Source organism: Chelonoidis abingdonii, chromosome 1 (assembly GCF_003597395.2).
Source record: "Chelonoidis abingdonii isolate Lonesome George chromosome 1, CheloAbing_2.0, whole genome shotgun sequence".
Lineage (NCBI taxonomy): Eukaryota > Metazoa > Chordata > Testudines > Testudinidae > Chelonoidis > Chelonoidis abingdonii.
Genome location: NC_133769.1, coordinates 232,585,978 through 232,730,156, shown reverse-complemented (window position 1 = coordinate 232,730,156; position 144,179 = coordinate 232,585,978). Strand labels below are relative to the sequence as shown.

General features: G+C 41.3%; 2 protein-coding genes across 5 annotated transcripts; one reads left to right on the top strand and one right to left on the bottom strand.

Annotated features, from left to right (window-relative positions):
- Positions 1–31,810: 31,810 nt before the first annotated feature.
- Positions 31,811–64,362, bottom strand: FANCB (FA complementation group B). Of its 3 annotated transcripts, none has more exons than XM_032795932.2 (10): positions 64,244–64,362; positions 57,031–57,146; positions 53,830–54,860; positions 51,695–51,847; positions 51,047–51,139; positions 44,170–44,298; positions 43,354–43,517; positions 40,039–40,493; positions 36,285–36,522; positions 31,811–32,361 (listed from the first exon to the last, which is right to left on the bottom strand). In XM_032795932.2, exons 3-10 carry the CDS (start codon positions 54,751–54,753, stop codon positions 31,941–31,943), a joined length of 2,577 nt encoding a protein of 858 aa, XP_032651823.1. In that variant the 5' UTR covers positions 54,754–54,860; positions 57,031–57,146; positions 64,244–64,362; the 3' UTR covers positions 31,811–31,940. The 3 variants fall into 3 exon arrangements, 2 of the variants coding, with proteins under 2 accessions (XP_032651823.1, XP_032651822.1); XR_004375866.2 differs by lacking the exon at positions 57,031–57,146 and adding an exon at positions 35,331–35,571 and having other exon boundaries at positions 32,295–32,361; XM_032795931.2 differs by lacking the exon at positions 57,031–57,146.
- A 38-nt stretch (positions 64,363–64,400) lies between these two features.
- On the top strand, positions 64,401–135,205 carry MOSPD2 (motile sperm domain containing 2). Of its 2 annotated transcripts, none has more exons than XM_032795933.2 (15): positions 64,401–64,599; positions 65,157–65,220; positions 78,059–78,214; positions 80,027–80,113; positions 82,678–82,832; positions 90,475–90,535; positions 92,256–92,294; positions 102,302–102,426; positions 105,465–105,635; positions 117,074–117,186; positions 118,663–118,759; positions 119,581–119,677; positions 130,006–130,135; positions 132,898–133,000; positions 133,612–135,205. In XM_032795933.2, exons 1-15 carry the CDS (start codon positions 64,591–64,593, stop codon positions 133,756–133,758), a joined length of 1,554 nt encoding a protein of 517 aa, XP_032651824.1. In that variant the 5' UTR covers positions 64,401–64,590; the 3' UTR covers positions 133,759–135,205. The 2 variants fall into 2 exon arrangements, with proteins under 2 accessions (XP_032651824.1, XP_032651825.1); XM_032795934.2 differs by having other exon boundaries at positions 64,448–64,599; positions 65,160–65,220.
- The last annotated feature ends 8,974 nt before the right edge of the window (positions 135,206–144,179 follow it).

Sequence of the window (144,179 nt, the reverse complement as noted above, 5' to 3'; positions counted from 1 at the left end):
AACAGTGTAAATGTCTATCCAAGGAATTTATCCCCAGTCACATGTGTGCATATCATTGCTCTGACTCAGATTGCTCCTTCCTCAGCTATATTAGGAATCGCACATGGAGCCAGGTGTATTGTCTTTCTTGAAATTTCGATGCACAGATTGGAGAACAGAGATGATGGAGCAGGCCTACCATCCCACTCCCCCACAGCAATACTTACACTAGCTTAGCAGGAGGCAACCAGGAAAAGAACCATACAATGGATGTCTGGAGAGGTGTGGCTAGCCAAAAGCAGGACATTTGAGTGAAATGGCCAGCACACAATGGTACCAAAAGATTTGTGAAAAATATTTCTCACCAGCAAAACAAAACAATGCTTTCCAGAGGTTTCCAGAAAAATAAAGCAGTTGTCTGTTTTGAAATGAACTTTTAATTAAAAAGGCATATTCCGCAAACAGGAAACTTACAATTCTTAAGAACCAACTCTCTCCCCTTCCCTGACACTATTTTTACTTCAAAAATGATTACATCATTTCTACTTGTGAGTTTGGCAAGGTAAACAATCATTTTGGAGGGAAAATGATGCTGTACTCAGAGGCAGGTACGGCTAAATATCACTTAACTTAAGGACATAGGAACAGACATATCTGACATCCAATCCTTTATCCTGTCTATTACACATACCAGAGGTACCTCACACAATATTTATATGAACCTAAATTCACAAAATTTTAGCAAAGTAGAGATGAGACTACTAAGAATGGTCATACTGGGTCAGACCAAAGGTCCATCTAGCCCAGTATCCTGTCTTCCAACAGTGGTCAATAGCCAGGTGCCCCAGAGAGACTGAGCAGAACAGGTAATCAAGTGATCCATTGCCTGTCACCCATTCCCAGCTTCTGGCAAACAGAGGCTAGCGACACCATCCCTGCCCATCCTGGCTAATAATCATTGAATTTATCTAGTTCTTTTTTGAGCCCGGTTATAGTGTTGTCCTTCACAAAATCCTCTGGCAAGGAGTTCCACAGGTTGACTGTGCACTGTATGAAAAACTTTGTAAAACTACTGTGATTTATTTATGATTTATCATAAATCATGACTAGATTACTATGACTAAAATAAAAATATATTTTGTAACTGCAGTGTTTTTAATTGGAGGATTTCAAAGTACTTTACAAACAATTAAATAGACTAATAAGTTTTTCATAACAGATTAGTCAAATCACAATGTTTAATTAGCTGCCATAAAAAGGATGGGAGCAAGATTAGGTGTAGCAATTGGCTACACAACCAATTCTTAATAAATTGCAATTCTAAAACTGGTCAGTAGGTGGCATGAGGCTGTGTATTGTAAAAGTTAAGTACCCTACAGTGGGAAAACAACAGTATTGCAAAAAAATGTAAGAATTCTTTTAATGCCATTGATATACATTTTGTTGGTCCATCAGTTGGCTCTCACTCACCTCAAGCCAGGAATTCAAATACATGCATTTAACATAGAGATTTCCATACTAAACTACACCAGCCACATAAAAATTCAAGTACCAATATTCAAGGAATTAAACATTAAAGCGCAATTCAAAAAAGCATTTATGCTCATGCTGACATCCATCCCTATTCAGCAAATCTGTTAAGTACATGCTTGCTTAACTTTAGATGTGCTTAAATCAAATTGTGGGGCTTAAGCGTACGCCTGTAATTAAGCATGTGCTTAGGTGCTTTGCAGACTAGAGACAGACTTTAGCACCTGATTCCCCTTTCACACAAGTGTAAATCAGGAATAACTCAGCTGAAGTCAATGAAATTACACCAGGGTGAAAATGGTGTAAAGTGAGAAGAGAACTAAATTTTAGACTTCAAGGGTGTCATTTGTGTGAATAGAATGAGTGGGATTTAGCCCCAGGAGGTGTGGCTATACAATAGGGTTGCCATCTTTCTAATGGCTGGTAATTACACTCCTGAGGCCCTTCCCCCTGGCTCTGCCTCTTTCCTCCAAGACCCTGCCCAGTCTCCTCCCTCCAAGACCAACCCCACTGCGCCTCTTCACCCCTAGATTAAAAAAAAAAGAAGGACATTATGGCTTGTCAAATGGCACCCAGACACACAAGCTGAAACCCAGACTGTCCTGGTGAAAACTGGACAGGTAGCAACCCTACTACTCAAGGATGCTGTTTGATTAATATGGATCCAGCTAGAAACAAATATGCAGAAGATTTTAGAAAATAATTAAAGTTAGAGAACTGTCAAGGACATTATAATCTATTATTTGGTTCTGATAGCACCCACACTGTGTTAGGCACAAAGAAGCACCCTGAAGCATTTACAACCGATACAGTTAAATATTAACATATTTCATAATTTTGGTATTATATACAGTACATAGAAATGTCTTTGATAACAAGAAGACTGGAGGTGCGCATGGGGAAAATAGTCCTTCAATTCATTCCAGATTTGATGACATGTAAAAGTTGACCTGAAGGATAGATTGTAGATATTAAAAGCTTGCCCCCTCTCTGACTTCCCCACCCCCCAACAATTATTCCTTGAAGGACTCTGGCACTCTTTATAGAAATGGAGTTTGACACCACAGAGGTGGCAGCTAACAGGGTACTAACACACACCTTTTAGAAGTCCAATATAGATAAAACATGCTGTCTTTAACACCTGCTAAGCCTAGTGGACAGGCTATTGTACACACGCTAACATTGCCCCTTTAAATCCTAGTCAAGACAAGGTCGAAAGAGCAACTCATCTCACCATTGAGGGGATGGGGAAATAGTAATCCTTAGGGTGGAATTGTGGCATTAAAGTCATGGGGCTGAAGAGCTGGGTTCCTTGAGTGGGAACACTGAAATGCATTCTGGAACTGATCGTGAGTACAGCTGCTGCACTGCCATGACAGTAAAAGGCAAGCAGCATGTACACCCCGTCAGAGCAGGCCAGTAGGAGGGCGGAATGCCCATAGCCTCATCTCCTCCTTGCCCCTTGCCATCAGTGACATGACTCCTGTCCTGTGGTGTCCTTGCATGGCCTGAGCATAATTCCCATTGTGTCAGGCCCCAGGGAGACCAGCAGGAAAGAAAGGGGCAGAGCATAGCCTTTTTCTTAATGTGAGACATCTCAGATTTCAAGCTCCCTCCACACTGTTCCCTTCCAGATCTTCCACACAATATCTAGAAAAAGAGAACAATATATTTTATTTTAAGCAGGGAAAAAACGGAAAGGAAAAACAAGTTCTCTCCATACTTCCTAAATTACCAGAATAGGCACAAATAAAAACACTTCCCTTTTCACTTGCAGTTCAGATTTCAGTAGCCCTAATCACAGCCAGGGGCTCCATTTGACCAGCAGTAGTTCCACCAAAATCATTGTGCCAAGATTAAGCTCTCTGCTCTGGGGTTGTGGGAGGTTATTTCTTTTAAATATGCAACATTGTATAGTGAGCATAAGTTCTTCACCACACCAAAAAAACCCAAAAACAGATGACCACCATGAATTCAATTTTTATTTAGTAAATATATTAAATAAAAAGTGTTCCATAATGTCAAAGAAATATAATTAGACAGACAGACATGGTGATCCCCAAAAGCTTCATACTGCCTTCTCTGTTGCATTGGGAAACATGTAGCTTGTGCACAAAAATAAAGACTGAGTTCTCAAGTCCATCCTCCAGTAGTTACATAGGAGTACGTTAAAGCCTTATGATTATCTGCTAAATGGAAAGATTAATAAAAATGAAGTCCTGAGCTCAAGCTCCACACTAGCTTCTCTCTCCTCCCTCCTCCTGTGAACACACGGCTATCGAATGGTTCCTTTAGTTTAGAACTTTACCACTGAATATTTCCCAGGTCTAATTTATGGCCACGTCTACACTACGGGATAATATCGAATTAGCTAAAATCAGTTTCATAAAACTGATATTATAAATTCGATTTCACGCGGCCACACTAGGCACAGTAATTCGGCGTTGTGCGTCCATGGTCCGAGGCTAGCGTCGATTTCTGCGATATTCTTGAAAGCGTTGCATTGTGCTACTACTTTGTAAGCTATCCCATAGTTCCCGCAGTCTCCCTCACCCCTATTGAATCTGGCAGTTGAAATCATTGTCGTGGTGGTTCTGGGTAAATTGTCGTCAAGTCATTCCTCCTCCGGAAAATCAACAGCTGACAATCCTTTCGCGCTCCTTTTTCCCTTGGATTGCCCTGGCAGACGACCATAAGCACCGGCAACCCATGGAGCCTGTTCAGCTTTCTCTTTCTTTTTCCGGGGACGTATGGGTACTGGATGCCTGCGGAGGAAGAGGCGATACTTCCAGCGCTACACACAGCAGCATTCATTTATGCTTTTGCAATGATAGCAAGTCAGAGATGGTTATCCAGCGTTCTGTACCCTCTTGCATGCCCGGACAGTACAAACTGGCAATGATGATGACGGTTATGCTCTTCCCCTCTCTACTGTTCCACGTTGCTATCCATGTAGTAGCCCCTGCTTGAGTATCGATCGTTGCCAGGGCGTCAAAAAGCAAAACTTTGGGAGATGACTCCCGAGTCTAACTCCCCCTTTATAGGTTTCTAAAATAAGAGTCAGATCATGCCTTAGAATAAGGGGCAAGTGTACTAGAGGACCAGGTGTATCAGAGCACAGCTGCTCCATGTCAGATTATTCACAGGGGGGTGCACGCTAGCATACCACCACCCGTTCTTCCTCTCTCCCCCACCTTCCTGGGCTAACATGGGCAATGTCGCCCCCCACAATTTGGTCATGGAAGATTATAAAGAAATGCAGGAAATAAGAAACAGAGACTCTGTTAGTTGAGATAAAATGAGGAGGAGCAGCCTCCGTGAGTATGACGAGTCCAGACAGGACAATACTGGTCCAGGATGCGGGGACGAGGAGCCAGCATATCTGCTGCTATACGGACAGTCCCAGGCAGTACCAGGAACTTTCTTACAAGCAGAAGCGGAGGGGGCTTGATTGAAAGCTCAGCCCCCAGTTGCTATGAAGCTGAAGAGCGAGTTACCAGCCGTTCATGTACCATCTATCTGGAAAGAATAACTGGGAGTCATTTCCCCATTTTTACCCAGGCGCCCCCCGGCCGAGCCTCACCATCCAGGCCACCAGGAGCACCATGGGCTGGAATCGGTCGACATGGATTATCAGTCATATTGTCCCGTCGCTAACACCAGGGGAGGGATGAGAGGAGCGGATTACTGCTCTTCATGCTACGCTCAGCAGTCGCGGGAGGATTCACCAGCACATTCCAGTTTTACACATGCGGGATGACATATTGAAAAACGTGCAAGAAATGAATTCGTTCCTTTTCTTTCACGTGTGTGCGGGGGGGGGAGAAACTGAGACCATATTACCTCTGAAACTCACACCAGACACATGTGGACCTACGGCATTGGGAAGCTCACCAATGAAATGCTAAATACTTTCAGAGAACTGCTGTGGACTGGGGAATACTGGAAAAAGTTCCTCAGTACCCCCTCCTCTCCTCTCATGAGCATTCATTTGATTCTTTGGCTTTCTGCCGTTATCACTTGGTCATGCAACACTGTTGATAGCCTGGATATTTTTTTTTTCAAATGCCTTCTCTGGGTACATTCGATCGTCTTCTGTACTGTAACACTCTGAATACCACACCATTTGTCTCTCCCAGAGAAAGCGATGCTAGATCCAGTATCTCCCGTTACGACGCTCAGGTCCATGCTGATGAGCTCTTTTTTAGATTTGGGGACTGCATCATGCCACCGTGCTGAATTCATGAGCTCCATGCTGGAGCCACAACAGGAAATGTAAATTCAAAGTTCGCGGGGCTTTTCCTGTTTAAGAGAGAGATTGCATCCGAGTTCAATTGCTGTCCAGAGCGGTCAGTGGTGCACTTGCTCTATGGGAATACGCCGAGGCCTCAACGTCGACTTCCGATCCACACTAACCCTATACCAATAATGTTTATATCGATTTTACGCTATCCTCTCTCGTCTGGCGGAATACAGAGAATGTATAAAGTGCTCTTTATATCGATATAAAGAGCGTCTGTAGTGTTGGACGGGTTACAGCGTTAAATCGATTTAATGCTATTTTAAAATCGATTAAACACTAGTGTAGACCAAGGCCTATAATCTCTTAACTCTTCAATTAATACAACTTTGTACAAGAATGATAGTCTGGCAAACTCCCATTTAAAGCCAGACTCCCATAGACAGGTTCTTAAGAGCAAGAATTTTTCACATAATGTATAACCTTATGGATATGCTTAACTCTCTTTCCTTAGCTCACAATAGCACTTCATGGATATTCTAGTTAGTTAGCAGATGCTACACAGAGAGCAGACGTGTTCTTTTGGTGGAATTTAGGAGATAAAGATTCAGACTTGTTTGAACCATAACTCAGTTCAAGATCAAGTATTCTCAGAAATCATTCCCAGGAAAGCTGTTTCTCCATATTCAAAAAAAATTGTTCTTCTCCTTAGTGTCTGAATCTGGGTCATTTTTGTTCTCTTATTTAAATGAGCAGTCCCTCTAAATCAACATTTATGAACAATATTGTGAGGGTGACTAGTGACCTGAAGGGCCTCAATGTTAGGGTGCCCAGCTTGAAATACTAAAGGTGTCTGACAAAGTTGATTGCTCAGCACTTTCTGAAAGTTAGGTCTTTTTAAGGTGTCAAGTTGGGGATCCAAAGCTGAGCCCCACCCATATCTTTTGAAAAATCTGGCCAATGACGCTTGCTCTTGAGTAAGGCGAGAAGATTTGCACTTCAGTGTTTATTTAATGAGTAAAGCAGGCTCAGCTTCAACTGGAGTGTAGGATGCCATTTTAATAGAAGCCAGTTTTAAACAACTGTATCTGTGCAATAAATTGAGAGACTCTCTGAGATCCCAGGTTATAATTCAGAATATAAGGTTGTCATAATAGATAGGTAAGGTAAGGTTAATTTTCTTTTACTGTATAAGGTTACAAAGGGAACCAAACACCTGACCAGAGGACCAATCAGGAACCGGATTTTCAAAAGTAAGGTGGAACCTCTGGAGGTTTTTGCTTTTGTTCCGTGTCTTTTTGTTTTCCTCGGCTGTGAGTAACAAGCTTTTCTCTAACTCTATCTTCTTCAAATATTCTACTTCAAGTGTGAGTACAAAGGACCAAAGTAATCGGCTGTGATGTGCTTTGCTTTGTATTTACATGGGTGTTGATTTGCTGGATGGTTTTAATGGGCTATCTTTAAATCAGATGTTTATTCCTATTTTCTTATAAGCCAAGAGCCTGAATTGACATCTTAATGCAGTGATGATATTTTCTGTATTTCTTTCTCTTTATATAAAGTTCTTTTTAAAACCTGGTTGAGGTTTTTGGTTTTTCTTGGTGAGGCTACAGGAAGGGGATGGAAAATCTCTTATGTTAGCTTTTACTAGTTGAAGCATCGCTCAGGGGGAGGGTGATACCTCTTTGTTTTGCCTTCAAGGAGTTAAGTACTGCATCGCCAGGCTCACCAGGGAGGGAAGGGGGAGCAGATAATGAGGAGAAAGGGGAGGAACTTGTTTCCCGTTGAGATAGGGAGACCCAGGGGTCTGGGTCTTAGGGGGTCCTCCCAGGGAAGTTGGGGAGGCCAGAGAGGGGGTCCCCCCAAGGAATTTGGGGAACCCAGGCTGATAGTAGCCTCAATACTATCTGCTGGCAGCGAAATAAGATCCAAGCTGGGTATAAGCTTGGGGAGGTTCACAGTAAGCACCCAGATTTTGTACGCTAAGGTCCAGATTTGGGACAGAGTTTACCACAAAGGTAGATTGTTATTCTTGTGTGTTGGATTTATTGTAAAATGTTATGGCCTTGCAAAAAACCTGAAGCAAATTATATGGCCATGGAGTGTGGGCAAAGTAAGTCACACCATATCTATTCACCTGCATACATTATGGAGTTTGCTAGTATGCCTTAGGAGAGTGGTGTTATAGTGATTTACATCAGAAAGATTATCTTCACAATAAAAATGCAGTAAAGAAACATTTTATTTTAGATAAAGAGGCAATTTCTCAGAAATAGACCACATGGACTCCATTTGCATTGCTTGCTCCCTATTACATTCTACCCTCTCTTAAGGAAGGCCCATAAATATTCAATTGGGACTAGTAAAAACTAATTACTGAAATAATGTAGTCACTGAATTACAGTAATTTGCTACTTTCCACTATTGCACCTGTAGGTTGAATTCTAGCTTTTCAGAAATCTCAGGGAGAGAGAGAGAGAAGTGAAGCATAAAGTTCATATAAAGGTGAGACAACTACATAATACATTCAGCTGCTCACAGCAAATTTCTCCTCATCTCAATCCCAATTACCGCACACTGTCAATCTCAATTCAGAATGATAAAAAAATTATCATATGCTTTAAATGACAACATTTTGTATCCACCGATTACTAGATGGATCCTCTTGGAAATGGAACAGGCAGTCAAGTGCCAGACACTGAATCTGGACCATAGCCCCAGGGTGTTTTAAGACTGGAAATATAGATGTCTGTTTTGTACCACTCCACTCAAAGGTAGTGTCTAATCATTGATTTTATAAGTACTGTTTGGTCTTCAAGTCTAAAATCACTCAAACAATCTAGCCAAGATAGTCAACAGGTCTTTTTACTAGCCCTATTGTGGCTGCAAAATGAAGGAGAAAGACCACATTAGGGCATCCCAGATTGTGGCTGTAGGACCCCTGTGAGCAAGTGGGTGGCTCTGACTTTGCCTGCGGGTACCATGCAAAGTACTCACTGTCACAGTTCAGGACCACTTCCCATATAACTCCCCTCAGTAGTCCACCAAGGACAGCAATTTGCAGGCTTCCAGTTCCCCAGCCATTGCCTTCCTTGGGTGCAGACCCTGTTTCTCTATCTTGCTGATTGGGGTATTTCCAGGCTGAACAGTTTCCTGCCTTCACTGTGTTATTTGCAGCAAAAGATAGTCTACCTAAACAGGCCTGTTTGCTTCTCCTCTCAGAGATGGCACACAGTGTCATTGCCCACAGTTACAAGTTATCACACAGCTCTCTGAAGCATGCATATTTTATTCTTAAGGTAAAAGCACTACAGAGAAAACATTAAAAACAATAAAAGAACCTATATGCATGCTAGTAAGCTTACCAGGGTTCACACCCTCCAACAAGGGCTCTGGCAGAAGTTCTTCAAAACCTCCAATCAGGAGTTTTCCTCTGGTTACAAGCTCATAACACCTTCAGCTCAGAACTGGTACCCTCGTGAAAACTTAGTCCCTCCTTTATATGCCGTGACAGTCTCTGAACTGGAGTTTTCAGAAGTAGGTAGACAATTGATTTCTTTCCCCAAGGCATAGCTTCTAAAGGATAGTTCAAAATGGGTCATTTGCATTCCCTCACCTACAAATATTTCCTTGAAAATCCACTTCACATGTATTGTCCGGAAGAGTACTTTGAAGTACATATCTCCCAGAGACTGCATTAATGCTGCCTTCCTGTTTAAAAAAAAAAGTTCCATACAATCCCATCATTTTTAATACACTAAACTCCAGAGATGTTCAACTTAATTCAATGGTTTAATTCAACGTGGTTTCTCCAGGATATTAAAGGACATTGCCTTAATTTGTCAAACTCACATTTTGGAAGTATCTCTAGAAACTTTACAAATGAGTTAGGCCCACGTTCACTGTTAACAAGAGATCAAGATCTTTAAAAAAAGATTGAATTAATTTGAGGGGGAGAGAAAAATCAAACTAATTCACAAAACACATCTGACACACTGCTACTAAGCCCACCAAACTTTCAGAGATCTAAATAAGCTGACATTTAACAGTATGAAGAGCAATTTATATGAGTGGGAGGTCTATGAATACCACTGTTTGTTTCAAAGCAGTATATCTGAGTATGACAAAGACCCTTGATCAAGTGGTAAATGATGTCCATGGGGACTGTGGGTAGGAAAGACCCACATCCCAGTTGAACCAGTGCAGTCCTGCTGCATGATATGAGGCGCAGGCAATCTGTGTACATCTGAATGTCCTGTATATCACTGAGCACAGTTCCACCAAGGCTCCCTTCTAAGCTACTGGGGAAGAGGAAGAGTAGTAAGGGACAATTGTGGACAGTGGAGTTGCAGCTACAAAGATCCATTGGCCAATCCTTTTACCTCTATCCCTTCCGAGAGGTGGACTATTGCTTTGTGGCTTTAGGGTGTGGGAGGATTCAAGTTCACTCATTTCTGGTCCTATTGTGGTTTGGGTGAAATGGCATTGAAGCTGGTGGATGCAATTGCTGCCCTTCATTTAAGATGGCTCCTTTATGAAATAGTTGTGGCCTCTATCCCAAACACAGGCACACGTCACTGCCTCACACAGAGGTACCTATGGACTGCTCAGGAATTCGAATGGTGTGGGAGAGGCGCTTGGTTGATTATTGTTTTTAGGACCAGGGCAGGGGTGTGTGTGTGTATATATGTGTGAGTGACAGAAGAGAAACAGCAGAGAAGTGAGAGAGAGAAGGCTGCAAGGAAGCACCAGACACAACCTGAATAATCATTGTGTCTGTAGTTCTATACACTACATAGAGAGAAAGCTCTTTGGCTGGGTGCTGTGAACAAAGAAACTCTCTTTTGTTTGATCCCTCCTATGTTCAGGGGAACAGGACTTTGTACACCCTTAGTAAACAAATAGAATTGCTTCAGAGATACGATTCCATCCTCAGTTTCTCCTCCTAATGGAGGCAACCTGGATGATTCTAAACTTTGACTAGCTGTTTGGGTCAAAAGGGATAACAGACCACTGCAGTACACAGCAATAACAGTATATATGCCCTCAGAAAGTGGGATTTGTGATCTCAGAGACAGTGCAGCATCCTTGAGCCAAAATATCCATGACAGCAAGGCTTAAATTCAGCTGGAGCTGTCTGGAGCGGAGCGCCAGTAAATATTTTCAAACTCGCGAGGAGTCCTGGTGCGTCTCCCCAGCCCCTGCGGGGCTAAAGGCCTGAGCCCTGGTGCCCTGTAGGGCAGAAGCCCTAAGATCCAACCCCCGCATTCTTTCCTTTCCCACCACCCCCCAGCTGGGCCCTAGAGTTTTTATAGCATGTTGTGGAGGGCCTGAGGGGCTCCGGGAAATAATCTGTGAGAATTTAAGCCCTGCCTGGGAGTATACACTTCAGAAGCAGCATTTCTGTTAGACTATAAGATCAGCCTAATGAAATGAGACTTAAGTGGGGCATAGGTAGGGACCTACCAAATTCATACTCCATTCTGGTGAATTTCATGGCCAAAAGGTTTTAAAATTGGTCAATTTCATGATTTCATGTTGTAACTGTGAGGGTCCTGACCCAAAATGGGATTGGGAGGGTGGGGGTTACAAAGTTGTTGTAAGGGGGTCCTAAGATTGCCAACCTCACTGCAGTGCTGGGCTCTGAAAGCAGCACCCTCCCAGCTTCCTGCAGTTAGAGGAGGTTCCTAGAGGTAGGCGGGATCTCTCCCATGCTGCTGGACGCGCCCCCGCCGGTGACTCCTGGATGCTAGCCCATGGCAGGGACAGATTAAGGCAGGGCCCCCAAGTGAATTCCACCCCCCACCAGGAAAAATGGGTGCCCCAGCCCTGGAAGAAGCCCCTACTGGTTCAACCCAAACCCTGCTGGAGCAGCAGGGGGAAGAAGCCCCAAGCTCAGTGCCTGGAGCTGTGGGAGAAGCCGGGGCGGGGGCGGGGGGAGAGCAGGGAGACAGAAACCCAGAGCCTGGGCTGCCCTGAGCCCTACCTGGAGTGGCAGGGGGCAGAAGCCCCAAGCTTGGCACCGGAGCTGCAGCAGGAGCTGTGAAGGGCGCAGAAGCCCAGAGCCCAGGCTGTCCCAGCTGCAGCCACCAGGAGCGAAATCCTCCAGCCCAGCAGAAGCCACTGTGGGAGATAGCCATGAGGCCTGGACCTAGAGTTGTGGCAGGAGCCGCGGCGGGGAAAAGGAAGCCTGAATCCCAGCTCCTGGGTTGCTGCAGTGCAGAACTGAGAGTGTACCTCCCTCATTTCTGCGCTGCCTCTGAAGGTGGGTCTGATCTTGCTACCAAGAGTGGCTGTGCAGGGGAAGGACAATTTTCCCCGTCCCCAGCGCAGCCGGACTAGCTGCTGGAAGCCCCAGGTTCTCAGCAGCAGAAGAGATCAGATTTCACAGTCCGGGACATGTTTTTCACGGCACTGAAATTGGTAGGGCCCTAGGCATAGGCCTTTGGACAGGGCAGACCTCTGGAGAGGGGTGGATTTCACCCAGACTGAGCAAGGTTACATTGCTAACCTTACACAATACACAATGAATGAGGTATGGACTTCTATATAGTCTTGCTTTATTGTCTGAATCCATTACAAGATATGCAGTGAATAAGGCACCAGACAGAATGTGCACCAGACAGAAATTTCATTTTAAAGACACTATATCCATGTCACAGGGCAAGATTCCCTCACCCCAGATTCCTTGCTGTAAACAGTCCTCACACACACTTATGTAGGTTCACCACCGTGTGCTTTTTTCACAATATGCTATACGAGTCCTTGTCCCTCTACAAGGTAAGGCTGTTACCCTCTCCCTACACTTAAGGAAAAAGGGGAGGAGAGAGCTAACCTCCCAGAGATCCTGGACTTCCTTGGCCCTTCCTGTCTGTCTGAAGTGTCCTCAGCTGACAAGTTGAATCACCTCGTTAATGGGTTAATCACCTTGTGCTTAATCAATTATCTCATCAAATTGGCCCATGTGGGGATGCTTACAAAGCACACAGAATGATGAGTCAGCCTTAGACTACTCACTCTATCACAACCCATTTCAAAAATGCTCCCACGGAGCTCAACCTCTTTCAAGGCACATAAAGTTGCATTGTGTCACGCAGGCTTTCGTGCATTACACCATTATACTCTTTATAAAGAGGGTGCATTCCCTAATGCACATTTATAAGATGCATAGACTACCTTTGCTTTGAGCATAGCTAAAAAATGCTAAACAATCATCCTACCAACCTCATTGTGTGCAAAGTTGTTTTCAAATGGAAATAATTTTGTTAAATCAGATCCAGTTTTCGCCAGGACAGATATTTCTCTGCAAAGACCCTGCCAAATGTTTACATACACACGCGTTGACATCCAGAATGAATAAAAGGCTGGGGGAGAAGGGTGGAGGAGAAAAACCCAATTTCCTCAATCAAACTTGGCCACTGTATTTTGGCTCAAACTTTCACAAAGTTATTCATGTTCATGCAAAGACCAAGAATGGAAAATTTCAGCCTGAAAGATAAAAAATTTGGAAAAGCTATAGGCAGCTGAAAATGGGGGTTTATAGTAAACAAAAACCAAAACAAAACCAAAAAACCCTTCAATGAAATCCTGGCCTTCATTGGGACCAGGATTTCAGTCCTTGACTTCATCTATTACTATCCCCAGACACAATGCCTTTATAAGCTGGGGAATTCATTCAAAGGACTCCCAAGAGATTTACAGACTTAGTAGGCCCCAATCCTGTAAGTGACTCTGAGCAGATGATCCCCTGGATGACAGAGGAGTCAGTTTCAGGATCTGAAACTTAATGAATATATAGGCTCCACACAGGGATTATTTCATTTTCAACTGAAATACAACCACTAGTGGAATGAGAGATAGCAGCTGTTTAACTGCATGCAGCAGTAATTCTCAACAGTTTAGGAGAGGGATTGCATTTATAACTACATCAACCATCCTAGTTAGGCAGAATGTAATTACTGAAATTTAAATTTGGCCAGAATACCAGACCCAACACTTTTGTGAAAGGTACTATAGGATCTTAAATGACCAAAAGTCTTTGTGGTTCTTGGCTTTATATCTTATCAGAAACAGGTCATCTCCAGCAACATACGATTCCTCAACATTATGATGGAGCAGTACTTCAATATGAACTCAGAGGGAAGAATGCCACCTGTCAAATCATCCCAGTGTTCCAGTGAAATCTAGCCAAATAGGCAACACTGCTTGATTATGAAAAGTGGCAGGATCACAGAAATGTGCACTATGGCTGCAGGAACAATAGCCTATTTATTCCTCCCTAATATTCAGCCCAGAAATATTTTTATTGTTTAGTTTTGGATTCAGATAATGCTAATAATGTGTACTAATGGGTAAAATTTAAGAAAATCAATTGATAAGCACCAGGGAACACTAACAAATGAAAAACCCTTCATATACCTTCGTAGGTACTTGGAGAAGGTGGGGGACAAGGAGGGTGAGAGAAACGAATATAGCCCCTTGGAAGGGAATGTGTTCAGCAGTGTTTATATCAAAGAAAGTAATAAATCACCACACATGCACTGCATGATCCCCTTTGAGAAACAGAGCAGAGGATATTTGTAAATTAATAGTGGTGCTGCAGAATAGGAAAGTTTATTTTTGGAAAAGCCAACTCTGTACTTGACTTGGGAATAACTTTGAAGGATGTGGAGATACTGCATGCCCTGTATCACTGAAAAAACCTTTTGAGGACACATTCATCGGGGACTGGGGTGAGAGATTGGAAAGGCAAGAAGTGTCAACGAGAGAGTGAGTTTTCTGCAGAGTGTGTGCCCTGATCTGATGAAAGAGAATGAAAACGATCCTCAAGGGACATCTCACATTAATATTCACTGGAGATGTTTGAACGGTTACACTGTTCACCTCCCATAAGCTACAGGGATTGAGGCAGAGATATCCCAAAGGCCTATGGCAGGAAGAAAAGCTGCATGCAAGGACACAGGCATGATGAAATTAAAAGATTCACAGAAGCCCAAGGCAGGGAAGCAGACCCACAGGGAACAGGAGTAGAAACATTCAGGACTGATCAGACAAGCTGCTTTGGGCATTATCTTACACCTTGGTTAAAACAAACTGCAGGCTGGCCCTACACGCTTACTAAATCCTCTAGATGACAAAGTATACACACAAATAACTACAGTTAAAATGTAAGTGTGTTTACTGGAGTTTTGTCTGTATAGGACTGTTTTCCTGAAAGAGGAAGCCATGAGTTTTACTTGACCATTCCAATATCCATATCACAATCAAAGATATTTCTCCCACAGTCTCAAGGCAATAATGCTGTGCAAGAGTACTACACTATCCAGTGTTCACACTCATACACACAGCACTGCTTATAACATCTGTAATTATCCTGATTTCTAGTTTAAGCACTGTTAGAGGTCCATTTCAGACAAGTGCAATTTTAGTGACTGGAGCTTTAATAGATGCATCAAACAGTACAGTTGTTGCAATCTGAACTCACATAAAATACACAGTGAGGTTTCAAGACAATTTTTATGATAATTCCATAAGGGGCTTTTTTGGGGGCCATCCTAGAACTCAGTTAATTTATTGAAGTCAGATTAGATATTTCTTTTGGTTGGTTTGTTTTCTGATAAAAGCTTTGCTTTTATTTTAATGAGACCAGACACCATGTGAAATATACAACTTCTTTTAGAGAGTATGCTCTTCTTCAAGAATGCAGGAGAGTGAATTCTTGACTAGTTTTTTCTTCCCAAGTGAAATAGTCATTTGAAATTGACTTTGCTATTCCAGTAAATTACAAATGGACAAGACCAGCATAGTTTATAGAGATGGGATTTACTCCAATTTCTGTTAGATTGATATGGGGATTCTAGCAGTGAGATACCTGTAAATCAGTGCATACTTTCTGCAATGAAGAGAAGACTACTATCTGAAGAGGAAAAACAAAAACTGTTTAAATGTAAAAGACATGGTGATGAAGATATACTGATCCTTTTTATCTATTTCATTAAGTGACATGACAAAGTTTATTACCTTATAGTACTTTGAGATGAGTGGCCCCTCTATCTGTATTCCACTGTCAGTGTTCATATGCTCCATGTACTCAAAGTAGGAGAATTCTTGCAAGCGGTGTCCATTGGTCCACACATGCACCCTTGGTCCCCTTGTGCCACAAATGAAATATATAAAGGGAAGAGTGGACTGATTACCTTTTCAGTTACTTTTTCTACCAGGAATCCAGAAATGATCTGAAGCAGAGGGGAAGGAGGGTGGCATAGGGACCAAGGAATGGATTGTCATGTCTAATGGTTAGAGTCAGGAGCTTGGAACAACCGGAGTGGGAGCCATAGTCAGGCCAACTCAGGATCCAAGCGTCAGGGGTAGGGCATATGAGCAGGGACCTACAGTGAGGCAGGAAAGCAGAAACTGGAACAGAGGTGGAATCTGGGAAAAGGAGGGCAGGAACCAAGAACAGGAAAGGCAGGGCTCAGGAGTCAGGCAAATAGACAAGGTCCTGTAGTAACAGCCAGCCAGAGATTCACCTAGTTGCATGAACAAAATTCCCGAGTTTCTTTCTGGTTTAAATCCTGCGTCCTAAACAATCAGTGGGGCTGGACATCTCTTCCAATCAGGAGCTTAATGGGCAGTGTCCCATGAGCTAGAGCTTTTCTAACCCCCTTCTCCACTGGTTTGGGAAAGCTCCTTGGTGGCAGCCATGGTCTGAGCATGACCTGGGAGCCTGGGTTCCAGGCCTACGATCCCTCACAGGCAGGTAGTGGAATACAGATAGCAGCCACACTTCTCAAAGAACCTCCAGTTACTATAAGGTAAGTAACTTTTTCTTCTAGTGCTGGTCCTTATACATATTCCAGTGCCAGACAGAGAGTAGTCAGGTAAGAGGAGGATGCAAGAATTCAGGCAGCAGAATAGCTTGAAGGACCGCTGTCCCAAAGGAAGCATCAGTAGAGCAGTCCTGTACTAGAACATCTCACAAACGTGTGGATGAATCTCCATGTAGCAGAGTTGCAAATGTCAAGTAGGGTACTTCCTGAAGCTTTGAAACTGATGTTGCTTGTGCTTTTGTAGAATGAACCCTTACCCCATAAGAGGGAAGATGATGTGACAGCCATTAGCAGAGTAGGATGCAGCCCAAGGTCTATTTAGAGACCCTCTGGGAACATATCGCTTGACTGGTGAGAAACAAGCTAAGTGATTTTTTGATTGTTTTTGTCCTTTTTGGTAAAAAGTCAAGACTCACATGTCAGGCAATGAAGTCACCTCTTCTCCTGAGATGCATAAGGTTTCATAAAAACCACAGGTAAGGAGATGGACTGATTGAGGTGGCACTCTGAAAGTACCTTGTGGGTGAACTTTGGGTGTAGTTGTAATGAGATTTTGTCCTTATGGAATATAGTGTATGGTGGATCTGCCTCTAGGGCTCCAAGCTCACTTATCTTTCTGGATGCGGTATTGATCACAAGGAATGCAACCACTGATAGGTGACACATGGAAGGTGGGACAGTGGTTCGAAGAGAAGCTTAGTGAGTGCCAAAGTATAAGGTTAAGTTCCAGTGTGGGGTTGGCTTCCTTATTGGTGGGAAGGTTCTGATTAGACCTTTCAAGAATTTGTCAGTCAACAGGTGAATGAAAATTAAGGAACCATCTAATCGTGGATGATACGCACTGATTGCTGTCAGGTGGACTAAGAAGTGTGGGAGAGAAAGATGATAGTCCAAAATAAGGAGAATATCTGCTGACACAGGAGATACGTGTTTCAGCTGTGCGCAAATGGAAAAAAACACTTCCACTTGGTTGAATAGCATTTCCTAAAAGAATTTTTTCTGCTGTTACTAAGGATAGTTTTATGGCTCCACAGAAGGAACATTCTAAAAATCAACCCACGAGTTTAAGCAGAAGTGCTTTAGGGCTGGGAAGCTTGATCCTGCTCTTTTCCTGGGTCGAGAGACTGGGAAAGGAATGGATGCTAATTGGACGACGAGATTACGTTAGAAGGAGATATGAGACCCAAGACTGTCTAGGTAAACTGGGTGCAATGAAGATGACTCATGCCCTGTTCTGTCAAACATTCTGTAGTACTCAAAGTAGAAGTGGTAAGGGAGGAAAGGCGTAGTTCAGATGTCCTGACCAGGGAGGAGAGCATTGCCCTGAGCATAGATTTAGAACTTCCCTGGAACAGTAGATGTTGCATTTCCTGTTTATTTTGGAGGCAAAGAGATCCCAAATAGGGGTTCTGCATTGAGCAAAGATAGTTCACTACAATATCATGCATCTCCCATTCATGGTCAATGGTGAAATACCTTCTGAAAGTATCTGCCAACACATGGAGTTCCTGGGAAGGTAAGCTGATAGATAGATTGATTCGATTCCTGATAGGCAAAGTATCCCAAATTTGTAAACCCAAATTGTTAATCTGATCTTGATAAACTCATACACCCCTTCACCAGTACCATGAGAGAACCTTTCCTAATGAGTAGAGGCTTGCTCATCCAATTCTGAATTAAAAACATTTACTCACCTTCTCCTAACAGTTGGTCTTTGAGATGTGTTGTTCACATCCATTCCAATCAATCAGGTGTTTGCGCACCACATGCATGGTCATCAGAAAGTTTTCCCTTAGCAGCTCCTCTTGGGTCAGCTGTGGAGTCCATTGGAGTGGTGACCTCATGACGCTCAATATATGACCCTGCTGACTCCCCTACAGTTCCTTCTTTCTGGCTACTTTGACAAAGGGGAAGGAAGGTGAGTATTGGAATGGACATGAACACCACATCTCAAAGAACAGTTACAAGAAGGTGAATAATGTTTTTTTCTTCTTCGAGTGCTTGTTCACATTAATTCCATTCAGATGACTCCCAAGTTGTACCCCGGAGGCGGTGTCGGAGTTAAGGAATCACTGATTGGAGCACCGCCCTGCTGAATGCTTCATCATCTCTGGCACGTCAGGCAATAGAATAGTGAGAGGTAAACGCATGCACCGTTGCTCAAGTTGCTGCCCTGTAGATCTCTTGTATCGTGACTTGGGCCAGAAACCCAGCTGATGAGGCTTGTGCCCTTGTGGAATGTGCCATAAAGGTTGGGACTAGGACCTTGGCTAACTCATAACGTGTGGATGTTGGATGTGATCCAGGAAGATATTCTTTGAGATGAGATCAGGAGTCCTTTCATCTGGTCTGCTACTGCCATGAACAGTTAGTTCGACTTCCTGAACAGCTTTGTGCGCTCAACATAGAATGCTAGCGCTCTCCAAACGTCCAGTGAATGCAGCCTCTGCTCTTGGTTACTGGTGTGAGGCTTAGGATAGAAGACAAGTAGAAAAATGTCATGACCAGCGTGGAATTGTGATTTTGGGAAGGAAGGCTGGATGAAGCCTGAGCTGCACCTTGTCCTTGTGAAAGACTGTGTAGGGTGACTGGAGGTCAAAGCCTTTAATTCGGACACTCAGCTGGCTGATGTGATGGATACCCAGAAGGCCACCTTCCCCAACAAATAAAGCAGGGAGCAAATTGCCAGTGGTTCAGAAGGTGACCCCATGAGCCTGGAGAGGAGCAGCTTAAGGTCCCATGTGGGAACTGGTTGCCTAATCTGTGAATATAGGCATTCCGAGCCCTTGAGGAAACATCCTACCAGGGGTTGGCAAATATGAAATGTCCAGACATTCCCAGGTGGAAGACAGAGAGCAGCGAGGTGCACCTCGACAGATGCTGCTGCTACTTCCTGCTGTTTGAGATGCAGAATTTATTCCATGATGAGTGGTATAGACACCTGGAGTGGAGGTGTGTGTTGCTGGGCACACCAGCAAGTGAATCTCTTCCACTTGGCTAGAGAAGTAGTCCTAGAGAAGAAACCTGGTGGATGGTTTCCTGCTGCCAAGTAGAACCTCCCTTACTGGCTCCAAACATAGGAGCGCCATGGGGTTTAACCCAGGTTAACCCATGTGGTTTAACTCTACGGGGTTAAACCCCATGTTAACTCCAGGCTGTGAGGTGGAGGGACTGGAAGTCTAGATGATAGAGGCGACCATGGTCCTGAGTGATCAGATCAGGGCAGAGTGGTGTCCACTAACAGCTCCAGAAGTGTGGTGTACCAGTGTTGATGGCGCCATGCTGCGGCCAGCAGAATTTTAAGCAGCACCTTGTGTACAAGTGGGACTGGTGGGAAGGCATACGTGAGGTGGTCTCCCCAGGATAGCAGAAACATGTCCTCAATTGAACCCTGGCTGTTTTTCTGGAAGGAGCAGAACATCGGGCACTTCCTGTTGCTCCAGATTGACCTGGGGAAATCCCCACCTTTGGAAGATGAGATGAAGAACATCTGGATGGATGGACCATTTGTGGTTGCAGAACGATCTGCTGAGGTGATCCACTAGCTCTTTCTGCGCTTCTGGGAAATAGGACGCCTCCAGGTGAATGGAGTGATCTATGCAGAACTTCCATAGTTGGAGTGCTTCTCAACATAGCGGGGAGGAACGGGCTCCTTCCTGTTTGTTGATGTAAAATATGATAGTGGTTTTGTCCATCATCACTGCCATGCTTTGGCCTTGCAGCCATGACTGGAAAGTTTGGCATGCCAGTTGCACTGCTCTGAGCTCCTGATATTGATATGAAGGGAGAGCTCATCCTGCGACCACAGGCCCTGTGTTTGGAGATCTCTCAGATGTGCCCCCCCCAACCCAGATTTGATGTGTTCATTACTAGGGACAAGGAGGGCGGTGGACAGTTGAAGGGGACACCTTCGCATACCATCTGAGGGTTGAGCCCCCAGTGTAGGGATTCGAGCATGTGTCCTAGTACTGTTATTACCGAGCCCAGACTGTCGTGCCCCGGGTGGTGTACCTGGGCAAGCCATGCTTGAAGGGGTCTGAGCCTCAGTCTGGCATGTCTGACTACATACATGCAGGCCACCATGTGTCCAAGGTGACTCAGGGATCCCCTTGCAGTAGTGATCGAATACTGCCTGAGGCTTTGAATAATGTGTGTCATGGCCTGGAAATGGGTCTCTGAAAGGAATGCCCTTGCTTCTACTGAGTCCACTGAGTCCAGTTCCAATTAATTCTATTCTTTGGGTTGGTGATAAGGTTGACTGGTTCATGTTGAGGAGGAGTCCCAATCTCTCCAAAATGGACCTAACCAATCATACATGAGACTCTACCTGCTCCCTGGTATGGCCCCTAAGCAGCCAGTAGTCTAGGTATGGGTATACCTGAACTTGGATCCTCTGGAGGAAGACTGCTACAACTGACATGCACTTGGTGAATACTTGGGGGTGCTGCAGACAGACCGAACGGGAAGTCCATGAACTTGATAGTGTTTGTGGTTGAGCACAAACTGGAGAAAATGTCTGTGCTCAGGTCGAATGGCTATGTGAAAGTATGCATCTTTCATGTCGAGGGCTAACAGAGATAATAGTGCTCAGGGAGACCAGGTGGAACTTCAACTTCAACATGAACTGGTTGAGTTGTCACAGGTCTAAAATGAGTCTTAGACCCACCCCCTCTTTGCCTTGGAGATTAGGAAATAATGGGAGTAGAAACCCTTGCCCTTTAGCTTCAGAGGAACCTCCTGCCCCTATGGTGGGGAGTGATTTCACCTCCTGGATAAGGAGCTGCTTGTGAGAGAGGTCCCTGAAGAGGGATGGGGAAGGGGGGTGGGAGGTGGGGGAGAAGCAGAATTGGAGAAGAATAATATCCTACTTCTACCATGTGAAGAACCCAGCGATCTGGTGGGACCAAGGATGGTAAAAGTGGGATAGATGATTCAGAAAACATGGGTAAGGATCCGGTGGTGTGACAGGTGCACCAGCCTCGGGTGCATCTTCAAAAGGCCTGTTTAGAGCCTGATGAAGGTTTGGACTGGCTATGACCTTGCCCCAAAGGAGGGTTGGAAGGTTTTCACCTGCCGTTCCTGCCCCTTCATCTACAAAAATCCTGCCTCGGCTGAGGAGGATATATTGTTGTGATTGGGGCTTAAAGTGGTTGCCCTGGGTTGCCGGTGTGTGCATTCCCAGTGACTTCATGGTCCCCTGGAGTCTTTCAAGTGATGCAGCTTGGAGACTCTCTGCTCGAGAAGAGCCCCACGCCCTAGAAGGGAAGGTTCTGCAGAGTTTGCTGCATTTCCGGGGTTAGCCTGGATGCTTGAAGCATGATATTCTTCTCATGGCTATGCCTGAAGAAAGGGTATGCGCAGCCACCTTCCCTTCCTCTATGATGGCGGAGAATTCGGCCCTAGAGTGCATGGGGATCAGCTCTTTGAACTTCAACATGGAGGTCCATGAATTGAATTTATACCTACTGAGGATAGCTTGCTGGTTAGCCCCCGGTAGCATAGAGCTTTCTACCAAATAGGTCCACCCTCTTTGCCTCCTTAGATTTCTTGTTGACCGCTGATACAACCAGAGAGCGTGGCTGCAGGTGTGAGAATAAGTATTCATAGCCCTTGGAAGGGACAAAGTATTTGCGCTCCACACCCCTGGTGGTCGGAAGAATTGAGGCCGGGGTCTGCCATAGGGTCTTCATGTTATTTTGAACAGTCTTGAACAAAGGCAGAGCTACCCATGATGGACTTTTGGGAGTGAGAATATCCACCATGAGGTCCTCAGCCTTGACCACCTCCTCTGCCTGCAACATGGGGTTGCAAGCGATTGCCTAAGGAGGTCCTGATGTGCCCTATGGTCAATTGGAGGAGGGTCTAAAGCTGACACCCCTGGCACAGCTTCATTGGGGAAGAGGATGAAGTGGTCAGAGGGGGTACTGGGTTCCCCTGCCCCTTTGGCTCCCTGACCTCCTCTTGGTCAGTGAATGCCCTTGCAGCAGTTACTTTCTGGGGGGCTGTAGCCTGACTGAGGTTGGTCGAAGGGGCGGTTGGGACAGAGTGGCCTCAGATCCGTGAGGCGTAGGCCTGTCCCTGGGAGAGTGGAGTTGCCGGTGTTCTGAGGCTATCGATCTCGACCCCCTTGAAAAGGTATCCTGGGCCTGATAATAAGCCCAAGGGGTCCAAAAGGGACACTGCGGCTGCCAGGCTGGCAGTGGCTTCCTTTGTCACCTCTCGGACCTATGTCGACTGTGCCTTGAGTAGTATGAGTTGGCATCAGACTCCAAGGAGGTGGATCTCGATTGCAAGGACCATGGCGGTGCCAAAGCACCATGCACTGATGACTGATGCCATGATGAGGTGGGCAACAGGTGCCGGGAGAATCTCGCTGGGGACCGGTGCCCGGGATCCAGTGATGGTGACTGGTAGCAGATATCTGGTGCCGGCAATCAAGGACAAAGGTGTGGTGCTGTGGGTTGATGTCAGTCCTCTGATGTCACCGTGAGTCAGTGCTGATCCTCTGCTGGTGCTGGGGCTCGGTGCTAGTCTGGCCTCGGTGCTGGGGAGGGGAAGTGTCACATTGCCAGTGACAGAGGTGCTGTCATGGGGCTCGGTGCTGGGGAGTGGTGCTGTGACGAAGGCGACCGAGAGCAGTTCTGGGTATGGTGCCAAGCTGGGGACTGAGAGCTGCATCATAGCGGGCTTGCCTCTCAGCAGTATCGGTCTTATTGGCACTGGAGGCTTGTCCCTGAGAACGGGGGCTGTGCAGCCATCATCTTGATGAGGTCTCTGGTGGCTTCAAAAAGTGTCTGGAGTGGAGGGTGTCTCTAGCATCTCTACCAGGCCCTGCCCTGCTAGAGAGTTGTTATGTGCCAGACTCAACAGTTCCCTCTAGGGCACCCAAGTCAACGGCACTGACTTGGTGCCAGATCCTTTCAGAGCAGCACCTGTGCATCCCTTGACAGTCTCGTGGGTGTCGGGGCTGATGAGTGCCCTCTTTCAGCCTTCTTGTGTCTCTTGTGCAGCACTGGGGAAGTAGAGAGGTGCCGGGCTGCTATCCCTGGATGCAGTGCCAGAGAGCGCCAGTGCTGAGGGTCTCTTGTGCTAGAACCTTCCTTGGCATCGTGTCGCATACGGAAGCGCCTGGTACCGGATCCTGGTGGTCCACAGCTAGCTGTGGGCAGAGAGCAGATTCCAGTTGTTTTAGGCAGAAATCATGCCTCTTTTTGGTTTCTTGGCTGAAAAGCCCTGCAAATGTTCTGTTCCAATGGCCACAGATGGTCAGAAGGAACTGAAGGGGAGTCGGGTCGGCAGAATCCTATATTGAGCACCATGAGGGTGCCACTCTAGAGGGCTCCACAGCTGATCCAATGGGAGCTGCTAAGGGAAAACTTTCTGACAACCTTGCACACAGCGTGTGCACAACTGACTGGAATCGACGTGAACAAGCACCCGAAGAATTTAAACTTTCATTAAAAAATAAATGTGGGATCCTTGAATTTGAGAATCAGGGATTCCAGAACAGAGACTAAGTGTAAAATCCTGGCCCCATTGAAGTCAATAGGGCTTTTGATATTGACCTCAGTGAGGTCAGGATTTCACCCTAAAACCATAGCAGCTGTAAAGGCAAATGAGGAAACTGAAAAAACAACAACACTATATTAAATCCTGAAAAGACTCCAGGGAATATGAAATGATGCTTTCCCAAGACCCAGAAGGGAGCTGGAACTGTATTTGTTTCTGGAGGAATAGCTGATATTGTCATCCTGAAATTATTATACCTGAAGAAAAAGCTGATATACCCTGATATAACGTGACCCGATATAACACAAATTCGGATATAACGCAATAAAGCAGCGCTCCAGGGGGGCGGGGCTACACGCTCTTGTAGATCAAGGCAAGTTTGATATAACACGGTTTCACCTATAACGTGGGTAAGATTTTTTGGCTCCCGAGGACAGCGTTATATCGGGGTAGAGCTGTATTCTAAGAATTAGAAAACATCTACATGGAACTTAAAATACTTATTTTCACACATGTACCAACTGTTAGAGATCACATTTAAAATGCCGACATTACATGTATGGATATCTCAGAGGTAGATTTAAGAATTAAGCCCAGTTCAAATTAACTGGCAGGGAAATGGGAGATGGCAACGGCAGGACTGAATATGGGATTCTACATGAAGTAAGGGAGGTGGCCATTTTGCAGTAGGGTGAGAGGCGTTTGCATGCACTTTACACAAGCTAGAAAATGACCTGCCCACAGATCAATTGTATCTATCCATTGGCTAGATTTGCTTTTTTATATAAGCTTTCACATATACTAAAAGGTCCGACAGCTTGAGAAATCACAATTCAAACAAACGTAAAAAACAATCTATTCTGATAATCTCATGATACTCTTGTACTACCTCTTAGTGACTTAAAATTTGAGTCCCTGACACTCTCCATTGCTAGATTACGACTGTTCCGACTTTATACAAAAGTTTACAGAAATTAACGTAAATTTATATAAAACCGTAGGAGAATATTTTAAGCAGACAACCTAACTAAATTGTTTCTATCCAAGCTCTACTTCGTACTCCTATGCTTTGGGGAGGAGGGTTGTTCCTCTCGCCATCCTGGTGAAAATGTGTCCAAATTTGGCCAAACCTTTGAAAAAAAATTGCAGTTCATACTAGCTAGAGATAGGAAATGCCATAATTAAAGTTGCCTACCTTTTAAGTGCTTGACTTTGCAGCCTTCATGTTCTTTTAGCATAGTGTGTGTAATTTTATATACAGCAGCACTATAAACCAGAGATATTTTATAGAAAATTTTATTAAAATGTAGGTTACTCAGTTGTAACTGGAGCTCTTTGAGATGTTCTCCACACTTTCACACTTTTGGGATGCACTGACGGTGCAGTCTGGACAGGTGGAATCTTCTAACATCAGTGGCTCTTGGAGCCCCCTTGCAGCTCCAAAACCTCTGTTAGTCTATAAGGTGCCACAGGATTCTCTGCTGCTTGCAGCTATGGACATTCAAAGGGCAATATTATAAAAGGGTGAACGGCTCACCAACTGCTTCAGTTTCTTTCACCGTCTCCTCTGATCCAAAGCTGTAACAAATACTTTGAGGAAGAAGGGAAGGCAGGCAGGGAGTGTGAGCGTCTGAAGTCTATCTTGAAGAAATCCAGTTATAGGAGAGTAGCCTTTATTTCTCCTTCAAGTGGTCTCAGCACATTTCTGCTCTTGGAAGTCTGGCAAGCAGTACTCCTCTGAAGAGCAGAGAACTATAGGAGAAATTTGGTGCACTACCTACAGCTCCAGAAGAGTGATAGCCTTTTTGACCATGCTAGAATATGCTCCCCACTGCTTGTTCCCATAAAATATCATTGCAGTGTTCTCGGGAACTACTTGGATGACTTTCCTATGTAGGTGATGAGGAAAAGACTTAAGAGCAACAAATTGGGCTTTCAACTTTAGAATGCTGATGTGGAGTATTTTCTCCTGGAAACCCCAGGGACAGTGAATTGTTAAATTCTTGCAATTAGCTCCCCAATCAGATGGAGAAGTCAGAGGTGACTGGCTGACTGAAGTGGGCAGTTGAATGCAACTCCTTAGACAGCATTACATTGTTGAGTTTACAGCATGATGGATAGGAACACATTCCTGGCTAGGGTCAAATTTCATAAATGTGCTCTCTGTATTTGGAATGTCGTGTGCTTGCCAGTGCTGTAGAGGATTAATATTTAGATGTGCATACAAAGTTATGTCTGTTGCTGAAACCATAAGATCCATTAGTTTGAGGAAGAACACTGTGAGACATGAACTCTCCTGCAGTATTTTGATTACTGCTGTAGGATAAGCATGTGGAATTTGAACTTCCTGATCAGAGTTGAACATCTGAAGGTCTAGAATTGGTTGGAAAGCTCCATCTTTCTTTGAACCAGGAAATACCTGGAATAAAATCCATTTCTCCAGAACTCTTTGGGACCTTCCTCTATGGCATCCTACTCTATCAGTGAACTTCTGATCTTAGCAAGAATGATGTGAGGGGCAAACAGCTCTACTGAAGGTATCCTCTTTCAAATGAGATCCCAAACTAATATCCAGTCCAATTGTGGTCATTTAAGAGTCTATTTACTTTAGGGGAAAAAAGTTAAGCCTGGTGCTCTGACCAAATTCAAAATTTAATAATTACATCAAGGAAATCAAATGATCTCCTACTGTGCTGAAGTCTTGTGGTGTAAATGTTCAGCAGATTTATTCTGGCAGATATTTTTACTGACTAGGGAGTTAGCCATCCTAATGAACAGGATCAAACAAAACTAACTTCTGCAAAACTGGCTCACAATGTCTAGATAGTTCATTTTTTAAAACAACTTCATGGATATGTAGTTAGGCATGATGACAGATATTGACCAACAGAGAGTGAGCAGAAGCCATAAGTCTGTTCAGACTGGTAAATGATTCCTAAAGTAATTTTGATACAGCTAATTAACAGAGTATTTTTTCTTTACTGACAGGGTTATGGAAAAAAATCTTTAACCTTATTGTTCTTATGGAATTTTTGTGATTAGAGTCAAGGTTCTAGTATCCACATAAGCTAGAGACAAATATAAAGCAAACTCAAAACTCAAGAGTTAGATGATCCACAAAATAGCTGGAGAAAATAAGAATAATGTCTTTCTATAATTTTTGGGGTAAAACATCTATTGAGAGTTTAAAATAAATATTAATCATTATATCATTACTAAAAGTGCATGAAGATTTTCTTATTTGTAAAAGCAAGCTACACAACATTTCAAGTCCAAAATTTTGTGAGAGAGAAATGGAAAACAACCATTATTGGCATAAAACAGGATTTAATCTATGTAGGTATGTATTAGTAGCCACGTGCAATTAGTACGCAATTTATAAGCCAATATGCAATATATTTTTATTCCTTAGATGCTTGTAGGCATTTTTCTACACAGACTGTCCTTTTGTGTTTGTACACACCCTAGCATAATGCAGTCTTGGTCCCCAGGCACTATCTTAATACAAATAACCTTACATTTATTTTGCTGAAACAAATGCCAACATATCATCTAAGATACTGTGTTTCAGTAATAAAGGAAATTAATTTAATGGAAAAAATTGCAAGTCTAGATAAAGAATTAGGATAGCGATGGGTGGAAGACACTAACAGTTATCACTCATTATGATACAGATAGCTCATTTTGGGGTACAGTCTGCCACTCTTATATTGATTAACATTTTATTCCCCAGTTGCAATATTATTACTTACTCATTAAGGATCTATGTAACAGAGTAAGGATGGCAAAACCTGGCCCTTGGGAAAATTATTTAATCTGAGCTGTTTAGATAATTTACATTATTAGACATCCATTCAGAAAATTGTGCTGTTTGGCTTCTGGAAAGATTCATGCACAATTTTTTTTTTGTATTGCTAAGAGAATTTTTTTTTTTTTAAACTCAGCATAAGTAATTTCTACTTAGCACTTACAGGGCTTTGCATCTTCAAAATACTGTACAAACATTAATCCTCACATTGCTATCAAGTTGATAGGTTTCATACCCATTTTACTGATAGGAAATAGGTTAGGTGATTTGCCCAAAATCATGCAGTAAGCCATGGGTATCAAAACTCATGAGTTCTTGTCTCCCAGTCCTGATTTAGTGGTCAGAGCATCACGTACCCTGATGAATAGGTCATCTTAGAATGCATTTAGAGGAGACTGTATATTCCTCATCTGGTTATTATCACTATCAAGATCTTCACAAACACTCTGTAGTGGATAACACACCAAAGGACAATTGTATTAATAATTAAAATTTCCAAATAAGTGATCAGTGACAGGGTTTGACTGGAATATGCAGATAAGCGCCTGCCAGGTCCACACAGGAGAGATTGTAGTGAGTAGTTAATTAGTTTTCATCCTGACTTTCATCTTCATTGACCAGTCAGCCTCCTGAAATTTAAGGTGGCAGCACTCCTCCTGATCTTTTTCTTATTATAAACATAAGTAGAAACCTTAGCACCTTTCTGGTCCAGTTACTAAATCACTCATTTTAGAAACCAGATAGTAAAGATAGCATGCATCAACATTATCCAGAAGTTAGTGGGAATGAGCTGGGGATCAACTGCCCCAGTTCTATGAACATCAGCTTTGGCCCTGGTGTACTCAGTTCACCGATGTGAACAAAAAGCTGCCATATCCAAATTGTGGACAGGGAGGCTGAATCTGAGCATGTGAAACATTACAGGAACTTTAAAATCAATGCCTTTACCATGGCTTTCTGTATTAACAAATATTGATCCTCCATTTAGTTATATAGCCACAGCATGAGAACTTAAACATGCCAAAGACTACCAAGAAGTTCCCATTAGGCAGTTTATAGACAACATACACCAATAACAGATGAAATTGTGGAAACCACTATGGACCTGACATGCGACCACTTCATGTCTTTGGATCTGGCCAGGGAATGGCAAAGCACGTTATCCAAACAAGCACGTTATCACTGACCCAATAAGCCACCCTCCCAGTTTCGATCCATCATGCAGACTTTGGACCACACTGAACTGCACGCAAACAAACCATGGCAGATGCAGCTACTTGACGCACAAATGGAAAATCAAAGTCTCCCCTTTGTGCAACCACAGTGAACATCCAAACCATCACATGTCGTAATGCAGTGCCCCAAATAAAGATTCCAAGGTGAAATGGATGATATCCATGTCATAGAGGAGATCTTGAAAAGGCTTATGGACTTTCAACAGTATCTATAGAGTGTTGCTCTGCAGATACCACAGGCATGTGGAAGAGAGTGTACATACATCCTGATGCAACAAGACCCTGTGGCCTGGAAGCATTCACAACAAAGCTCCTCTTCTCCTCTCCCTAGAGGGTGCATTGTAGATGGATCATTTCTTGACCTTTGGTTTGGTCTGCTCCATTATGACAGGTAAGGAGGAACAGACACATGGAAAGAATTTAGTGCATGGCCCATTCAGGGAGTAAAGCCCATGAATTTTTAGTCCCCCAGGGCAAAAATGAATGTAAGGAGGAGAGAAGTATTTTGCATGTTGCTGGATCCAAATAAATAAATAAGCATTAAAAGCTAGGATTGCAACTGATGAAATACAAAGGCTAATACCCACTCTGCACTGCCATAGCATCTGCTGCAAGGGAAGAAAAGTAGCTACATCCTAGAGCCTCATCGATAAATTTGAATTCCCTCCAGTATTTGCAGAAAGCAAGGCATGGGCCAAACAACTCAGAAAAGGGGAGAAATTGAGATCTAGAAAGCCAATGATATATTTGATACAAGACAACCTTGAACGAGTTACTCTAAGCAGTTTCTCCAACACTCAACTAAAATTGACACTTCAGTTTTATCTGGGTTCTCTCCCAATATTACAATTACAGTATGATAAATCAAAGTCATTTCAATAAAACATACCTGTAAAAATTCCTGGTTTTGTTCATGTACTTCAGCAAGTTTGCCCCACTGGTAGTTGGATTTCCTAAAGCATATGACTGTGTAGATTTGGATTGCTGTGGGGTTCATATATTTATCAAATAATATTTAAACTAATCATCACACTCTTCCCCCATCCCAGTGAAGGCAAACAGCTTAAGGCAAATTTGGGAGTTTCTAGGCCAAGACATTTGATATATTGCAATTTTTCAAAATGCTCCTCATGTGAAAGGTCTGATTTTTTGACCCTTGCCAAAAATAATATTGTACAATTGTTCAAACTTTCCAGAAAAAAATTTACTGTGGTTTAAACTGTTAAATAATGTATTATATATTAGTAGCGGAAAACCCATGCTGTCACAGGTATGGCCTGTTGGGCCAGCTGTACAATCTTCCTCATACAACCAATGAAACTGTTGCATGCAAATTAACTGAAGAGCAATGTTGGGTGATTAGCTGAGTTACCTCTGATAGTACTATAATCTAGGTCTTTTAGCATGGCATAGATGCATGCCTTCTGTCACACACGTGTAATTTGTGAAGTCAAAATGGCTGGGAACTTAAAATTCAACAGCAACAGACCACAAAACTCTGTGCAGGAAGCAACGGCCAGCACATTCCTCGGCCTGCGCCGCTTCCCGCAGCCCCTATTGGCCTGGGACAGCAAATTGCGGCCAGCGGGAGCAGCGATCAGATGAACCTGTGGACGCAGCAGGTAAACAAACCGGCCCAGCCTATCAGGATGCTTACCCTGGTGAGCCGTGTGTCATAGATTGCTGATCTCTGCTTTAGACAGACAAGACAAGATTCCCTCCTGAAGGTGCTTACAATTTAAATACTGTGAGGGCATGCATGCAGTGCATCAGTTACAGTATTTCCATAGTCTGTCCTTATAAAGAATAAGCTCTTTAGTCCAGACAACTTAAATTCACTATTTAGGTACAATCTAATGAATACTTAAAACTATCTTAATTGCATTTTGCCTCAGTTGATTTCTTGTTTCTCTTTCCCTATTAATATAATCAAAACTCAACAAGTTTGTTTGACACGTTCTGTAGTTTGATTAGTTTTCCCAGTATCAGCTTTATTATTTATTTGATAACAATCTAATTTTATATTTATAGTCAGCAAGTGCTCTAGATTTAGTTGCGATGTTCCTTATTTTTGCATCCCAAATATATTTCTAAATTGCCCATCCCAGTAATATCTGGAAGTCAATGTTATACATGTAGAAGTACATCTCTTACCTGAAGAAAATGGAACAAAGCTACCAATTCCTCACCATACTGCATCCATTTAAGGAGACTCAAATTGAGGTGGTTTATTTTAGCAGAGTGTGGTCACCTGAAATTATGGATACCACTTTTGATTCACTTCTCCAAAGAGGAAGTATATACAATTTATTTTACAAGCCTAAAGGAATGAGGTGCCCAAGACCTATTAAAATTCCATGGGAACTGGGTGCTTAACTCCTTTAGATTCTCGTAAATCCAACCTTAAGATTCAGTTTTAAATCAATACAAATCTAAGCATCGTCAATGTCCACAACAGACATCTTACAGGCTTTATTTAAAACTGTAAAAAGTACTTGCTGTCTAGCTGTCCTAGAGGTCCATCTTTAATGTTCCATTAGTGTCAAACTGGCTATGCTTCATCAGCCAAAATATAGGTATTTATTTATAGCATTTTATGATTTATAAAGTGAAAAGCTATATTAATACTAAGTACTTTCAAAAAAGGAAAATATATGTATCAAACAGTAGTGACAACACCGGTAGAAAAAAGTTTTATTCTCCATCTTCTAAAAAGGAATTACATATAGAAAGTAAAAATAAAATATAAATAGTGCTTGATAGTGTCATTTAAATACAATTGTATTCAAAATAAATTTCGAGAGGAGTCATTATGAAATGTTCAGTCTCCATGCAATCGTATCAGAACACAGCTGAGCCTCAGCAATTTTCAAAGTAATTTGTCTGTAAAGGGCACCGCTCACTGTTTGGTTCATACCCAATGCACTTTGCTTCTGTTCGTTTCGAAGCTCGTCTCTGAACTGCTGCACTGCTTCCTTTTTGTCAGACAAAGATGACCCTGTAACCCTGCTCATTTTCTTGCCTGCCTCACAGCTCAATGTAAAGTTGTTTTCAACTTCACTTACTGCAGAGGAGAAAGAACTCCGAAGGGTGTCCATTTCCTTTTCCAAAGCTAGTGCAAACTGGTCAGTAAGGATGTCCTTGCTTTCTAACCTCAGGGGTTTTACTTTGCAGGTTGGTGGGAGAACTCCAAGGAGGCTATGAAGGCACTGGAACAAGACAGTCTGATTTCTGTAAAATAAAACATTCATCAACAGAAGGATACAATTCTTTCAAAATCCGTTATTGTACAATGAAGCAACTTTAAATTGACTGAGGAAATTACCTATACATCTTATTGTGTAAATTTTTTAAGTTTATTTCCTGCAGATGGAAAGGCAAGCAAGATCTTCCTTTTGGAGCCTATGTCAACTACTGTATAGTTAAAGAATTAATACTAAGCAGACTTGTGCAAAATCAGCAAATACTCAGTGCTGAAATATATACAGGTCTGTCGCATCTTAGGCGCATTTAACATGCACAATTTCAGCTTTACGCGGTCGGCAAAAGCAAAAAATAAACAAAAAGAGAAAAATCATTTAAGTACTGTTTCTGTAGTGCGGGCGATTCCGCCTGCCATTACACTAAATGTAATTTTGACTATACGCGATTTTCGCTTTAGGTGCTGACTGTGTAACGTAACCCCAGCATAAGATGAGACCGACCTGTACCCACAGTTAAGAGTAAAGTGTCATCTGTTTCTGGGAGTATTGGACTGTAATTAAGGGGGTGCCTATAATGTGAAGGAGATTAATGTGTTGAGCTGGTGTGTTTCCTTACATGCTGAGCCAGAAAGAAGTTACAATGTGTTTTGTGTGGACATTAAAGTATAGTAAAGAGTTTACAGAGGGAATGAGTATGTTGCACTTAACCAGCCTTAATTCCTTTAAAAAAGTGTTTTAGTTTATAATTTCCTGTTTTTTTTTCCAACACAAGAGTAGGAGGGTATAGGAGTGGGCAGGGATGCTGCTCCCACAATTTCCGTTATGGCGCGCGGATGTAGACTCATGGGCCATATGAGACTCAGGGAAGACAGAACAGCCTGTCAAATGCTACATCTGCTGTGCTGGACCAGCCCCAGATCCTCAGAAGAGAGGAATCTTTGATGCCACAGAGCTTAGACAGAGACTTGAAAGTGACCAGTATATTGCATGCTATCCCTGACTGAACTGGTGTTTACATCATAGGCTATCTTCAGTTTCCTGTACCTTTTTCTAATCACAGAATAGAGGGTCTGCCATTTTTCTTCAAGGCATTCTTATTTCAGTCCATTTGAAGACAAGGGAAGATGGAGAAAGCTTTATTTCCACATGACAAGGCTTTAGTGAAATAGTGGTCATCTTCACCAAAGATGGCCTATGGCTTCAGTCTCATAAATTATATGAAATGATAACTATTAGAATGAGAGTTAAATTATAAGGGCAAAGAGATACAGTGAAGTTAATAACTTTGATTAGAGATATAACCTGAATTCCTCAAATGTGCACTTGGGACTAATTTTCAATGAATTAATTACATGGAAAGTTTGAAGGATAACTAGCCAGTGGTTTGCTAGCAAAATGGATGATAAAAATGGGGAGACACAGTTTCTTAAGAGACTGACATTGAATCAGTTTTCACCAGTGGATTTATTCAATGTTCTTCAGATGATTCAATCTTTATTCAAATAATGTTCTTTAAATTTGGTATGATACACTGTATTCTTCATATGAAACAAAGAGGCTAATCCCTACTTTGAGTGAAAATTGAGCCCACTATAGTTATAAAGGCACATCAGTAATACCTTCTCTTTACTCTTCCTTTTAGACTGAATCCTTCAGGGCAGGGAAATGTACCATATTTCATGCTTGAGAAGTATCTAGCATACTGCGTAGGCTACCAAGCCAAATAATACTGCTATTATTAACGTAGTATTTGGCCTGATGGAAGAAGTTCTGAGGCCTACCCATTTCTCAAACAGGTAAGATCCAAACATGGATACATGCTAGTTCAACTGATCCACACTGAAAAAAAATAATGAAGGGGTAATCGTGACTATTCAGACAAAGATCTATACTATAATTTATTAGATTTTGAGGACAGGAATTAATCAGCACTGCATGCATACAGAATGTTGAATTAAGTCACTTTGAGGTGTTAAGTGAAAAAATGGTTAAGGATTGGATCATTGTTTGTAGATTTCTTATTTTTTATCAGAGTGTTAAAGATAAGGGCACATTTAGTTTTATTTAAATAAAAGTTATATTAATACCTTTCAGTGAAATTCAGGACTTTCCTGAATTGACAATCTTGCAATTCAAACTGAACTGCTATAAACTGAAAAAAGTAGGGAACTCATGAGAGTTGCAGATATTTTCACTCTCCAAACTGCCTCATGAAGTTTGCATATAAGAAACCCTACAGGAAAGCTTGCAAACTGCTAAACTTCATCTGTTTACTGAAGATCTATGGTTAGCAGTCAGAAGATTCCAACTCCTAGTGCCAAGGGAATCTAGCCAGAGATCTGACTCAGAGACATGTATTATTTTCCAAGGGTAGTAAGCGAAGACAACTCTTAAAGTTGCTGAACATACATTATTGCACGTTCATGGAACTGTAAATTTTGACATACTAAATAGAATTAGTCCTGTATATACTTTGATTTTATGCCCAGGTGTCTGGGCAGAGCCCAAATGATTGCAAAAGGTAATCCAATCAGATCTACTAATAGGCACAGGATGGTAATTTAAAAATAGTCCTAAATGGCTGTCACTGCTATGCTATGCATATTACACTATGGCAAAATAATTACAATGAAAAAATGATATTCTGCCTCAAACTCAAGTTATAGAGGATGTGACATTGCACCCCATACTCTTCATAGTGATATTGCTATATGATCATAGCATAATTCTGATGTATTTTATGCAAGATAAGCCCTGTGAAGTGCCATTAGAAAAGTTATGATTTGCTGAATATGATCTTAAAATCATATATATCATTGCATGTATGATGTATCATTTTTGTATCTGAAGTTATAAAAACTATGTATCTGTATTTCAAATGTACTTACACCAGGGTAACGCCCACTAGACAACATGCTTTCAGTCTAGATAGTTCGTTGAGAAGGGCCTATTCAGAGCAATGAGCCATTAGGGATAACAACAGGCCTTATCACCCACCTGGTGAGCTATCCTGAGAATGTTAGGCAGCCTATGAGTGATGGCTGCTATGACTCTACAAGGACATGTGACCAGGCCCCATGATGCCAAACTCCATCTTGGAATGTCAGTATTTTCCCACAGACTGGGCTGGGAACCAAGCTTTGGAACAAAGGATTCCCACCATATGCAAAAGCTATATAAGGCAGGGAATGACATCTGGTCTTCTTCAGTCCCCACACAAGACTATACCTGGAAACACCTGAGGAACAAAGACTGAACTGTGAGAAGTGCTGGACCCAGGCTAAAGGGATTTCTAGCCTGTGAATGAAACACCTGGGGATTCCAAGCTGTGAAGCAAGTGCAGCTTGCCCCTTAAAAATCTGCAGCCTGCTTGTAACATCTTTTATGGTGAGAATCTGCTAATTCGTATCCAATTTATCTAGTATATTAAGCTTAGTTTATGTTTTTTGTTTCTGTTGTTGGTAATCTGCTTTGATCTGTTTGTTATCCCTTATAAATCACTTAAAATCTATCTTTTGTAGTTTATTAACTTGTTTTGTTTTAATCTAAATCAGTGAGCTTTGACTGGAGTGCTTGGGGAAAAAAATCTCTCGCTTGATTACCACAAATGTGCATTGTTCTCGTCACACTGAGGGAGAGGTGGACCAGGTATTAAACCCTTATACTGACCAGATTTGACCAGGGCAGGAAGGTACTGCTCTGGGGTCCCAGGCTGGGAATCTGGTGGTTAGAGAGCCTGTGTGTAACTGCAGCTGAGTGTGTCCGTACCTGTATGAATGCTGGTGAAAGTGCAGGCTGGAGGGCTTTGCAGCTTGTCACAACAGTACAGTGTGAGAGGGAGCCCAGAATGGTGGATCAGGGGGCTCAGTGGTACCCCAGCTCCAGGTAGCACCCCAGAGGGAACCTATTACATAAGTCTTGGTATTCCCTAACCTTTCCAACTACTATTACCTGCAAAACAATGTTAAAGTTCCTTCAAATGGAGTTTTTAGATTCCAGTTAAAGACAGTGCCATGCAGACTTCCCAATTTATGACAAAACATATTTTCAGGGCATTCCTTGATTGGCATACACTCCATCTGTGACAGTAGCCACATGTTCACTGGAGTCAGTGTGCAGTCAGATGAGACTATCTGAAAGGAGAATTTGAGAGATACTGCAAGAATAGAAAATATATCTTCCATGGTGCCTGTAAGAGAAAAAATATGAAAAGGTATTAAATTTAAGAATTTAAATACACCTCTACCCTGATATAATGCTGTCCTCGGGAGCCAAAAAGTCTTACTGCTGTATAGGTGAAACCGTGTTATATCGAACTTGCTTTGATCCGCCGGAGTGCACAGCCCCATCCTGCCCCTCCCCTGGAGCACAGCTTTACCACGTTATATCCGAATTTGTGTTATATCAGGTCACGTTATATCGGGGCAGAAGTGTATTTTACTAGTTAACAAATACTGATCAAAATGTGTTTTTCTTTCAGATTTCAATATCACTTTTTTACTGCTATTTCAAGAAAGCTGGAATTGGGAAGTTTCAATGTTTCCACGATCACAAATGATATCTACCTTGCTTACCTAGCAATGGTATGTCCCTCTTGCTTGATCTTACATCAAAACGATCACCCTTGGATTCTACTTCACCTCACAAGTCTACCAAAGCATCCGGCCCTCCCTAGGGAATTCCCTTCCCACCACCTTCTTACTGGGGTTCTTAGTAAGCATCCAGGTCAGCTGACAGTGGGCCTCCTGGATATTAGAGAGTTGTAGGGAAAAACATTGGTTTGCCAAGAGACTTATCAATAGCCTACTGTGATATTAGTGTGATTGGTGGACCTTAGCTATTGATACAGTAGCTCCTAAACAGTCTCCTCTTCCCTGGCTTTGCCTTCAGAGATGACAGAGAATTTTGGATTACCTGCAGCTGACAGAGAGAGATGAGAGATAACTGTATCACTAGAGAGAGAGGTCCGATTCTAAAATGGCTTTATGTATGGCTGCATTTCTGAACAGGAGTTTCTTCAATTGTTTTAGTGTCATTTGTATGAGGTAATCTCAAAATTTTTTATCATCTCAGGAAAAATATTTTGTTATATAAACTGTATATATGAAAGTTAAATATCTCATATTTAGAGATAAGCAGCAGAGTCTGTAGCTTTAAATACATTTTGCTCCCCCTCTCCTCCTCAGAGTAAGCTCTAAGATTTGCCATATAAACTTGTCAGCTCCTTTTGAAGAATGAGTTTTAAAATTGGTGCCCATTGTTCCTCTATTAAACAAGAATAAACTGGAGCTCCCAAATTATCTTCTGTATATCATTCTCCCTTTGTATACCTCTTTCCTATCCCATCATCCCCTTATTTAATGCCTCTAAATTAAAAAACTCTCAGCCTTTTCAATTTCTACTCACGTAGAAGTCTTTCCATGCCTCTAGAGATTTCACTTGTCTCTGGGCATCTTCTATTTCTGCTACATCTTTTTTTGTGAGAAGACGACCAGAATTGAATGTAGTATTCAGGGAGAAGGCATTGATTTATAATGGGATAACATCATTATATGTAAAACTGATATCCTAAACGTTGTTTGCTTTTTGATCACCAATGTGCATTGAACAGAAAAGTGGATTATGGTTATTTTGATCCCGGCAAAGTTTAAGCAGAGCTGGTAAGAAAATTTCTTGTGAAAGTGAGTCAAGTTCAACAACCTTTTGATCAGAATTTGCCAAATCACAGACAGTTGCCTGGTTCCCTGCCTGCTCACCTGGTCAGCTTCTGGGAAGCTGTGCCATGCAGATCATAAATCCCAGAATTCCAGGGTCTGTGGCTCCAGAGCAGCCCCACTATGTCAGGGTTCCCAGGATTCCTGCCAGTAGCCTGAAAGCCCTGGGGACTCTCAGGATTTCCAGGCTTCCTGCTGTGGAGGGATTAATTGGGCTCTGCTCCTGATACCATGGTAGGGAACCTGCCAGACTGGAGAATCCTGGCTGAAGCCAGGGCTCTGAGGACTTCTAATGTTTTCTGTCATGGAGCTGGGAGCCTGGAATGAGCTCCCAGAGTTTCCAACTTTGGGGCACTTGTCATAAACAGATAGCTAAGGGTTAATGTTTCTTTTACCTGTAAAGGGTTAACAAAGGGAACCAAACACCTGACCAGAGGACCAATCAGGAAACCAGATTTTTCAAAGAAGCTCAGGAGGGAATTTTTGGGTGTGAGTGTCTTTTGTCTGTGTCTCTGTTGCCTCTCTCGGCTCTGAGAGAGGATCTCTCTATTCCAGGACTTTCTAATCTTCTGTTTCCCAGTTGTTAAGTACAAGTGTATAAGAACAATATAAGGTTTTTTAATATTGTTTTTGTATTTTCTACATGTGTGTAGTTGCTGGAATGTTTTAAATTGTAATTCTTTTTGATAAGGCGTTATTCATTTTTGGTTTTCTTTAAGCAATGACCCTGTTATTGTCATCTTGATACAGAGACCATTTTTATATCTTTTTATTTCTTTTTTATATAAAGCTTTCTTTTTAAACTTGTTGGATTTTTTTCTTAGTAGAGGGCTCAAGGCATTGGACTGCGCTCAGCCATGGAATTGGTGGAGGAAGAAGACGGGGAAATCTCTTTGTGTTAGAGTTACAAAGCTTGAATTTCGTCTAGGGACTCTGGAGGGGTGAGGAAACACTGATCTCTCTCTGTTTGTGAATTCAAGGAATTGACAGCAGGGTAATCTCCTAGTGTACCCAGGGTGGGAAGATCTGGGAGGAGTAAAGAGGGGGATAGGGAAGTGGGTTATTTCCCTTGTTGTGAGACTCAGGGCATCTGAGTCTTGGGGTCCCCCAGGGAAGGTTTTGGGGAGACAGAGTGAGTCTAGACACTGGAATTTCTGGCTGGTGGGCAGCGCTAATAAGCAGGTAATTAAGCTTGAAGGTTTCATGCTAGCATCTTATTTTCTGAACTCTAAGGTTCAGATCTGAGTAGGAAAGCTATGACAGCACTTTCCGTGGCAGGGCTGCCCCAGCACAGTACACTCTCAGCAGGCCTGGGAGCCAGGCAGCTGCTGAGTGAAACTGACAATCTCATTTTTCACATGACAGCAGTTGGATGGGAGACCACATTTTATTTTGGAAATATCATGTGTCAGCATTTCTGAAATGACATTTTTTCACAATTTTCAGGTCACAAGAAGTTTTGAAAAAATTTGTTGTGTTCCAATACGGAATACAACCAAATTTCAAAGTGTCAAAATTTCTCAAACCAGAAATTCCTCAACTAGCTCAAGTTATATGAAGTTCAAATTATTCTTTCCAGGATACATTACCTTCCATTCATCATCTGCCATCACAGTACCAACTGACTTAGTTTTGTTAGGTCTCTTTGAAGTTCCTCAGTCTTTTCTAAATAAAGAATCTAAATTTTATGTTACCTCCAAATTGTGCACTGCTCTCCACCTTTTTAAGATCAATAAATATATTTAAACACTAAACCTAGCACAGAACCTGGGAGCAACTAACTTAACACTTTTCCACATTGAGAACACATTTTTCCTACTGTTTTCTGTCTCAGTCAGTATCTAATTCATGACAGACTTTGTAATGAAATTATACATATTTTGATAAAAATGATCACAACATGAAAAAATGAGAATATGGCTTGAAAACAAAGATGAGGATATTAAATTAACTATGACTAATGTGAACAAGTCAATGCATTACATATTTACCTGTAGAATGCCTATTATTTCTTAGCAAGTTTACTGAATATTTTCCACTTGAAATATCTTCCAGACATAATGAAATTTTCCCACATAGTAAAGTCAGTTGTCTGCTTTCCTGCAGGTTGCCATCTTGATATTTTCTCTTGTTAGCATGCAGTAGTATCATACAACATATATCACGGAATGCCAGCAGTGGTGAAAGGCGGGTAACAGCGACAAATGTCTTTGCCCCATCTGACAGAATTTTAGACCGTCTTCGAGGGTACTCTTTTTTCAGATCATTCTTGCTATGGAAGTCCAATTTTATCCTTTTTGGTTGTGGTTCCATTTGGCATGAGGAGATAGACAATGCTGAGAAAGTCTTATTCAGTTTAACGATTTTACTCTGACATTCAATAATTGGAGAAACTGAAGTGAAGTCATGCTCCATTACCAGGGATAAGCAGACATCATTCAGTGACCTGTAAAACCCATACAACATTACTGTACTTCAAATTCACATTTTATAGTCAGACAAATATAATTAAAGCTTTGCAAAGATGCAAACTGACATTTAGTGCTTTAACCTCATGGAGGTTCAAGTTTTTATACCGTCAGCTGAATTACCAAAGAACAGATGAATTGATCAAAAATCTTTAACATACTTTCAGACTAATTCATGTGATAGTGCAAAGGTGTCTGGTAAGAACTTTGAAGGTATATTTTAGCATATACTTTACCCAATACAGTATGCATGGAGTTAGGTTTCGAAAACATAGGCTGGGATTTTCAGAGGAGCCTACAGGAGCTAGGTGTCCAATTCCTATTGGAAGTTAATAGGATCTCTGTGCTTAATTCTCTTAGATGTCACTGAAAATCCCAGTCACAAGTTTGTGTAGATGAATAATTAAAGTTTATTTTTAAATTTTGTTTTAAAAAGTATATTTACTTATAATGCAGTACAAGGATACTTAACATGCAGAACAGCAACAGTCTTTCCTTCTTTAAAATCTGTTGAAGGATAGGGCCCTTCTGCTACTCCATACTTAATTTTAGAAACATCTATGTAGTTTTGTTCAAATAGCGGGTAAATTTCAAATTAAGATTCTAAATTACTCCACTATTTAACTTAATAGATATGATACAGTGCTCTGTGAAATTTGTGAAATGCTCTATTCACTTTAATATAACTATGTACTGTTCTCTCACAAGCGCCCTTAAATGACTGGAAACAATGTTTTTGTTAATTTCGTCAGTCAACTAAGCTTCAAGCTATGAGTCAGATTTAAAAGACTCATGTTTAAGAGTTTTCTTTGCAGTGAGGTAACATCTTATGCTACAATACAACATTGCAATTTTGCTCAAAAGGAAGGGGAAATGTTTTTAGGTACAGGCATCACTAATTAAATATTCCGTGGTTCCACTAAAAACAATTACTATGTTAAATACAAAATTACTACCATCAGAGCTAAAAATTAAAACTTAAAAGTGAAGACAATCTCTTCCCCCAGTGGCTCTTAGAGATGAACATGAAGTCAATTTTTTTTTTTTTTTATAAAGCTATAGCAATCTGGCAGTTGAGAGAGACCACACCTATCGCTCAGGTACAGCGGCTAAAGGGCTTAGCAGGTCAGTTCTCTCAGTCATTGGACACATTTTCAGTGGCATCCTCCTAAAGTGTAACTTTCCGAACTTCTTCTACATTGCTTGTGGGAATATACATAGGTCAAAAGGTGAGAGCGCTGCTTCTAACAAGCAATATATGTTCCTGTGTCAAGTTCATGAGTTTCAAGTATTTACTTTAAACCAAGTTTTCAAATTAAATACGTGCTAATTATATTTTTCTAGGACATAAGTGATATTAGTGAACACCTCTAGGGATGGAAAATGTTAAACTAACTATGAAAATGAAGATACATAACAGAATAAACAAGCCGTTTTAAAGAAAGTTAGTTTAATTTAATTTATTTATACATACATACAGGAAGTGCTACAAATTTATTTACACTTGATTTAAATCATGTGGAATTGCCAAATTTTTATTTGACTTCACACCAAACTGTAACATAATTCAATTTAGAAGATTAACACGGAGTATCTGGATGCAAGTCATATGGCCAGATGTTAAAAATGTTATGGTCAACAAAAAGTCTGCTATGTTTTCTACTGTACTTTTCTCTTAAAATGACATGGACTCTTGCCAAGAAAGGAAACAGAAACAAACATTTTTAGATTTACTGAAGGAACTATGCTAAGGTAGTAGTAAGGGTACAGTGAAAAATAAATCCAGAAATGCAAACATTAAGGAACTTTTAGCATTGATGTAGCCACATTGCACATAGGTAGTGGATTATTACGTTCAGTTTTCTTGCTTCCTATGTAGTTTAAAATTTATTTAAATTTATAATGGGGTTGCTAATCCATGGCTCTTTTACAGTTAAAGTGCAGCTTGTGGAGCTCCCCACGTCCCCTCTATCTTCTCCATACACCAGGCTCAGCGGGAGATCAGGTCATTTGCCCTGTGGCAGGGTGGTGGAACTAGAGGTTCTGCCAGAGACTACTGGTGCCTTCTAGTGGAGGGGTACAATGTAAAGGTTTGTTCCCTCTCCCCACAACAGCTTGATTCACGCCCCCTCCCCCCCCCCGCTTCCCTCCTTATTCTCAGCTACCCCTTCCCGCAGCTTCCAGATGTTAGCTCTGCAGGAAGAGGCAGCAGCAAAAGCAGTAGCTCTCCTTGCAGCTCTCAGCTGTATGTCGCTGCCTCTTCCTACATATATAGCTGCCAGCTTGCCAGCTCCAGCAACTGCCATGCAGAGAGTGGGCCTGGCGCCACCATGTGACTGAGTGGGACCAGCAAAATCTGGCAAAAATTGGGGAACCCTATGTGTCGCCCCCCCATGCACCTTTGGCTTCTTTCCAATGGGGAGGAGGGTCTTGGGGCTTCAGCCCCACGGGGCATGTCTGCTAGGGCTAGTGGCTTCAGAAGGAACAGGGATGAAGCCCTGAACCTGGGCAAACATCTCCCGCACAGCTGAAGCCCCAACATCACCCTCCCTGCAGGGCTTAAGCCTTGAGCCCTGGTAGGTGCCTCCTGTGTGGCTGAAGTTCCAAGACCCTCCCACTCTGCAGGAATGAAGCCTTGAGCCCCAGCATGTGCATCCCAGCTCTTGAACTTCTGAAAATTGTCATATGTGACCCAGAGCGTAAGTAAGTTTGGCCACTCCTGGTTTATAACATAAAAATATAGATTTCTAAAGCACAGGAAGTTACAAGTCCAATTTTTAACTTTGTAACCTGCAGGATCCAACTTATAGACTAATTTATTAGAATGTATTTACTTACAAGTTAGGTGATTCTGTTATTTTTACTCCAATTACCAAACTGTCATCCACCACACGTTGCCATAATTTCTCTATGAGATATTCTGGGACCTCTGATGTCAATGTCTTCTTTTTACCAAGAGGATGAAGATTTTCTGTATCATCCCAGAGCGAAACAAGACCCTCCTTACAGAAAAATATCTGTTTAAATAACTGAAGTGTATATAGTATAATTCTTTTACTACAGTAACTAAGTGTTTTTACTTTCCTGATTACCAAAAAGTATTCAGCTGGTCATAAGGATGAAACAGAAATTTACCTGGAATGTGTTATACCTTAAGTATCAATGGAAATCTACAGAAACTAATTCTATCCTCTACAACAAATGTAAGATGTGTTTATCTAACTGTGCTTTGCCATGAACTCCTCAAATGCATTAAGAAACTCAAAATTCATCCTTCCATTGTGAAATTGATTATATATTTCAACAACCCTGGACTGTCACATAACCCAACTGGCTTATGTGATCAAAAGTTGTCTTGCCCTATTGCCCTCTTAATTTCTTAATAGGTTTTGGTACCTAAAACTATTAATTAGCTAGACATTGACTGAAAAGTGAGTCTTGAGATGCCCTAAAATAGAGATGCTCCAGTACAAGTTAATTGAATATGCTGCATATCTAGGGCCAATGTACTAAAGAGTCAGTTTCCTTAAGTCCATCACCTTTTCAACCCACAACTGAAAAGTCAGTTTTCTACTATATATCCATCTCCAGTTAAAATAGATTATATTTCATTTTGAAAAAATATAGAAACCATGACAACACAATCTATTTTACCTCTTCTGCAGTTGGTAGGATATGCTCTCGCTCTTGGACAAGATCTATTAATGCGCAGCAAGATTCAAAAAGAACCTTCTCTTTGAGCCGTAAATGCTGCTGTAGTTCCCGAACAGAAGTGCAACCAGCCTGTGGGGTATAAAAAAGGATGGTGATTAGACTTAAGTAAGCAAAGTATAAGTGGAAGTGCATTAGGGCCTTTCAGGTTTACATTCCACTCTAGACATTTAAGTCAAGATTTAAAAAAAATAGGGTGCCTGAAGTTAGGCACTGAAATTCATGTTTGTTGAGAAAACAAACTTAAGTGCCTAACATTTAAAAAAAAAAAGTGCCTAAAGTATCTTGACTTTAAGATAGTCTGATGGATCCTCAAAAAAATCACAGATCCACAGAAATAATTAGTCATCTCTTCCTGATTCACTTTTCCTATCTAAATAGAAAGTTCTTTTTGCCTGCTTTGGTAGGGATTATTGACTGAACAAAGACCTTACACTTAACTTGATATCATGTTAAATACAGAGAAATGCTAACTTCTGAATGCCTCATCTGATCAATTTCAAAATTGCCTGGAGTCTTCCAGGCAGAAATTGGCAGACATCTAGTATTTTGGTGAAAATCAGAAAGGGTGGAGAAAAGAGAAGGGGAAGCAAAGGACCCATTAAGTCCCTTGCATCTAGTTAGTAGACTTAGCCGCTTCAACCACCTCTTTAATTGTCTATAGGTCAAAAAAACATTTGATGGCAGCTATTCAGCATTCTGGCATAATCTCAGCTCTGCCCATCATCGCATTAGAGTTTGATGACCTATCTCCGGGACAGGAATGAAATGAGTAAGAATGGTGTGGAGGAAGACTGAAGGGTCATGGAGCACACAGAGGCGGGAGAGTCAATGGAGGAATGTGTGGTGTGTGCAGCTCAGCGTGAAGAAGCAATAAAGAGTGTGACTGTCTGATGATCTAATTTAAACTGTTAAGCATGATAAATTATTGAATCCTAATTTGCATCTTTTATGCTTTTTCTCCAGAAATCTTGGCACAGAAGTCTGGAATGTGCTCTGCCTCATGACAAAGCAGCAGTATTCAAGTATTTGTTTAGTAAACTCTTTACTGTGTCGTCACCTCTGTCCTGCTTTCTAGAAGAGCATCAAGAGAATTTCAGACAAGATTCAGGACACAGCTATCTTTTCAAAAGGGTAAGGTGTGAAGATATAAAAGTAGGGGTTCATTCATTTAGTTGTTTCTGCAGACCAAACTCCATGCACCCTGCCCCACTCTTGCTCCTAAGTTCCCTGTTTGGAACCTTCACATCCCTTTCTATTTCAGGAACTCACCGCAAACCCTTCACCATCCTCATGCCAAGGGTTCCATGTGTCCATTTCTCATTCCCCCAAAGACTCTCCGTGACTCCTCTATTCTAGGTGCTATGTGCACCTGCATTTCCCAGCCTCTCTCCATTTCCCCCCTTCCACTCCATACCAGGATCCACCCCCTATTTTTCCCTCTTGCCAGGGTCCCTGTGGGCACCTCTTTTCACCCATCATTATTTCTCTTTTTTCTATCTGGGAGATATGTCCTTTAGGATATCTTTCAGAGTAGCAGCCGTGTTAGTCTGTATCAGCAAAAAGAACAGGAGTACTTGTGGCACCTTAGAGACTAACATTTATTTGAACATAGGATATCAACATGTTAAACTGTTTTGGGACAATGGGCAGAGATGAGATAGTAACTTTCCAGCAAACATATCCCTAATTGGTGCTATCAACCAACTATAGTAAAAATTGTGTTATCCAGCACTTTATCAGCCAGAAAGCTCCAATAACTGGCATTTCCAATATCTCCCAATACAAATCTTTAGTCTAGTAACTGGGACTAGTATACTGCCCAGGAGGTTATGCAATTGCACATTCTGCACTCTGTTTTTATGCAAAAGAGACAGAAGACAAGTAAGCAAGCTGATATCAGGGATTTATTCAAAAAAGCAGCTTCCAGGGTATGTCACAGGATCATTACAGATTCAGCCCAATCTCCTACACCTTCTACATCTACAATGATAATGAATGTTGATCATGACGATCCTGAGGCACTGCAAGATCCTGAAGTGCCTTCTTAATCAAAGATTAAATTATGTTCAGTATCATTTTAGTGTTAAGTGTATTTTTAGTGATCTGGGTATATGCCATGCGCTGCCCACAGTGATATGTAGTGTCATAATATAACCCTACTGTATAGAAAACTTGACCTGTATGCATCTAAGTGCTTCAAGAAACCAACTACTCTGCAGTACAGTACTACTACCGAATTGGTAAGTACCTGTACGCTATTTTATACCTTATTCATTTTATTGTATTCTAATCATTTGAAAACTGGTATTCCATCGGTAAGTATAACTAACTGGAATTTTTACTAACTGGCACGCCCCTCTCCGCCCCATTCCCCTAACATGCCAAATAAAGCTTTTACTGAAATTTGATCTATAGACAATTGCAGAGGTGCTTGAAGCTATGGCTCTGCTAAACATATTCCAAGGGCTCCACATGTCCCCCATTTTCCCCCTTCCAATTTTCTGATTCTTCATCCTCCCCCCGGCCCAAATGAATAGGGTTCTGTCCCCTGGGGCCTAGAAATTCCCTGAGATTTTGGAATTAATCAATGTGGCATTCAAAAGTTATCACGTTACATCCAAACAGTGAAATGCCTTTAAGTTGAGAGTAGGATCTCTAAAACTTGTCCAATAATACTAATCTAAGAAATTAAGATGCACAGAATTTCAAAGTGGAGAGCAATGTTTTGAATAGGAATTAGTCTTGTGTGTTTCACATAGGTCATTTCCCTCCAGTGTAAATGAAGCCCTGGGACTTTTCTGGTAAAAATGATGCATTTCATGACTGTCGATGAAATCTACGCTTGAGCAAGAGACAAAGTTGCCAATTACGTTATATAAAATAATAATCAGAAGGAGGATGGAAATTTTACAGTCCCAGGGTTCTCTATCTAGATTGCAGGTCTATGAAGATCAAAAAGCACTCAAAAGGAAATTTTCAGTATAAAGAATCTTACATGGGAGGAGTCAACGGGTCCATGAGGCTCAAAGCAAAGATTATTGTCTTCGAGAAAGTAGGAGAGACAGGAAGGAGGCACCTATAAAACTTCAGTGGCCAGACAGGAAGGTACTGACCTATAAAGCTTCAAGGGTCCAGGCTACTTTCGCGGCTTATGCAAAGATTACCCTATGGATATATTTTTCTATAAGCATTTTTTTCTGTGGCCAGCACTCACCTACACCACTATCTAGACTAGAAATGGGGAAAATAAAGCCCTGCATCATCAAAGGTTGATGAAGCATATGTTGCATCTACATACAGCTTGTATCACATTACGAGTACAACGTGGTCCTGACCTGATTAGGGCATCTACGTACTACTACACATACAACCTAAGAAATAAATCACAGTGCAGACTGCTTCATTATCTCTACCAGTGGCTTCATATATGGTGAGCAGGGCTTATAATAGCAGAAAACTATAGAACACAACATAAGTGATCCTCTGAGGGAAGTTGAGCAAACTATGACCTAAAAATACCCCTTACAATCTCAGAAGATCACAGAGCCACTCCAGGAGTTAACAGGTAGAACAAATACTTGTGATAATTCTCATAAATTAAGCATGGATATAAGTACTCATACCACAGTGATGGGGTCACATAATAACCAAGAACAGTAAGGAAGTTTTCTTTGAGAGTGAGATCATCAAATAATTCTACAGATTCTGAGCCATATCTATCGCAGAGCCAGACTGAAAGAATGGAGGAGAGTAGGGGAGAGAAAAATCAAGGAAGTCTGAGGACTCCAGGCACACCAAATTTTCTTCACCATAACATTACTGGAGCTTATGAAAGAGGAATCAGATGGCAGCCATAAGGTTCCAACAGAAAGCTGAGGAAATAGAACAGAAGAAACTGGATGTGTTCTGGACTTTGGAAAATCACCCTGAATGCTTGCATTATTTTTCTTAGTCAATTCTGTTTAGGCATTTTACTTTTGCTTACTTGTTTCGCAAGCCTACCCCCACAAATCAGCTGCTGACACATGGGAAAATATCATCAAGAGGTTAAGTGTCCCATCCATGGTCAGAGACCAAGTCAGAATGAAAAACAGAATGAGGACCCAAATCACTTGACTGCTAGGCGTGTGCAAAACCTAAGAGACCACTGTGACCTCCTTTCTCTCAAGGCAAACCATCACTGTTTAGAGAGCCTACGTCTGCCCAGCCAGAAAAGAATCACAAGCAACAAGAGTAATCATTCAAATATTAAGTTGGTATTTAAACACAGTGTGTACATAATGGCCATTGTGATGGTCTTAGGTATTTTGATAGACTAGTTTCAACATTACCCCCAAATCCCTTTATTTTCTGGATTTAAGTTGGAAAAAAGTAAATTCTCTGAAAACGTGGTTTTCTTCCATTGCACAGAAATTTTATAAATTTCCACACCACTAGTTTTGTTTCTGATGCAAGAACATTTGCAATTTAGTAGGTTCAAGTTCTGCTCTCAGGTACACACATACAACCTGTAGTAAGGTATGTGAGGAAAGACAATGAAGATTACTTGGCTAACAGAGTAATGAAATATGGACCACCACTGATGCAAAAACAGAATATTTAATATTTATTTCTCCCTGCACAATACTATATGATACAATTAACAGAAGAAATTATTTTCTGCTTTTTTTGGCATAAATTTCTCTTATGTTCTACAACAGGATACAACATAAGAGTGGTCATACTGGGGTCAGACCAACAGTCCATCTAGCCCAGTATCCTGTCTTCTGACAGCGGCTAATGCCAGATGCTACAGAGGGAATTAACAGAACAGAGTAACCATTGAGTGATTCATCCTTGGTCATCTAGTCCCAACTTCTTGCAATCAGAGACTTTGGCATACCAAGAGCTTGGGGTTGCATCCTTGACCAGTTTAGCTAATAGCCATTGATGGACCTATTCTACATGAACTTATCTCATTCTTTTTTGAGCTCAGTTATACTTTCAGCCTTTACAACATCCCCTGGCAATGGGTATGCTGACTGGGTGTTGTGTGAGTAAGTATTTCCTTTTGTTTGTTTTAAACCTGCTGCCTATTAATTTCATTGGGTGACCCCTAGTTCTTGTGTTATGAGAAGGGATAAACAACACTTTCTTATTCACTTTCTCCACAGCATTCATGATTTTATAGACCTCTTTCATATCCCCCCTTAGTCATCTCTTTTCTAAACTGAACCGTCCTAATATTTTTAATCTCTCTTCATAGAGAAACTGTGCCATATCCCTAATAATTTTTGTGGCCCTTCTCTGTACTTTTTCCAATTCTAATATATCCTTTTTGAAATGGAATGAGCAGAACTGCATGCAGTACTCAAGATGGGGGCATATCATGGATCTACAAAGAGGCATTATGACATTTACTGTTTCATTATCTACCCCTTTCCTAGCAGTTCCTAAAACTGTTAGCTTTTTTGACTGCTGCTGAACATTGAGCAGATGATTTCAGAGACTTATCCACAATGACTCCAAGATCTTTTCTGTGAGTGGTAAAGGCTAATTTAGATCTTATCATTCTGTATGGTTTTCACCTATCAATACTGAATTTCATTGGCAATTTTGTCACCCAGTCTTATACAATCCCTTTTTAACTCTTCACAGTCAGCTTTCAACTTAACTATCTTTAGTAATTTTGTATCGTCTGCAAAACTTTGCCACCTCACTGTCCACCCTTTTTTCCAGATCATTTAAAATGTGTTAAATAGCACAGGTCCAAGTATAGATTCTTGGGGGACTTCACTATTTACCTCTTTCTATTGTGAACATTGACCATTTTATTCCTACCCTTTGTTTCCTATCTTTTAACCAGTTACTGATTCATGAGAGGACCTTCCCTCTTATCCCATGACTGCCAATTTTGCTTAAGAGCTTTTGGTGAGGAACCTTACTGAAAGACTAAGTACACTAGATCAACCAGATCATCCTTGTCCACAGGCTTGTTGACACCTTCAAAGAATTCTAATAGATTGACGAGGCATGAATTCTGTTTACAAAAGACATGTTGACTCTTCCCCAACATATTATGTTCATCTATGTGTCTGATAATTCCTATTCTTTACTATAGTTTCAACCAATTTACCTGGTACTGAAGTTAGGCTTGCCAGTCTATAATTTCCAGGATCAGCTCTGGAGCCTTTTTTTAAAAAAACTGAATTACTTTAGTTATCCTCCAGTCATCTGAGACTGGGGCTGATTTAAGCAATTGACTACATACCATATTAGTAGTTCTGGAATTTCATATTTAAGTTCCTTTGAAATTCTTAGGTGAATACTGGTGACTTATAACCATTTATCAATTTGTTCCAAAACCACCTCTACTGACCATCTCTACTCTAGGATGGTTCCTCAGATTTGTCACATAAAAAGAATGGCTTGGGTATGGAAATCTCCTTCACATCCTCTGCAGTGAATATTGATGCAAAAAATTCATTTAGCCTCTCCGCAATGGTCTTGCCTTCCTTGAGTACTCAATTAACACCTCGATTGTCTAGTAGCCCAATTGATTGTTTGGAAGGTTGCTGCTTCTGATGCACTTAAATTTGTTGTTGTTAGTGTCTGTGTGTTTTGCTATTGTTCTCCAAATTTTTTTTTGGCCTGCCTAATTGCACTTTTACCCTTGACATGCCAGAGTTTATGCTCCTTTCTATTCTCCTCAATAGAATCTGATGTCTAATTTTAAAAAAACAAACAAAACAACAAAAGCAAAAACAAAACAAAAAAGCCACTGCCTCCTCAGCAATTTACATATTAGGAAATACAGAGAGTGCTACAGAATGCAAACCTGCAACCTTGCTTCGAGAGCTTGGATGGTAAGAAAACCATTCTCTTGTAGTTCTTCCGTAGGAAGAAAATCCTCTTTACAACTGATGTTGCTCTAAAGAAAAGAAAACATTAGTCTACCAGCTGAAAGCAAGGTGCAGTTTATTGACATACACTTATAGAAGAATCTATAATGAGAAATTACAAAGCCACAAGGACCATAATGTGAAATAATAAAAAAAATCTTATCTACTAAATGAAATTAGAGGTTAATGGTAAATATTGCAAAGACCAATTTATGAGAGGTTAATTAACAAGTGTCAGGCTCTTAATTAAGTGTCTCTGGTTGACCAGAAAATAAACAGTGTAGCAAGTGTTGCTATACGAGTATCAACATGAAGCCTTTTCAGCAGCATTATTTTAATTTCCCCAAAGATCTTCTATTATTGACTGTCACGTCAAGTCAGACAGTTATTTCAATTGATTCTTGTTTGTTATAACTTCACTATTAAAATCATAAGGCATTGTATTCAAATTCAAATTTAAGGAGATTTGATAGCATATGTACAGCTTCACTTTGCAGAAATATTTCTATTAATATATTGAAGTTCTGTTAATGAAATTTCATGAGCATGTACTCAATGGGTAAGAAAAGGTAAACTGAACTTACGTCATAGCTGACCTCTCCCAAATCGGTTATAATGAATGTACTTAAACTATCTGTATTGGATTCGTTCTTAAAAAGCAATACAATTTGTTCAGTCCCAGTGCCAATAAAGTCATCTACCAGAACAGACTTCACTTCTTGCCATCTGGAAGCAACCTGCAGTTAAATGCAATATTAAAAATGTATACACCTTTTTCTAAGACATCTGTATTTGAGATTCAATTTTGTTACAGTTTGCCTACGATTATTCACTTTTTAAAAAGAGCACATAAGAGAGCAATTACTTTATTTGCACAAGCAGGTACTTTTAGTCTAGGGCTGGGGTGGGCAAACTTTGTGGCCCGAGGGCCACATCAGGGTTGTGCAACTGTATGGTGGGCCGGGTAGGGAAGGCTGTGTCTCCCAAAACAACCTGGCCCCAATCCCCTCCCACTTCCCGCTCCCCTCAGAACCTCCAATCCATCCAACCCCCACTTCTCCTTGTCCTGACCGCCCCCTCCCGTGACTCCCGCCCCCTAACTAACCTCCCTACTCCCTGTCCCCTGACTGCCTCGACCCCTATCCACACCCCCACCCTCTGACAGCCCCCCACCCTGGTCTCCCATCCCCTATCCAACCTCCCTCTGCTCCTCGTCCCCTGACTACTCCCTCCCGGGACCCCCCCATCCCTAACTGCCCCCCCCGGGATCCCACTCCCTTATCCAATGCCCTCTGCTCCCTGTCTCCTGACTGCCCTCCCGACCCCTATCCACATCCCTGACAGGCCCCCCAGGACTCCCCCTCCCAACCCTCCCTGTTCCTCATCCCCTGACTGCCCCCTCCTCCCTGACTGCCCCCCAGGACCTCCCGCTCCCTTACCCAACCCCCCCGCTCTCCACCCCCTTACCAGCAGCAGGAGCTCGCAGCCGCAACACTTGGTCAGAGCCAGCTGCGCTCCCAACACTGCCCAGCGGGAGTGGCAGGCCAGAGTGCTGCCCTCACGGCAGCGTGGCTGTGGGGGAGAAGCCAGAGACTAGGATCCCCGGCCAGGAGCTTAGGGGCTGGGCAGGACTGGCCCGCAGGTGGTAGTTTGCCAACGTCTGGTCTAGGGGCTGGAGCATGGTTTTGTGAGCTAAAGTCTCAAATTCTGTTCCTAGCTCTATCATTGACTAACTGTCACCCTGGTCAAATTAGTTATCTTTGGTGTCTCAATTTTCCCCATCTGTAAAGTGCATATAATGTCTTTAAAAGAAAAGTCCTCTTTTCCAGATAACGTCTTTCAAATACTGCAACTTTTGAGTGTTTATTCGTAAATATAATTTACGATAAGAATTTTCAGAATTTATTGAGACCTGTGATTTAGTCATGTGATTCCCACCAATATTAAGATAGTTGTAGAGCTAAATTCTGCACCATGTATGGAAAACTAGCTTATACACAGAACAGTTAAGGAGATGGTAACTTCAGGCATTTAGAGCCCTCCATATTCCCTCTCAAAGCTCAAATTACAAATAAAAATATCAAATTAAATATTTATGTCAATTAGGTCCATTAAATGCAGGAAACTGAACAAAAAGGGTATTTTGTGCACTTTGAAGGCAAACGAAGAGTTTCCAAATAAAGCAAAATTATGCAGAGCTTTGGCAGCATATCAAGAAAGCACTAATAATTCACACTGCCTCATGGATTTACGAAAACTAAAGCCAAAAAATGTCCATGGGCTTCACCTGCTGCATTTCTTTGTTGCTAAAATGTCAGGGCAAGTTAGTAAAATTCAAGCAGCAAATTTAAATTTGGGGTCAATATCAATTCAGTACAGTTCTCTAAAATGGATTATGTAAAAATATTCATAACAGAGTCTTGCTATATGGGCAAGTCTTATTCTAAACAACTTTTGAAATAGGGACACTGGCCAAGTCTCAATTTTTTAATTAAGCAACTGAATCATTTACTGGTTTTTTTTACACAAATCACAGAGCAACACTTGGAAAGATGTACTCTACTGTATTTAGGTCATTTTAGTGGAAGCAACGTAAGGAGGAACAGAGGGTGAACACTAACCTCTCTCTCGTGGGAACCTGACTTACAAATGTAGACGGGGAGAGGAAACAGAACCCTTAAAAACGTCCATTGTTTCTAGCTATATAAAACCACAATACCTGAAAGCTGTCTCTCTGCACAGCACAGACATTTCCAGAAACAAATGACACAACATACAGCACGTCATTTCTGCTTGTTGTCACTACTTGTACTGAACAGGGCTCCTCATACGGAAGTTGGCAGGTACCTTTAAGAAGACCATCTTGGAACCAAATCAACTGTTTTTTGCGGGTGACGGCAACAACTGATGTTCTGAATTGGCTTCTTGATATTGCAGTCCTGCAGACATGCACACAAGATATCACGCTGCTATAGGCATGAGGCAGAAAACAGGTGCCAGTTAATATTTTCTGATTTTCAATTGCATATACAACAAACTCACTACCCCAGATGGCTCCATCTGATAACGAAAGTGTTTGCCCACCGTTTTCTTCTGGCAAACAAGCAGTCCTTGTCCCTAATACTATGATGCCTTCATTCTCAATCTCATCCGCCCATTCAATGGAAGAAAACTGAACAGAAGCACTTAGCACTGTGCAAGTTTTGGTAGAGACATAAAAGAGTTTTTTCGCATGTCTCCATAATATTGTTGGACCATTAAGTAACCTTATATCATCTTTCAATTCATAGTCCAATTTAAAATTTAAGCACTGTTCAAATTCGTTGGAGCTGTGAAGCAACAATAAAAAGTATTTGAAAACACTATTATTTTTTTTCTCTCTCATCAAAATACAGGGGAGATTAATTCCTGTTCTGAAGTCTGCTGTACAGCTGCAACAAACAATTTCAATATTCAAGCTCCCACCACGCATGCTGAACAGTCCTGAGGATTTTTGAACGAACAGCTTAGTGCCACTGTCATATGCCATTCTGTTGACATGTAATCTTGTTGTTTTTTCGACCGCACATTTTGCTTTTGACAGCTGAAAAATGAGGACTTCTCCATTGTAAGATAAGATGTTTTCTTGTTCATCTGATAACATTTCCCTTTATGGTTATTCCACTACACGGATTCTGGACGTCTATCCATTTTTCATTAGGATAATTTTTCTGTTGAACAAAATTTGTAATCCAATCGATCTTTTTCAATCTACAAAGGAAATAAAAGCTTTTTAGATTAATTGAATATAAGTCACAAGGACTGCATATAGAATTATAGACTATCAGGGTTGGAAGGGAGCTCAGAAGGTTATCTAGTCCAACCCCCTACTCAAAGCAGAACCAATCCCCAGACAGATTTTTGCCCCAGATTCCTAAATGGCCCCCTCAAGGATTGAACTCACAACCCTGGGTTTAGTAGGCCAATGCTCAGACCACTGAGCTATAAGTCAATCATATAGTCCCTACTATAAAGTTCTGGTGTTAATGTGATGTTTGCCACATTTACAAATGCAGGATTAGAATCACACTTAGCAACTTTTTAATCAAATATAGCTAACCAGTAACATTTTGTGGTAGAGATTTAATATTTTTACTCTTAATACGACAAAATATCTTTTATTTAGTTTTTGACATTTATCAAAATTATTAATTTACTGGCCGCCAACAATTCTACAACATAATGTATTTCATTTAAGCTATTTGATAATAAAATTCTATTAAGTTGTTTCACATGTATGGAATCATGAAAATTCAAGAAGGTAGCTCTAGGAAGAAATTAAACAGATCAGGAAATTGCAACTCCAGGAACTCCCAAACTATTTACTCAGGCATAATTCTATTTACATTTAAAGAATTTATTACATAAGAATGGCCATACTGGGTCAGACCACAGGTCCATCCAGCCCGGTATCCTGTCTACCGACAGTGGCCAATGCCAGGTGCTCTGGAGGGAGTGAACCTAACAGGTAATGATCACATGATCTCTCTCCTGCCATCCATCTCCACCCTCTGACAAACAGAGACTAGGGACACCATTCTTTACTCATCCTGGCTAATAGCCATTAATGGACTCTTGAGCACAGTTATATAAAAAGGTCTTTTTAAAAGACTTATTTATAGAATAAGAATACAACCATCATTGTTGCCTGCAAAACCTTTTCTAGACAAAATGTATGAATGGAGGAAACCTAAGCCAAGTGACAGTCACAATTTATATCCCAACTACATATTCTTAGCAAGCTCGTGAGAAAAACAAAGGTTAATTTCCATTAGCTGGTCCCACAAATCAATAGCAACTGAAAACAGTTTGATTTATATCTAGTTTATTTTTAGCAAGGAAACAAGCAGATATTGGGAAAGTAAATTGAATTCTGAGCTGCATTTTTAAAAAAATCAATACTACACTGTCAAGGTCTTTTCCCCACTTTGAACTTTAGCGTCCAAAAAGTGGGGACCTGCATGATCACTTTTAAGCTTAATTACTAGTTTAAATTTGGTACGCTGCCACCAGCCAAAATATAGTGTTTGGCACACTTCCTGTTCCCCCAAAACCTTCCCTGGGGAACCCAAGACCCAAACCCCTTAGGTCTTAAAACAAGGAGAGATAAACCATTCCCCTTTCTTTCCCCCCACCCCCAGACTTTCCCCTCCCTGGGTTGCCTTGGGAAGCTATACAGATCCAACTCCTTGGATCTTAAAACAAAGAGGAATTTACCATTCCCTTCCCTCCTCCCCCCTCCACCAATCCCTGGTGAGTTTAGACTCAATCCCTTGGATTCCAAAACAAGGAAAAATCAATCAGGTTTTTAAAAAGAAAGCTTTTAATTAAAAAAAGAAAAAGTAAAAATTATCTCTGTAAAATTAGGATGGTAAATGTTTACAGGGTATTCAGATTCATATAGACTAAGGGGACTTCCCCCCTGCCCCCCCGCAGCCTGAGATTTAAAGTTACGGCAAACAGAGGTAAAAATCCTTCCAGCAAAATACACATTTACAAGTTAAGAAAACAAACATAAGACTAATCCGCCTTTCCTGGCTAGTACTTACTATTTTGAAACACGAGAGACTGATTCAGAAAGATTGGAGAAAACCTGGGTGTACGTCTGGTCCCTCTTAGCCCCAAGAGCGAACAACGAACAAAAACACAAACACAAACAAAGACTTCCCTCCACCAAGATTTGAAAGTATCTTGTCCCCGCATTGGTCCTCTGGTCAGGTGTCAGCCAGGTTCACTGAGCTTCTTAACTCTTTACAGGTAAAAGAGACTTAACCCTTAACCATTTGTTTATGACATACACATTGTGAAAAATATGTTTTAAAATATGTAGCAACCATTTTAATAATACTGAATTACTTCCACACTAAGCCCTATAATTCACCTGCTCAAAAGCTTCTCATACAAAATTGCTTTTCATGTAATATTTCTCATTTCATCTTGATGTAGTTTGAAAATGATTTTTTTCATCCAAATCTGGGCCAAGTTAGTTGAGCTTTTCTGAGAAAAAAACAACACATTTTCCCCATAAGAGCCATTCAGAAGTTTTGTTCTTGGATAACAAACACATCCAAACCAAGATGCTTCAAACTTGGCATATTAGTTTTTATTGAAGCTTAAAAAGCAAACCAGGTTTAAAGAAAACTGATCAGCAGTTTGAGACAGTTAGGAGCTTTTATGTAGACAATTGCATGTATGTGCAAACTTTCTTCCACTTGTGCACTGAAAGAAGGGAGGATGATTCCACTCCTGTCCTCACTTCTCTACCTATTTCTTTTTTCTAGATGAAATTAGAGATACATGGAGTGGATAAAAATCAATGATTAAAATTAAAAAAAAATAAAAAAATCAGACTTTTTATTTAAATTGGATTTTTTTTGATAAAATGCTTTTTGAGGAAAAAACCTATCTAGTTTTAATTAAGATACATTATAGCTCAAAGATATCTCAAAATGGAATAGAGAGTATAAATTCTAATTCTATACTATGAGACAATATATTCATGTAATGTTTAAGAAAAGCATTGTAAATGAATTCTAGTAGTTCATGGATTAGGGACCCAATTTTATGGGGTTCCAGGGGTTGATGTATAGATTATTTAGGTTAATCTTTCTATCTACCCAATGACACTCAGTGCTCAGTCTAGACGATACTATCAGAGATGCTTAGTTTTGCAGTTCTCAAACTGTGGATTTGTGTCTCCACAGATAACATGCTTGTTAACTGAAAACATGTTTTTAAATAAATAAATAAATAAATAATATACAGAAGTAAGAAATAACAGACCTCAACCGTATGGTCCCCCTGCAAATATGCATACACAGAGTCAATCCCTTAATCTTTCTCTAAAAGTGCAAAGTTTCAAAAAGTTCAAGAACAGAAGATTGTTGCGGGCAGAATAGATCTGGACAACGAAAAGAAGTTTGGAGATAAATGTGAGATGGGAGGGACAGGCAGTAGAAACAAAAGTGAAACTGTTTGAGCAGCATATTCCAGAAGTCTTGAATTCTTTCTGAGCATAGCCTTCATTGATTTGAGATCTACCATATCATTCTCTCACTAGAAGGGAAAACCTGTAATGGCAGCAGGCTGTAAAACAGACCCAGTTTGGGAATATTTGAATGAAGTTTCTCTACCTGTGGGTAAGACAGGCATGCATGCAAAATGAAAACAGTGCAACAAAGAAATGCAAGGCCTTGTTGCCCAAATGAATCATCATCATGAGAAATGTTCCTTCTCAGGAGGAAGCTGCATTGAAGATGATGAAAGGAACATGTCTGAACACGCAGGATTTTCAGGATTGTAAACTTTTTTATTTCATACTTCTTTCTTAAAGACTGCCTGTCTTCCTTATCGACTATTCTTTAATTCTCATGTGTGAGCCAAAAATATACTTGTTACTCTATGGTACTATCATTTTAGATGCAGTTGTGATAAAAAAACAAATAGCTGAAATAGGCAGATCTTCCTTTTACAATTTCACCTTTAAAGTCGTATTGAGTATCAGTGAATGCAGTGAGTAATACTAAATGAGCAGTATGGTAATTAAATAACTGCATTGCCTTATTTTGTTTAGGAGAAGCCATCCTCAACATACAGGATTCTGAAGACTATCTACCCTCAAGATCACCATCATTTTCTATAGTTTCAGAGTTATCTGCCAATGATAGTGTTTCAGTCACATCATGTACGTCACATAGCCACAGTATATCACCTGGAGCAAAAAGAAAAAAAAAAAATCGGCATCATCCAGAAACCACCATAGATAAGTTTGTGATAAGAACCAGCAGATTAAAAAAAAAAGGTAACTGATGAAAAAATTGCCCAGTTTGTTTACGCAAAAATCTCTCCTTTCTGTATGATTGAGAACCCACACTTCATTAACATGGTTCAGTCACTAAGACGAGGATACAGTCCACTCAACAGAGTAGATATTGCAGGAAATTGCTGGATAAAGTGTATGAAAGAGAAATTGAGCAGTGTGCAAAAGGTCTAGAGGGTAACATTGTTAACTGAAGTCTTGATGAGTGGAGCAATGTCCACAATGATCTTATTGTATGTGCTTGTGAGACAAGAGAAGAAGGAAACATTGTCATAAATAGATAGCTAAGGGTTAATGTTTCTTTCACCTGTAAAGGGTTAACAAAGAGAACCAAACATCTGACCAGAGGACCAATCAGGAAACCGGATTTTTCAAAGCTCAGGGGAGGGAATGCAGGATCTTCAGGTTGGTAAACTTTTTTTATTTCATACTTCTTTCTTAAGGACTGCCTGTCTTCCTTCTGGACTATTCTTGAATTCTTCATGTTTGAGCAAAAAATATAGTTGTTACTCTATAGGTACATTTTAGATGCAGTTGTGATAAAAAATAAATAGCTGAAATAGGCAGATCTTCCTTTTACAATTTCACCTTTAAAGTAGTACTGAGTGTCAGTGAATGCAATGAGTAATACTAAATGAGCAGTATGGTAATAATAATTAAATAACTGCATTGACTTATTTTGTTTAGGAGAATCCATCCTCAACATACAGGATTCTGAAGACTATCCACCTTCAAGATCACCATCATTTTCTATAGTTCAGAGTTATCTGCCAATGATAGTGTTTCAGTCACATCATGTATGTCACATAGCACAGTATATCACCTGTAGCAAAAAAAAAAAAAATCTCCATCATCCAGAAACAACCATAGATAAGTTTGTGATAAGAACCAGCAGATTACAAAAAGAGGTAATTGATGAAAAAATTGCCTGGTTTGTTTATGCAACAAACTCTCCTTTCCGTATGATTGAGAACCCACACTTCATTAACATGGTTCAGTCATTAAGACCAGGATACAGTCCACCCAACAGAGCAGATGTGCAGGCAAAATGTCTGGATAAAGTGTATTGGGGAGACCAGAGGGAGCCAAAACCCTGGAATTTTTGGCTGGTGGCAGCGAGATCAAATCTGAGCTGGTAATTAAGCTTAGAGGGGTTCATGCAGGCACCCAGATTTCTGGACGCTAAGGTCCAGATTTGGGAATGCTTATGACAAACATCTTCCTTACAGAAACAATGCATACATCAGAATACTTACAAGTAGCAGTAAAAAGCTGTAACAAACTCTGAAAAAAAATTCAAATGTCTAGTACACAGCTTGGTCACAGAAAATGCTGAAAATGTATCCAAGATGAGAAGAAATTTAGAGGAGAGTACCAAGCTAATAACATATGATTGCAGTATTCATTTGATGCACCTCCTAGCCAAAGACTTTTGTGTTCCAGAAATAAAGGCTAATGTTGTTGAAACTGCAAAATACTTCTGTAACAACCACTTTGCAGCAGCTGTTCTGAAAAAAAGTGGGATGAACCAAGCTAACTCTCCCACAAAACTTGCGATGGAACTCAGTAGTTGACTATTTTGATCACTGTATCAAGAACTGGCCTAATCTAATGACAGTTTGTGAACAAAATCATGAAAAAATATATGGCACCGTCACAGCTAAAATTCTTAGCATTGGGCTTAAGAGAAATGTTGAACACATTCTGAGTACCCTGAAGTCTATTTCTGTAGCCTTGAACAAAATGCAGGGAAATAGTTGTTTTATTGCTAATGCTGTTGAAATTTGGAAGGAACTGAGTGAGATCTTAAAAAGAGAAATATGCATTGACAGAGTTAAATTACAAGCATTAAAAAAAACAAATGAGACAAGCACTACCTCCAGCTCATTTTTTTGCAAATATTTTCAATACTCGTACCAGGGTCAAACCTTAACTGCTGAAGACGATGAGTTGGCTAATGCCACGGACATCCAACAATCATCCCTCCATAATGACAACTATAATAAAACTTCAGAGCTAAAGGTGAACCATTCAAGAAATATATGTTTGCTGATTTTGGTACTTCTGATGCTGATTTTGGTGGTTTAAAGAAAGTCACACTAGTGAATTGGTGGAAGTCACTTAAGCACTTGGATTCAGAGACTGTTGAAGTGATAACCTCACTTAACTGCAGTAGCTTCTTCTGCCAGTGTACAAAGAATATTTTCTTCCTTTGGACTAATTCATTCCAAACTGAAAAATCGTTTGGAACCTGAAAAATCAGGAAAGCTTGTTTTTCTTTTCCAGATTATGAACAAACAGGAAAATGAAGGTGAAGACAACTAAGTTAGCTATAGAAGCCAGTATTTTAAATTTCTCATGTTGACCTGGCTGACAGTCAATTTAATAATTTTTTTAAACATTTCATTTAACCATTTTAATAAAAATAATTTTAACAAAAACAAATCTGATTTTAAAAAACTTGAACGTTTAACTAAAATCAAAAATTCATATGCTTGTTTTGTTAAAATATGTTTGCTGTTGAAGAAAAAAATCCAGAATACATAACGTTGTTGTTTTAATTAAACAAAACCATGTAAATGTCTGTCTGGTTATGGTCTCCTTCTAAACCAGCATGGCAAGAAAATCTTCCAAATACTAATGATTAACCTGTTGAGTTGGAGATAGTTCACCTCCCAATGACTTCATAAATAGCTGCTTCAATTACCTTTGGTAAATGAAATAACAAATCATTCATTTTCTGATAATAGCTGTAAAACTAACCAGACAAGTCTTCAAAATAAATCGCTGTAGTGAGTACCTTCTAAAAATGAAAATTTCATCTATCTCTGAGTTGTGAAGAATATGTATTAAGGTTATAACAATCAACAAGGACACACTTATATCTACAAATCCATGATTAAATCGAGTCTTCCTGATAGTGATTTAAATCAAATCCACCCTGGAAATACAACATGGCTACAAGTTACCATTCACAAATTGCACAATAATAAGAAAGAAAGAGATAATAGATAAAGAAATTGATTGAAATTTGTTGTAAAACATTTATAGTAAAAATTTAGCTCAAGTTTTCGCGGATACATTTTTTTCATTAACAGTCCCACAAAAACAAAAGTGACCACATTCAGTTTATAAAAGACCTCGTTACAAGTAATTTGTTAACCTGTATTAGTAAATGTACTAGTAACTTGTACAAACAAAATTATACCCATCCAATGAACACAAATTAACACTACCACAGGAATGGGCAAGACATTTAGTCACTTGGTACATTAGTTCCCCATCTGCAAAACAGGAATAGTAGTAATTCCCTACTTCACATGAGTGTTGTGAAGATAAATACATTAATGATTGTGACAGTCAGATATTATAGTAATGGAAAACATTTAAATACCCAAGATCTATAAGTAGTCTGTAAAAGTGAGGTTCCTATTTTATATAGATTCTTATAACATCCTCATCACTGTAGTATGTGTGCAACCTTTCCTATTTTTTCAAATTCAGTGTATCTAAAGACCCAGAACTTGCAACTAATTCATCCGTGCACTGAAATGGTACCTGACTGTGCAAAGCAAGTTGCAAGAGAAGCCTTAAGGTTGCGTCAAAATAGATTTTTCCAAGTAACAAACTTTGCACAAATAGTATTTTCATTTAAAAAGCAAGTTAACACTTCTGATAACATTTCTATCTAGGAATGACTAAAAGGAAGGGAACTATTGTTCTAGCCATCCAGTGAGGAATCCCCCCCATTACTCCAAGTACTTCATAAGACAATCTTACAAAAATGAGTGTTCTAGGTTGGCTGTCGCATATTAGAGTATATTAGCATTAAAGCTAAAATACTGGTTACATTCTTCTGCTCTGCTTAGCAAAGTGCTTTTTACAGTAGCAGATGTTCACTGGGGAGATAGGATTTTTTCTAGCACCAAAATCTGGAGATCATCCAAGGTTTTCCATTTATGGCATTGTTTTGTCATGGATTCCAACAGCTCTCCTATTCAGTCATATTGATATCTTACATCTTGATAAAAAGTAAGCTACTTATAAATACATGTATTAAGGATGTATAATTCACAAAAGAAAAAAAACTTGTGGAAGTAGAGCAAGAACTGACAGGGATTTGAACGGGCTTTCAATACAAACAGTCTCTTCTGTGAGCAAGAGTCCGGCTAGCTGTAACCCTAACAACGCAAGACTTGTAGAAACGAGGATTGTGTGAGGCAAGTGGAAAAGAACTGTGTGAGAAGTTGCTGTGACCTTGTGTAGATAAATATAGAATGTAGACTAGAGTCTAAATAGACGTGAAAAATAGGATATCAGGATGACCTATGTATAAACAAAATGCAGCTGTTGCTCATTATTGTATGTAACAAAAGGTATAAAATGCCTGCTGTAATTGTTTACCTGTAGAGAGACCCGTTTAGCTCTCTCCCTCCATGCAATTACTAGAGATAATAAAGTATCTGATTTGCTGCACCCAACCAGAGAGTGAGAACTATGTTTTTCTCCGACTTTACTAACTTGTACACTTTAGATAGAAAAGTAGCTCTCTGCATACCAAACCATCCTTTGACTTGCCAAGCTGAACCAGACAAAATATAGCAGAAGACCACATTCAGAAATTACCAACTCACACCATCAATGTGGCGAGAAATGCAAGTGACTTATCAGGTGATGTGTATATTTTACAACTTTGAACGTGGGCAGAACACTTAGATTCTCTATTCAGTCTGACAGTTCAGCTATCAACTAGAGAAACGTTCTTCTTGTAAGTTAGAAGAGTCCGATACGAAAGCTAGATAAATGTGGGCTGGCACCTTTCCCAATCTGCCCCGTGCCCCACTAATTAAAGTAAAACTCATCCCAGACCTCAGCCACAGGTTTCGCTGCACGGTGGGTTCCTCCCCAAAGGCTGCTCAGCCCACACCTGAAGTCATCGCTCTTTATACAGCCAATCCCTCACTTCCAGGCAGAGTAACCAGCCGCCTACCGACGAGAGGCGGCCCCGCCCCTCAGCTCAACACGTGCCCCCCAGGGGCTGAGCGTTGACAGGGCCGAGGACTGTGCGAAACACACGGGGGCGGTCGAGGCGCTCGGTATCTGTTCCTAGGCAGCGGGCAGAGGCGGCCGCGGCTGGGGCCGTTACACAGGCATGAACCTTCCAACCCCGCAGCGTCGCTAACTGCCCCCTGCGCCGCCGCCGCCGAGGGCAAAGAACCGCAGATCGCACCTGGCGGCGCTCGGGCCCTGCCCCCGCCCCCGCGCGCGGCCTTACCCGCCCTGTGCGCCGCGCGCGCCGACAGCTCCCAGCTCAGCTGCTCCTGGCTAGCTCCGAATGGCCCGCCACGCAAAGCATTGTGGGAAAGGAAACTCTCCCGGAAAGGCTGGCGCAGGGAATGGGGGAGGAGAGAGAGACAGACAGGAAATGACGGGAAGGCGCTGGGCGGGGCTGTCTCTAAGGCGGGCGGTGGCGAACTAATAGACCTGTTCGGGTAGTTCCGGGAAGCGCGCGGCGTCATTCCGCTCTCCCTTGGTTCCACCCGCGACATTCCCTTCGTCACGCGCTCCCCTCCCCCTTCCGCCCTGCTACCTTGTCACCAGCTGAGGAACCTCAGCGGGACCATGGCTGGTGTGAGTAGCTGCGCGAGAGCGAGGCGGTCTCTGCCCCCCTTCCCTGCTGCGGAGCGCGCTGACCCCGGGGAAAACCAGGGCGTCCAGCTTGCCGGGGGGGGGTGGGGTGGGGACAGGAAGGACTGGGGAGGGGGACACCTGCAGGGTATGGGGTCGGGGATAGTGGAGGGGAACCACTGGAGCATGTGGGTTGGAGGACGCAAAGTGGGGTGGAGGATCAGTGGAGGGCATGGGGGGGCACTGGGAGATACCTGGGAAAATCATAGAATCATAGAATGTCAGGGTTGGAAGGGACCTCAGGAGGTCATCTAGTCCAACCCCCTGCTCAAAGCAGGACCAGTCCCCAACTAGATCACCCAAGCCAGAGCTTTGTCAAGCCTGACCTTAAAAACCTCTAAGGACAGAGATTCCACCACCTCCCTAGGTAACCCATTCCAGTACTTCAAATCCATTTTGTCCAATTGCCTGACTGTTACAGATTTAAGATTAATTTGAGCTCCCTTGGTCCTATATTTTTTCTTGCACCCTCATACTGGCTTTATCCTCTTGTTTCTCAGCAGCAGGACAAGGCTGCCTTAATTATCGAAACCAGACGGCGCTTTGAGACTGAATATCTGCCAGGTTGGTACCATGCGGGTGGTGATGTCCATCTATTTTAGGGGTTCATGTGCTGTCCATCCCCAGCTGCAAAGCTGGGGTAGTGTTAGGACAAGTGATTTTTTTTCCACATAGATTGCACATCACGTGGTTTGCACTACCCTTAGTTATTTTGTAATGTTTGTGTCATTTTGCCATTCTCTTTTTCCCATGCACCCAAGTGAGTTGATGTCTTGTCCTTCTTCAGGTGAGTTGATATGCAGAGCCCTTCATTTCCCAGATCATGGGGTCTAACACACATCCATGCTGTACACACTTGGTGGTTTCTGTGAAATGAGTTGCTCCTGTTTATTCCATTTTCTACTACCCAGGTGACTGCATCATAAATCATCACTGTAATTGGTGTACTTCTAGTTGACAGTGTTAGAGAGGAGGCCAAGGATAAAATGGGCATAGTGCTGATTCACTTTGACTCCTATTATTTTATTATTATTATTTATTTATATTATACTAGGACCTAAAAGCCATAATCATGAATCAAGACCCCATTGTGCTATGCACTGTATAAGAGTACAGTCCCTGCCTCCAAAGAACTTACACTCTAAATATAAGACCAGACACAATAGATGGTCTTAAAGAGGTCTCTCTGTTTCTGTGTTTATTTCCCCATGTCTACACTGGGGAAATACATAGGGTGACAGCACATTAGTTAACATAACATCAAACAACTCCATTTAGTATTTAGCACTGTGGTATTAGAAAACATGCTACTTATGTTTTCTAACACAGCCATACTCTAAACGCAGTGCTTCTCAACCTATTTACCATTGTGGGCTTCATATGCAGCTCTGTGTTGTGTGGGCTGGTACATCCAAACACTGTATATACTACCTGTATGTCCCTTAGGAGGCCACATGGGCCTCAGCTGTGTGCTGACTGGGCCACAAGCAGTCTGTGGGTTGGGAACCACTGCTCTAATTTGATCTCAAACATGATGTGGCATTCTGTGTAGATAACATCTCTCCCCTTTCTTCTTAGGAATTTTAATGTAAATCCATGAATAGAAGAACCCAGCAGCATAAGAACTATAATAGTATGTCAGACCACTGTCTAGTCCAGTATCCTGTCTCCAACAATGGCTAGAACCAGAGCTACAGGGGGAGTGTACAGAAAAGGGCAGTCAGAATGATCCACCTGTCTTCCCCTTCTCACTACCCTCTGGCTTCTGGTAGAGGTTTAGGATTGTCCCGAGCATGGGGTTGCATTCTCAGCCATCTTAGCTAATAGCCATTGATAAATCTATCCTCCGTGAACTTATCTATTTTTTTTTTTAACCCAGTTACACTTTTGACCATCGCAACATTCCATAGCAATGAGTTCTAGAAGTGAATTTGTGTAAAAAAGTACATCCTCTTGTTTGTATTAAATCTGCTGCCTATTAATTTCACTGAGTGGCAGCTGGTTTTTATTTTGTGAGAAAGAGTAAATAATATTTCTCTGTTCACTTTTTCTACACCATTTCTGATTTCGTAGACATCTATCATATCCTTTTTAGTTCTGTCTTCTCTGAGGAGAACAGCGCTAATCTTTGTAGTCTCTTATGGAAGCTGTTCCATACCCTTAATCTTTGTTGCCCTTCTTGGAATCTGTTCCAGTTACGTTCTATCCTTTTTGAGATGGGGCAACCAGAAGTATTCAAGGTATGCATACACCATGGATTTATAGAGTGCATTATGCTATTTTCAGTGTTCTTTACTATCCCTTCACTAATATTTGCTAACATTCTGTTAGCCTTTTTGACTGCTATTGCACGTTGAGCTGAAGTTTTCAGAGAACTACCTACAAGTGATTCCAGTATCTCTTTTGTTCAGTGTATATATGCAGTAAATTGTGTTAGTTGTGCACCCTGGACTCTACCCTTTTAATATAGGCCTCAAACCTTCAAATGCACATGTGCTTTAACTTTACACCCATGAGTAGTCCTATTGAAGTTAAACATGTGAATAAGTATTTGTGGGGTTTGGGCCATAATAAGAATCCTTGTGACTTGATAGTGAGTGCTTATTGCTTCCTGTGCAGTTCTGTTTTTAAAACAAACAAACAAACAAAAACCTTGAATGCTGCATAATTGGACTAAAATTTAAATTTGGGGCACATTAATCTTGTTTCTTTTGTTACAGTAGAAGTGGAAGGGCAGTTATGGTTAAGTTTGTATAATGGCCAGTATTCAAACTCCCTGTCGTCAATAATTATGAAAGATTGTAACTTTCATCTTTTCGGACTGCAATACTTTAAACTTTGCCTGAAGGTGAATTTTTCTTTACTAATTTGGGAGGGCAGGAGAGGGGGTGCTGTCACTGAGCTCAGTGATTTTTGAGTTCAGGGGGACTGGAGGATGGATATATATTTCCCGCTATACAAAAGAAATACATTTGCCACTTTTTAAACTGCCCAAGCTGCTGCAGTACTTGTAATGAAAAATTGAACTTTGTCATGAAAATATTCCTGATTTAAGAGCAGAACTTTTGAATTTCTAATTATATCTTTTCAGCCAACAGCTCTCACTAATAGATTATATTTTATTTGGTAAAACCTCTGCGTATATGTACCTTCAGTATATTTTTCTCTGCACAACTGTTTTAACCACGCACTTGTGCATAGTCAGCCTTGCTTAGCTACAAGTTTCGTGAATTTGTTTAAAAAACACATGATGTAGAATGTACTATATGAACACAGCATGCAATATTTACAAAGCTTTCTAGCTCAATCAAACCAAAACCGAATTTCATCATAATACCTCTCTTCCTTTCTAGGGTTCAGTCCTCTCTCTTTTTAGCTCTGGAGCTGTTTAAAAATAAATAACAGACATCATTGTGACTTCAATAACAAAATTTTTTGTTCCACTCATCTTATATTCTAAAATGTCTTTGCCTCTCTCTGGTCAAAGAGAAATTATATACTGCTCGAGTGCTGATAGAATTATTAAAATATATACTATGGAGCAGAAGGAACTTACCATACCATATGAAATCTCTGTGTAAGTAAAGATGACCTTGTCAGTTCCATAACGGAATTGGGAGACATTAGGGTTCTTGTTTGGATTATAAAGCCTCTTGAATATTGTCCTTTTCCGATAGGAAACAATTCCTTCCCCCATATTAGTATCAGGGAAGGAGGATTACTCTTTATCAGTGTGATGATATCATGAGACCATAGCCATGTTAGAATGGTCGTGGTGGTTATCTAATGCTGCTTTGGTCCTTTCACAGTCTCTGTTGAGAAGTAGTGTTTTCTTGGAACAGGGAGAAGTCTGTGGAATTTCCATGGGCTATTAGCCACAAAAGCTGTGTTGGGCTGGCTAAAACCCTTAAAGAAGCAGCTTATACCATTGCTACTGGAATACAGATAGCTGTTATACTACAGTACTTGGAATTCCTATAGAAATATCTTCTCCATAAGCCCCTTTTCTGGTCATGTTCCAGAGTTTTTTCTTTAGTTCTATTTTTTTTTTCCCATGAAAGCAGGATTATGATTTCTTCAGTTAATTTTCCCCAAGGTTGTAATTCTTTGTTTGTGGCATCATAATCCTTCATTCAGTAATCAGTTGCAGTGTGAAAAAATGAGGATTTTGGCTTCAGAGAGGAATAATAAGCAGCAGAACCAGACAAGTTGTTAGGAACATAGAACATGTTATATTAACTTTCCTCTTCCCTTTATCTGAGAAAATGTGAGGAGCTCTGAGTCAGATAAACCTGTGAACACCTGAAACAAACATGGACAGCTCTGTTATAAAGGAAGAAAACACTGCCTGATATCTAGTTCTGTTAAACTGTCTTAAATGTGGGCACCAGCAGTGCAGGAGGTAGCTTGAGAGGTGTGGGCTGCTGCTGTGTTCAGAGTGTCCACTAGACTTGCTTGGAGTATTATAGTTACAAAATGAAAAAATGGTCTACTTCCCATTTACAGAGGGGCTAGGAGAGGTAAAAGCTAGTCATTGTGTGATATTGTTAAATTCTCAGCATATTTAAGTATGAGAGAACTGCAACTCTCACTGTTTCACTGCTTTCTTTAATTACACAAGGAAGTTGGTGTCTTTGATTATACTGGGGAGAGTTTTTTGCCCCACAACACAAAGGTACCATACCATAATGCAGAATTCATGATCTCTGTGTTGTCTCAGTAGAGAAAGCAGACTAAAATTGAGGTGTCAGTGTCACAAACATGATTACTAATGTTGTAATGTGATGTTATATGGTTGTAGTGTTGTTTTGTGTTTATCATATGAAAAGTTGGAGAGCCTTTGAAATACTAGTTTAGTGAAAACACTTAAACCTATATTGGCTGATATTCGAGCTTTTTTTCACATTCCATTAAAAAAAGGAGTAAATTAAAGATATATATTCCTTGTCTGCTTACCTTTAAAGAATTGGAATATGAAATGTAATCTATATTAATTGGTATATCTAACTACAAAGAATGAGGTCAGGTCTATATTACCACTTACTTCGGTATAACTAACATGGCTCTGGGGTGTGGAAAAAGCCACACCCCCCCCCCCCCCCCCGAGCGATACAAGTGACACCGACCTAAGCACCTATGTGGACAGTGCTATGTTGGCGGTAGAGCTCCCACTGGCATAACTATCGCCTCTCACAGAGGTGGATTCATTATGCTGATGGGAGATCACTCTCCTGTTGGCATAGAGCATCTTCACCAGATGTGCTGCCACGGCACAGCTGCATCAGTGAAGCCACGCCGATGTAGTGCTTCTAGTGCAGACTAGCCCTTCATCACATAGTTTTTGAACCATCTTAGATCTAAAGAATAATCAGACAGAGTATACTGCTGTGTTGATAATTTGCAGTGTAGGTGTTAGGAATCAAATTCCCCATTTGAGAAGTTTTTCAAAGTTTTTAGAAGGCTGGTTCATCGATGTGGTTAAAGTAACCAGCTGTTTCATAATCAGATATAGTTTGAGAAACAATACAAAACTTAAGGCATCATATAAATATAGGATAATTTCGCTCTAATTTCCCCAAAAAAGGGTACTTGCATGAGAGTGCCTTTTTGTCCATGTCCATGAAGTAATCTGGAAGGAAGATTAGGCAAATGTGAGGTATCTGATCTGGAAAACATATGTTTTCATGTTCACTATCATCTGAGTTTTTCTTACAACACTGATATATTTTTAAAAATGTATCTTCTGTCTTCTCTGTTTGAGTTAAAGGAAGCAGTCTGTGCCTATGACCAAAAATATATATTCTAGTATCAAAATGCTCTGTGTTTAAATATTGGAAATATGCTTTTAAAAGTTCCTTTTGCTCGGCTTGAAGGGTTAGTGCCTGCTATCTGAGCAGTACTGATATGCAAGATTGTGGCAGTGCAGGTTGGTCCATTGGGGTGGTGAGACAGAAACAATGAAAACAAGATTATTTGCCAGTAAATAGCAATATCTTCTGTCAATCAGTCTTACTTTTTCCTCTTCTTTTTTTTTTTTTTCTTTGCTAATACTTTTCACTGCGTAGGAAATTTCTGCAACTGGCCTTATGGCCTTGTGTTGCTACTGTTAGTTTTCCTTTCCTCATGTAAGTAGTGTGATCCTGAAAGACTAATACAAATTGTTTTAATGATAGCTTAATCATTCCCATGCAAAGTCTCTAGTAATAAATGAGGGAGGGGAATTGAAGAAAACATATTAGATGAATTTATAATTCAAATAGAATTACATATATGTTTTTCCTTAGGTATCAGTGCATTTTAAAATACAATTTTGTAACATTAGTTTTTGAGATTTTTCCTTATGTAGTTCCCTTGGTACACACAACTCATTTCAAATGTAAGATTTGTTCCTGTCCTCATTTGAGGCAATGGCAAATCTGTAGTTGTCTTTAATATGAGTAGGATCAGACCCTTCATGTTTTGAATTCTGTGTGCTGAGAGAACCATGTTTTACATATATGGGAAGGGCTCACAGAGGATAGTGCTGTGTCTTTTTTTAATTTTTTTAATTTTTTTTTAAAAACAGCCCAACACTCCTTAAAAGCAAATGTGTTGCTTCCCTGTTCACGTCTGTTTAGGTTTTGAAAAACATGTTTTTCCAGACTCTGAAACAACAAGCTGAGAAATGATATATTTACATTTGTATCAGTGCAGATAATGAAAGAATAAGGCCTTGTCTACATTGCAAAAACAAAGCTGGGTTTTGCTGACTAAATAGGGAAGGTGTACACCTACAAAGCTGTTTTTTGTGGCAGAATTAAACAGCCTCAATGAGCGACATAAAGCTTTTTCTGGCAAAGTTAAAGTGACAGAGCAGCAGTGTAGACACTACTGTTTGTTTTGTTGACATAACTAGCTTCCACCAGTATCCCACAATGCCTACCCTGACCACTCTGCTCACTTTTTTGATCTCTGCTGCTCTGCAGCCATGCACCTCTCCCCTTTCAAGGCTGCAGGAAATATCTAACAGCTGAATGTACTGCTCCATTTAGGGAACAAAGAGCAAATCATTAATGTTAAATGCTTCTGTTCTGCCCAGTACTAGAAACACAGTCTGAGAGTGTAGGGGCAGGGAGGGACTTCTGTGCTGCTTTGACATTCCTCAGCAGGGCGAGCTCACAGAGTAGCTCAGGATGCTGCTCCCTGCAGCTGAGGAAACTGGAAGAAGTCTGATAGAATACAGAACCACAGGCAGGCAGAGCAGGCTGCTCTGGGACAGATTGTTGTGTCTAAAGCCCCTTTCAGAATGCGGCCCTGCGAGCACGGGCCGGAGGACTCAGGAGGAGCAGGGGGCAGCCAGTGGCTGGAGAGAAGTGGTGCTTTTCCCTTCAAAACCCGCCAGAGAGAAGCGGCACTTTGAAGGAGAAAGCGCCGCTTCTCTCCGGCTGCTGGCTGCACGGCTGCCCCTGCTGCTCCTCAGTCCTCTGACCCATGGAGGAAAAGGGGCAGCCAGTGGCCAGAGAGAAGTGGCGCTTTCCCCTTCAAAACCCTCCCAGACCCTGCACCCCCAGCCCTGAGACCCAGAGATAAGCTGGGGCACCTTCCCACCACAGTACAGTGTATAATGCCTTTTGTCTGTCCCCCAAAAATTTCCTTGGAACCTAACCCCCTTCATTCCCAGTAAATCTTATGGGAAAATTGGATTCGTTTAACATTATTTCACTTAAAATTGCATTTTTCAGGAACATAACTACAACGTTAAGCAGACCTGCACAACATATGGCTTACTGTGCGGCCTGCAGGGGGATGAGTAGGTGGACTCACTGTGCCACCTGCATAGAGTGAGTAGGCAAACCAGTGGCTGGCTGGCTGGCCGGCCAGGGTGGTGAAGGGGCCAGTGTCAGACTGGACTCTGGAGAGTGAGGGTGAGCCAGTGGCAGGAGGCGGGGGCAGCGGCAGAAGGTAAGAGGCCAGGCAAGTGAGCTGGCAGTGGACGAAAGGGGCTGAGGAGGCGGGGGGAGGACAGGTGAGCCGGCGGTGGGGGAAGGTGGGGCTGAGGAGGCAAGCAGGTAGGGGGGCAGTGTTGGGGGTGCAATTGGGAGAGGGAGGTTTTTCTGTTGTTACATAGGCAGCTGAAGAGGCGAGTGGGGGAGTAGGGCAGGTGAGCTGGCGGTGGGGGGTGGGGTGGCTGAGGAGGCAAGCGGGCCGGAGGGCAGTGGTTGTGGGGGGGGCAATTGAGAGAGGGAAATGGCAGAATGCCCCCGACGGTCTGGGTCATTAAGGCTTGACAGCCTCTGGGAGGAATCACTGCTAATCCCAGGACCAGACAGGCTGCTGTGTTTGGATCAGGGGTTCATGTGCCTGTTGTCACTGCAGCAACTGCTTCCATGGAAAAGCCACATTAGGAGGACCCTTAAATGTATATTTAGCTTCTTTCTATCTCGCAGTCAGAAGAAGCTGGCCCCATGTGCACACACCCAGCTCTCTGGACTCAATCCCACCACACTTTGGGAACCTGTGCAGTCGAGTCTGTCCCCAGCAGTGCAAAGGCAAAGTGAGGACAGGATAAAATCAAATGTCCATCCCTGCGTTAGAGAAGAGAGAACTGTGACATACTGCACATAAATCCAAACCACTTCGTTAGCTGAAGAGTTAAGCTGTAAATTTTAGAGGAGCCCAGTTAGCACATCAACAAATCTCACTTACGAATACTCGACAGCTTCCCTAAAAACCCAAAGGCAGGACAGTCTAGAAATTAACAGTTCAGGGATCCAACCCCACAGCCATATCATTCTTCCCTGTTCCTCTCAATCCTCCCCTGCCCTGCACCCAAGAATCCTAGCCACATCCCACCCGATCGAGAGCCCCACCTCTTCCTCTGCAGAGCAGCCTGTGCCCACAGAGCCAGGACTCAGCAGAAGGGCAGTTTAAATAATTTACAGAGTCAACATTATAAACATGGCACAGGTCTTTGTGATCCCCCAGTAACACCCAGAGGCCCCCCTCCGACTCAGCCAGACACCTGGTGTTTGGGGCCAAGCCATTTTTGGGGTAGGAAGCTAGGAAAATGTTCAGAAAGGGAATGATGGATATTTGTGAAATACCTTAATTGCAAAACCTCTTTTCTGAAGGTTACCAAACCTCCCAGACAAATCCTACTTGGCCTAGGAGAGCGCAGGGGATCTGGTAATTTTTTGGAGAAGTTACAGGGGAGTTACAGGGAAGTTAAAAATAGATCTTAAGTTAGGATCAGTCTGTACTATGGAGTGGCTACCACTGGCCCATTACATCCAGGTGAGCGTCTCTATAGCAGCATTGGGCCTGATCTGGCTCCCATCCCCTCTCCAAGGGTTGCAGCTGTCTGGAGGTGCTTGCCTTCCACACTTTCCTCATTCACATCTCATTCATTTGACAGGGCAATTGACTGCAAAGTGGGGGGAAGATCTTATTCTATTTCTAGCGAAAAGACATTTTTCTTTTACCTTAGTTATACTACCGCCAGCGCCCACTATAACACATTACCAAGGTTCAATACAAAGTCATATAAAAGTTATACAGAAATGCATAACGCAGAGATTTATCTTCAACTGCATTGATTGACTGCTGTGTGCAGTAATATAGTGATCCCTGGGTCTTTGGATGAGGCTTTATACTGGGGGAGGGGTGAGTGGTGAGTCAGAGGTGAGCAGGTGGGCAAGTGGCGAATGGGCAAAGAGGCGAGCAGTGAGCCAGCAGTGGTTCTAGGGGCGGGCATGGGGGTTTCTGGCAAGGGAGGGAGGAGGTGAAAGGAGGCGAGTGGTGAGTGGGGGACTGACTAGGAAGGGTGCAGCAAGCCGGTGAGGGGTGGGGGCTACGGGATGAAGAGGAGTATGATGGTGGGGCCGAGCAGGGAAGGGATGGGTCGTGTTTTACTGCTGTGATCTGGTCACCCTATGTATACCATTTCTTGCCTCCTCTATACTACAGGCTTCCACACACTGTCAGTGTCTTCCTAGTGTGCCATACATACAATTGTTTGTTTGTTTTAATTGAAAAATTCTCAAGAAAGTATCTCACACACACACCCCACCATCACCTTCCTTTTCGGCCCACAGCTGTTTTGGCGGGCGGTGCTGGGGGGGTGTGTGTTGTGTTTTGGAGTGTGTGTGTGGGGGAGGGTGTTTGGCCCTCATCTGTTTTCTTTGGAGTAATATGGCCCTCTCTGCTTTACGAGTTGTGCAGGCCTGTGCCCGTCGTTAAGTGAGGAGTTACTGTACTTACAGCCTGTGATCAAATCACCACTTAACCTTTTCTTTGATAACGTAAATAGATTGAGCTTCTCAAGTCTCTCACTGTGTAGTTTGTTTTCCTGTCCTTAAATCATTCTTGTGGTTCTTCTCTAAACCCTCTACAATTTTTCAACATCCTCCTTAAAGTATGGACACTGGAACTAGACACAATACTCCAGTAGCAGATTCATTGGTATTGTAGTTAAAGGTAATATAATCTCCTTATCCATTGTTAGCTGTTGGCCAGCACACCATCCCTACACTAAGCAGAGGGGTGGGCAACTATGGCCTGCGGGTCACATCCGACCCACGGGACCGTCTTACCCAGCCCCTGAGCTCCTGGCTGGGCAGCTAGCCCCCGGCTCCTCCCCCGCTGTTCCCTCTCCCCTGCAGCCATGCCGCCATGCGGGCAGTGCTCTGGGCGGCGGGGCTGTGCGTTTATGCGGGGCAGCACGGCAGCGTGTCTAGGTCCGACCAGGAGGCGCGGCTTCAGACGTGCTACTCTGAGCGGCATGGTAAGGGGGCCGGTGGGGTGTATAAGGGGCAGGGGGTTTTGGAGGGCAGTCAGGGGACAGGGAGCAGGGGGCAGTTGGATGGGACAGAGGTTCGGTGGGGGGCAGGAGACAGGGAACAGGGGGGATTGGATATGGGCGGGGATCCAGGGGGCCTATCGAGATGTGGGTGTGGATAGGGCAGGGCAGTCGGGACAGGGAGGGGAGGGTTAGATGGGGGGGGCAGGGTCCCGAGAGGGGGCGGTGGCAGTCCTGGGAGTGGGTGGTCAGGGGACAAGGAGCAAGAGGAAGGTTGGAGGGGGGGTGTTTCTGAGGGGGGCAGTCAGGGGTCACAAAATGGGAGGGGTCGGATAGGGGGTGGGGGCCAGACTGTTTGCGTGGCACAGCCTTCTCTATCCGGCCCTCCATACAGTTTCGCACCCTGATGTGGCCCTCGGGCCAAAAAGTTTGCCACCCCTGACCTAGCGCCTTCAGGTATCCCAATCTCTGCAGGCCCAAGATGTGGGGAAGGTCCTGATCCTGGTGAGGCAGAGAAAAGGACTGTGAGGAGCAGGAAAAGAAGGAGGATGGGGCCCTGCCTTCGAGGGAGGTGATCCTGTTGCGAAATGGCTCCTCCTTGGGGATGTCCCCCTTCCCTGGCTGATGAGTGAGTGAGCAGGTATTGACAGTGGGGCTGCAGGGAGCTCCCTGCACAGCTCTGGGGCCAAAGACAGCAGTGTGGTCTTCCCTCCCTAGCCAGGTGATCCTGGCGTTGTCCCACCAAGATTGTGCTCTTCTCCCATCTTACTTTGTGCCTGCAGGAATTGGGTGTCACTGCCTGCAGGGAACCCCCTGCAATACCCACTGTCCCAGTGCTGCTCACTCACTCATGGTTGGGAGTGTGGGAGTCATTCTGCAACAGGGTGGCCTCCTCTGTAGCTGTGGCTTGCCCTCCTTTTAATCCTGGGGGGATGGGGTGGGGTGTCACTGCTCTGCTATGGTCTGCCCAAGATCTCAGCTTTTTCTGCATTTTGCACCTGCAGGGACTGGATGTCATTAAAGAATTATTGTCTGACCCCTCCCCTCGCCTTGATTTCCCCCAACTCTGAAAATTCAAGTCGATAAAAATAAAATAAACAAAGCCCCAAAATTTCATTCAATTGAGAAAATTAAAACAAATAAAAATCGATATTATCCATTAAAATAACAAAAACAAATATTGAATTCTGCCAAGCCTAAATATAACTAGGGTACATAGCTTGTCTAGCAAGAATATTTTACAACTGTGTAGTTTATGGTAATTCTCAGTGGTTAAACCTTAGAAAATTTGAGTTAAAAGGAGCATGTTCTCATTAACAATAGTCTACTTGATCTTAAAAAGTAAATGTCACAAGACCGAGACTCTCTCCTTATCACTTCAGCAAAAATTTAGAGGAACTTACAGTGTGTGTGAATTGTACAAATAACCATGCTAACCCTTCTCTTTTTCTATATATTATCCGTTCCACAAAATTACTTATGCATTAGCAGAGTGGACATAAATTAATGTCTACTTGAGACATTCAGAAAATATTAATCCATTTATTTATTTCATTACTTCTGTTGAACAGTGGGTGACAATAAGATTAAACCATATTATCTGGATACTTTCCCATACCCTTTAATTTTTTTTTTTTTGTAAAGTATCCAGATAATATGCTTTTTGTTTTGAGGTGCAATTCCATGTTGCAAAATAAATTTTCTTTACTACTTTCATTTTAAACCATTTTTATGGAGGTCAGCATCGATCTAAAAACTGAACCTTCTCATCTGAACAAGTCAACAACAGTACCCCCAGGTCATTTTCAAAGGTAGTTGTCTAAAGTTAAGCACCAAAACCCATAATTAGGCACCTAAATCAATAATCTGATTTTCAAAGGTATGGAACCCTCCAGCTCCCATTTGAACTTAAAATAATTCCAATAAAATGTCTACCAGTTTATGGTTTCTTGTGTAGGAAGGTTTGTGATGTTTTTTGTAATCTAAACGAAAAATTACATATCATGGGAAACTAATAAGATAAATGTATAACCAATAGCCACTGTGAAATGTTTTTTTGAGATTTAGCACTTAATTTTGTTTAATATGATGGCGTAGAGCACAGCTGGGAATGGTAGTCAGTTTTTATATATTATGTCATTTCTTGAGGGATCATAAATGCCTATAATAAACTAATTTGGAAAATCCAGGCATCAACTGATGTGTGCGTGCACTTTCAAACTTTTGAGACTTCCAGACCTTTTAGGCTTGGTATTCTGTTAAAAACAGGTCAATCTTTCTGTGTATTTCCAAGGAAAAAGATTGGAAGAAAATTATCTGCTTGTCATGCGGATACAATTATTTTTGTCAATTTTTTATTATGATTTAAAGAAGAATACTTGCATAATGCATATTTTTCCAACCCCGTTCTGTCAGTTTCTTAATAAATTCCACTTTTTAATGTAGTCAATAAACATTTTCAATAGCTTATGTTATTCCATGCTTGCTTAAATGTGCTGAAATCTTGAGATCTTTGTATTCCCAGGCAGACTGCTGCCATAAAACTTGCCTAGTTTCGATTTTGTAATATTTCTGTAGCAAGTGCTATATGTTTACAATACTAAAAATTTCCATTTTTTAAATTAGATAAATCAGATAAATATGATTCCAGAGATGTGGAAAGATTGCAGCAAGATGATAATTGGATTGAAAATTATTTAATTTGGCGTCATGATGTTGTGGATGATACACTGAAGATGATTGATGAAAGCTTTCAGTGGAGGAAAGAATACATGGTCAATGGTAAGATGTCATTTACTGCTAATTAATATGTTGATAATGTATGTCAGTTTCTCACGGAATTATACCTAAGGTCCTATATACAGTTTCATTAAGTACCAATGCAAATAACTATATAAATTCTTCTTTGTCAAGTTGACATATCAATCACTAGTTGTGCTTTATAATTTGGTGTGGCTGGGTTGTGAGCAGTGGAGTTATGCAATAGCTTACTGGGTCAAAGATAATTTGGGGGATTTGAAAGGGTTGGGGAGTTTGCTGGACTTCAGTTCTTTGTGTGTTTTCAGATGCAGACCACTACAGGAATAAAAGTTTCCCTCCTCTGGTCTGAAAATTAGTCAGGAGAAAGTGGCCCATAGCTGAGAAGACACATGTTCTGCAGGGGTCATAAGCTAATAAATGATTAGCTCCTCTACTACTGAGAAGAAAGCAGAATCTTTTCAGTTTAGTAAAACTAATTAAACCTGTGAAATGCGATCACTGCAGTGCCCATGGACACTAATCAAAATAGGGACCCATTGTGCTTTTTGCTGTGCGTGCGCGCACACACACAGTGTGAGTGCCTGCCCCAAGTAGCATACAGTCTAAATCAGGGGTCTCAAACTCAAATGACCACGAGGGCCACATGAAGACTAGTACATTGGCCCGAGGGCCGCATTACTGACACCTCCTCCCCGCTGCCCTTGGCCCCGCCCCCACTCCATCCCTTCCATGAAGTCTCGCCCCTGCCCTGCCTCTTCCAACCCCTTCCCCGAAATCCCCACCCCAACTCCGCCCCCTCTCTGCTCCGGAGGTGAAGGAGGGGTTTGGAGTGTGGCAGGAGCTCAGAGCAGGGAGCTGGGGTGTGGGGTGCTGGAAGGATGAGGGGTGTGGCAGGGGGTCAGGGCAGGGAATAGGGGTACGGCAGGGGGCTCAAGGCAGCGGGTTGGGTTGCAGGAGGGGTGTGGCAGGGGGTCGGAATGCAGGGTGTGGCAAGGGGCTCAGGGCAGGAGTTTGACTGTAGGAGGGGTTCGGGAGGCAGACTCTGGCCTGGCGTGCACCGTACCCCTGCACCACTCCGGGAAGTGGCTGGAACGTGGGGGAGCAGGGGCACAGAGGTTTGTGGTGCTGTTGCTTCAGGCACCGCCCCCAGCATTGCCCATTGGCCGAGAATGGGGAACCGTGGCCAATGGGAGCTGCTGGGAGTGGTGCCTGAAGCAGCAGCAGCAACAACACACTCCTGTGCCTCTCCTCCCCTAGGTTCCATCCGCTTCCCAGAGCAGCACGGGGGCAGGGCAGGGCAGGCAGACAGGGAGCTTGCCCTGCCACCGGTGCGTGTCAGGCCAGAACCACTCTAGGTAAACACTGGGGGAGGCGGGGGGGCCACAAGGAGCTCGCGGGCCGCAGAAAATAACCTCGCAGGCCGCATGCGGCCTACGGTCCGTGTGTTTGAGACCTCTGGTCTAAATGAAGAAAAATCGCAACAAGTGGGTGTAACAGAGCGGGACTGCAGGAGGGAGGCCAACGCTAACAAAATTTGTAGTTCTTTTCTCCTCCAGCCATCTGTATCTACTTTTGTTTTCTTTTCTCTTCCTATGTAGATGCTAACCTTTTTCTAGCTTAGTTTAAAACAAAAAAGAGGAAAAAATATTAGTTTGCTAATAGGTTTATCCCTCTATTTTACAATTCATTTATCTCTCACATATGAAGATTATTTTGAATATGAAGTTTCTTATTGTTTTAAGATTAAATGGTATTTTGTAGTGACTTTTAAACAGCAAAAATAAGGATGCCTGATACCAGTTTGCAAAAATAATCCTTTTGTTTGCTTTGTAGATTTGTCTGAATCTGCCCTTCCAAAATGGTTATTTGAAAATGGTGCTCTTTACCTGCATGGATATGATAAAGAGGGCTACAAGTTATGTAAGTTACATGTACTCTTTCTTTTTTTCAGTTATCTATTAGTGTTATGAACATATATATATGTTCATATTGGAGACTGCTAAAATGCTGGAAGTAATTACTTATCAGGAACTACCTTTGTGGAAATAAATGAGGAAATGAAGTGAATTTTCAGTGAATATCTGACAAATATTCAGATATTCAATATCTGCTTGTTGACTCCAAGAGTCTTTTACTAGAGAGGAAAAATCTTTAATATTTATATTTGTAGCTTGAAATTTAGCTTTCTCATTGTAACATTCATGATCCCAAAAAGCTCATTGTTAAAGTTACATTCAGTTTTCCTTCATAAACTTTACCCCCAATTCCAGTTTTGTAATGCAATTTTAAAGTGTGCCATTAAAATGAAATGTTTCAATCTCTTTTGCTGCAAATATATAGCCATCTACAAGACAGCATGTTGTCATTGCAATCACCTGGTACAGCTGTAACACACGATGCTTACACATACTTGAACTGGTGCACAAGTTTTCACATCACTGTTTGAACTGAACTTGTTCTGAGAAAGGCCTTGGCCCTCCACTGCTGTGTACTACCACTGTGTAGTAACAGTACAGGCAACAAGCACTGGTATTGCCGATGCAATGGTGTAATTAGTTTTCCCTGTTTAATCCTCCAGTTCTCCTGACCATCTTTCCAGGTTACCTTTGACAGCTCAGAGAACTGTCTCTGTCATATGGCAAATCCCTTAGTTAACAGCTGCATGCAGGCCCAAGAATGCTCAAAGTACTGTAGTATCCACTCAGGTCTCAGATTTGTCTGCCTCCCCTTCCCCAGTCTCATTGACCGTAGCAGCACATGAAGAGGTATGAACCACCCCTCCTCAACTTGTTTTAAAATAATAAAATAGGGAATGAGGCGGGCGGGGAGGGGAAACAATTGTTTGTGCTTAATAATAGCACTTAAATGATCCCAGTTACCCATTGAAAAAAGTCAGATTACAAAGATGATGTGTGAGGTCTCTTTTTTTGCTCCTATTGTTGTATGTTTGGAGACAATTTTCCATTTATTTAGGTTAAGATGGCGGTATCTTTGCAGTGGAAAAAGATAGAGACTTCATTTAAATGAAAATATAGAATTTTCAAAATGTAGACTATAGCAAAAAAATGCAGTGAGACCTGATTGAAAATAGCAGATGAGCTTTTCTTGTCTCCTCTCTTCCATGTATGTTGGGGAGTTTTTGCAGAGTCAGGTTATTTCAGAAGCGTTAGTGTCTTTATGTAAATGTAATTCTAAAAATCTGTTTCACCTTTCTATTCCTGACAGAGTTACCTAATGACAACAGACAGTGAGAACGTGGGATTTGATTACTCTGTGCCTCCCACAGAACTCCCTCTTCCCCCAAAAAAGGTGTCCAATGAGCACGCTCAGAAAGTATTTTGTAGTTAGTTAGGCTTTATTTTCCCCCAAATCAAATGTAGACACTAGTTCTTACTAAGTGCTGAAAGGTGGATTGATTTAAGTCATCCATTTTAATCAGCTTTTCCATTTGTACTTCAGTTATTTTCTAAAGAAAGCTGCTTCTCATTGATTGATTATAACATTGATTTACAATTAAATAAAGCCATTATACTAGATTTGGTGCACCTTTTTGCTACCTAGCAGGTACCCTATAAGTATGTACATTTATTTAAGCAATTTATAGCTTAATATTTTCAGATTCTTATTGTACATTTTCCATATGTTACAAAATGATGCATGATATATTGTTTATTTGCTAAATAATTACCTTTTTGCTCATGATTTGTATCAAGTTGTGTTAGGATTGTAATTAGAATTTAAACAAACACAACAGTATATTCATCTTTTATTTAAATGTTTTAAGATATTAGGCTTTAACATATTTTGTGTTAAATTCAGATTTCATTTTAAACAGGTTTATTTTTTCAAAGAAAAACTTCCAATTTAAATTTAAAAAAAAAGCATAGGTTTTTATCCGCCCTGAAGGGTTCTATCCATGCCAATATGAAAATTTTAAGAACTGTTGGCAGTTTGCCTCCGAGGCGTGAGCCAAGTTTGGGAGTCAAGAAGTTCTAATTTTGATGCTTGCACTAAAATGTAAGTTAGAATAGACAGTGCCTTGCAACCTTAACAATAGTGACTGTATCCAGAATCTGGAAAAATTAGTTCTTAGTGTCTGTATGACTATAGACTTTATTCAGGAAACAAATCATGGCAGATGCAGGTTTTGTGTAGAAGCCTTTGGGGAGAGAGAGAATGTGTGTTCATTTGTTATTCACTGTACTGCTAGCGTTCAACTATAGTTTTTAATATATATTTTTTATTTTCCCTTTTGTTCTTCTATGCTTGTATTCTGTATGAAAACACCAGCATCAAGAAGATCATTATTTTCCACTGTTTCTATAAGAACAGCTATGAAATGGCTGAAAATATAGAAACTGTACATAGCTGTATCAAGGAGTTGGTGGATTTTGTAAGAGGTCATTTAACACTTACCACTAATATGGTCTAGTATTCTGATAAGTTGTTGACATTTTTAATATACATATATGTTTTCTTTGTAGTCTGGTTCAGGGTGAAGTTTCATACAAAAGATCCTAAACAGCAGTTTGAAAAAAAGAAGTTTGTAGCCTTTTGGTTAGAGCATTATGCCAGGAGAGAGCATGGAAAGCCTTTAACAGTGGTGTTTGACATGGCTGAAACTGGACTCAGTCACATAGTAAGCATTTTAATTATGATTTCTGTTTAGACTGTATAGCTTAATCAAGCAGGTCCTGTGCCGCACGTTAGACCTAAATTATACAACTACGGACCTAGAATCTTGATCTCATAACTGCCCCCTTCTCCCTGGCAGTCATGGCAGGTGACTTTTATGCAGCCTGGTGGTAACTAAGGCTTTTTGTTCTGTATTTTCTCTTCCCCTTTTGAACTGACGGAAAGGTTACTTCATTTACAGGGAGGAGGGAGAGTTACCACAGTCACACTTAACAGCAACTGTCTACCCTACTATACGCTGACCCACTAACTGCCACTGCATCCAAAAATGCCAAATTAATATGTTAAGTTGTTAGTATTTTTGTTTCCTGCAATGAAATGGCACCCATTACAGCAGTTGTAAATTTGACCCATACAGCCTGCCTCTAGTTACTGACATCAGTCTGTAACTTTCAAGAGCCTCAAATTCACAAAAGTATATTTACTAATGGAAGGGGATAAAACACACTTATTTATTGTTGAGTCTCTATTTGTAGTGTAGGAATATAAATGGCAAAGTATAGATGTTGGGTGTTCTGTAATTTGTTTATGGTCATGATCTAAAGCTTCAAGTCAATAATGTCTTTTACATTATACTGAAATAACTATCTATTTGAAGATGAAAATCATGAATTTCATTAGTTTTTTTCATTTTAAAAGGTTGTTCTCCGATAATGCATATTTCCAACTCAATTTTCAGGATTTCAGTTTGCAAAGGTACAATGACTAGTTATAAGTTATATTTCTTCTCTTGCATCCTCCTCATATTCCCACCAATGGGGTGTGACAGCGGGGGCAGCCCAGATGTTGGAACCTTCTTGTAGTGGTATGCATTAGAGGGCTCATGTGTTCCTCCTGCCCTTCCCCTCAGCATTCCTGAACGTTCTGACAGGGCGTTTTTTTCCTTGCTGCCTCAGTTCCTTCTGACCACAGCAGCAGATAGATGTGAATGGATACAATTCCCTTCCACTAAAAAAGATTTAGTGCCCTTAGGGGTAGTTTTACTATTAGGTATGGTTCAGATCTATTATAAGTTTAGATTGTTAGTTTAGGATAAATTTTGTTTTAAACTTAGATCTTTTATTCCAACTACTGGTTGTATGCAGATCCAAATCTGAAAAGATCAGGTTTTAAAATATACACATCATTTGCAGTGGTCTTCGTGGCATCGGATTGCTTGCACTCAATGCCTAACATGCCTGAGTGAGCTTCCTTCTCCTTTAAGATGTACGAACTGCAGCACCTTTACCCCATGAGCAAGAAAGAAATGTCAGAATAGGCTACAAGCCTTATTGTTACAAGCAGCTCTGGCTGCAAATCCTGTCTGTTTGAACTCTTCTGAAGGGTCTGAGACTAAGAACAGGAGGCCAGTGTCAACTCTAGATACTTCGAGATCTAAGCAGAAAACAGTTCAGCACAGGACACAACTCCTGATCCAAAGCGATTGTGTTGATACCAAAATCAGCAGATTCAACATCTAGATACGTACTACCTTTAGGGGTGGTGGCCCTGTACATAAGAGCCAAACAATGTGAGTGCATTGTATCTGAATACCCTGGCTCCATTGCATGTGACAAAGCTGGAGATTCTTCACATCTCTTGGAGCAGGATCAAATCTAATCGATTCACATGTAACAAGAGTACAAGCTCTCAGGAGACTTTTTGCCGATTCCTTGCATCACATGATTCCATCGTGTCTGAAGAAGCTTTTGGAACCATTGTTGTCAGTTTGTCTGGGTCCTGTGGTCATGCTTGTGATGCAAGTGCACATGGAGAAAGGAGAGAAGAGGAAGACTCTCTTGTGAGTCACCCTCTTCCTTTGCTGTCTATACAGAAGAATCTCCTGCGATAGGGATGAATATTTATCTGAAGAGGAAGCTGCCTGTGGTACAAATGAAATATCAGCAGCTAGACCCAGAATTTGATTAATGCTTCTCCTGATGAGAATATTGGTATAGCTTGGCACCTTATAGACTAACAGAAGTTTTGGAGCGTGAGCTTTCGTGGGTGAATACCCACTTCGTCAGACGCAGGTAGTGGAAATTTCCAGGGGCAGGTATATATATGCTAGCAAGCAAGCTAGAGTAACGAGGTTAGCTTCAATCAGGGAAGAATGGGCCTGTTCTAGCAGTAGAGGTTGAAACAAGGGAGGGAAGAACTGGATCTTTGTATCGAAGCCAGTTCACCGTCTTTGTTGTCCGAGACTGATGGTGTCAAATTTACAGATGAACTGAAGCTCAGCCAGTTTCTCCTTGAGTCTGGTCCTGAATTTTTTTGCTGAGGTTTTGGGCACTTCAACCTCCTGGCCACACTATAGCAGACTTAAGGTGGCCATCCTGCAGCAAAAAAACTTCAGGACCAGACTTCCAAGAGAGAAACTGCTGAGCTTCAGTTATCTGTAATTTACCACCTCACTCTGGACTAAACAAGACGTGAATGGCTGCAATGTGAATGGCTTGCATTACAGAACAGGTTTCTCCTCCTTGGTTTCACACCTCTACTGCTAGAACAGGGCTCCTCCCCTGATTGAAACTAACCTTCGTTTATCTCTAGCTTGCTTGCTAGCATATATATACCTGCCCCTGGAAATTTCCACTACCTGCGTCTGACGAAGTGGGTATTCACCCACGAAAGCTCACGCTCCAAAACTTCTGTTAGTCTATAAGTTGCCACAGGATTCTCTGCTGCTTTTACAGATCCAGACTAACACAGCTACCCCTCTGATACTTGGTATAGTTTGCAGGTTTTCCTAAATAGAATGGTGCCTATGTTAAAGCTCTGGTCAGGTACCTTAGAGGAGACTTCTCACCAAGTCTTTGATGTTCTCAGCTCTAACTTTGAGTAAAATCTCTGTGCCAATTTTAGATGGTCTCTGGCAACCAGCAGAATCTATCTGGTCTAATCGTGCTTCTTGTCAACTGCTCTCAAAAATGCAATTCTATATAAAAGATTATCTTGCTTCCATCTTCTTCCTACTGGTAATTCATTGGTAGTAGTTGGAGTGACCAACAGGTCAGAGATGGATATTTGCATTCTACGGCCTCTGACAAAGAAGGCAGGAATTTGGACTTGGTGGGGAGGAAAATGATTTCTTCTTTCTTCACCCTCAGTATGAGAGTGGCAAATTACCAGGCAGTCATGTTGCGGTATCAGTACCACTTATGGGACAAAATGTTGATGTTTGCAAAGCCACTTTCTGAAGACCAGTGCAATATAGTAATTACATTAATACAGATGGATGAAAGGTAGTATAACACACAGTATCCTTTGTTTTTTACTTGGTCGTAAGATTGATTGCAGTAGCAATCACATGGTTATGATCTTCCACTCTCCCGCCACAAGCAAAATCTAAAATAGTGCATCTGTTTTGAAGGAGATGGACTGTTTAATAATACGAAAGATGAAAATTTGGAGAGAATTAAGGATAAGAATCTTACAGCCAAGATTAGTGTGTCTTTTTCAGTCTTGGAGGAGGAATTCCATGACCTGTGTTCAGATCCAATTAAAAGCTTTATTCACTATCCTCTTAGGCTCAGAGACATCACTCATGCCATCAAAAAGCTTTCTTCACCTACATCTGCTGAATGTCGAGCCTGAAGTTTGATAGGAGGATCAAAAACTGCAAACAAATTGATAACATACTCACCTCCCTACCCTTTGGAAAACTGGCTTTCTTAATTCCTTGATTCATACAGTTTCATCAGTTTGGACAAATGGGTTTTGAGGATAATAAAAAAGTGTTATGCCCAAGTTTATAATCTATTCTCCTTGAAAGGTCTCCTCCTTTCTTCTCCCCTGCCCCTTTTGCAATATTCAGGGATTTCTCCCTCAACAGTGTGCTAAGATCAGAAATCCAGTCTCTGATTCAGGCAGGAGCAATAGAGGAGTGCCAAGGGAGTTCAGAAATCGGGGATTTTACTCAGGCTATTTTACTAATACTAGAGAAGGATGAAGGTTCATCTGATATTACACGTGTGGAAGCTCAGCGCTTAAGTGGAGAGGTTCTGGTTCTGTATGTTGACTGTAGCCTCATGTTATCCTTCCCGTTTAGCCCTAGCTTGGATTGTAGCTCTCAAGCTAAAGGATACATATTTCTAGAAGATCAAATCACTGCAAATATCTCTACTTTACTTTACTATTGATCATGACTATTTTCAATACAAGGTCTTAACCTTTGGCCTTTCTACCACTTGTAGGGATTTTACAAAGTTCCTCTTTGTAGTAGGAGCTTGTCTTGAGACAATAGGATATTTTTGTCTCCCCATACTTAGACAATTGGTTTCTTAAAGCCCCTTGAAAGGGACATACACATTAGATTTTCTTTTTTGGAAGGATACAACTCTTGATTGACTAGGAAAGAGAATTTTTTTTTTTCATATCTAAGATTCCATTCATAGGAGCAGTCCTTGACTCAGAAGCAGGCATTCCAATGGAGAGCTTTCTGAAACTACTCTTTACCATATGGCTATTACATCAAAATCCTTCTCAAAAGATCATTTTATTTCTGCATCTGTTGGGTCTTATGCTCTTGCAACATAGATCACAACTTATTCCAGACTCAGAAAGAGGCCTGTTCGGCATTGAGGTGATACAGAACTATGACATACCCCAAGATAACATTTTTCAGGAGGATTTCTATCCCCAAAGAAATTATTTCATCTTTGTCACAGTGGACCTACCCAGAGAATGTTCTGAAAGAGTCATGTTTCAATCCCCCAGCAACTTAATTGAAAATCACTTTGGAAGCTTCAAAGACTGATGAGGGGGTGCAACTTGACTATCTCTTAATTTGGGACCATTGGAGTTACCAAGAAAAGATATTACATATGGGGGCACAGTAATTGGGAACTATCTGTTTAGCTCTCAAGTCATTACTGCCTCGAATCCAGAACAAAACAATACAAGTCGTCGTGGGTAACAAGATAGCAATATATTAACTGAAGAAGCAGGGAGGAGCTCACTTGTTTCAACTGTACAAGGAGGTGATCAAGTTATGAGACTGGTGTATCCACTTCAACATCTACCCACTGCCTTGCTCTTAGCAGGCAAGGAAGTGACAAAGCTGGCCAACTCAGCAGAGATCTGATGTGAGTGCATTAATGGTCTCTAAAGGACTCAGTAATTTAGGATGTAGTGAATGTTTTTGAGGTTTCTGGACATAAATCTCTTTTCCACAGGCAGAACAAAAAGTGCCCTCTTTTCCACTTGAGAGAGGGGAAAGACACTCTCCCAATGTCAATGTGTTCCTTCTGAATTAGTGGATGGGCCTGTTATGTGTTTTCTCCTCTTTTACACCTTTTTTTATACAGAGGGTTTTGCAAAAGTAAGATGTGAGTGGGCCAAGATAACCTCAATTGCTCCTTCATGTGAGAGACAACAGTAATATATGCACCTTCATCAACTCTCCAAGTGGATCTACGTACTTATGCCAGTGACGTACTTCTGCAGCGGGACAAGAGGACTTATCACCCGAACCCTCTTTCACTACATCTAGCTGCATTGGCTTTAACAGATGTTGAAATATCTTGCATTTTAGACGTGCAGCAAATGTTATGAATATAAGTGGTGTAGATTTGTGAAGTGGGTAGCTGAAAAACATATAAATCCTATACAGGCACCAATTCATTGTATCCTTGAACGTTTACTGCATTCAAAGTCTTTGGACCTGTAGCTACCTTCTCTGAATCACATAGTTATAGATTAAAAAAATTAAAATAAAATCTTGGCACGTGACACAATTTAAAAATGTATTGACCAGTAAAGGACACGGTTCCATTACGAGATTTTTAGTTTGGTCCTGATACAGCTCATGGGCCCTCCTTTGGAACTAATAGCAGGATGCTCTTTATTTTATTGGTCTGTTAAAACAGCTTTTATAATAGCCATTAAATCAGCAAGATGGATTAGCAAATTGTATGCCCCATGACAGACTCACCATTTACTATGTTTCATAAAGATAAAATTGTGCTTGGACCTCATCCTAGATTCCTTCCGAAAGTGGTTGTTGAGTTTCATATTAGTCAGTCAGTCAGTATGCTGGTTCTCTTTCTGAGACCTCATGCTCATAAAAAATAATCCAAATTACATACTTTAAATGCTATAAAAGTGCCTTAGCTTACTATCTAAATAGAACAAGAAAATTTTGACAGTCTCCTAAAACTTTTTATCTCGTGTATTAAAAACCATAGAGCTCAGGATATTTCTGCTCAGTTGTTATCTAGAGGCTGAGACAGTGAACAGAACAGGCATATAATCAGAAATCATCAGTTCCTCTTTCTACTGAAGTTACGCCATACTCAACTAGAGCAGTATCTGCCTCTGTAGGGACATGTTCCCATTGTTGAACTCTGTTCAGACCTTAACAAAACACTATTAATTAGATTTGACATGTGAGTCAAATGCTCCATTCAGTAGGGCACTCCTGTATTTACTTAATTAGACGCTCAAGTCCTACTGCCCAGTCAGGCATACTGCTTACTAAAGTATCCCTGGAATGGCAATGTGCAGAGTACATATGATGAAGATATGGAGGTTGCTTACATTTTTAACCAGAATTCTTTGGGATGGACTCTGCATATTCACACTCTTGACCCACCTTCCCCTTTTCTTCAGAGTCCTAATAAGATATTAACCCTGCAGAAGCTGTGAAAGGACTGAGGTGGCAGGAAGCACTTTGCCCTTGGAATGCTCAGGAATGGTTAGGGGAGGGACCAGGAGTGCTCTAACAGGCACTGCAAAGAGTAGATTCCACCATTGCATCTGCACCAGCCAGTGCATCTTATGAGTGTGAATGTTCATCTTGAAGAACTCTGGTTGCAAGTAAGTCATCTCCATTTGTCTCTGCTTCATAAGAGATGAAGATTGATTTATTTTTATTGCAATGTGCCTCAAGTATGTACCTGTTTTAACCAAAAAAAAATTCTGAGTTCTGTTGTGGTTGTGAATTTTCAGCAGTGACCAGATAGTGTTAATTCCTTAATCTTTTGCCGAACTATGATCATAAAATTTCAAATGTTAATTTTTGTCTCAAAATATTAGTGAACTATGATTTCATTAGAAATCAAGACAAACAAAACTAACCCCCCCCCCGATAAAAGGTAAAATTTTCTTATCCCTAAACGTTTTACTGCCAACATACAGAACTTATGTAACTTGCTTGTCTTACTTCAGTGCAAGTCAGTGCTTGTATTGTGTAAGAAAGGCTTAGCACACTGCCATTTGGAGACAGATTTATTTCTTGTGTTAGTCTGTAGTTCTTAGAAAATCTCCTGACCCTTTCCTGAGACCCCAGTTCTTCAATGACTTCATACATCTGCTTAACTTTACGCAGTGCGAGTAGTCTTAGTAATGTCACTAGAACTAGTCTCAGCTTACAGATTTAAGCATGTGTATAAATCTTTGCAGGATCATGGCCTTGCATTCCATCGGAAGTTGGGGCAGTGTTTGAAATTTAATATACTGTATATAGCCTGTGTACATTTATTATGTTTTACTTTAATTGTGAACTTATCTCAGAAAATTTTTTCTACAAAAGTCATAGTTTTTATCTAATTTGTTTTTAAATTATAATTTGTACTGCATTTATTACTAATTTGCCTTTATTTTAGGACTTGGACTTCATTCGGTTCATCATCAACTGTTTTAAAGTTTATTATCCTAATTACCTCTGTAAGTAATGTATATTATCCTTTCTAAGGGAATACAGTTTTATAGACATTATATTATCCAATATGTTGTTTTACTATAACTGATAAGGAGAGAGGTGTGTTGGTTTTTTTTTGTTTTTTTGTTTTTTTTTTTAAGGTTTGTAAATATTACTTTTTGCATGTGTGGACTGCAAAGGTAAAACCAAAATAAAGTCAAGAAATATATGTTTGACATGCCCCTCCGGTATATCACATGATGGAACTTCTTCCAAATAATACCTGGAACCTATCTTTTGGAAGAACATCCAATCTTGATTTAAAAATTATCAGTGATGGGGGAATCCATCACAATCATTGGTAAATTGTTCCAGTGGTTAATTACGCTCACATTTAAAAATTGACACCTTATTTCCAGTCTGGACTTGGCTAGCTTCAACTTCCAGCCATTGAATCGCATTATATCTTTCTCTTCTAGACTGAAGTGTGCAATATTAAATATTTGTTTCCCCCTATAGGAATTTTCAGAATGTGATTCAGTCACCCATAACCTTTTCTTTGTTAAACAGCTAAATAGATTTAGCTCTTTGAGGCTATCATAAGGCACATTTTCTAATACTTTAATCTTTCTGGGCTCTTCTCTGAACCTTCTCAATTTTTTAATATCTTTCTTGAACTGTAGACACCAGAACTGAGCACAGTGTTTCAGCAGTGGTCACACCAGTTCCAAATACAGCGGTAAAATAGCCTCTCAGCTCCAACTTGATATTCCCCTGTTTATGCATCCAAGAATCCCATTAGCCCTCTTGGCCACAGCGTTGCACTGGGAGCTCATGTTCAGCTGATTGTGCACCATGACCCCCAATTCTTTTTCAGAGTCAATATTATAGTTGTGTTGTTGCCCTCCTTTCTTTGTCCGTTTCTGTCCCTTTCCTCTTCAATTTCAGGGTTTTGCCAAAAGTTGGAAGATACTGCTATGACAATTGGTACTCTGTAGCAGCCAAGAGGCTAAAGATTGAGTGGAAGTGGACTCTCCCCTATTGTCTCAGAGATGATCCCTCCATGACAGAGTTGAGGCATATTGGTGGGGCTGTATGGGGGAAAAACTTGCACATTGTCCATGTTAACCCTCATTATGAATAAATACAAAGCTTCAGTCAATACTGCCATTTTTATCTTTCACGACTTCTAAATTGATTGATTTTTTTTTTTTAAGTGAAAATGTAGCTATGAACATTTTAAAGTTTAGTTGTTTGAGTGGCATTTCATCTCTTAAAATAGAAGGTGCCATTCTGTTATAGTTGCTAGTATTTTGAATTGTTAAAAATTAGTGTTATAATTTCACACAATAATAAAAGTTATTAGAATAAAGGTGCATATTATTTGCATCTTTCATCTGACATTTAATAGAGTAATTTAAATGAATTCTCTGAATTCAGGGTGTGGGTAACCATTCTGACTCTTATGGGATAATTTTGCCTTTTTTTGTATACCAATACAATACATACCATAGTTTCCAATGGGCTTCCTAATGCTTCTGTTCATCTTACCATAGGGATGGTTTTGTATACATTGATTATTATTTGAAAAATGGAGGAAAGCTAATTTTTTCCTAAAGAAAGTAAGCATGGAAACTGAGTGTTCCGCTTTTAATAATTCTCTAATATTAACACTTTCTCCCTGTTTGGTTATTAAAATATAATATCTTTCATTTCAATTATCTCTTCTTCCTATTGTCTTTGCAGCAAAGATAGTGATCTTTGAAATGCCATGGATAATGAATGGTAAGTTAAAGTAAACTAAAAATATTTGTAATTTTCTGTAATAAATTTTAAAAGCGCTGTCCTGATAAGATATTAATTCAAACATAAACAGATTTGGGGGAGGGTTATAAAATGTTTTTAATGTTGGTGTGTGTGTGTGTATAGAAATGTATAACTAATGCATAGGCCAAATTCTTCTTTTAGTTAAGCATGTGGTACCTTACATTTGTCAATTATTAGGACATTGAATGCTTTAGTGTGCAGCTTCCTGGCACGTTGTGGTGTGATTCAAAGATTAAATAAATAGTCGTCTTCAAAGTGCAGCTCAAGACCTGCATCCACCTTGCCACTCTCATACCTTGGAAGCCCTTGATATGCAGACTACTTCTTGAACCCTCCATTTTCATGGTTTCCTGAACCCCAATCCACTCCAGGTCCAGACTTGCAAGGCTTAGTAAATGGTTTTCTGCTATGACCAAATCCAAATAGTGCATTTTGCAGGTTAGGGTATATGCATGTGTCAAAGTTAGAATCAGGACTCACAGTTTGTCAGACCACTCTGTTTATTAGCACAGCGCTCCGCCAATAACATTCAGAATATGTGAGTGGCCATGCAAGGCTCAAACGGTCTTATTTATACAGATAAAAGAGCAGGAATTAGACAAAGGGACAAAGAAAGCAATACAGTAAAATTCACCTGGGGCACAGCATGCATATCCTACTTCCTTACTAACTGTTATCGATCTAAGGCAAATACTTCACCAATTGCCCTTAAACAGTGCCATTGTTCTATGTTAATGTCTGTATTCCTGAGGCCTGGATTGCAACGTTCCAACAATTTTGCTTAAAGGTACAGACAGCATTTCTTTAATCCTTTCTATTCTTACAATATAATTCATTCTACTTTCACGCATGACATTGATAATTGCCATATCTATATATCTATCTATATATGCTGATGCGTGTGCACCAGTAATCAGCCTAGTCAACACACTTAGTAGACATGTTTTATTCCTCTATATTGCACGTGCACATATAGCTATAAAAATTATCCTTTTGCTGCATGTGCACAGTCCATCTCTATTAAGACTATTTTAGTTTTACATTAAGCAGGTTCAAACTGCTACCATTTAAAACAACAAACCTGCCAGAGAAATGCTTCATTCTCCCAACTTTTCTCCCACCCAAAATTGGGAACTTACCCACTTCTCTCTCCACCTTCCCTTTCCTCTCCAAAATAAATTACTGGTCTGTGATTCAAGAGGGCTAAATATTTAGTCTTTGACCTGTCACTGCTTCAGTTCATAGCCTAATGAGGTCTTGGGAAGGATATAAGTAATCATGTTAGTGTCTGGGTCATGGAATTTGAGTTGGCTTGCTTTAGGTTCATAGAGTCCATTTCCAGCAGTCCTCAGGAGCAAATTACCATCAGAGAGACACAGTCTTGTGGAAATTCTCCAGAAGCCTCACTTCTTCCCCTGCTTCAGCCACCTTTGGAAAAACCGGTGTTGCACTTAGGCAAATTTGAGGATACAGTGAAGAATTCCAAACCAGCTATAGAGGATGAAGATCCTCTTTTTACTCTGCTTCTTTGGGATTGTTTGTTGCTTTTTTTTTCGAATTGTGGGAAGAGTTGGGGGGATAACAGATACCTGACCAGTTAGCTGGTAATACAGTATAAGCTTTGGTTCCACAAACCCATGATGGCCTATTAAGGCCGGGAAGGGTCGATTGCATCCATTTGTTACATAGGTATCTGCAAATGAGGAGTAATATCCTCCAAAGGGCACAGGGTAATCCTCCTTACGAGGAGTGGTAGTGTTTGTATGGCATTGGAAGATTGTATTATTTTTACTAAGATTACTGTAGGGGGAACATGAGATTGATTTTTCTGTTTGATCCAGGTTGAGAAAAAATTCATATCCCCATACCCAGCCCGCCACTCTTTAGTTTTGTTTGAATAATCCCATACACCATTTGCCACAATATGCTGAAGGCAACGGCTTTTTCCCAGATCCAGCCCTGTCCCATTACACACCCAACACCAATGACCTTTTCCCCCCACCACACTTATCCATTTAGATACATTTATTCCCACTGTTTCCCAAGTGTCATTGCTGTTCCATGTTTTGTTAAATGGACGAGGTCCTCCAGTAAGGTCTGGGGAATTCAGTGGGATAGCCAGGACAGGAACACCAGCTTGAGAGTGGGCTGGGATGTGGCTGCAGACCCAGCATTTAGAAATATTAAGGGTCTGAGCTATCCACACTTGCTGCTGGATAAAAGAATTGTCATTGTGGGCTCCCCAGATCTTAAGATACCAGCAGCCGAGAACAGGCGCCACCAGAGGAGTGCATGTTGGAGGCAAGGCCCTTCTGGTTCTGACAACCTCAACTGAGGGAACCGCAGTTGCAGTTTTATGTCCACCAGGCAGCAGGCGCTAGGCTCACTACTGCTGCTTTTTGGGCCTTGCTTTAGGTTGTCGTCTGCTTCTGGCAACCCTTACGAGAGCGTAGATTGTAAGGTATTGCAGGCTGTTCCTCTACGTCTTCTTCTGGAGTCAAAACTGACTCTGCGCAGTCTGAGGTGTTGATTGGTTTGCCGGGGAGGGTGTCTTCTTACACTGTGAAGCATGTATCCACGCTGCGATGCCAGATAGCTTAACAGCTGTCTGGGTAGTAAGCAGTACCTGATGAGGACCCTTCCACCGAGGTTCCAAGGCGTGTTTTCGATGGTGATGCGTACGTAGACCCAGTCACCTGGCTCAAGGTTGTGGCAGGAGTCAGAGGTGGGTTCCGTCGGCCAGGCGGCTTGAACCTGTGAATGGAAGTGACTTACAGCTTGCATTAATCCCTTGCAATATTGAAGGAGCGTACTGTGAGTCAAATTCAAGTCTGGGACTGGAGTAATGGTAGCCACAGTTCGCATAGGGCGTCCCATAACGATTTCAAAAGGACTCAGTTTATGCCTTTGGGATGGAGTGGATCGCATTTCCATAAGGGCTAGTGGTAAAGCTGCTGGCCAGCTTAACCCTGTGGAGTCACAAATCTTAGCAAGTTTATTCTTAAGTACACCATTTCGCCTTTCCACAGCACCTGCACTTTGTGGGTGGTAGGGACAGTGCAGCAGGTGTGTGACATGTAATATACGATCCAGGTGTTGCACAATTTGTCCGGTAAAGTGTGTACCCGGTCACTGGACAGAGTGGCAGGAATTCCCTTGGCAGGCATAATATGGTTTAACAAACATTTAGCAACGGACAGTGAGTCAGCCTTGCGACAAGGAAAGGCTTCAATCCAACCAGAAAATAAACATACCATAACCAAAATAAATTCAAATCGTTGACACTTAGGCATTTGTACAAAATCAAGTTGCCAATGCAAGAAGGGTGCTTGGGGCAAGCCCCGGAATCCCTGAGCCACTTTTACAGGTTTACCAATATTGTGGCTTTGGCAAGTGGTGCAGGCGGCACAGTGGCGGGCTGCAAAAGAGCTGAAATGGGGAGCCCACCATCCCGCCTTAGTTAGAGCAGAGACCATTCCCTCCTTTCCGACATGCGAAACACCGTGTAGCAGGGCGGCCAGCGATGAGTAGAATGAAAAGGGGCCACAAAGGCACCAGTGGGCGAACGCCAAAGGGAATCAGGATGTAGAGAGCAACCCTGGGCAACCCAGGAGTCTTTTTCGGTTTCTGGGGCAGAGTCCTGGAGCAGGGTGAGGTCAGTGAGGGACGGTGGTGGTATAGAAACAGAGAGGGAACCTAGAAATGCATCTGGGGAAGGTTCTATGGCAGCAGCATGTTTAGCAGAGGCATCAGCAAATGCGTTACCCTTAGCAACATCAGTGTCTGCCATCGAGTGCCAGGGCACTTAACAATAGCCAGGGCAGAGGGAAGTAAAACTGCATACAGGAGAGCAGCGATATAGGGGCCGTTCTTAATAGGGGTACCGGCAGATGTAAGGAAACCCCGAGCTTGCCAGAGGGTGCCAAAGTCATGTACAACCCCAAAAGCATAGCGGGAGTCAGTGTAAATGGTGGGCGGAGCGTCCCTCCGCCAAAAAGCAGGCACGGGTAAGGGCAACTAATTCAGCAACTTGTGCTGAGGTTACAGAAGGTAAAGGCGCAGCTTCTAGGTTTCAGAGAGTGACACTACAGCGTATCCTGCAAGGAGACGACCTTGGTTGTCTCGAAAACAGAACCATCAGTAAACAAAACAAGGTCAGAGTTAGGAGAGGGACATCAGAAAGGTCAGAGCGGGACGGTGATAGCAGAGACAGTTGCAAGGCAGTCGTGAGGATCACCGTCATTAGACAAAGGAAGGAGAGTGGCAGGATTTAACTGAGAACAGCGCTTTATAGTGATATATGAGGCCGACAGCAGTAGAAGTTCATACCTGGTAAGGCGAGCGGAGGAGAGGTGGCTTGTATTGCGTTGTAATAGCAGAGTTTCTACAGAGTGAGGGACCATAAGAGTAAGGGGGGAGCGAAGGACAAGGGATTCAGACATTTCGACTAGGCGTGCTGCGGCAGCCACAGCACGCAGGCAGGGGGGCAGGCCTTGGGCCACAGGGTCCAAAGTGGCAGAGAAATAAGCTACTGGGCGGTTCTTGCCTCCGTGCACCTGAGTGAGAACTCCAAGTGCACATCCAGATTGTTCATGGCAGAAAAGGGTAAAAGGCTTAGAATAGTCTGGCAGCCCTAAAGCGGGGCAGAAGCCAAACTTGTTTGAGGGAAACAAAGGCAGAGTCTGCTTCAGGTGGCCATGGCATGGGATTAGGCACAGAGAGTCGAGTGAGTTCCTGTAGAGGTTTTGCAAGGGAGGCATATTGGGGAATCCATTGCCTGCAAAATCCAGCCATGCCCAAAATTTTTGGACCTGGCGTGGAGTGCAGGGTCGGGGAAAGCTAAGGATAGCCTGGACGCGGGTGGGAGAAAGCGTACGGGAACCCTGGAGAGGAGAAAACCAAGGTATGTGACAGAGGTTTGACAGAGCTGTAGTTTAGAGCGAGAAGCCTTGTGTGACCTTTGTTTGCTAGGGCAGTAAGGAGCACTAAAGAATCAGTTTCTGAGGCAGATAACGACGGGAACAGAGAAGCAGGTCATCTACATATTGGACTAGAGTGGACCCGGATGGAAAACAAGGTCAGCTAGGTCTCGGGCTAATGCCTGGGAGAAGTAAGATGGACTTTCCGTATACCCCTGAGGAGCGTGGTCCATGTATATTGCTGTCCTGTAGGAAAAGGCAAAGAGGTACTGGGAGTCAGGGTGAACTGGAACAGAAAAGAAAGCAGAACACAAATCAACAACAGTAAAATGAGTTGCAGCTGGTGGGATAGAAGCCAGGATCGTTGCTGGGTTTGGGACAACAGGAAAAGCGGGTATGACAATACGATTAATGGCTGAAGGTCCTGAACAAATCGCCATGATTTGCCATCAGCTTTTCGAACGGGGAGGATAGAAGTGTTACAGGGACTGGAACAGGGAACAATAATGCCTTGCTCCTGCAGGGCAGTTATGACTGGAGCAATGCCAGCCTCTGCCTCAGGGTTTAAAGGGTACTGGGATAGGCAAGGCAGGGGTTTGGAAGAGTCAACAGTAATGCAGACAGGATCAGTATTTAAGCGGCCCGCCTCAGATGGATGGGTTGGCCACAGAGAGGATGGGACCTGCGAAATTAGGTGCTCAAGGGACAGGACCAGTGGGCAACAAGGGACCGGAGTAGAAAGGGACGTTTCAGACAGCAGGGAGGCTACAAAATCACTCAGGGAAGACTGGGGAATTTGTAAATAGACCCCATCCGGGGAACAGTATATGGTGCAGCCAAGCTTACACAACAGATCCCGACCCGAAAGGTTTACCAGAGTGGAATCAGAGGAAAGGAAGGCATGATCCGCAGAAAAGGGACCAACCTGGACCAGTAGAGGTTTTGAAGGGGGATAAGGGGTTGGGACTCCCGTAATGCCCACAGCGGACACGATTTTTCCAGAGCGGGGAACCTCAGGCAGGTCGGTAGTACGAACTGCAGAGAGCGAAGCTCCCGTATCAACAAGGAAAGGGAGAGAAAGATCATTGATAGTTAACACACACTCACCCGAGGGAGTGAGAGGTAGTAAAGGGGCTAAAATTTCCTGAGGTTCCCCGGTGTCCCATCATTGTTGTGGGGCAAAGTAAGGCTGGGGGCTGACTGGCTGCGCTGGCAGGGGGTTTAACTGGCTGTTCACAGAGTTACCAAGCCGGCTTGGACACTCATTCTTCCAATGTCCCGGCTGTTTACAGTAATTACAAACATCCCCATAACCCGAAATCCAGTTCCCTGTCCCCTCCCACAACCACGTTCCTGTCCCTGGTGTTTTCCCCGTCCTCGGTACTGTTTGCCCTGCCCTGAATAATGCTGTATTTGCAAGGCCATTAACTGCTGAGCTGATTGTTCTTCCTTTCCTTTTAAAGTACGTTGGCATTGCTCTGCCACTGTTTGCAACTTGTCCATGGTTTCGGTCTCCCATCCAACACTTGTTCATTTTAGCAGATTGCCAATAGCAGGCAGGAGGCCATTAACAAATGCACTAGCCAGGGCGCCCTGTCCATTTGTATCTGGTTGCTGTATACCAAAATGCTGCAGAAACATGTCAGTTAGCCAGGTGCAATAGTCGCCCAGGTTTTCTCCCTGTCGTTGCTTACAGCCATTTATGGCCGTCCAGTTGGTTTTAGAAGTCCATACCCGAGGGATGGCTTCAAATAGATTTTTAAATCGTTCCTTACCCTTTTTTCGGTATTCAGCATTAGGACCAGTGTCTGGTAAAGTAGAGTGGCGGTCAGTAGCTAGCCAATTTGCTGTTGTGAGCCATTTTTCATGCTCACTAGGGGCTGTTACAAGTAGCTTGCACAGCTGCAGGAGGTCTGCCTCAGAGGGTTCATAGGTATCACACACTAACAAAAATTCCTCTGCAAATTTGGTAGGATTTTCTCAGGGCTTTGGAAATTCTTTTACAATTGAAAGGAGCTCAGTGCGAGTCCAGGTTTATAGCTCCAAGTGGGACTCCCGTCCTGGCCCCCAGTATGCAGGATTCGGAGGGGAGCCTGAATATTTTTAAGGCCCAAGCGCGAGCTTTTACAAGGCAGAGTGTGTCCAGAGGAATGGGCCTCGGCAGTACCGGATGATCCGGATGGGTCTGAACTGGAGATTTCTGGGAATTGTTCCTGAGCTGGGAATCTGGTGACTGTTGTTCCTGAGCTGGGGGCGTGGGTGGCCATCTATTGATTCGACGCAAGGCTGCCAGGCCAATTAATGCGTCTTCTTCATCCTTGTCCCCAGAATCTAGCAAGGGGTTTTCTTCGTCTTTTCCACCCCGAGACAGGAGTATGAAGGGGGGTCTGCTTGGAGAACAGGGTAAAGGGGAGCGCTCGGTCTAGTGGGGGAGAGGAGGTTTCCAATAAAGCTTTTAACTTATCATTTGAATCTTTAAGAGAGGCGAGTTTCGATTCTGTCCATCTACGATTTGCCTCTTCTCACCATTGCATGAAACAATCGACCTCTCCTTTTGCCAATTTAGTTTAGATTGGCGAGTTTGTCTTTTAAGACATCTACTCGATCCTTGTCCAAGATCCTAACAGTGGCCACTGAGTTTGGGATCTCCCTGAGTTAGCCTAGACCATTTTTCCAGAAACTTACAGGAGTCCAGACCCTTCCTAAAATACATAAAATGAGCCGAGTTCCTTTAGGGAACTGCCCCGGCTTAGACGTCTGGTTACCCATACAGGAGGACTTCACACACCAATCACACAAGAAGGAAATTAGGGTTCGTCAGAGCGATGCCCCAGTGCAACACACAAAAGGAGCCCACAGGCTACTGCCTCAATCGCCCTTGCTTTCACACTAAGGGTTTTACCCAAGGTGCGGTGCTGGCTGCGATTGTGCAGATTTCACTCACTCAGACCGCGGGACAGGAACCCCTTGGTCGGCCGATCCCCGGACGGAGACGGCACCCAGACTCAAACACTCCACAGGGACGGATAGACACAGAGACAGGACAGTCCTCAGTCCGGACAAAACACAGAAATAATTACCTGACCAGATTCCTGATGTCAGATCCCGCGATCCCTACCAGAACAGAGTGGGAACCAACAGGTTCGATGGCGTAGACTTCACTGTGGTCGTGCGCCTTTCCCATTCTAGTGGAGGACCACTTGGGCCAAGTGCCCAGGTGCCGGCTGCCACGGTCGTCCTACAAAAACGGTCAGGAATCACACAGCCCCAGTGAAGACGGTTGCCATCTCAGTGGAACCTCCAAATTGTCAAAGTTAGAATCAGGACTCACAATTTGTCAGACCGCTCTGTTTATTAGCGCAGCGCTCCGCCAATAACATTCAGAATATGTGAGTGGCCATGCAAGGCCCAAACAGTCTTATTTATACAGATAAAAGAGTGGGAATTAGACAAAGGGACAAAGAAAGCAAAACAGTAAAATTCACCTGGGGCACAGCATGCATATCCTACTTCCTTACTAACTGTTATCGATCTAAGGCAAATACTTCACCAATTGCCCTTAAACAGTGCCATTGTTCTATGTTAATGTCTGTATTCCTGAGGCCTGGATTGCAACGTTCCAACAATTTTGCTTAAAGGTACAGACAACATTTCTTTAATCCTTTCTATTCTTACAATATAATTCATTCTACTTTCACGCATGACATTGATAATTGCCATATCTATATATCTATCTATATATGCTGATGCGTGTGCACCAGTAATCAGCCTAGTCAACACACTTAGTAGACATGTTTTATTCCTCTATATTGCACGTGCACATATAGCTATAAAAATTATCCTTTTGCTGCATGTGCACAGTCCATCTCTATTAAGACTATTTTAGTTTTACATTAAGCAGGTTCAAACTGCTACCATTTAAAACAACAAACCTGCCAGAGAAATGCTTCATTCTCCCAACTTTTCTCCCACCCAAAATTGGGAACTTACCCACTTCTCTCTCCACCTTCCCTTTCCTCTCCAAAATAAATTACTGGTCTGTGATTCAAGAGGGCTAAATATTTAGTCTTTGACCTGTCACTGCTTCAGTTCATAGCCTAATGAGGTCTTGGGAAGGATATAAGTAATCATGTTAGTGTCTGGGTCATGGAATTTGAGTTGGCTTGCTTTAGGTTCATAGAGTCCATTTCCAGCAGTCCTCAGGAGCAAATTACCATCAGAGAGACACAGTCTTGTGGAAATTCTCCAGAAGCCTCACTTCTTCCCCTGCTTCAGCCACCTTTGGAAAAACCGGTGTTGCACTTAGGCAAATTTGAGGATACAGTGAAGAATTCCAAACCAGCTATAGAGGATGAAGATCCTCTTTTTACTCTGCTTCTTTGGGATTGTTTGTTGCTTTTTTTTTTTTTTTTTCTTTTACATGTGTAGCATATGTCCTGGTGCTACTTTTGAACGGTGCTACTTTTTCCAGTAGGAAACTATGCCAAATCCCATTCTTCCTTTCCTTTTCAGAGATCCCTTTCACAAGCAGAGGTCCTGGCCTTTACCTAGGGTAGAGCTGCTGCATAAAGTTCAGTACACCCCTTCACAAGTCACTATGCCAAAAACAAGACTAGGTGCTTATTTTTGGTGGGCAGTACTTCACTTACTGTTCAAGGAGCTAGTCTTCTGCAGTAGGGCGCTGGGGAAACAATGCTACGAACTGACTACTTACCAACAATAACTTTTGCCTTCACCGAACCTCTTCTCAGTTTTGGAGTACGCATCCAAATAAGGTTTCTGGGTGTAGAGGGGTAGTGCTTCGAGAAGTGGGCTGGGGGTGGGGCGGGTGCACAGGATATATGTATCTTGATATGTGCATATGCTCTTTGCCTAGTGGGACGTTTTATAACAGGTAAAGAAACCCTAGCTGGACATCTAGCTATTTCACTGTATTCCGTACTTAGCCTAACATTTTATGAGCATTTATTTACATGCAATCAATTGCAGATAAAACTGCAGGATTTGTTTCAGGCCGTCTATATATTGTTCTTTTTTTTTGTCTAGCTGCTTTTAAAATTGTGAAGGGTTGGCTTGGTCCAGATGCAATAAGCATGTTGAAGTTTACAAACAAGAATGAAGTGCAGGAATACATCAGTGTGGAGTATCTGCCTGCCTACATGGGTGGAATTGTAAGTATATTGAAATTTTAAAATACCTTGTAATGATTAATATCTTCATGCAATTTTTGTGTGCATATAAATTGCACAATTACACACTGTAGTAGATCCAGCTAGCATTTTTCAGATAAGTGAGAGTGTCCATTTGATATTAATAACCTTACAAATTAAACAAATCAACTGATGCTTTTCAAATTTTTATATGTTTTTAAAAAAGAGTTTTCATAGCTCTTTCTGTAAGGTAGGAAGTAATTCTACAGCCCTAATTTGGTGACTTCATTTTGGGAATTTTAATGGTGTGAATAGGAAAAAGGGAGTTTTTAGTGCATAGAACTGCTGTTTCTCACCTCCCTCCAAAGCCATGATTGAATGAAGACCCTCCAGTCCTTTCTCTGGCATTCCGCCCTTTCTAGCTCCTTCTGTTGCCTCTCCTCTGAAGTGTCCTAAAACCCCGGCGTACTTGGCAACTTCTTTAAAAGGAAGGTAAAGCCCAACTGGTTATACTGTACTCCAGTACTGTATTATTGTCAGCTTTTACACACCCCTATTTATACACATTATAGTGCATTCTAAATGCTGATACAGGATAAGCAACTTGTGTAAGGGGCATAAATTTGTCACCAAGCTAATAAAAATAATTAATTCTGTGATTTCGTACCTTTTTTCCCTTAAACTTTGTAACTTTCCTTTAAAAAATTTTTTTAAACCCAAGCAGGGTTAAAGTAATTCCGCTGCCATAGAGGGAGATGGTATAATCTAGTCTCTCTGCAGAAGAGATGAAGATAGGCAATGACAATCTGCCTTCCCCTCTGCAACATATATTTGAATATTAATACGCCATTAAAGAATAACACACCAGCGATCTCAGGGACCCCCTTGAGACAAGAAAGCTGCTGGAATGAGGCTTGGGGGTTCTGTTCCTTGGACTCAAGGGTATGGAAGTATGAGGGACTCACTTTTTCCTAAACTCTTGTTTGGCCAGGATGTCTCTCTGGATCCTCTTCTCAGTACCTGCAAGAAACATCCAAAAGGAATCATTTCCCAAGGAGTGAGAAGCAGTAGCTAGCCAGAGATTGAAGAGGGGTGGTTGAGTGTTTTCTGGGTGCTGAGGGAGATGCTGAAACAGAGTATGTAGAGAATGAGGATTCTGCTGTCATCAGCTTCCCATATCTCTCTTCCCCTGGCATATGTGGGTAAAAAGGCTTGCTGCTACATAGGAATTCTGGTGGTTAGCATCAGCAGGGGTGGGGAAATCATAATGATGAGCTTTAGCATTTTATATACATTTTGAAGGCTTCATTGTTAAAAAGCTTGGGACCTTATTTAATTGAAATCTTGATTGCAGTGTCTTTTTTTCTAAAATATTTTGTTAAATCATAAATAAAATACGTCCCACAGTCACAAAACAAAACAGTGGTAAGCAGTTAATGAGGAAATCCTCTAACTTTGTATCATTTATGTTCAGAACCATCCTACAAACTAGTTCTCTGGAATGATCAAGGCATAACAAATTTGAACGTTTAAAATCAAGTCCTGTATTAGTCCTCACTTCCCAGAAACTTTCTCTTTCATTGGAAATAGCTACTCTGACATGTTTAGAAGCTATTTGTTTCCACCTTTTCCAAGTCTTTGAAGCAGAACAAGAGGAACTCTGAAACTCTTTTGAGCAGCCTGCCTTCAAGTGACTTCTGGTGACTCTTAAACCTGTGGTTCACAGGAATCTGTGCACTGGGGAAATTGACCCAAAAAATCAGTTCAACCAGTGTTAAAATTGGTTGGAGGTGCGATGTAAAGGAAGTCCCATGACTTGACCCTGTTTTTACCAACATTTGAACCAGTGTGAACTTCTTAATAAATTTCTTCAACGTAGACATAGCTTACGTGTGTTGAACATTGTGTTTAGATTAGTATGCTTTCCCAGCTTTCTTTTTCCTTTTTAAAAATAATCCACCATAATTAAGGCTAAGTTTATGTCACGGAGGTCATGGAAGTCACAGAATCTGTGACTTTGAGACCTAGGTGACATTCTGTGCTTCAGCCCCAGGGGCTGCAGGACTCTGGAGCTGGCAGTCAGCAGGGCCCTGGCAGGGTTCCAGCGACAGGTGACAGACTCCTGAGGGGGCCCTTCTCAGAGTTCTAGCGACATAAGGCAGCCTTCTGCAGCGAAAGGGGGACGGCTTAGGCGAGCACTGGGGGTGCCCTGTTTTCTCTTTGGGAAGTATTGTCACCCTGCAGCTCCCAGCTGCTGAGGATGGGGGCAGAGGGGAGGGGTGGCGGCTTCCACTGCCACAGGCAGAGGGGGAACCCCACAGCTCCCAGCCACCACAGTGGCAGGGGGAAACCTGCAGTAGCAAAAGCCACAGACAGGTCACAGCTTCTGTGAATTTTTGTTTATTGCTCATGACCTGTCCCCAACTTTTACTAAAAAATAACCATTACAAAATCTTAGCCTTAGCTATAATCCATGTATAGTCTATGTGATATGAACTAAAAGCCTGTATTAAAATAGGTAATGCACATGTATAATGCTAGTTCTTTTTAAACATTAATAAATAGGCTATCTGTTTTATTTTTTACAAATCCAAATCGTGGACTAACTGTCTGCATGATTTTCTTTAAAACCAAAATTGTCATAAAGTTGCAGAAGTACAGAAAACATCTGACGAGCCACTGTTTTTTCTCATTTTGTTTTAAGTTTGCCTTCGTGTAATGTAGAAACAACCCTCCTAAGATTTTTCAGTACCAAATTTCAACTCAGAACAAATTCTGCAATCTCTTTGGGGATATGTAAACATTGCCACTAGCTATAAATTAGTGACTGTATTAGATGATTATCATATTTGATTATTATAGAGGACAAAAACCAACATGAACTTTTTGCCCATGGGTCAAATGGAACTTAAAATGTATACATGAAATATGTACCAGGTGTAAAAGGAGTAACTGCCTCCCACTCACCCCCCCGATAGGATCTGTATTTTAGTTATGCTAGTGAAATCACTTTTCCTTCCTTTTGATACTCACATGAATTAAAGATCCTTGTATTTTAGGATACTTTCAAGTACAGTTACCCTCCATTGGTTGATGATGATTTTCAAACTCCATTATGTGAAAATGGACCTATTACTACTGAACATGAAACTGAAAGTAAAGAAGAGGTGGAAGCAGACAGCAAGGAGGCTGGAGAATTCAGTGAAGAGCAAATTCTCAATGCGAAAAAGGTATCCATTAACTCTAAAGGCTAAGAAGGAATGAAAATATTAAAAGTTGGACATGGTTTATTTTTTATGGCAGATTTTTTACAGTCTGTTGTAGTTGGATGTCTTTGCCACTTACAGTGAAAACCCAGTAAAACTCTAAAGACTAGCTTCACTATCATGGATGGATTACAGAACACACACAAAAATCCAGTATTTGTTTTATTCTGGTATTGCTCCGTTACATGTACAATGTGAAAATTTAAAAAAAATTTTTAACTTTATCCCTAAAAAGTTAGGTTTCTCTAGAGTTATAGTCAGTTTTTTATACTTCCCTTGAAGCAACCATTGTATTGATTTTTTTTTTTTTTAATACCATATATGTAGTTTTCTCAATAGATGTTTTGATCAGCTCCTGAGGAGAGGGAATACTAAATAAACAATTGAAAACATGCTATTGAGAGCTAGTGTCTAGAGCAGTATTGTTTTTATTTATCTTATTAGTTACACAAACTCCAGTTAATCTTGATATAGTCACAAAACAAAGTAAAGCCCTGAATCCTGCAATCTGATCTATGTGGTTTTAACCTTACACCTGTGCAGAATTCATTCCAGTATCGGGGGGCAAGGAATACATGGTGGTAGCCTATGGGAAATGTAAACTTTGTCCATTAGTATTGTTCTTGAAAAATAGCTACTGTAGTCCAAAATCTGGAATTCGCTGTTGTTGCCATAAGTTCTGAATAGAATATGAATTTACTAATTTATTGTATCATGTATGTTTAATATTCTGAATTTTATAGTATGCAAATTTTCAGTTTGAATTAGTATTTTAATATTTTGTCATATTTTGAAATGTAGGGAGCATTTTCTTTTTTAATTAAGGTATTTTTAAAACTTGGCCAGCCAAATTAATATGGTAGAGTCATAGAATTTAAGGCCTGAAGGAACCATTAGATCATCTACTGACTTCCTCTCTATCACAGGCCCTTAAATTTAGACCAGTTATCCCTGCGTTGCGCCCAGTAACTTGTGTTTGGCTTAAAACATATCTTCCAGAAAGACATCCAGTCTTGATTTGAAGACGGCGAGAGTTGAAGAACCCACCGCTTCCCTTGGTAGATTGTGTTCCAGTGGTCAATTACCCTCATTTTAAAAATATATGCCTAATTTCTGATTTGAATTTGTCTGGTGTCAGCTTTCAGCCATTGATTCTTGTTGTGCCTTTCTCTACTAGATTAAAATCCTTTAATACCTGACATTTTGTCCCCATTGTAATCAAGTCATCTCTGTCTTCTTCTTGATAAGTGAGGCTGCACTCGTTAAGTCTCATGCTTTGTCATTTTCTCCAGCCTTCCAATCATTTTTGTGGCTCTTTTCTGCCCTCTCTCTAATTTTTCAACATCCTTTTTAAAACATGGGCACTGAAACTATATGCAGTATTCAAGTATTGGTCTCACAAATGCAGTATACAGAGGTAAAATTACTTCCCTACTCCTGCTTACTGTTCCACTGTTTATGTATCCAAGGATCACATTAGTCCATTTTGCCAATGTGCTGGGAGGTCATGTATAGTTGCTTGTTCACTGTGACCCCTCAATCCTTTTTTGCAGAGCCACTGCTTTCCGGGACTCAGTCCCCTATTCTGTAGGTATGTCCTGCATTCTTTATTACATTCAGATGTGTTAAAATGCATTTTGTTCAAATGGGCTGAGTCGACCAGTTGATGCAGGTTGGTTGATTGTGTGATTACCTTCTTGTTGTTATTTGCCACTCCACCAATCGTTGTCATCTGCGTATTTTATCAGCAATGCCTTTCTATTTACTTCCAGACCATTAGTGAAAATATTGACTAGCATCAGACCTAGTACTAGTCTTTGTAGAACCCTGCTAGAAACAGACCACTACTTCCACAGCCAGTTCTTAATCCATTTAGTGTATACTCTTCTGATATTTTATAATGCTCATTTTCTAGTTAGAATGTTGTGGTATGGTAGTAAATCAAATGTCTTGCAAAAGTCTATGTATAAATACATCTATGCACTTACTTTTATCAACCAAACTTGTAATCTCCAAGAGTGAAATCTGATTTCTTTGACAGGACCTGTTTTCCATAAAATCCCATTGACTGGCATTAATCATATTAATATCCTTTATCAATTCTATGTCATATCAGCTTTTCTATTATTTTACTAAGGATTTATGTCAATCTAACCCAACTCATAGTTACCTGGGTCATTCTGCTGACCTTGTTTGAATATAGGCACTAGATTTACCACTTTTCTAATCTTCTAGAATTTCCCCAGTATTCCAAAGTTTAATAAAAAATTAACATCAGGCCAGAGATCTTCTCAGCCAACTCTTTTAGAACTCTTCAGAGCAAGTTATTCGGGCCTGCTGATTTTAAAATGTTTATCCCTTGTAGATGTCAACATCCTCTTTGGTTACTAATGCGCTGGAAATTACTTTATTATCCTCATGTGATGGGAGTACATCATCCTGTTTCTTTCCAAATAAACAACGGAAATTTATTTTGAACACTTCTGTCTTTTGTGCATCATTAACAGCTTTATCATCTCTGTCTAGTAATGGACCTATACGAGAAGGGTCAATTTGACCCCAGAATATGCAATTTTGATATTCTTTTACTTAGAAGTTATAACGTAATGGTATAAGGGAATAGCTAACTTTTGAATCATGCATTGAACCAAACCAGAGGCATGTCCTGAGTTTCAGGCCACAGTTACCTCCAAATGAATTGTGGATGTTACAGACTTAGTTTATTGTCTTCTTCCTTTTTTGTGTAACTGAGTCTTTTCATTTACTTTCAAAGAGAAACATATGGTTGTAAGGAAGGACATCACGTGGTCCTTATTTAACACCCTTAGCATTCCATTGCCTAAAGAAAGGTTAATTTACTCCTTCTTACTCCCTCCACCTTTTTTTTTTTTTTTGTCTTAAATTCTTACTCTGACCCTTTGGATAATCTATGATATTTAACTAATATGTTAACCAAATTGGAAAGTAAGATGTAGTCCAGCGGATGTTTAGGTTTAATCCTAAAATAAATATATTAATCCGTCTCCTAAAAAGTTGCATATAAACTCAAAAAGGCTATAATTTAAGCTCTATGCTGAGGTAAATACTGCTCCTGTTGGCTATGGAGAAGCAATAACATGATACTACCAAGGAAGGATAAGACCATAAATGGTAGGATATCTGAACGTAAACGAACTTCCAAATTTATTTCTGGAAAATTCCTTATGTCTGAACCAACTAGACATCCTGGGGGTCATCTTTGTAAATTAAATACTTTCTGCTATACTTTTTTTTAACATAAATGTTTTCCACTGACGAGTCTCAGATTTTGAGATTAGAATTGCTACACAAATGTGTTCACTATCCTGAGCACAGGAACTACTGAAACCAAATAAGTCAATAGCCTTTTTGTTAAGTTTGAAAGTGATAAACTTGAATTCCTTTCTTATAATAAAACCAACTTGTATAGAATTAAGTTTGCTATAATCTTTCTTTATATTTGTAAGAAAATATTCTTATCCCTTTAGGATTATACTTAAGTTATTAGCATAAGTGATTGTAAGTATATGAATAAATATTTCAGCACTGGGAAGATTGTGCAAAGTTTGGGAATAGAAGTTGTGAATTAGACAATATTATTAGTTTTAGAAATAGATTTCTTGTTTGCTTTGCTAAAGTTATCAAGTACAGTGCCTAGAATCGCTAAAATATTTTAATAGTTGGACATTAGGATATTTTATAATGAACCTGGAAGTTGTTAAAAATTAGAATCAAATTGAGAATACCTTCCTACGCTTGAAAGATGGGATAAACTCTTCGCAAATTACAGCTAAGTGAAAGAAGAAAGAATAAACGTTAGAACTTCAAAATGAAGGAAAACTTCAAGAATATAATCACCAAGTTATAACAAAATTATAGGAAAATTTTATCCAGTTAAATGTTTCAAGAAGAGTTAACCACAGAATAAAGCTAAATGGCTTCTCAAACAGTTCTGTTAGTATTATATTTTAAATTAATAATTCTAAATAAGAAATTTAAAGAACTCCAGGAAAAGAACTACAGTAGAACCCAGAGTTATGAACACCTTGGGAGTGGAGGTTGTTCATCACTCTGAACAAAATGTTATGGTGTTTCTTTCAAAAGTTTACAACTGAACATTGACTTAATACAGCTTTTAAACTTTAGTACACACAAGAAGAAAGCTGCTTTTAACCATCTTAATTTAAATGAAATAAGCACAAAAACAGTTTCCTTACCTTGTCAAATCTTTTTTTAAACTTTTTCCTTTATTTCTTTTAGTAGTTTACGTTTAACACAGTTCTGTACTGTATTTGCGCTGCGAGTATCAATAAACTGAATCCTTTTAGAGCTGGGCTAGCCCACCATTACAGCTGAATGGAATATTAATGTATGAAAAGAGATGCTAAATACAGTTGAGGAGTTTTTTGTCTTTTATCTAAGCAGTCCTGAGGGCAAGTCTTCATTGAAAGGTCCAAAATCCCGAACACACTCACTTCAGTCCTGATTCAGATAAGTCTCCCTGCTTCCTGTGAGAAATGCTCAATTTTTGATTGCACTCTGCCAAGAGAGTGATTTTTCTTTAACCAGAATCCTTTATGAACAAGAACTTGGGTTTTGGACTTTAAAGTCCAAAGTCCATAACTATAAGCAGCCATGGGGAAGAGAGAGCTTTCCTAAAGAGCAAATATGCCAAGAAAAGATGATCACCACACCAAAATACTCCTCTGATAACAGATGGCAGGGTCTGATTTGAAAATTAAATATTTCTCTCTGAGATACCATAGGAATTTCTGTGCTTTGAAGGAAGTCAGAATTGGACCTTGGAGAACAAAGGTATTGATTGTCTTTTCAGAATACTGAATTCTTCTGAAGTGCAGATATTTGTTTCTTTAAATCCAGACCTTTGTGCTGATGGGATTTATATATTGAAATATACCAAATTAATAAACTTAACTTCCATGGATGCTACTGAAGTACCTGATTCCAAATAAATGTCAAGCAAAATTACACTCAGAACAGGAAAGAAAAGAGCACTGAAGTAGCCTTAACCTTTGAAATCTTCTGAGAACCATAGCTGGACTATTACAGGAATTAAACCTAACACCTTGTAACTGAATTGCTATAGTGTTTGATTCAATTGTCTGTTTTTCATCTAGATAGCACTGTAATTGTAGGAAGATATTATATTTGCATTTGTATATGTTCACTCTGATCTAATCATCACCTAGATTACTAAAGTTATTTTGTTGCTTAAAGAATTAATCTTGAACTCAGAATTGTCTTGCTGTGTGCTGCCTAAAATCTGAAACTATGCTGTGTCATATCTTTGTTAGTTTGTTGGTTAACTTTTGACCAGTTAAAATTAATCCCTAAATTTAAGCACCACTAAAAACTGATTGATATACTCAAATCACTGTTTTTGTTTTTTGTTTTTCCCTCCACTGTATCTGACTTTCACTCACTCCCAGCAGCTGTGATGCATCTGCAAGTGTGTATGATTACTTGCTCTTTGAAGAAATCCTCAGATCTCTCCCTCTGAAGTGTCTGTGTGTGTATGTGTACAAGAAAAGCGCCCTTCTAACCTCACTTCAAACTTAATTTGTATGTGCTATAAAATCTAGAATACTTTTGTATACTGATCTTAATTGTGTTGTGTATTTCTCACTAAAGAGTTAATACACCTCTACCCCAATATAACACTGTCCTCGTGAGCCAAAAAATCTTACCGTGTTATAGGCGAAACCACATTATATCGAACTTGCTTTGATCCGCCGGAGTGCGCAGCTCTGCCTTTCCGGACCACTGCTTTACCACATTATATCCAAATTCATGTTATATCGGGTCATGTAATATCGGGGTAGAGGTGTAGCATGTGTGAATACCTCATGCTCCATACTCACCTCATTTCTGTTTTTGTGTGGTAACTTGTTACTGGTTTACCTTTTTGTTTATTTCAAATAGAAACAGCATTGTGGTATTATTACTTCACTTTTCTGCATATCAACTTTGTATCACAAATCTGGTCAGGTGTCCCCTTGCTGGCCGCCCACTGGACTGCTGTGAAGGGAATCGAAACCTCTGTGTCCCTGGATCTCTGGGTGTTTTAAGCCTCCCGAATGGGAATATAGCTAGTCTTGGAGTCTGCAGGCACATTAGGCACAGACCTTCTATCCGGCATGTTCTGAATGCTAGCACCCACTGTTCAGGTTTCTAGCCTCTTTGAGCACCTTGCTGACCCATCAGACAGTCCCATACGTAAACACACTTTCTCCAAGAACTCCACCCTAAAGGTTTGAAGCTTCTGGCTTACAGTTTAACTCTCTGGAAGCAACATGGTAGCTGTAAAACATTCAGCACCCACTGACACTTTGCCCAGAGTCTAACACAGCTGCTCTTTTGCTTTAATTATATAAACACATGAGTACAGATCCCCAAAACAATAGACTGTACACACCTTTCCCTACAGTTTCCTCACCACTCCAGGGCCTTCTCTGGGTAGGCTCAGAGTACCTGTAAAGTTCAACTCTTTCCAGGAAACAGTTTGGGTTTCCCTGCTTCATGCAGGCTGGTACATGTTTTGGGGACTTTTCCCTAGTGAAGTCTCCTTCTCCATCGTCTGTAACTTTGCTCTCTCCCATCCAGTGTTGCTTCTTCCTATCTGACTTCCTTGGTTGTGTGTTTCCTTATTTAAACCCCTCCTGGTCACCTGACGTCTTTCTTTTTGGGATGTGGTTGCTCTTTTTCGCATAAGTTTTGCACCTGAAGTGCTTTCCATTTGACCTCAGGCTGTAGTGTTACTGGTGCATTTCCTGCCAGCAGCGGCGGAGCCACATGCAGAGAGGCATTTGTGATGGAGCAGTTTTTAAAGAGGAACAGTTTGTAATAACTCCTGGTTGATATAATAAATTGATTGGTTCTTCAGACAAATTCACATTTCTCCCTTGTCCAAAAAATAAACAACCCAGAGTAGGGGTACTCAAGTATTCTAGGTGTGTTCTAACATCCCATTTTTAGACAGTGTCTTTTGATACTATTAATTTTGAACTTCATACATTCATTAAACAATTCTATTGGTCGCACCAAAGTACAATTACATATGAATTTATAGGTCAGTTCCTATCTACATCGTATAAATCTTCTCCCTCATTATGCCAGGAAAGGGATCAACGGAGGTGGAGAGTTCCTGGGACCTCATCTAATTCTAGTTACCCCAACACCTCTGAGAGGATAGGGTGGCCACAACAGGCTTTGGGTGCCTGCAGAGTGGGTCTTGGCACCACCGTGTTGTTGTGAAGAGCAGTCCCTGACAAAGTGGAATCTATGCACAGTCCCCTTCTTCACACCCTCCTGGTGCTTCCCCCACCTCCCTCTGATTCTATTGCATTGTAAATGACCACACTGAAGCTATAGATTAAGGGGCACTTTTCCTTCTACATGTCCCCAAACAGTCGCTTCATATTCTTTTGGGGCTTTTCCAACCCTCTGATAGGTGGTATGAATTTGGCAGTACACCCTCCATGTCCATTTTTCTAAGGGAGTTCTGGCACGTAGCACCTTTTTAGCTTTGCTTCAGTCTCTTTGCTCCCAGTGGAGTTCTGGCTGTGGCATCTAACCCTGCCAGTGTCTCAGTGCTCCCAGCATGATTCTGAGCCACAGATGCAGTGAGCACTGACTTAGTTGCCCCAGGAAGGATAGACAGCGAGCTTGCCCCCTCGGGTACTGAGTCTTACCTTGGTGGGTTTGCACTTGAGTCCTCTGGAATTATCCCTATTATATCATTACACAGAATAACACATTAAGAAAAGTCACCTCCCGTAGTCCTGCAGTTGGCATCCCAGGATTGAGACTCAGGCTACAAGCACACTGAAGGGCTTCATCATACCTGCATATATTTGCCTTCTAACACCTGATTAGATATGCCCTCATATTCCTCCTCCTGGGTCCCATGAATGTGGCTTGACCCTCTTCTCCTGTTTTGAACTGGTGGCATTTGTCCTGGTCAACAAGCTTCTGACCCTCTTGCTCTGTCTGCTCACTCTGATGCCAGGCCTCCAGCACCATCTATCTCTCCTTTACAAGCAACCTTTTCCCCTCCAGCCTCCATAGCTCTGGACCTATCACCATTGCCAGTATGTCTTCTGGATCATCTGTGGCACCGTCTGCTTGGTCACCTGCATGCCCTGTAGGAGAAGGGACCCTGGTTTGGAGTGTGTCCATCCTGCCTCCAGGCACGGGAGTGCAGCAGTGCCATCAGCGCCATCTGTGTGTCCTTCACAAGCGGTCTTCGCTCCAGCCTCCACAGCTCTGGGCTTCTCGCCATCACCATTACATCTTATTGACCATCTTGGGAATTGTCTGTGACACCGTCTCTTTGGTTACCTGCCTACCCTGTAGGAGAGAAAAAAGAGATCTAGTCTTGCCCCTCCATCCATCCCATGATATATGTATGCAGTGTGGCCACCAATTCCAATTTTTCTGATCAGCAGAAACCAGACCTCACTGTGCACACAGGCTCAGAATCTGCTCTTTCCTGAGCTGTTCCTAATTCATGTTTGGCAACTGTTTTTACCCAAGGCAATTAAAAGATCTGCTCCTGGCTTTCAGACTAACAACAGAAGTGAAATCCCTTGCAAAAGTGTTTTTAAAAGCTCTTATACTACAATAATCCCAATCACTGCCATAGATTCTGCCATAGATCTGGTCAGACACCCCCTTGCTGGCCACCCACCAGACTACGTTGAAGGGGGTTTAAGACTGTCCCTAGATTCCAATCTTCTAGAGCTTGAATGGAGTCCAGCCACTGCCCAATTTTGGGGTCCCTAGGCACACACTCAGGGCAGAGACCTTCCATCTGGTGTTCCCTTCTGAAGGCTGGAACCCATTGCCCAGCTGCCTGCCTCTGGGCAAGTCGCTGACCCTTCGGACTCTCCCATACTTAAGTACCTCCTCTCTCAAAACTCCACCCCAAAGGTGTGAAGCATCTGGTTTAGTTTAACTCTCTTAAGAGGCAACATAGTAGTTGTAAAGCATTCAGCACACACTGGCAGTTTGCCTAGTATCTAAGGCTACATCTACACTACAAGCAAGGGGTGTGGTTCTCAGCGTGTGTATGCATACTCAAGCTAGTCTCTTATGAACTAGCGTGAGTATAGATAGTAGCATTGCCACGGTAGCATGGGCAGTGGAGGTACAGTTTAGCTGGGCTGAGTAAAAACCCACTTGAAGCCAGCGGGTACATACTGGGCATGGCTAATCTGTATTGCTACTGTCACTGCCCATGCTACTGTGGCCGCACTATTTATATTCATACTAGCTCAGGGGTCGGCAACCTTTCAGAAGTGCTGTGCCGAGCCTTAATTTATTCACTCTAATTTAAGGTTTCACGTGCCAGTAATACATTTTAACGTTTTTAGAAGGTCTCTTTCTATAAGTCTTTAAGATATAACTAAACTATTGTTGTATGTAAAGTAAATAAAGTTTTTAAAATGCTTAAGAATCTTAATTTAAAATTAAATTAGAATGCAGAGCCCCCCAGAGCAGTGGCCAGGACCCGGACAGCGTGAGTGCCCCTGAAAATCAGCTCGCGTGCTGCCTTTGGCACATGTGCCGTAGGTTGCTTACCCCTGCACTAGCTCAATGAGAGCTAGCATAAGTCTGCAGACGTGATCTGTGAGTCACACCCCAACTTGTAGCGTAGCCATAGCCTAACACAACTGCTCTTAATCATATAAAGGGCAAGAAAGTACATGTCTACAAACCAAAACACTGTACGTGCCTTTCCCTTCTTCAGTTTTCTCACCACTCCAGAGCATTCTTTGGGCTTGTGTCAGAGTTCCTTGGGGCTGTCTCTGTCCAGTAAAGCAGGCAGTTTCGCTGCTTCATGCAGGCGGTCACATGTTAGATGGCTTCTCCGGCAGAGAGCCCTTCCCCATTTTCTGTGACTTTGGTGTCTCCTCCTGCCCAATGCTTCATCTTGCAATCTGACTTCTGTTCTTTCGTGTTTTCTTATTTAAACCCCTCCTTCTCAGCTGCTTTCTTTGTTCTGTCTCCTAGTAGCTGTCCACTGTTTTAAAAAAAACACTACCACTACCCTCCCCTCAAATGGAGGAGGAAGTAGCTTTTCCCTTGGGATGCAGTTTCTCTCTTTTGCATAGCTGTTGCCCCAACATTAGCCTTAAATATCTTCCTTTTGTCCTCAGTAGTGCCCCTGGTGCATGTTCTGTCAGCAGTGCTGGAGCCTCATAAAGTGAAGTGTTCATGATGAAGCAATTTTTAATAAGAACATTTCATAATCCATGATGTCAAACAGAATTCAAAAGTTGGATTGATTCCCAAATTATCATGTTTTGTCCATGCTTACACTTTGTGTGTTTTCTCTGACAAAATATACCTTCATATAGAGAATCCCTCATGCAAATAAACTGAATGACAAAAGCACCTCATTGCACTTAACTCAAGCTTACCAAATTTTTGCTTTGCTAATTTCAGCTTTCACCTTATACACTTCGTAAATGAACTGCTTTAGCCCCGTCACCAAATAAATCGTTTAGTTCTGGATTGTGACATTAATAGGCAAAAGTATCCACTTTGCGCTGTTGTAACAATCATGTTATATGCATGAAGTTGCTGGAACCTCAGCTTCTTTCATATTGTTAAAACAGCTAGGAGTCCTTATGGCACCTTAGAGACTAACAGATTTATATGGGCATAAGCTTTCATGGGATATAACCCACTTCATCAAATGCATGGATTGGAAAATACAATAAGCAGGTATAAATATACAGCACTTGAAAAGATGGGAGTTGCCTTACCAAGTGGAGGGTCAGTGCTAACAAGGCCAATTCAATCAGAGTGTATGTGGCCTATTCCCAGCAATTGACAAGGTGTGAGTATTAACAGAGGGCAAATTATTTTTTGTAGTGACCCAGCCACTCTCAGTCTTTATTCAGGCCTAATTTGTTGGTGTCAAGAATTGTCAAGTCAAGAATTGTAACATTCAAAAACCAGTAGGAGAGCACTTCAGTCTATCTGGACACTCAATAACAGACATAAAAGTCATCATTCTTCAACAAAAAAACAGACTTCGAGAAACTACAGAACTGGAATTAATTTGCAAACTTGACACCATCAAATTAGGCCTGAATAAAGAATTCTTCTTGTCAACTGTTGGGAATGAGACATCATATAAAATATGTAATTTGTTAGAAGCCTGATTTTGTGCGTATGTTTCAAAGCCATCATGCATGGTTCATTCATTGAATTACAGGGAATTCAAAAATTAACAGATTCAATAACGTGTAAATTTGGCGGAATGAGCATCTTGCCATTACGTTTACTGCAGAAATATGTACATGATTATAATGTGTGTGACTCATGTTTTTTATTCCTTTATTTTTACTCAGGTATGTTCTATAGAACAAATTTCCAAACCAGAAGAGAATGACAAAACAGATTCCAAAACAAAAAATGCAAAGAAAGCATTAACCATTTTTAAAGGACCGTTATTACATATAAGGTAATAATGTTCAATAGTAATTTTGTTTGCTTTATTACATTGTGTATCGCTCTCTTAAAATTAATTTAATCAGTTTAAAACCACAGGAACTGAAATCAAGTGTTAAGCGATTTGACTAATCTTTAATTTTTTGTCTTCTAAAAACTCTTACTTTATCTGATATGAAATCTTCTCAGACTTGCCTGTCTTCCATTCAACAACTCTAAGTACCTGTAACATACGATATTTATCTCTGTGAATGAACACCTTCAGTGATCATTAATTTTTCCACCTAGATCAAAAGTTATTTTTTGGTTGTTTTTTCAGTGCCATGTCTGTGCCTGGCACTAATTGACAGTCTAATGGCTTAACTGTATTAGCAAAGTGACCAGTTTAACTAAATTTTAAATGATCTAGTTAGACCATTGTAAACTCCATAAACTTAAACTAGTTTAACCCTTGCTTAAAATTGCTTAGCTTAAGTAAGATAACCAGGTTGATTTTTAAAATGTATTTCATTTGATGCAATTTTAGTTTCTGATTTAAGTTAAAACCAAATATAAACAAGGGTTAAAGTAGTGTAAGTGTGTCTGTTAAGATTTGCACCAATTAAACTAGATCGATTTAGTTAACTGATGCAAGTTTTCTAATGTAGACAGCGAATGTGCTGTCCACCCTTCCTGCAGCTCTCATTGCCCAGGAACGGTGAACTGCAGCCACTGAGAGCAGTGGTGGGCTGTGCTTGCAGGTGGTCAATGTAAACAAAATGTCTCGCAGCCCTCCAGCAGATTACCCTGATGGACTGCGTGCCGAAGGTTGCCAACCTCTGGTATGAAGGGTGGGTAGAGGCATAAGGTAGCTTTGAGGGAGAAGGGGTCAAAACAAGCTAAATTACTGTTAAGAAATTGGGGAAAAGAAAGGAACTGACCGTGATTACTTAACATGACCCTCCCTTTTCAGAAAAAAATTGTCAGGAAAAAGAATAACACTTACGTGCGCCTTTCAATTATTTTATCTTTTTAAAAAATGCTAATATTTTCTTGTGCCAGTTCTCTTCCTTCCATTACACATCTTTTTCTTACTTGGCTCATGCATTTGCCGTGTTTTCTCTATTCAAGAAGAATGTCAAATTCCAGAACGATAATACCAATGTCATACAATTTTGAAAGAGAGGCATAACCAACATTAGAATATAAAGGAACGGGAGAGACAAACCTTTAGTTCCTAGTGCACCCACGCACACAAAACGCTTACACCTTTTACTGTTACCAGCTCTAGATTCTATCAAATTTAAATATGCTGCAGAATATTGTGGCAGCTTGCCCGTGGAGAACTTAATTAACAGTGACTGTAACTGATGGATAGAAAGCACTTTTTTTTATAAATAAACTCAGATTTGTGTTATGATAAATGATTTAGAAAGATTATTTGTGTTTAAAAATAGTGGATTGCTCAATGAAAATGGTATAATCCAATTTTTATTTTATTTTCAATTAGTCCGGCAGAAGAGTTGTTTTTTGGATCCAAAGAAATTGGAGAGAGAAAATGCTTGATAGTTCTGACAAATGTGACTAAAAATGTGGTGGCCTTTAAGGTAAATATTATTTGTGTCTATACATTGTTTTGTTTTGCTGTCCACATGCTTTTCATTTGTACAGAAATATAAATTTGTTGTAGCAGATTTTGTGCAAAGTCCCAAATCTTTCATGGAATAAAGGTCAAATGAGATAATTAACAGTAACAATAATGAAAGGGTGGTGTCTTAACACATATTTGGTTGTCCAGACGTTGCTGGATCTCCCCTCCCTCCTCCTTATTCCAGGAACAAGTCATCGCTTTGTGATCAACTATGTCAAAGCTGCTGAAAAATCCATTCCCCATTAGATCACCTTCAGAGGAATAAGTCCAGTCCCGGTTCCATGTTCAACTCAGTAGCCATATTTTTAGGGATGAAGGAAATTAAATGAATTTAGCTGTGCATTGACTTGGTTTACCCCCACTTCGTACATGTTCTCTGCATATATACATGATTCAGGTTTCAAAGTTGTCAAACTAGCAACTTTCACAAGTATTACGTTCAGTATATTTGTTTGTTTAGTTTTATTTATATTAAAAAAGAGAAAAGAAATCAGTCTTTACCAAATAGGGAAGGACAAAACTGATAGAAGCTAATGCTTCCAATTTCTTCCTCTAAGACTACTCCCAAAAAGGAAACGGGTGTGGGGTGTGTTTTGGTTTTTTAAATCTATTGTCTTCATTACTCCATCTTTTGGCAATAATAGAGGTCTGATAACATTTTAGGAACACCAAACCCTGTCTCTTCTCCTTTTTTGTAAATTAGCAGTAACAGAACTGGTAGGCAGAATGCATTTAAACTCTGACATATACCATATGCTTGTTTGTTTTTATTTTTAGGTGAGAACAACTGCTCCTGACAAGTATAGAGTTAAACCAAGTAATAGTAGCTGTGAACCTGGTACATCAATAGACATAGTAGTATCCCTCCATGGTGGTAAGTAGAAACTCATAGGACACACTTTTCAAACAAGTCTACAGGAGATACATGCACAATTAACAGCTCTTCTTTGAATTGGCCTCTGTATATACTCCGTTTTGGGGGACACCTCCTGGCACTGTGAGCTTTGGGACCCGCTAGAAGAGCAGTGGACTAACTGTGGAGATTTACTTAACATAACAAGGCACCCAAACTGCATTTTTTTTCTTTTTGGTACTGCTGTAGTATCACGGTTGACACTGCTTCATTATCCAAGTTTTTTGCTGCTAAAATTGAGTGGGCCCATGTTAGGTTATCTGCAAGAGTGCCTGAAGGATGTTTTAATCTGTTGCAGTAGTCCCTAGTGAAGGATTTAAAATAAGCATTGTATTTAGAGATATATATTGAGGCAATTTGGTTTGAATTATTTTCTTCATCCACTAGAGAAGAGTTCTGTTAATCACTAATGCAATTAACAGTAGTCCTGTCTTCTTACCACAGTCCCAGGATTTTGAGTATAAAACAATGAAAATGAGATTGGCTTCTGGACAAGTTGAACAAAAACAATTTATTTCATTCAGTACAGATAACAATGTTAATATTTCATCCTTGTGATCTGTAATTATGCTGAAATTGTACTGCGTACTGATATTTGATGGAAAAGAAATTCAAATTTTGTGTTATGGAAGTAAAATGTAAGTAATTTTGGGAATACATTTCTATAAAGAGCAGTTGCATCTTTCTGCTTGGTTAGCTCTTTTATAATGAAATAATATGAAATCTTTAAAAAAAAATTTTAGAGTGGAATGTTTAGCATGAGTGAATACTAAATTCATTCTTTATATTTCCTATCAGATATTGCCAGATATGTCTCCAAATGAGTTGTTGTTTAAAATATTCCTAATTAAAAATGCATCACTGTTTATTTTTCTTTTTAATCTCAAAGGGTCCACATGTCGAAATAATTTTAAGGGTAATTATGTAAAATTATACCATAAATCTACTAAAGTGGTTGTTAGCTTGTTGTCTTATGCCTCTATTGCTATGTAGCTGCTTTTTTACAAATCTTACCAAATGCAACAAGTCTATTTTGTGAAACAACAGCAACAAATAAGTTTTGGATTGTTCACTATCATAGATTTGCTGTTGCATTTTAACTGAATAGTCTCCATTAGGAAAATTTTAATTCCTACAGTTTAATGTGTTTTCTCCTTTATTCCTGTGTGACGTCACAATTTTTTGACACCTATTGTAGTTGCAGTATACCTACCTTCTTTGAGTGATAGTCCCTATGTGTATTCCATATGTGGGTACACATGCATGCCATGCGCCCGAGTCCGGAAGTGTTTTTAAGCAGTGTCCGTTGACCTACACATATATAGTGAGTCTCTTCGTGGCTCCCAGGCGAGAATAAGTAGTAGTGTCGGTTGATGCCACTCCAGTTCCTTCTCACCTCTGCCTGGCCTCAGTCAGAAGCCCTGTTCCTTCAAGCTTAGTCTGCTAAGAGAGTGATTTTACTTTGTATATAGCATGTAAATAATTTCATTATTATAGGTAGATAAGTTAACTTACAGTGCTAGGCAAGGCTGAGAGCTTCTTAATGAGGCTTTGATCCCCAAGCTCTTTAGCACCCAACAACCCTTAACCGGGTATGGGGCTACTCAGGAGGACATCCCTTAGGGGAGTATCTATTAATGAAGATCCTCCTATGGGTATGTCTACACTACAGGATTATTCCGATTTTACAGAAATCGATTTTTGGAAACAGATTGTATAAAGTCGAGTGCATGCGTCCACACTAAGCATATTAATTCAGCAGTGTGCATCCATGGTACCGTGACAAGCATTGACATTCCAAGCGGTGCACTGTGGTAACTATCCCACAGTTCCCGCAGTCCCCGCTGCCCATTGGAATTCTGGCTTGAGCTCCCAATGCCTGATGGAGCCAAAAATTTGTTGCAGGTGGTTGTGGGTAAATGTCGTCAGTCAACCCTCCCTTCATGAAAGCAATGGCAGACAATCATTTTGTGCCCTTTTTCTCTGGATTGTCTGAGCAGACGCCATAGCACGGCAAGCATGGAGCCCATTCAGCTCACCGCAGCAGTTATGAGCATTGTAAGCACCTCGCACATTATTGTGCAGTTTATGCAGAACTAGAAGCTGAAAAACGAGGTGACTGCAGCGTGGTGACGAAGAGTGATGAGGACATGGACACAAACTTCTCGCAAAGCGCAGACCCTGGCAGTGTGGACATCATGGTGTTAATGAGGCAGGTTCATGCCGTGGAACGCCGATTCTGGGCCCGGGAAAAAAGCCAGACTTGTGGGATCGCATAGTGTTGCAGGTCTGGGATGATTCCTAGTGGCTCTGAAACTTTCACATGTTTAAGGGCACTTTCATGGAACTTTGTGACTTGCTTTCCCCTGCCCTGAAACACCATAATACCAAGATGAGAGCAGCCATCATAGTTGAGAAGCGAGTGGTGATAGCCCTGTGGAAGCTTGCAACGCCAGACAGCTACCAGTCAGTCGGGAATCAATTTGGAGTTGGCAAATCTACTGTGGGGGCTGCTGTCATGCAAGTAGCCAATGCAATCACTGAGCTGCTGCTATCAAAGTTAGTGACTCTGGGAAACATGCAGATCATAGTAGATGGCTTTGCTGCAATGGGATTCCCTAATTCTGGTGGGGCGATAGACGGGACCTATATCCCTATGTTGGGACCAGACCAACAAGGCAGCGAGTACCTAAACTGCAAGGGGTACTTTTCAATGCCGCTGCAAGTACTGGTGGATCACAAGGGACTACCAACATCGACATGGGATGGCCGGAAAAGGTTCATGACACTCAAGTCTTCAGGAACTCTGGTCTGTTTAAATGGCTGCAGGAAGGGATTTACTTCCCAGGCCAGAAAATAACTGTTGGAGATGTTGAAATGCCTATAGTTATCCTTGAGGACCCAGCCTACCCCTTAATGCCCTGCCTCATGAAGCCATACACAGGCACCCTGGACAGTAGTAAGGAGCTGTTCAACTATAGGCTGAGCAAGTGCAGAATGGTGTTAGAACGTGCATTTGGACGTTTGAAGGGTCGCTGGCGCAGTTTACTGACTCGCTCAGACCTCAGCGAAACCAATATCTCTATTGTTATTGCTGCTTGCTGTGTGCTCCACAATATCTCAGAAAGTAAGGGGGAGATGATTATGGCAGGGCTGGAGGTTGAGGCAAATCGCCTGGCCGCTGATTATGCACAACCAGACACCAGGGCAATTAGAAGAGCACAGCAAAGCACGCTGCACATCAGAGAAGCTTTGAAAACATGTCTGTCTGTTCCCGCAGTAGCCCCAGTGTTGCATCCTGTCTCCTCTGATCTTCCTGCCGCCACCTCTGCTCACATTCACTGGCTGCTTTCCTGTCCTTGCTATTGTGTCCCTCCACACTTTCTGCTGAGCTCTTTTCAGTGCGGGATGCCTGCATGAGCTCAGAGAACTTTTCATCACACGTGTGGGTTTTTTTTCACCGCCTTATCTAAGATAGCCTTTGGGATGGAGGAGGGAGGTTTGAAACATTCGCAGCTGCAGGAGGGAAAAAAAGTGAGAGAAATATTTTAAGATACATTTTACAGAACAAGGGGTATACTCATTCATGGTGAACACCACTATTCACATTACATAGCATATGTGATTTCAGTACAAGGTCATTTTTTGCATCTTATATTGAGTGCCTGTGGCTTTGGTGTTAGAGATCAAACATGACGGGCAACAGAATTTGGCTTGCAGGCGGCCATGGTAAGTCGTAGTCTTTCATAACAGCAGCACCCTCCTTTTCCATACCAAGCAAAGCCCATTGAGTTGTCCATATAGGGCTCGGTTTTTGTGTTAACGTGCAGCAGCAGAAACCAAACTAACACCCTCCACCCCCGCTCCTCACTTTTCTGTGGAATGACCTCTAGCATGGCGTGGTAAAGTGTCCTACCGTGGAGGACAGAATAAGGCTGCTGTCCCCAGAAACCTTCTGCAAAAGCTTTTAGAGTACCTCCAGGAGAGATTCATGGAGATTTCCCAGGAGGATTTCCGTTCCATTCCCAGACACGTTAACAGACTTTTCCAGTAGCTGTACTGGCCACGATGCATCCCAAGTCCTCAGAGCAAATTAATCATTAAACCCTTGCTTTCAAACCATGTTTTATATTTACAAAGGTACACTCATTGGAAGTCCCTTCTACAGCTTCATGGTTTGGGATACCACCTTGGGAGAGTTGGGAGGGTATTTCAGTCAGGGTGAGAAAAAGATCCTGGCTATCAGGGAGAATGACGTGCTGTGTGCTCTTCTCAACGTTGTCCTCCTTCTCATCATCGTCTTCCCCAACCGCAAAATCCTCAGGCATGGTGACTGAGAGTACCTGTCATCAAAGTCCATGGACAGGTGGGATGGTGGTGGCGCCCCCCCCCCCCCGCCTAGAATTGCCTGCAGTTCAGCGTAGAAGCGGCATGTCTGCGTCTCTGTCCCGGAGCGTCCGTTTGATTCTTTGGCTTTCTGGTACGCTTGTCTCAGCTCCTTAAGTTTCACGCAGCACTGTGTGAAGTCCCTGTTGTGGGCTCTGTCCATTGTGGCCTTGGAGATATTTTTCAAATATTTTGGAATTCCGTCTTTTGGAAGAGTTTTGATAGCACTGATTCATCTCCCCATACAGCAATCAGATCCAGTTCCTCCTGTATGGTCCATGCTGGAGCTCTTTTTCGATTCTGGGACTACATGATCACCTGTGCCAATCAGCTCTCCACACTGGGCAAACAGGAAATGAAATTCAAAAGTTCGCGGGGCTTTTCCTGTCTACCTGGCCAGTGCATCTGAGTTCAGATTGCTGTCCAGAGCAGTCACAATGGTGCATTGTGGGATAGCTCCCGGAGGCCAGTACCGTCGAATTGGCAATGTCGATTTCAATGCTACTCCCCTTGTCAGGGAGGAGTACAGAAATCAATTTTAAGAGCTCTTTATGTCAACAAAAATGGCTTCATTATGTAGATGGATGCAGGGTTAATTCGATTTAACGCTGCTAAATTTGACCTAAACTCGTAGTGTAGACCAGGCCCTATGTCCTAGTAAGGAGGAGAGGATTGAAGATGATAAAATACAGGTAGGATCTGATGAGAAAGTCATATGAAAAAGAGTCCCATTCAATTACATCATGTAAGTGACAAGTTTTTAAAGTGTTTTTATACAAATGCTAGAAGTCTAAATAATAAGAAATGAAGATATTGATATAATAGACATCACAAAAACTTGGTGGAATGAGGATAATCAATGGGACATAGTAATACCAGGGTACAAAATATATCAGAAGGACATAACAGGTCATGCTGGTAGGGGAGTGGCACTATGTGAAAGAAAGTGTAGAATCAAATGAAGTAAAAATCTTAAATGAACCAAACTGTGCCATGCAATCTCTTTGGATAGTGATTCCATGCTCTCATAATAAGAATATAGCAGTAAGGACCTATTACTGACCACCTGACCAGGATGGTGATAGTTACTGTGAAATGCTCAGGGAGATTAGAGAGGCTATAAAAATAAAAACCACAATAATAATGAGGACAAGTATCAGGAATGGGGAATTTCAACTATCCCCATATTGACTGAGTACATGTCACCTCAGGACGGGATGCAAAAATAAAGTTTCTTCACACCTTAAATGGCTGCTTCTTGGAGCAGCTAGCCCTGGAACCCACAAGAGATGAGGCAATTCTTGATTTAGTCCTAAGTGGAGCATAGGATCTGGTCCAAGAGGTGAATATAGCTGGATGCTTGGTAATAGTGACCATAATATAATTAAATTTAACATCCCTGTGGTGGGGAAAACACCACAGCAGCCCAACACTAGCATTTAATTTCAGAAAGGAGGACTACACAAAAATGAGCAAGTTAGTAAAACAGAAATTGAAAGGTACAGCGCCAAAAGTGAAATCCCTGCAAGCCGCATGGAAACTTTTTTAAGAAACCATAATAGAGGCTCAACTTAAATATGTGCCCCCAAATTAAAAAACATAGTAAGAGAACTAACAGAGTGCCACCATGGCTAAACAACAAAGTAAAAGAAGCAGTGAGAGGCAAAAAGGCACCCTTTAAAAAGTGAAAGTTAAATTCTATTGAGAAAAATAGAAAGGAGCGTAGACTCTGACAAATGAAATGTAAAAATATAATTAGGAAGACCAAAAAAGAATTTGAAGAACATCTAGCCAAAGACTCAAAAAGTGATAGCAAATTTTTTTGGGGTACATCAGAAGTAGGAAGTCTGCTAAACAGCCAGTGGAGCCACTGGACAATCAAGATACTAAAGGAGCACTCAAGGATGATAAGGCCATTATGAAGAAACTAAATGAATTATTTGCATTGGTCTTCACGGCTAAGGATGTGAGGGAGATTCCCAAACCTGAGACATTCTTTTTAGGTGACAAATCTGAGGAACTGTCTCAGATTGAGGTGTCATTAGAGGTGATTTTGAAACAAATTGATAAACTAAACAGTAGTAAGTCACCAGGACCAGATGGTATTCACCCAAGAGTTCTGAAGGAACTCAAATATGACATTGCACAATTACTAACTGTAGTTTGTAACATACAGTTTAAATCAGCTTCTGTATCAAATGACTGGAGGATAGCTAATGTGAGACCAATTTTTAAAAAGGGCTCCAGAGGTGATCCCAGCAATTACAAGCTGGTAAGCCTGATGTCAGTACTGGACAAACTGGTTGAAACTGTAGTAAAGAACAAAATTGTCAGACATATAGATGAACGTGATTTGTGGGGAAGAGTCAGCATGTTTTTTGTGAAGGGAAATCATGCCTCACCAATCTACTAGAATTCTTTGAGGGGGTCAACAAACATGTAGACAAGAGGGGCCCAGAGGATATAGTGTACTTAGATTTTCAGAAAGCTTTGGACAAGGTGCCTCACCAAAGGCTCTTATGCAAAATAAACTGTCATGGGATAAGAGGGAAGGTCCTCTCATGGATTGATAACTGGTTAAAAGATAGGAAACAAAGGCTAGGAATAAATGGTCAGTTTTCAGAATGGAGAGAGGTAAATAGTGGTGTCCCCCCAGAGGTCTGTACTGTTCAAGATAATGATCTGGAAATAGGAGTAAACTGAGGTGGCAACGTTTGCAGATGATACAAAAATACTCAAAATAGTTACATCCCAAGGAGACTGCGAAGAGCTACAAAAGGGTCTCACAAAACTGGGTGACCAGTCAACAAAATGGCAGATGAAATTCGATATTCAGGGGGGAGAGAGAGCTCAGCAGTTTGAGCATTGGCCTGCTCAACCCAGGGTTATGAGTTTAATCATTGAGAGGGCCATTTAGGGATCTGGAGGAGGGAAAAAAAAATCTGTTGGACAGTACTTGGTCCTGCTACTGAAGGCAGGGGGACTGGACTCAATGACCTTTCAAGGTCCCTTCCAGTTCGATGAGATAGATATATCTCCATATGTAATTTTGATAAATGCAAAGTAATGCACATTGGAAAACATACCAACAATAGCTATAAAATGATGGGGTCTGAATTAGCTGTTACCACTCAAGAAAGAGATCTTGGAGTCGTTGTGAATAGTTCTCTGAAAACGTCCACTCAATTTACAGTGTGAGTCAAAAAAGCAAACAGAGTGTTGGGAATCCTTAAGAAAGGGATAGTTAATAAGACAGAAAAGATCATATTGCCTCTATATAAATCCATGGTATGCCCACATCTTGAATACTGTGTGCAGATGTAGTTGCCTCATCTCAAAAGATATATTAGAATTGGAAAAGGTTCAGAAAAGGGCAAAAAAAATTATTAGGGGTGTGAAACGGCTTTCATATGAGGAGACATTAATAAGACTGGGAATTTTCAGCTTGGAAAAGAGACAGCTAAGGAGGGATATGATTGAGGTTTATAAAATAATAGAGAGGTGTGGAGAAAGTAAATAAGAAAGTGTTATTTATTCCGTCTCAACACAAGAACTAGGGCTCACCAAATGAAATTAATAGGCAGCAGGTTTAAAACAAACAAAAGGAAGTATTTTTTCATACAATATTCAGTCAGCCTATGGAACTCTTTGGCAGAGGATGTTGTGAAGGCCAAGACTATATCTAGTTCTTTTTTGAACCCTGTTAAATTCATGGAGGATAGGTCCATCAATGGCTATTAGCCAGGATGTGCTGAGATGGAGTCCCTAGCCTGTTTGCCAGAAGCTGGAAATGGGCAACAGGGGTTGGATCACTTGATTATACCTGTTCTGTTCATTCTCTCTGGGGCACCTGGCATTGGCCACTGTCTGAAGGCTGGATACTGGGCTAGATGGACCTTTGGTCTGACCCAGTATGGCCGTTCTTATGTAGTGTAGTTAATATAGTAGGTCTCTTCCGTTTGGGAACCGCATCCCCCTAAACCCTGCCTCGGGGACTATCCCCGTGATCCCAGGCTTCAAAAGTTGTCTCCTACTGGGTGAGTCTCTACTGTCTGGATGAGGCACACACCGTGGCATGCTGTGCCCTTTGTAAGTCCTTCCTGCCGAGGACCAGGGAAGCCCACAAGCTCCGCCTCCGCAAATATCTTACGGAGGAGGCCATGTGGCCCCAGGCTCGCTCAGATCCCAGCCCAGGAGGCCCCACCACACACACCCAGTACAGCGGCCACCATCGGCAGTGAGTGCCCACTCCAGGCACAGTGCCTGCCTTGGATCTCCATAGGCTAAGGACAAGTCCTAATACGAGAGTGAAAAGCTCTGACAGGCATAAGAGTCAAGTCTCTGCAAAGGACTGCACCCAAGTTCAGTGTTTCCTCCTCAGGCCGAGTTGGGGATGATGTCACATGTAGATCCGGCTGGACCAGCATCCAAGATACCCCATATGCAAGGCAAGGCCAGGCACCAATGGGATCCAATGGTACCGACAGTCACCTGGACACCCAAACAACTGGAACACTCACCGGCATGCACAACACCATCCATCCCTCTGTGTTTGTTCACTGTATCACTGTCCACTTCATGAAAGGATTATTCAGAACTTTTCCACTTGTGCTGAAGCTCACACCCTCATGTGACCTTAATCTCATTCTCTTTGTCCTCACAAGACCACCCTTTGAACCAATGGCCACATACTCTTTTTCTCCCACTTCTCAATGAAAGTGGCATTCTTGGTAGCCATAACCTTGACCAGAGAAGTCAGTGAGCTTGCAGCCATGATACCTGACACCCCTCCCCACACGCACACACGGTATTCCACAAGGACAAGATGTCCTTATAGCTGCACCTCAATTCTTTCTAAAAGTGATATCTGAGTTCCATCTCAATCAGTCCTTCCACTTGCCAGTATTCTACCCAAAGCCACACCCCTCCCCACTGACAGGGCCTGCACTCCCTTGATGTCTGATGCACCCTGGTGTCCTTCCTCCACAGGGCTGGACCATTTCAAAAATCACTTAAACTATTGGTGGCCATTGCCAAAAGGTCAAATGGACAAGCCCTGTCATCCCAGCCTGTCTCCAAATGGGTCTTGGAGCGCATCCTCAAATGCTACAAACACTTCAGCTATCTTCGCCAGGCAGGATCATGGCCCATTCTACATGGGCACAAGTCGCCTTCTCAGCCTCACTGGCGAATGTGTCCTGGCAAGACATCTCTTGAGCTGTGATGTGGTGATCTGTCCACACTTTCATGGCACACTATGCCATAACACAAGTGGCAACGACAGACACGGCCGTGGGCAATGCTGTACTATAGATTGCAGAGCCATTAGTATCCTCACACCTACCTCCATGTTGATCATTGCTAGCAAGACACCCACATGTGGAATACACATAAGGACTGTCGCTCAAAGAAGAGAAAGTTACTTACCTGTAACTGGAGGTTCTTCGAGTTGTGTGGTCCCTCTCTGTAGTCCACTACCCGCCCTCCACCCCTCTGCTTTGAACTGGATTTTGTAATGGTAAGAGGGGAACTGAAATGGCATCAACTCGCGCTCCATCTTATATCCTCGTCTTGGGAGCCACTAGGAGACTTCCTATGCATGTGCAAGTCAACGGACATTGTAAGAAACACTTCTGGACTCAGGTGCATAGCGAGCATTCATACTCGTGTGTGACATAAACACAGGAACCACACATCTCGAAGAACTTCCAGTTACAGGTGAGTAACCTCCTTTTTCTAGTATTTGTGCTGTTCTGTTAAATTTACTTAAACCGCATAGTTCACTTTTTCCTTAGTAACTAAAATTACTTTTTAATTTCCTTCCTAGAGAGGTAAATGTGGTGTTTTAGTGTAAATGTACAACCTCCGCTAATTTATTGTTTTGAATTTTTGGTTGAGGGTAGGTTTTGCCGCTTCCCTGCAGGACCGTTTCCTGATAATGGCAGCAGAAATGGACCAGGCTTCTGGGGCAGGTGTACCAGAATTAGCTCAGTTTTGGAAAGAAGTCCCTAGAAACAAAGTGATGGAACATAGGTATGCATATAGTTGGCTTAAAGGCTTTTCTTATGTGGGTTTTGTATTCTAATTTCTCATATTTGTGCATCATCACCAACATTAAAGATTCTACAAGTTGAATTGTGTTCTTGGTGACCCCTGTTCATCCCCATTGCCTGCAGTGGGTTTTACAGGTAAAATTGATTGGCACTTAGTTTGTTATTGATGCATAAGCTGTAATAGAACCGAACTCTCACAATGTTAAGTGTTAACATGAGTAAGTAGCAGTAGGAAAAATTATTTTTGTAACAAAAGTGAACAGATGTTACTGCATAGACAGAGTAGATATGCTGAGTAAGAAAGTGCTATTTTTATAAAATCACTTTTTAGATTAGAACTGCCGTTCAGCATTCTCTTGATAGTCTTTTTTCTTTTTTTTTTTTTTTTGAGGGGGGGCTAGGTGGTATAATTTCATAGGTGTTTTCTAAAAAGCAAATAGTTAGAAAGAAAGAAAAATTAGATAATATAGAAATATTTTCTAGCCAATGCTAGAATGCTCTTTTCCCCCATCAGACGTGTACTGGTAGAAATGTCTCCTGCAGAGCCACCAGATCTGCTTTACTGAGCGTATACCTTAATCCATGATGCAGAGCTTCTCCAGAACTCCACTTTATTTCATGCACACCTTAATTACCCTTACTAACAACTGTTGTTCTGTACATTTTTGGGAAATGTTATGCGTAACATAACGTATACTTCCACTTAGAACTTCCAGAATTTAGCTAAATCCAAATCCAGTTTTCACCAGGATAACAAAAAGCATATCTCATAATGTTCATTCTCTAGTAGTAAACAGATCTGGAAAATTTCATCCTACAGTGTGAATGTTTGAAAAAGTTAACAGCAATTAATGTAAAGTCTGGAGGATGAAAGCACTTGGCTTTAATAAAATTGACAAGTTTCTTAGGGCATTACAACCTAAGAGCTCTCTTCATCATACGTTCCCTCCCCCTCCCCTTTACTGAAATTCATGTTTTACTAAATTGCTTCTTTGTGGTTTAATTAAATCTGTTTTTCCAGCTCATATATGTTTGAGATGTGAATGTTGAAGCTAGCCATGTAATTCAAAATGATACATAGATACACATAAGGAGAATATTTTATGATAATTAAGCAGTTCATAAATGCAACCATTAGGTAAATTTTCTGTTGCTCTGTCATTCAATAAACTTATTCTTTCTGGAAAGTGTAAAAGCAGTGTCACTTTTCAAGGAATTGTGGGATTATTTCTCACATTTTAGCTGCTTTTTTTCAAAATACAAATCATGTAAGGGTAGATTCTTCCAAAATCCCCACAGAAGAGAATAAAGTTTTATACAGGAAAACATGACACAATTTTTAGATCATTTTTGTTTACGCATATTGGAAATGTAAACTGTGTGCATTTGCACACTGAGTTTGTAAAATGTAAGTAAATGCCTTCTTGCTTAGACGCTGGTATTTTGTTTGGGTAGACTATTGAGCAATAGTGAGAAATTGCTTGACTATATTAAAGCTTCCACAACAGCCTGCAAGGGATACTTGACTAGTAAACCAATACAAATGAATGCACCAGGAAGCAAGATGTTTTGAAATGTGCTTGATCCAGGAATGTGGCATGTAGATTTATACAGTGCTGACCTTTTCGTTTTCAAGGAAACCTATATCAAGTGCGGTAGAGCATGTCATTATTGCCCAACTAAAATCATGCATTGTTGTTTGAATATTTATAGAAGCAGACGAATAGCTCCATCTTGCTAAGACCTCTCCCAGAGGAAGCCAGTTAGCATTTTGTTTTTTCAAAAACAAGTTATTCCAAAGCATTCTGTCCTTTTTATTCTGCTTTATTCTTCTCTGTAAAGTTTTAATATTTACATTCTTCTCACATAAGAAGACTGAAAGTCTCATGATAAGCTCGATTTTTCCCCACCCCCGCCAGCAAATAAATGCATCCATCTCTTCTAATGGGCTTAAATGTTTCCAAATTGGTTCCTGCTGTGCTTTTATAAAATTATTCAATTTTCAGTATCATGTGTGACATCACATGCATGCACTGGTGATTTTTTCTCAAGTAACGTTTGTTTTTTTTTACCTTGTTATTGTAAACCATGTCTTGAAGCTGATAACTAAGTATATTTAGGCATGCTTTGAAATTCTGTTTCTGCTTTCTCTGAATATTTTATACTTAACATAAATGAAATAACATTTCTTTGGTATTGAATCTTGGGTTATAATCAGCTACATAGTTTATGTAACTATGTAAGATTAAAAGCATAAAGGTAAGTGATATATTCTGAAGCAGTGGTTCTCAACCTGCGGCCTGTGGGCCACTTGCAGTCCCAGCATACAGCTGTGGTCCATGTGAAAACCTGAGAACCATACCTGTAGTATATATATTGTGTGGCTGCAGCCCAAATAACGTACAAAGAGCTGCAAATGTGGCCAACCCGACAATGGTAAATAGGTTGAGAACCACTGTTGTAAGGGATTATTCTGTTCCTGTTCTGCCTTCATACTTCAAAAGCTGTCACAATGTAACCATGGTATTTTGGGCATGATCTATCTCCTGTCTACTTCATTGGAGTCAGAATCATCTCTTTGATAAGAATGTTGTACTGAACTATTCAGTGATAAAATAATTGAACTGTAATATATTACAAATAGTGTGTTTTAGGTTTTTTGTCCTTTAAATGTTTTTTTTGTTTTAGCTAAAGCAACAGACTTTATAGTAATATTGATGAACTGCATTTAAATTTTCACAGGTTAAGATGTCATGTTGTAGAAAGTAGCAAGCCTTCTACTCTAACATTAAAAGAGAATTCATTTAATATTCCTACAAAAAACAATGAAGATTTACACTTGCAGGTAAAAGTATTCTTTCATACAAAATGGTCATTGAACAGAATTATAGATTAATAGCTTGCCACTATAAATAGCAGTAGAAGATTTAATGAAATAGTACAAAACAAGTTCAAAACTGAAAATATTTTCAGTGGAGAAATTGAATGCTTCAGAGTAACTGTAAACTAAATACAGTGACATCATTATTTTAATTATTCTTGATATAATGAACTCTGCTAAATTTTCCACTTCCAACACACTACTCTCATTCCTTTTATATGTATTACATACCTCGAGGAGTAGAATTGTTAAGTGTCCCTATCTGTCAATTAGTAGAAAAGTGTTGTTTTTTATATACATACATACATACATAGATCTAGCTAGCTAGCTATAGGTTAAGATAGAATTGCTTATCTCTGAAATAATGTCTTCTACAGATGTGATCTGAATTATGGGAGCACATTGTGATAGAGGAATTCTTGAAGATGTTTTGTGTGTATCTTATAAAATATACTGTTGGCTAATGTAGTATTGTAACTGCTTCTCAGAATTACGTACAGCTAAAATCACTAGAGATAGGAGAGTTCATTCAGCAAAAAGCTGTTTAATATCATATAACCTGTTTTTCTTTTCAGCTAACTCAATTATTACAGGTTAATAGAAGACTTCAAGAGCAGATTGATCGCTGTGTCTGGTTCCAGCAGCTAATAGTTGTATTAGCATTGTTCTTAATTGCTATTGCTCCCTTTTGCTTCTACGTGTTGTACACTCAGAGATGCTAAACAGCAATGCTTTGCATTACCCTTGCTGGCTGTGTTAATCGGTTTGAAAGGAGAGAGAATCCAATGCTGCTCCATTAAACCCTGAAACTACCAAAAACGAGAGAGGTCTGTGCTGTAAAGTACAACGTTGAGTCATACTATTTGCTGTTAAAAGAAGAAACGAAAGACAACAAGAGTTCAGAAATTTACTGAAACTGTCTTGAAGCTTACAGTACAGACAAAAGAGGATATTAAAAGAGCTAGGAGCTATGTTCACTGGACAAGTTATTGAATATTACCAAACAGAAAAGATGAGTAAATGTAACAATATACCATAACTGTAAAACTTTATAGAATATATTATTTGTCTCTTTTTGGTTGAAGTACTTTGAATGTCACCTTTTTAGTTTCATTCATTCTCACATTCTCATGCATAAAGGATATACTAAAAGGTGCAAGCAGGCTGCTTAAATTTATTTAAAAAAATAACTTTTTTTTTTTTTTTTTTTACAGAATTGTTATATAGTACAGGTTAGATTTTTCTTACATGATGTGTGTATGTACATAGTGTATATGAAAATAGGGAGACATGGCCCTATAGTACACAGTAGTTAAATGGTGAAATTAAGGAACAGCATTCTTATCATGGTTAAGTCTTTATTTTTGTTTTTTTCTGAATGTAAAACTATTGTATAAATATTTCATGCCAAATAGTATACACAGTACATCAGCTTGTAGCCGTATTCCCCAGAAAAAATGCCTGCCATAATTCTGAAGAAATTTGATAAAAATACTTCTGTTGAGATGCTGTCTTAATTAATTATAGATATTTTGTTTTATTAAATTTTCCTACTTTAATGTTTACTAATTTCACATTGTTGTGGAAGGAACTCTTTATACGAACTTCAAAGCAACATGCTGTTAAGTAGGTCAGCAATAGTCAACTGCATGATTCATATAAAAGCTAAAAATCAATGTAAGAAACATTTCTGAGAGATGTGCAATCATTCAATCATGCATGAATATTTGGAGGAAACAAGCCAGATCAGGAAAAGATTGAGTATATTAGATAGACTATGAAAAATATAGTATCTGCTGCTTCTTTGAAAGCATTTTAGGAATGGTATATAAAACGAGTGAGAATTTATTCTAGCAAAGATTCTTTGTACTCATTTCTGTAAATATTTATATTGAAATGATCTAAAAATTAAAAGCCTAAAAGGAGACATGGTATCTTTCATAGATTTTTAAGGGTCTTCTGCCCCCCCCCCCCTTTTTTTTTGACTGACCATTTATAATAAATGCTTGAAACTTAAAACTGAAATCTGGTTCTTGTTTTCACCACAAATTGGCTTGTCCGGATAAGTCTCTTTATTAGTGCTGGGCCGATGGCTTTGATTTTTTTTAATCAATTAGAAAAGATCACTGCAGAGTTCATGTTACATTTTGAATGTACTGTTCCCCCCCACCACCCAAAAAAAAAAATTTAAGGGTGGGAAGAACAGGACAAACTGGGTGTCAGTGTCTCTTTAATGATTATAGGTGTGGCATCATTGACATAAAGTAAAAGAAAATTGTTTTAAAAAAATTTGATCAGTATTTTATTCTACAAAATTAGGTAGTAAACTAATAGACTAATTCTGATTAAGCAGAATATCAATCCAATAAGATTACTAAAAATTTACTATATAAATTGAAAGCTTTTGCAGAAATACCTTTGTTCTTGGTGAGCTATACTGAATTAACTCATACTTCACATTACTTTATCACAGTGTTCTCTTTATTTTTTCATTATTCTGGATTTTGTTCAGCTTGCTTTCTGCTGTTCTTGTATTTTCTATAATATTTAATACATTCAAACATAAGTTACCATTAGCCATATTGTTTAAATTATTTTCCTGTACTTCAGATTCCAAATATTTCACTGTTAACAAAGCATTTAATGGAACATCCTCTGGACAAATAATCTAGAGTTCTGGCAACATACAATAATTTGTAAATTAGAGAAAAGTTTTACTAACTCTGTTTATAAAATGCTTATCACTAATTTTGACTGAATATAGTAGCACTTTTTGTAAAATTGCAAGAAATATATTCTTAGAATCTTTGCCAATATAAATATTCTAATGCTCTGGTGCTTTCATATATTTTCAGTATTTTTAATACAATGTTAGTATTTACTTTGTATAATTGATCAGATGAACATGTTTTCTATTTTAATATGTTTTAGAGGAATAAATGCACTTGTGAAAGATAAGGAAAAAATGTGGCATTTACTGTTTAGAGTCTTACAAAATTGATTGTAGAGTTAAAAATCTGTGGGTTTTGCGGTAGGATTTTGTCCTTTTAGGGTACAGTTCCTAGCACAGTAAGACACCAACCTAGCAATGGCATCTAGGTACCAGGTTTACCGTGTGTGTGTGTGTTTGTAATGTACACACACCACACACACAGTCTTGTTAAACCTAACCAGAATTTCAGTACCATATAGCGCATGAAGATATAAATGTAATCCAAAGAGCATAATGAACCACATTAATTTCACTTTTGGGGCTAGGTTTATTTGGTACTTCCTCAGTGCAAGGTGCTGGACTTGAGGACCTCTGAAGGTCCTTTTGTGTCCTACATTTCAACGATCACGCAACATACAGTTACTCTTTGAGTAGTGTTCCTATGAGTGATCCACTTCAGGCACACATGTGCCTCTTGAGCCTTGATTGGAAACTTTCAGCTAGAAGTGTCCATTTGGCCTGCGCATGTTCCCTGTGCCTCCTCATGCCAGACACCGAGGCTATATAGGGGTGCATGGGTGATCTGCCCTCAGTTCCATCTCAACTGCCTCGACCTGAGACGGAGACTTAGCGTGTCTGCCTTGAGCATGCCTCAGCCTTTCTAATATTTCCTTAGTGTTAAGATACTTAGTCTAGTAGTTGGTGGTAGTTTGTGTAGTTATAGTTAATTAGTTTTTATACATGTTGAGGGGTTAGTTTGTTCTCCTCTTCCTTTTCCCTCTGGGAGACTCGTTTTCATGGCAGAGCATGCCTGGCTTGCCAGGCTTCAAACGCTGCCTCTCCTGCCAAGAGGCCATTCCTGTAATCAACAGCCGCTCTAAGCATGTCAGTTGCTTGGAGGAGTCCCACGTCTCCCAGAAGTGAAACTTCTGCTTGGCCCTCAATTCTAGGGGAAGGAAGAACAGGGAGATCAATTAAATACTGTTCGTGATGAAAAGCTCCCTGTGACCAGAACCAGGTCAGGCGACCCTCTCCCCTACAAACACCGTACATCTGGCCCCAGACAGATCCAGTGCCCCCTCTACCTTGGGGCATGCTTCCTGTAAGGAAGGGAAAATTTTGGAGGCTTCTGGGAAGACTCTCAAAAAGAGGAGTGTGGACTCACTCCGGTGAACCAGCTCCAAAAAAGATCAGGTCCCTAATCAAGTCTATGGTCTCTGAGGGTACCATTGAGACCAAGGACTCCTCTGCTGATACAAGCTAGGCTGTGAAGCCCCAGAGCTCTGAAGAAAAGAGACATCCCTTCAATAGGGCTCCAGTATGCTTTCTCAGTAAGAAGAACGGTCATAGAGGACTACTGAGTTGGGCTCAGCCATTGATAAAGACCCAGCATTTTTCTAGGTTTATCCCTTACCATAAGGACTAGAAAAGGCTGGATCTCCTATGGGCGAAAGTCCTATTCATCAGTAACCCTGCAATTTTTAATTGCAAATTAGCAGGCGATCATGGCTAAATACAACCTCACCAATTATAACAGGCCTGTGACCTTTACTGAACAATTGCCACAAGGACATGGGGAGCAGTTCCAGTCTGTGGTCTCTGAGAACCAATTAATAGCCAGAACTGCTCTTCAAGCATCCTTAGGTGCTGCGGACACTGCGGCCAGATCCATCTCCCCAGTGATAGGCATGGGGCATCATGACTCCAGCTCTCAGAGTTTCTAAAAGAGGTACAACGCTGTGGGGGACCTCCCCTTCGACAGTCATAAACTCTTTTAGGAACCATGAAGTGTCCCTGCACATACTGAAGGACTCGAGAGCTACCTTACACTTCCTGAGTATATATACACCTACAAATAAGAAGAGTTTTAATAAGCCACAGACTGCTCAGAGGTCACGTTCTGCTCAGTCTTCTGGATTCCATAGATCCTCTGAACCCTGCAGAAAGAGAGACAGATTCCAGAGAAAAAGAGCTGCTCAACTACCCTCCTTGGCCACCTAGGCCTTATCCAAGCATCAGTTTTGATAGGTTAGTCAAGAGTTAATCCTCTCATACCTCTGGAGTTATAGTTGCATCCATTGACCTAGCTCTCCCTTTGGGGACCAGTCAAGCTTGGGGACAAGGGGGTCATGGAGGTCATAACATCAGGCTATACCATCCATTTTACATTGCTTCCTCCCTTTCACCTCCATTCCCTGTCACTGTTCAGGGACCCTTTTCAAAAATTTATGTTAAGACAGCAGTTGGACTCTCTCCTCCAGCTAGGAGCAATAGAAACAGTCCTTTCCCCTCACATGGGTGCAAGAGGTTTTACTCAAACTGTTTCCTGGTGTCAGAGTCTTCCGTCCTCTGTCCTATCTTAGATCTAAGATGCTTAAACAAGAATGTGAAGCCTCAAAAGTCTAGGATGATGACTATGGCAACAGTAAGTCCTTTACTGGAGGAAGGAGATTAGATTTCGGCTCTCTACCTACAAGATGCCTATTTTCATATATCGATACACACATCACACAGGAAATACCCACGCTTCACCATAGGCCAGGATCATTTCCAATACCGGGTGCTTCCCTTTGGCCTGGCATCATCCCCAAGGGTGTTCTCAAAGGTATTGGCAGTAATGGCAGCTTACCTTTGGCAGGAAGTGATCCTGGTCTTTCTGTACCTCAACAACTGGCTGCTCAAAGGTCTCTCCCACAAAAGTACTGTTATCCATCCACATGGCCCTTGCTCTGTTCCAGGAGTTGGGCCTGCAGCTGAATGTAAAAAAATCCACATTGACACCTGTACAAAGGATGCAGTTTGTAGGAGCATATTTGAACTCATTGACAGCCAGACCCTACCTTTGTTTGGGCACTTTAGGACATGGCAGCTTGCATCTGTGTGATGGATTACATAAGGCTGCATTTTTTTATGCTTCCAGTGTTGGCTCTGATCAACCTACTCCCCAGTCAGGGATATCCTGGACAGGCTGTAATGGTTCCCCTGCAAGTAAAAAAATAAATAAATAAAAAACCTCCCTAAACAGATGCAAATCAGTGGCTGTGTGATGTGTCACGCAACGGAAAAGTATGTCCAGAGACTTTACAACCAATGTATTCCTGTTAGGATGGGGAGCCCATCTGAATGCCATCACAATTCAGAGCAGGTGGACAACCCAGGAAACAAATCTACATATCAGTCTTTTTCAGGGCTGTCCGGAATGCTTGCAGTCATTTTCTACCCCTCATCAAGGGCTAATCAATCAGTCGTGATGGACAACATATCCTGCATGTTCTACATCAACAAGCAGGGAGGAACAAGGTGCCCCATGCACGGAAGCAATGAAGTTATGGAACTGGTGCATAACCCATCAGATCTGTATTCCAGTTGTCCACTTCGCAGGCATTTGGAACACCACAGCCAATGCCCTCAGCAGACACTTCTCACAGTACTATGAATGGGAGTTAGGCACAGATTCTCTACAGCATATTCCAAAAATAGGAACTGCCACAGGTTGACCTTTTTGCTTCCTCAGAAAACAAGAAATGCCCTCTTTTCTCCTCACCACTTCTTGGGAGACACCTTTCTTCTATGTTAGAAGGAAGGGTTTGTTTTATGTTTTCCCCCATACACCCCTAATTCTATGGGTCATAAACCAGATCAGACATGAGATCCTTATAGTGCCTACCTCTCCAAGACAGCCATGGTACTCATATTGCTTCACCTCTCTAACTGCCATTCAAGCTTCCAGCCATTCCTTATCACCTATCTCAGAATGCGGGGTGTGTGCTTTACCAGCCTGGTGGTTCTGCATCTCAGGCTATGGTACCTCAATGGTTCTGTAGTTAGAGGCTTCCTGCTCTGTGGAAGTACAAGAAGTGCTACTAAACCACACGCAGACATCAACCTGTAATACCTTCAGAAATGAAAAATGTTCTCTTATTGGTGTGGTCATTGCTCCCACTGGCCTGTTCAGTTCCATTTCCACTTATCCTGGATTACCTGTTGGATCTGAAGAAATCGGGATTATCCATCAGTTCGGCCAAGGTACATTTGGCTGTATATCAGCCTTTCATCCCACAGTGGAAGGATACTCCATATTTTACTCACTCAGCATTTCTAGATTCATTAAAGGTAGGGCTATCTGTACCTCCACATATATAGCCAACCCCAACCTGGGACCTCAACCTGGTTCTCAATCACCGAATGAGACTTCCATTCAAACCAATGGTAAATTGCTCTGTGCTCCATTTATCTATGAAGATTTTCCTCTTAGTTGCCATCATGTTAGTCTGTAGGGTTGGGAAAATCAGGTTCTTACTGGTGGATCCCCCCACTTTTACGGTGTTCTTCAAAAATAAGTTCTACACCCATAGCCTAAATTCCTACCAAACGTTCCACTGGATTGCTACTTTAATCCATCCACCTACCAGTGTTTTTTCTGAAACTTCATAGTTCTCAGCAGGAATACTATTACCATACCATGGATGTTAGAAGAGCTTTGACTTTCTATTTTGGCTAGGCAATTTTAAAGATCACCTAGGCTTTTCATCTTCTTTATGGATAGATCCAGGGATTCACGCGCTCGCTCTCTCTCAATTCAGGGACTATCAAAATGGATAGCTGGTTGTATTTTCACTTATGAGTCTACAGGTTCTAACCCCCCCCCCCCTCCACTTAAGGTGATAGCACATTCAACCAGATCTTAGGCAACATCTATGGCATTACTGAAGAATGTACCAATTTCTGAGATATGTAGGGCCACTACATGGGATTCAAAACATGCATTTATGAAAGATTACACCCTTATCCATGACATCAGATCTGATGCAGCACTTGGTTGTGAAGTATTATCTTCATTTCTAGACTCAATTCCAAATCTCCCCCTCCTAAGGAAACTGCTTGGAAGTCACCTAAAGCAGAATACCAGTAGGAATGGAAGAAGGAGAAATGACACCATGTGCATACCTGTGGTCTGTCACAATGTGTCCCTCTATGGGCGCTCCATTAGCCATCTCTTTCTCCACTACTGTGGACTGTTCTTTCAGAGATGTTTGGGTAGAGAACCGAGGGCCGTTCACCTGCACAGCCCTATAGAGCCTTGTTGTCTGGCACAAAGAGGCATAGGTCGCATGCGTGTGCCGAATGGGCATGGCTAGATGAAAATCGCTGATCAAAGGCCCTACAGGCACATGTATACCTGAAGTGGAGCACCCAAGTGGGGACACATCTTGAGCTACCTCAGTTATAGTGCAAGGTGAGTAACTTCTTCTTCAAGCATGTTTAATCCTAAAACAGCAGGTTAAACTAACTTTATATGAGTTTCAGCTCAAGACTAGGTACATATTAGTGTTTTCATTAGTTTTAAGCTCTTGTGATTTATTTACCCAGGGAAGCACAATTTATTTTTACCATTCATTTTGCAGAACTTCCTACTTTTAAAGCTGAGTAGGGTCGTATAGCACACAATTATCAGGCTAGATGATTTGAAGTGAGTGGCTTAATTTAAAATAGCATACGATGGAAGGATCATTTTGAGCATTTTCTTTTAAGTTCATGTGTATATCTAAAGTTCTGAGCCAAAACACATTTTAGACGACATAAACCCATTTATTAAGTAAATTAGCAAAATGTAGAAAAATGAGTCTGTGTTTTTGCTTATATTTTCCTCATCACAGCTGACGTAATGGATTCATGTGTTACAAATGCGACAGTTACTAGATGAATTGTATATATTCACACCTGGGGAGCTAAGGTTAGAGCCCTACTTCTTGAGCTGTAAACACTCACACTTGAACTAAAGGAGAGCTCCCTTATTTTTACAAAAGTAGCAAGCCCCTCACACTCTCTAAGGGCCAGCTAGTTGAGGGCACACAAGCTGGTACATTATGTAGTAGCAACCTAATGATGTATTGGAACACAGATCTCTTCAGTGGTAATCATGCAAGGATTTGAGATATAAAAGAAGAGTTCTTCCATTCTCTTCTTATTAGATGAAGGACCATGATTTCACCAATGTCATTGCAGAGTATGCTTGATGCCTTCTGATCAAGAGACCTGTTTAGTCATGAATTGTTCAGGTTGAATAAATAAAGTGTGCGACAAGTTGCATTTGGGGTGAAAAATGTGTTAAAAGGAGCAAAAATTAAGACCCCTACCCCCAAAAAATCTTTTATTCAGTGGAAGAGAACAGTAGAATAGGATATCCCTCTTTTCCCCATTGATCTATAATCTTCCATAAACCAGACTTTCTGGAAAGGTACTGTCAGAGGCAGATTAGGGGTTTATAGGGCCTGGGCCAAGAGCAAGTGGGGGCCCCTTCCACCTGCAGTCCCTCCCATCACTCCCCCAGTGCTCCTGCCAGAGAGCAGGGTCAGGGCACAGGGGCTTGCCCCTTTCCTGCCTGCCTGCCCAGTGCTCCTGCTACGGACTGGGGTTGGGGCATGAGAGGTGCTCCAATTGGCCGAGGCCCCTGGGCTGGGACCCATTGGCCCAATGGCTAATCCACTATTGGGTACTGTTTGTAATTTTCCTCCCCCCCACCCATGGGTTCTGCCCTCATGTCTGGAACTGGAGATGATTAGCAACTCGACGGTAGTCAAGGCTCATCATAACCCCTGCGTGCCCGCCCCCTTCTTTCCTCTTCCTCTGTTCTCTTATTACATCAACCCACTCCACTCTGCCAATGATTCCTGCCTTTAGTGCCCATGTATCATTTTCTCCCAGAAACATCTCTGTGCCTTCTTCTCTGCTGCCCCTTATGTGTGAAACACCTTTTCAGAGCTAGCATACCAGGGTACTGCTCTCTCCTGCCAATCTCTCCTCAAAGTCCAATTCTACTGTGACACAAGAACCTGCCCAATTTGTATGACCAGGTTGAGCAGCATTTGGAGACAGCTGATTATACTTTGATAAAAGGTTCCAAATGGTTTGTCATCATCATGTAATACATTTTGTTAGCCTGTCTGATTGCTGCTGTTGGTGTCTGGTTGGGTGTGCCATATGAGTCCTCATGATGTCAGTGTGCCTCATGGGGAATTCCCCTAAACTGGGTGAATTTTAAAATGGAAGCGTTAAGGTAGTTTTAGATTAGCTTTGTGCTATCAGAGTTGTATAGGGCAGGATCTGGCCCAGGAGTGTTATCAATTCTAGTAAGGTTCGAATTTATTCAGTAATTAGAGAGACCTCAGATCAGTCAGCTTGATTGAGTTTATTAGACCATTAGTCAATTGACACATAACAGATAAATTACTACAGTCTGTGAGACTGCAGCTAGTGCTTATTAGCTTGCGCTGTTGTCTAGTTCTGCAGTTGGTTTACAAGTTGGCATTCTTACCAACCTATTTACTGTTTCATTATTTCCTCTTTTTCACAGACAATCTTATTTTTAGCATATTATATTCCAATAAATTTCCAACTGCATAATCAAATATCTGTTGTTTACTTATGTGTTATGATGGATTTACCTCTCTCACAATGAAGAGACGTAAAAATAAGGTCCCCAAGCAGGGGCGGCTCCAGGCCCCAGCATGCCAAGCACGTGCTTGGGGCGGCAAGCTGTGGGGGGCGCTCTGCCGGTGCTGTGAGGGCAGCAGGCAGACTGCCCTCAACGGCTTGCCTGTGGACGGTCTGCTGGTCCCGCGACTTTGGAGGAGGTCTGCTGAAGCCGCGGGACCAGCGGACCCTTCGCAGGCATGCCTGCAGGAGGTCTGCTGAAGCTGCGGGACCAGCAGACCCTCCGCAGGCAAGCCGCCGAGGGCAGCCTACCTGCCGCCGAGGGCAGCCTGCCTGCCGCCCTCGCGGAACTGGCAGAGCGCCCCCCGCGGCTTGCTGTCCCATGCTTGAGGTGGCAAAATTCCTAGAGCCAGCCCCTCTCCCCAAGGATCTGTACTGAGACTTGTTCTATTCAACAGATTCATTAATGATCTGGAAAAGGGAGTTTATTCTATCTCTGCCACAAGCCTGAACCAAGACTTTGCCATTACTGTATGTAATTGATTCCATTTAACCAATTCTAGCTCTCATCTGTATCTTTTTCCTTTTATGAATAAACTTTTACATTTTAGATTCTAAAGGATTGGCAACGGCGTGATTTGTGGGTAAGATCTGATTTGTATATTGACCTGGATCTGGGGCTTGGTCCTTTGGGATCAGGATAACCTTTTTGCTTTTACTGGGGTATTGGTTTTCATAACCATTTTTCCCCATAACGAGTGGCACTGGTGGTGATAC

What these genes read in the sequence shown, in the direction of transcription:
- FANCB (XM_032795932.2), bottom strand. Translation starts at nt 54,753, where the DNA reads ATGTTATCAGATGAACAAGAAAACATCTTATCTTACAATGGAGAAGTC. An exon ending in TGGGAGAGGTCAGCTATGAC is followed by an intron (nt 51,140 to 51,694) that starts GTAAGTTCAGTT and finishes TCTTTTCTTTAG; the next exon opens with AGCAACATCAGTTGTAAAGA. An exon ending in ACTTTAACATTGTTTTGCAG is followed by an intron (nt 32,362 to 36,284) that starts GTAATAGTAGTT and finishes TTTATTTTACAG; the next exon opens with AAATCAGACTGTCTTGTTCC.
- MOSPD2 (XM_032795933.2), top strand. An exon ending in TGAGACTGAATATCTGCCAG is followed by an intron (nt 65,221 to 78,058) that starts GTTGGTACCATG and finishes TTTTTAAATTAG; the next exon opens with ATAAATCAGATAAATATGAT. An exon ending in AGTAGTATCCCTCCATGGTG is followed by an intron (nt 119,678 to 130,005) that starts GTAAGTAGAAAC and finishes GGTTGAGGGTAG; the next exon opens with GTTTTGCCGCTTCCCTGCAG.